The 144,179-nt window shown below is 46.4% G+C and overlaps 4 protein-coding genes across 16 annotated transcripts in view; 1 reads left to right on the forward strand and 3 right to left on the reverse strand.

Moving 5' to 3' along the window:
- The window catches only part of LOC119459033 (sphingomyelin phosphodiesterase), a 145,535-nt gene extending 136,959 nt beyond the window's left edge, over window positions 1–8,576 (forward strand). For all 12 annotated transcript variants that reach the window (XM_049671072.1, XM_049671071.1, XM_049671070.1 and 9 more), the window contains 2 exons: window positions 3,850–4,040; window positions 8,276–8,576. In XM_049671072.1, coding sequence (XP_049527029.1) covers window positions 3,850–4,040; window positions 8,276–8,384 — 300 coding nt within the window. In that variant the 3' untranslated portion in view covers window positions 8,385–8,576. The remainder of the gene's footprint in view (window positions 1–3,849; window positions 4,041–8,275) is intronic.
- Window positions 8,577–12,413: 3,837 nt separating this feature from the next.
- Window positions 12,414–29,090, reverse strand: LOC119458309 (uncharacterized). Of its 2 annotated transcripts, XM_037720143.2 has the most exons (5): window positions 28,856–29,085; window positions 20,185–20,321; window positions 20,050–20,117; window positions 16,514–16,612; window positions 12,414–12,606 (listed from the first exon to the last, which is right to left on the reverse strand). In XM_037720143.2, the coding sequence occupies exons 1-5, from the start codon at window positions 28,967–28,969 to the stop codon at window positions 12,437–12,439; spliced, it is 588 nt and encodes a 195-aa protein (XP_037576071.1). In that variant the 5' UTR covers window positions 28,970–29,085; the 3' UTR covers window positions 12,414–12,436. The 2 variants fall into 2 exon arrangements, with proteins under 2 accessions (XP_037576071.1, XP_049525989.1); XM_049670032.1 differs by lacking the exon at window positions 16,514–16,612 and having other exon boundaries at window positions 28,856–29,090.
- A 14,845-nt stretch (window positions 29,091–43,935) lies between these two features.
- Window positions 43,936–55,330, reverse strand: LOC125946534 (uncharacterized). Its single transcript, XM_049670033.1, has 5 exons — window positions 55,027–55,330; window positions 47,757–47,893; window positions 47,599–47,666; window positions 45,658–45,756; window positions 43,936–44,146 (listed from the first exon to the last, which is right to left on the reverse strand). The coding sequence occupies exons 1-5, from the start codon at window positions 55,138–55,140 to the stop codon at window positions 43,980–43,982; spliced, it is 585 nt and encodes a 194-aa protein (XP_049525990.1). The 5' UTR covers window positions 55,141–55,330; the 3' UTR covers window positions 43,936–43,979.
- Window positions 55,331–63,001: 7,671 nt separating this feature from the next.
- LOC119459652 (uncharacterized) lies at window positions 63,002–102,685 on the reverse strand. Its single transcript, XM_037721325.2, has 5 exons — window positions 102,570–102,685; window positions 82,165–82,307; window positions 82,028–82,095; window positions 76,776–76,874; window positions 63,002–63,247 (listed from the first exon to the last, which is right to left on the reverse strand). The coding sequence occupies exons 1-5, from the start codon at window positions 102,681–102,683 to the stop codon at window positions 63,078–63,080; spliced, it is 594 nt and encodes a 197-aa protein (XP_037577253.1). The 5' UTR covers window positions 102,684–102,685; the 3' UTR covers window positions 63,002–63,077.
- Window positions 102,686–144,179: the final 41,494 nt, after the last annotated feature.

A 144,179-nucleotide genomic window follows, 5' to 3' on the forward strand; every position in this document is an offset into this window, starting at 1 on the left:
TCGTAAGTCTCATTACGCTTAGGTAAGCAGTAGTTTTCAAACGCTTTAACCAACGCGTCGTAGTCATTAGCTTCCTCCGGTTATAAGTTCAGGGTATTAAACACGTCAATAGCTTCTTGACCCGCAACATGCAAAAAAATTGCAGCTTTTTGCTCCTTACTGCGTGGCTTCGTGGGCTCCGTTGCTACCAGGTACAGCTCGATGCGTTGCTTGAATGTCTGCCAGGACGCCGCTGCGTTGTCGCCCACTTGCAGTGGCTCAGGCGGGGGTAGGTCGGTCATGGTCCCGTGAGCGAGCTATACTTCTGACATCATGTATCGAGCGTAATGCACACAGTGATCACCACAAGAAGAAGCGTTTATTGAAGACACGGGAACGCATATATAGCCGCGCTTGCGCACAGCGTTGCTCTCCTTGTTCGCCCAGTGTTGCTGCCTTGGCTGGCCGTTGCACACTCTGGGTGACGTCTCACGAAGGAAGTCGGAAGAACTAATCCTGACAGACGTGTGAAGCGTCTACCGCATCTCCTCCGGAACGGCAGCGGCGCGCGCTCCTATGCACGCGTGACGCAAGCAGTCGTATCTAAGGGGTTTTGCTCGTACCCTCTGGGTAGCGTCACATCGCGGCAACTCACTAAACTAAGGCGAATAAATGGAAACCCGGCATAAAAGAAAAATTCGAACCCTTCAAGAATATGCGAAGTTAGATGTAGCTCAAAGTTGCCTCCCCAGCACCGGGATGTCTTCCGTCTTCTTTGGCCTCCACTATAGCGTGCTGGAAGCGACAAAGAAAGGAGGGAAGGGAGGGTGGGGTCGATAGGAAGGAGGTAACAGCCATGAGGCCCCGGCCAAAAAGTGCATCAGCTGCGTACGTGAAGGCTTTGAAAATTTACTGCTGCTTTGACCGCGAACTATTCTTGCCGAGTGTAGCCCAGCTTTTCCTGCCATCTGTCTTACTAAATATAGCTGGCCCTATGCCGAAGTTAGTGCTGCGTAAAAATGTCGGCCGATCACGAAGGTACTGCAGTCTCAAAAGGTCTGCTTACCCTGACGATTCTGCCCGAACTGACAGTATCACAGTGCACAATCACTTATTTCTTCAAACACTTCTCGGCTTCTCGAAAAAGTACGCCCGGGATCCTCCACAAGTAGCGATTGTTCAAGTATATGCTGTCACTAGGCGCCTAACAATCTAAGTGACGATTGACGCTAGTGACCCCAAGAGCATGTTGGTGACCTCAAGACACTTTAAATTCAATTTCACTCCTCCCCACTTCTGTGCGCACCGCCAGTGGAGTTATCTTCACTCCATTCGACAGCATCGCTTGTCGCTCATTTTCCTCGCGTCAAAAATCCTCTGATCCCAGCCGATTTCGGAAATGTATGCGTAAGCACGTCGAGGCCACCCGTGGTTGTTATGTGGCTAAGATACGTACGTGATACTCTCGCAGCCCAACTAGAATGAAAAGGGATCACCGAACATAGTACACGATACGCCGCTCAAACCGAGCAAACAGGGTTACTTTTATCTAATAAAGCATCTCATCTGCAACAACCGCTAGGCGTCTGCTTTGATAACCATCTACTAACACCAGCGCCACGGTGTGTCCACTGTGGCTGCTGTGGCCGCGTAACGCAAAAGCGTTACACAGAAGTTTCATGAATAAAACAAAAGTATTGAAGGACATTGACATTACAAGGACATTCCCACCATTACGTAATTTTCTCAGTACAACATGCAACCTGCTGAGGCCGCTTCGTCCGGTTTGTTCGCTGTGGCTGGGGGCATAGGCGATGCTAAGCGAGCCATCTGATATTATACGAAACTGTATATTCCCGAGTGCATGCAGTGTAATATTTGGCTCACGCGATGACGGTAGCCTCATCTGCAGATCGGGAACGTTTCCTTTTTACCAGATTCAAGAAACTATGTAGGACCCTTTCGAAGGCATCTGCAACAAAATGTTATTCTGGCGAAATTCCTTTTTCTATTAATATTTTATACAACTTAGGTTATCTTGGCGACGTCGCAGGGCTGGTAATTCTAAAATGTTTCTCATAGCAGCCTCCAGATTGCATCTAAGCAGACTATGCGTATGCCCAATGGTTAGCGGCTAGGACCTAAATGCCAGCCCGTCGTCCTCAAAATCATATAAGCAGGCCGGGGAAAACAGTGGGTGTTGCCTAATAGGGGAGGTTATGCTTAGGAGCCGCACCTTTCAAGTCACGTGTCACTTCCGGCAAGGGGTAATGCAGGTGGTTCTTTTTTTTCAGTTCACTCTAACAATCAGCTCTTCTTGCGAACTTCTCATGACGTTTCCACTCGTTTTTTAAACCAAAGCTTTTGTACAGCGATTCTTCTTTACATGCAGTAGTTTACACAAGGCTTAATACATGATTCGAAATTTTGCTGCTGTTGCCCTTTAAGCTCTTTTTTGCTTCTTCAGGGTAGGGCGCTGAAGACGATTGGTTTCTGTCCTTCGATATGGAATGCCGCTATCTGAATGCGTCTACTACTGCATTCAATGTTTCAATTCGTGTGGGCAAACCAGGGTCGCTATCGATATATGTTCAATGTTTGGGTTATTTCTTCTGTGACTGTATGCCTGAACATTGTTTTCTGTACATCACAGGCGCATTTACGAATCAGAAATCACAGTTTCATCTTACTTCCAGAATTTACAACAGCTAACACAGTTCTACAGAACACTGAAAACTGTGCGATAATTGCACCTTACTGCCAGAACAAAGTTTGTTATCTACCAGAGGCGTATTGGTAATGAAGAAGAAACTTCGTTGTTTGATCACTGGAGTTATGCACATGCTGTTTACTACCGCCAGTCACCGATGTTCATGTTCCGTGCTTTTTGTCGACATATCTGATTGGATTGTCTAATCATTATATGCGCTCATTTTCTTGATGTCGAACGCTGCTTAAAAGGAGCGGGATTGGTTACGATACTTTTGAACAGCCGCTTGCCTACATTCTTTCGGATTCTTTTTTTTAGATGAAATAAAGATAGGATAGTGAATACATGTAATAAATTAGTGTCATGAGCTAGTTGGTTATGCTAACTGAATGTAGTGTAAAAAGCAGCACGAAATACAACATAGACTGGGTGTAGTATTGACTATGAATATACCTTCTACTCCTTGATTTTCTCGATAATAAATTTACGTTAGGAAATGTTGCCGCCTCTTAGAGGTGCTAGCTAGTCCTCTTATTTGACATACGATAAACATAAAATAAACAAAATATTCACGCGAACGTGATGGAGATATGAGTTGATGGTCCCAAACGCTAGTTCGGACTGTGTGTGCTTAATAAACAAAGTGCTTCAACGACAAAGAGATTACAAATACTGTGAATAGATGCATTGGCACATTTTCCTTGATGGATCGGTATCGCGTACATTAGCTGTAGCTTTATGCAAAATAACGTGTGCACCTGCACTGGCTTCATTGGCGATGGCCATATAGAGTGCCTATTAATATATTCGGATGTGACATTTTTTTAATCGACACTTCGACATCAAGTATTGTAGTCTTGTAAGGTGAAGGTTACGGTCTATATGGCCTCTTACAATGCAGAAATCGCAATCCGTCCAGATGATAATGTCAGGTGTCGTCTGTATTGGCAGTGGTTCGATCATAAGCCTCGTTATTATGTTCCGTGGGTTTGACATTAGTATGACGTAAGACTTGTCGGCGTCATTGCTGTTCGGGCTCCTATGGCTCTACGTGTCCACCTGTTTTTTACTAGCCAATTTCTTTCACCATGTTATACTTATTCAATCGACTGTGTGTCTTTTTCTGTTTGTGTGTGTGCGATTGCATGGGGCGTCCCCAGACGATCCTGGACCACCACACTTACCTGCTGAACTTGACCGCGGCCAACGCGCGACCCGACGTGCCACCTCGGTGGGAGCTCGAGTACAGCGCTCGTGCTGCGTACAACCTGTCGAGTCTAGAGCCTCAACAATGGGACGCTTTGCTCTTGAGGATGGAACGCGACGATGATCTATTCTACAGGTTCTTCAGGTACGACACGCGTACGTGTAACCTGGTCCTGGAGGTGAATTTAAGAGATCACCTGCATCAGGCTTCGCATGGTGTTAATGACATCCATGTGGAAAGCTACGCATAGGCCATACTTTTGCAAGAGGTCCCATAATGCCTATAACACATTCCCAGTGTTCTCACCTTAGTGACATTTAATCGTCTCTATTTCCCTTATGTTTCAAAGAAGAGTCATTCTTCTTGCATACGTTTCGGTAGAAATAACACTTTTTTCCACAGTCACGTCGAAAAACTACAGGTCAGTACAATTAATTACCTCATGGCGTCACATACCCTGAGTATATACCACCAACCCCATGGACAATAAAAATAGGTACACATCGGAACTAGTTAAAATCTGTTGCAACGCAGCCCTCATAGAAATGTGAAAAGAAGAGAGAATCAATCGAGCTAAAGTGGGAAGGTTATAATAGGTCGTTTTCGTTCGGCCATTGGACACAGCAAAATACTGGATATAATTAGAACTGCAAGAGTAATTCTAAAGGAACGGGAAATTTGTCGTCAGTTGTGGCATTATGCTTTGCAATTATGTCCGTTTTAGGATTTCACTTAGGAAAACAATCAGTCTATTACAAATGTTCTTGTCGAGTGTTTTGATGAAATTTAACACCTCCGTGTTTGAGAATTTATAAACACGTTGGTCCTGTTCTCTAAAATTACTGTACGATCATTGATCAATGCACTCTGTTCCACTTAAAACAAAAAAAATGTATGTATGTTCACCTTCCGTTGATAACAACAGATACTGTTCATCTTTCACGTTATTTTGCTGGATCACCGCATCAAAGGCGCGCCTGATAATTATCACGCAATTGCTTGTTTTAAGACGACAAAGACGGAACTTTGTCTGAAAAGCTACAATGCCAAAGGAGTTTTCTATACTATTACTTTTACAAATTTACTAACTACAATTCCTCAGATATATTGGGCCTCATTTTGCCTGTCAGAACTTCATCAAAAACGTTGACGATGATTGATTCATGGACTTCTACGGCTTTTACTTACAAATTTCATTAGGCATTTACCACAAACAATTTCGGAATTCCTCCTTTCAGCAGTGAGTGGGACTATTCTAGTGATAACATAATTATATCTGCGCTAGGCGTCTTAAGTTTGCCTGGTAACTTAGATTTTAGAAAGTATTATTCCCTTTCTGATAACACACTCAATTCGTTTCTCGTTCCGTATGCGCTTTGGCCGAGCAGTATTGTTGCAGCGAATTTTCGAATATTATTTGCTAACAAAATCATAACATTTTATCTGCCCGTAAACATGGTTTTCGTAGAGTAAACAGTACTACCACTCAATAATCTAAATTTGCATATGTTTTTCCACGAGTTACTCGATTTAGTCTTTCAAAGCGACGTTCTATTCGGAAACATTTTAGTGCTTGTAATACGGTTACTCACTCAAACTTTTGGGTATACTGAATCACATATTAAAAAGCACAACAACTGTGAATTTGATATGATGGATATCATTATGTCTGCTTCAGTCCGGCCAAATCACCTATCGCTAATGTTACTTCTGGAGTTCGCAAGGTTCGGCACTAGGTCCAATCACTTTGTGGCAATATATCAATAATTTATCCGACTATGTTTCCTATAAAATCCCACTCTTTACGCAGACGACTGCGGTATTTAAACGAGGATCACCTTCTTCCTAATAGCTCCCTTAAAAGTTTTTGTACATCTTCTGATTCTTGGTCAATGAACAATTTGAACAAAACTGTCTGTGTGTTCATTTCAGCCATGTACTCCACAGTCATCTTTTACCTACTCAAATAAAGGTGCTTCCCTGCAAAGTGCATCTGGATATAGGTACCTCGGTGCTCTATGCACGAGTGATTTCTTATGGTCAACAAATACAGATTTAACTTGTACTAAAGCGCTTCCTTTTCTGTCTTACTTACTATGCTTGTTTTGTTCAGCTGCTACTACCTAATTGCTACCACTAAAATGTTAATGCGCCCTATCCTTAAACATGACTCGATAATTTTGAATCCCTTCCGAAACAAATCGAAAGCCCCTTGCTTAAGAATGATGGTTGAACGCGAAGCTTTCTCCCATGCAAACCGAATCATAGTCAAAGTCCAAAGCCAACGACCACGCAACGAACACAAGAAATGCTGAGCAACCAGATGCGATGCATATGTATTTGATTGCTTGTTTAGATTGTAATTTTAGAACGTTGATGTTGAATTGAAGACACATTTCGTTAAGCTGCATAGCTTTATTTTATATTATGTAGCCGTTAATTACACGCACACACTTGCACAGTATTGCCTTGTGATCAATGTGGTAGACGGATCAGAGACTCTGCCGTTGCCGATACACGGGTTCGGCCTTAGGGGCACTATCGCGCTCGCGCTTACGTTCGCGTACTGCAGCCTGCTTCTGCCGTGCGCTGCACCAGCGCCCTACCCATGGTGAAAGCCGGGAATAGCATTGCGGGAAGCGCGTAATGCATTGCAGATATATGCAGTTCGTCTGCGTAGCGTGGCGTTGCAGTTCCCATTGTTCTTGTCGGTACAAGTGCGAATATAAACTGTAGTGTTCTACGATACGTATGTCGTGCGCCGTTGTTCTATTGTGTTCGCAGATGCGCAGCCGTTGTTCTGTTGTGTACGAAGATGCGAAGATAGTTCCATTGTGTAAATTGGCTTTCCTGCAGTGTGTTTACGGCGCTCACGGACGACTCAGTGAGACATAAAAAGCTTCACTTTAATAGGGCTTGCTGAAGCTAGAATCTCTTGAAAGTCATTCGCTTTAGATGCCAGCGTTATGATAGCGACATCTCTCTTCTAACCGTCGTCTCTGGATGGCGCTACTCTTCATGCACGTCGTCAGGTTGAGTGGCCTAAATTTGTTTTCCAGCTCAGCTCTTAGGCGCCTGTTTCTGGGTTGAGCGTCGGCGTAACTCGGCTTAACCACGCGAACGCGCTCGTGCCACTACTCTCGCGTTCGTCGTAGTCGTCTTCCACACCTGGCTACGATGCCGCTAATCATGCCAGCTTTCCCATACAGCCCCTGGCACTCATGACGCTGTTCGCGCCTTCGTCGTCGTCTTCTGCCACAGCTGGCTCCGATGCCGTTAAGCATGCCAGCTTCCCCATACTGCCCCTCCCTCTGCGAAGATGCAGAAGGCACTGTAGCACTGCCAATCGGCGCGATGATTTTGGTCTCAAATTCTTTACCTAAATATATCGCGAAATGAAAACACGTATACAGCTGCGCTCAAATTTCTTATTAGGGAGTATTGCTAATCGTCGGACATTTTTTTTAGTTTAGTTGACACGCAACGGCGCTAGTTTTTACATTACATCAACTTTCCCAAACCTTCTTCTACTCAAAATTTTCACCCTGCTGAACAATCGTACTGATGTTTGCCAGAAGCGAAAATTTTAAACCGACCCTCTTCCCTCGTGCAATTTAATGTTGGAATATCCTAACATTGGAACACCTGCTGTCATTATCTTTATGTTGGATGATTATTTACCGATGTTTGTTCTTACCCCACTCCTGCAATAACCCTTCCTAGGATTCCATTATGGGCAAATAAATAAACTTAAGCATTCACAATGATTGAAATCAACACAACGCAGTAGAACTATAGCACATTAATAGGAAGTCAGGTTCCTTAGGTCGTTCAAGACGCAGGGCTCCAGGGATACATTCCAAGAGACAGTGTATACCATGATGCCGTCAAGCAGGGGACTCCAAAATATCGGAGATACTGCCATGCATGCATTGTTTAGTGTTTTTCCTGGGGCCCGTTTATCACCGGCTTACCACTGTTAGACAAGTTGCCGCTCTGCGCAAGATGCACCTAGTGCTTTCGAAATGTCCTGAATATTGTTACCGATATGTTAACTGAAAAATCACCTGTAATCAGATTGAGCGTGCGACGCAAATAGCTTCACATATTTACAAACATACAGTAGCACCAGCCTTAGCGCTGTAATGTACGACGAATCAGGTGTAAATAGTGGCAACCTAAACGAATCAAAATATAGCGGAAGTGCAGATTCGACGAACAAATACGTTGATCACCCCTGTAGTTTGTAGTTCTAGTGTCGCTTGGCATTCTGCCCAAAGTTCCCTGAATAAAATAAAATCCCTAACTGATAATTTCGATCGTCGGATTTTTCAACGTTACTGCTACGGGACTATACTCATACATTCTCACTTTTGCAGATTTTACTACAAGGGGATGCCTCGTACCAAGCGCTGCAACGGTTGGTGTCGGAGGAGGTTTCTTTGTAAGCAAAAGACCGCCAGCTCCTCGTACCTGAAGTGGTGTTAGGCAAGAGATAAACGCCACAGGTATTAAACACTCCATTGACGATATCACAACACCACCAAGGGACATTGAAGGAAGGCTTGGCAGAACCCGGAATATAGTACATTCGATGCAAAATGTACTGTGGAACGTCACAAAGCTCGCTCCCTTGTCGTTTTCCGTCTTCATTCCTGACCACTAAGATATTAAACATCTCATTATGCCGAATAACTATAGCCTTTGCCAGTATGGCAAAAAAAGTTTTGGTGGCTTCCGCACTGTTGAAAACACTATGTGGGCTAGGTTTGCTCACCTATGCTAATTGTTGACTGCTCCTGTATTCACCATCTAGAAGCGCATGCTAGATGTATATGTTACTAAGTGGTCCTGTGGTAAATCTAAGTAAATGATCACAAGGTATTTGGGAGGCATATAAGATGTAGCACGAGAAAAAGTTATGTGTTATTTTGCGATAGAATCCCACAGCAAAAATTTGATAACAATTGTATATTTGGTAGGCTTGAGAACCGTTTTGAGAACTATTGCAAGCGTCGAAAATAATTATGGTCGAGGCACATAGCAGCAAACTGGGCTTCAGCTGCCGTGGCAGCTGAATCACTATGGCGTTCTCCTGGTAAGCACGAGGTTCCAGGTTTCGTTCTCGCTCGGGACAGCCCCATTTTATTCAGGAAAAATTGATAAAACACTCATGTACATGGATTCAGTGTTCACGTTAAAAAAGTCGCAGTTTCGCACGAAAGACAAAGCAAATGGTGATAGCAATTGTGATTGTGATAGCAAATTGTGATAGTGATTGTGAAACCAAGTAAGGATATCAGTTTTATTGGCCGTACCAACTTGTAAACATTCGCTTACTAACTAAATTAATAAGCACGTTTTCATGCGCACGCATGAACGCGTCTCGCTCAATGACTGCGGGAACTCAAAACGCCCGTGTAGCGAGCTGGTCGTAAAAGCGCTTCTGATTGTCTTCGGAAGCGGCAAGTCTACTAACGGCTGTCTCCAGCGCGTAATCAGCGGGGGCAATGGCGTCGCGTGCTTATTCACTAGACGAAGTTGCAAGTGAAGGAAAAAAAAAGGAGAAAGCTTGCACTAGGCCGCGCAAAGCTCAAGACACAGGAAAGCAAGCCGTTTGATTGCGTCTCTTGTTTGTAGCTAGGTTGAAATTGGCTGTGTGCAGGTTTAAACTTGGTTCTAGCTAGACCTATACTCGTGTACGTCATCTGTGCTAGTACTGGAAAGGCTGAGGTAGTACTGGAAAGGTGCGCTGCGCCAACACGCCACTGCCACACTATCGCCGCCGCCACAGCTGGTTTGACATCATGCTCCCCCACACCGTCGCGCTACCGCCGCGTACCTTTCCAGTACTACCTCAGCCTTTCCTGTACTAGCACAGATGACGTACACGAGTATTGGCCTAGCTACAAGCAAGTTTAAGCTTCGACATAGCCAAGTTGAACCTAGGTACAACCAAGGGACGCAATCAATCGGCCAGTTTCGCTGTGTCTTGAGCTTTGCGCGGCCTTGTGCAAGCTTTCGCCTTTTTTTTCTCCTGGCTGAGCGCGCCGCGGAGATAAGACAGGCTGGTGTCGGGAAGGGAGGAAGCTGGCGAGGAGGAGACTGCGTGTGCACGCGTCGCGCCGCCCTCCTGGTTGCCATGGCTACGGCGCGGCAGTTTCTTGAGGCGAACCACACATTACGGCTGGCTTAAACAGCTTCGCTCTTAAAAAATGTGCCACAGGGTAACGTTGGTTCGCGTCCGAACAAATGGTAAATTGGAGAATATCGAGCAGTGTCATGGCGGGAGGAAATATATCAGAATGTGACGTACGGAAGTACAAGTTCTCAATCACGGTGGCCAGCAGACACGTGCTTTGAAACCATGTCCGTTACGGTCAAATTCAAGAGCTCGTTAGTGCTGCTCTTCTGGGGACGGTATGATATTGTTACGGGGAAAGTAATTTAAATATATTTCCAGGGATATTTACAATACGGCCACTGGCATATAAAACATACAAGATGGCAAAAATAATCCGCGTGACATCAGAGAGTGTCGTCGTCTTCCGTACTATCCTCAGCTTCGTCTCGAGCAGCGCTTGGTAACAATATGGTGATCTTCTGCTGCGTAGAGCAGCAGTGCAGAATACTGTCGATGACTTTACAAAGGAAAGTACGCCCTTGGTTGGTGAACAGTTGACTTCGGCACCGTGTTACAACATTACGTCCCCGATTAGAAAATCAACCACATATGTAGCACAGCTCGTCGCCAGCACTCGTGTCATTGCGTGGCACGTTCTGTAATCAGTAGCGACGAGAGCGCACTTGTTTGCTGAAGCAGATATAGGAAAGGGTTGGAAAAGGTCCAGGGCGGTACGGAAGGAGGGCTCAGGTAGGAGAAGCCGATTGAACACGTCGACCACGATGAATTTTAAGATGTTCCTACAGACGGCCTTGTTGATCCACAGACGGCCTTGTTGACGATCATCCGCCGCGGCTGTGCATGGGAGGCAAGTGTTGCCGCCGGGTACCAACCGGTAATTGGTACTAGCGCGTTCCCAGTCTGGTACTCTTCCATTATTGGACCTCAGCGCTTGGAAAGGGGTGTTTGTCCCCAACCCGAAAGCATCCCCACCTCAGTAGGTGCATTTCGGGCGTCACATGTTAATTTGTCCCCATGGAAGCGGCCCAAACGTCCTTGTTGTGCTCACAGGGCTTCAACGGGAATTTGGGGCGCAGGCTCCTTTCCCAAGTGTATCACCCATGAAGAAAGCCGAACTGCAGGTCGGTGTCGGCGTACACTTGTGCCCATTTCAACCAGTGGTTGCCCAGCGGCGGTGGCAATCGAACCCACAACCTACCGCAGCCGAGGCGGGCACTCTACAAATAGCGATTTTGTCAGCACCGGATATTTTCTGGTCAGCTTGTAGACACAAGGCGAGCGCGTCTGTATCTAAGACAAGGCTTAGTTGACGTCTGGGTACGTACCGCCAATTGTTTCCGGGTGGCAAGCTGTCGACCAAACGGGTTGCCAGAAAGCTCGTGGAGCTGCTGCTTGAACGTATCCTAACTGGTGAGATCATCCGCGTGGGTCAAAAACCAGCCGCAAGGGGTTCCTCCAAGGTAAAATATGACATTTGCCAGCATTATAGTTGGGTCCAAGCTATTCTGTCTTCTGACACGCTCGTACATGCCGAGCGTGTCACGTCAACGCTTCACGTCAACGCTGTTTGTCCCGGAAGAGGTCCCGGGATCGCGGTGCTGTGAGAGGGCGATATACTGGGTGGTGGTCGCAGGCGTGGCTGGTGGCGACTTGTCTTAACCTGGCGAGATAGCAGTAGACTCTAGGTGGCAAGGAAGAGTTTTTGGCACCCTTGAAGAGTATAGCATTCATACCACGGCTGCTACTATACGTTTTCGGCCCCTGCTTATACTTCTGAAAACGTCATAAGACACGTTTACAGTGCTCGGCAAATATAAACAAAACCTGAAAAACTACACGCAGACACTTTTCATGACCACACTGATTATTTATAAGGGTGTCTGTTCATCGCGAACAGGGGTATTGAAATCGTTTATTGATAAAGCAATTGATTGCTTACTGACGCATGCGTCACTAAGTGTGGCTATGTTCGTAGCTTCCATAGTCATTTAGAACTTGCTTCTACTCATGATAACAGGCTCTTTAACGTGTCTGAGACGTCACCTGAGACGTGACGAATTTTGACGGACGGTCATCGGATTTTTCGACCTATGAGCGATCTACGGCTTTCGCCTTAATATCCACTTCAGCTTTTTCTGTCAGGGAATGCGCTCGGATCGCTGTACATTATGATCCAGTAAATGTGATAGAATTACGGCATGTTCATATTAGCATCAGCGATCCCTATACGTATCAACCAATAATATTGATTATTTTTGTTAGAATCCTTCCTATATATATATATAAAAATATTTAGGTAGTTCGGGTCCCTGAATATCCTGACTCTGATGTGTAATAATGGAGCACCAGCAGTAGGTTACCATTTTGCCTTAGCCGTGCACCGCATATTTATTTATTAATATTTTGTGTCGGCTGTCGGAGCGGTAGCAAGCAGTCTCTGGCAGTCCGGTGTATAAACAATGCGTCTCGGATACGTCACAGACTTGAATTCTTGCAAACACTCCTCGTGAGGCCCCGTGGCAATGGCAGAATTCCTCACTCGAAGCTCGTACCAGCGGGTGGGCGCTATTGAAGTAAGAGAATGGGTTGAACAAATCTCTTCGCTAAAACACGGGAATATTGTTTATTCTCCACATACATTATAACTATACAAGAAATGCTTGCGAATAAGCGAAAGCAAATATATATTAAAAGAGATAGTTAACCTATGTTTTAGATACACAGACCTTAGAAATTCATCGAAGAAAGCATTAATCGTTATGATAAATACTCAGCTGAGTAGTATACTATTCTTGTTAAACAAAAATGCTGTATTAATGACTCTTTGAATTGAGGATACAGGCAATCAGTAAAATGAATAGTGAGCCATAAAAGTGTACCACATATGTGGCATGGTGGTGCGTATGTTCTATGCCGTATGCTATAAAGGGGTAATAGTGCCAATTTGAAAGTGGCTCGAATATGCATATCAGTCTGAGAAATGTTGTCATGGAAAGAGTGAAAATGAGGTCAGTTTTGCTTAGCTACTCCTTTAAGGTCTGGCCGGGACGTTAAACGAGAAACGCGTTCAGGGCAATTGTGCCGTTTATTCGCGGCTTTCACATTGTAAGTGTCCACCGAGTTGTTAAGTGATTCGCATTATCTTGTACAGAGTTTAGCTATGGCTATAGTAATGACGTGTGTATGATCAGGGATTACGATTCTGCTGTTATACAACATCAACCAAATTGACTGCACAACGATTCTCACCTTTTCGAACGCCCTCTTCTTGCATTACGTATCTAAAGATGCTCAACCGAATGATATTTATGTATTTGATCAAATCATATGCCGCTGGTAGAATTTATTAAGTGAGCTCTCAATGTCTTGGTGCCAGCCAACCACTGAGTGGAAATCTCCAACATGTACTGCACAAGACCTTTCAAGCAACGCTTTTTTTCTCATTACTATTGAGCAGGCTATGCAAACACGAACTCCATTGATGACCTCTATGACATTCAATGACATAGCTCACCGTCTGCAGCGGCATGCGATGTGCATTGTCCTTTCCATGGCAAGCCTTTACTTTGCCAAAGTGATAGACTGATTTATAGCCACGGCCTAAGAAGGTCTTCGTAATTTCTATTATCTGAGAAATGCCTTGCCGCACCATGCCGTCCACCCATGAATACAATTCATGGTGAACGCTCCGAAATATCCCTTTGTAGATGTATCAGGAGACTATATTTTTGTGTGGGAGCCTCCATCAGATAAATAAAGATATAGGTGGAGTGGACGGCCGACAGTGAATAATGGTTATAAATGCAAAACAATACTAAGTTTTGTCTTTGAGTGAACGGATCCAAGCTACTGAAAATCGCAGTTAAGAATGCGCAGTGCCAATAACGTCTTTTGCACCTTGAACATAACAAGCATGAATTCATAGAGCTGAAGGTGCCGTCCTAAACATAAAATAATGCGCCTTAACTTCAGGTTTCATGATATAAGCTAAGATGGAGATGAAGACTTGCTGAGCAGAAATAACGCAGTCGCTGTTTGGAGTAAATTAACACTTTCCAGTTGCTTCACATGGTTTTGATTTACACCTCCCTAAATGAATCAATAAAAACAGCGACATAGACTGATGTGGCGCATAGCCAAATAATAGAAAGTAGCTGAACACGTTTGAAAATTATCTTGAAGAAGAAAAGCTGACATTGTTTTTAGAAAATGTCACAGCGGTAAGAGAAGACCAATAAGCTATGCTAGCGGTTTACATTCTTTATTAAGATGATAATAATGGTATAAACTTTTACATGGACACGGTTGTTTCTCGCGCAAGTTCCTAGGCTTAAATAGGTCCAGTTATCAAGTGCTAGACAAAGCGATAATATACGGTACGTTGCGCAACAGTTTCAATAGGTATGTGCGCACTGTACCTACGACACGAAACCTTCGGTAAGCAGTAATGACTTCTAATATTTGCTGTTACTAGCAATCTTCCAAATAGGCATTCATTCTCCGAGAGATACAGAGGCTGAAAGTGGGCGCAAATTCGTAGATCGTCTTCATCTCGCTTAGGAAGACTTTAAAAGGTTCTGAAAGCTTCTATACTGAGGAGTCATCAGTGAAAGCTTGCTTCATACGTTTCCTCAACGCAAGGCAGCCCTGAAACAACCGCTGCTCTCTTTCCCCACCCAAGCCCCTTGAAGAGCGCCTGGCATCATTTCAATGGCCTCAACGAGTGTCTCAGCAATCTGCTTGCCCACGTGACGCTAGCGTGTGTGACGTAGCTTGTTGCTGGCAGGTCGTGAGAAGCGACTTTTCCCTCTTCCCTAGTGCAGAAAAGCAGAATAGAGGGCGCCAGGTGAGGTCGACCCCTCTGTCTTTTTAGGGTTGACATCCCTGTATATCACATGGGCTTTGTAAATAATATTTGGTTTTTGTATCAGGGTCGTCCTGTCCCCTATGCCGTCGCCATCGTATTTTCTACTCTTTATAGTCGTCATTAACTTGATACAATTGCAACAACTTGGTCTGCTACTGCAGTAGTAGGCTAAATACTCACAGATGATGTGTTGCGAAATCCCTATTAAACACATCTAAGTCTGTGTCCTACGCAGGAATTGGCGGGGCGTTGTTTTCACCAACCGTGACGCACACCTAATCGGCCAGTCGAACAGCCCTGATTTCCGACACACCTCAGGCACCTGAAGCGCTGCAACACATATTTTGTCATTCGCAGCTTCTATGTTGGAGCGACGGACGCTGAGTGATTCGCCAGCACACTTTGGCAGACAACCACTGTCTGATGACGCTATCCTCGGCTTATGACCTGACACTGCAGCTTCAATGCGGACAACTAAAGCGCCGTATGACACCAATCCAGACGAGCGGCTGTACTAGGGCCACCATAAAACGTAACTAACCACTTCTCTTCTCATTACCATTCGTTCCAATACTTTTACGCCCTTTCCCTCTTCCCTAGTGCAGAAAAGCAGAATAAAGGGCGCCAGCTGAGGTCGACCCCTGTGTCTATTCCATGAATAAATCTCACTCACTCCCTCGCTATGAGCGCAGCAGCTCATTCTTGGCCTAACCTAATCAAAGCGTATACATCGCTGTAGTCAGGCGTGCATTTTTGAAGAAGTGTTCGTTTTTAGTGCGCTGTAGTTATTAGCTATGAACGTGTACATTTGTTGCAATGTGATGGGCTTTCGGCTTGGCGAATCAGACGAAAAATAGACCATCACCATAAGCCTACAAAGTGGCAACGAGTGTCTTAGCTATCTGCTTGCTCATTGTGATGCTAATTTATAATTCAATTCTGATATCTTGCCCAAGAATGCACCCAAGCTGATCATGAGGCACGCCGTAGTGGGTGACTCCACGATAGTTGTGACCACGTGGAGCTTTCAATGCACATCCAAGGCACAGTACACGTTTGTTTTTGCATTCCATCCTCGTAATAATGTGACCACCACACCAAAAATCTAATCCGCGAACTCATGATCAGCGGCGCAACACCATAAATACTGAGCTGCCGAGGCGGACATTTTGCTATTTCATTATACGTTTTATATCTGCCATTTCCGACTAAGCTTCTCTTGGCACTCATTCTATAACCTTAGCCATATTAAACTGTAAATTCTCGATACCTACTTACGGTATTAAGGTCCAGAAAAGTGACAAAACTAAATTATTTGCTCTCTTCTTGAAAAAGATACCAGTGAAGTCATACTTATCTGCGGCTGTCAAAATTTAAGAAAATATTTGCAATACGTGGATGGTAGTGAACCAGTATCTGCAGTGGCGCTTTTGATTTAGCGACTTGAACCCTCTAGCTCTTTCAACATTGAAAACCTTCTATGCTTGCTATCATGTTTTGTAGAAACAATATAGACAGTCATTTTCTTCCGATATGATTTGTTAGTCTACACAATTTTCTCCTATTGTGCACAGGCTTTTTGTCATCAAGATAAAAAGAACGTACCTATGTAGACATGTGTACCAATCAACGTTGTCATAATCACTGCACAACTGTAGTCCTGAGACATAAATATGACCTGTTCCATTTGGTAAAATGTAGGGCCTGAAAGGAAATCAAAAATACAATTCGTTTGCTTGATAAAGATGACTCATACTTGCATATCGCTGCCCGCATTTAATGCGAATAGCATTCTTGGCATACTTCAGCCATTCTGGGCCTATCTATCTATCTATCTATCTATCTCTCTCTATCTATCTATCTATTCATCTATCTATCTATTTATCTATCTAGACTCTCACTCTGACCCAGTGGTCCAAGTTGTCGACTTGCTTGGGCCATTAGGCATGTGCGCCTGGTCGTGGTCATTTCATTGTCGTGATGCAAGCTTCATGATCTTAACCCTTGTCTGCCTGCATGATTTACTTAGGTACGCTATACAACCTTTTCATTCTACTATTTTTATATACACCTCTTTCATCTTTTTACAGCGCAGCTCTCAGGCGCCCGTTCTTGCGGCTAGAGTCGGCGTCGGCGTAACCGAGTGAACGAGCACAGGGAACGATGAAAGCTAACGCGTAGAGCAGAGGGAGATTAAAGACGCAAATGCGAAGAAAGCGCGAGGAGAAAAGCGGAGGAGAGAGAGAGAAAATGAATAATGAAAGGCAGGGAGGTTAACCAGGGCTAAGCACGGTTGGCTACTCTACACTGTGAGAAGGGAAAAGGGGAGAGAAAGATTAAGTGAATAATAAGAAAGTCCGCTGTGGATATCGTCGACGTAGCAACAGATCTCTCCTTTATCACTGACGGTCGCTCAGTCCGGATCATAGACGGCCACTCAATCCTGTAGTTTTCAAAAATTGTAGCAGCGCTTGTGTGGCCTTTTGCAGCTACGATATTCGAGGCCATGGTCCTGAGATCTTGTTCAAGGTGAATGGTTTTTTTATCTAGCCGATTTAGAGCTGTGCCCAGCTTGTGTGTATCGTTTTCAAATGGTGGGCAGTAGCACAGTAGGTGTTCTATGGTCTCCTCGACACCGCAGGCATCGCACTCGGCGTATCAGCCATTCCAATCAAACACGTGTATGGATTGGTGAATGCAACACCCAAGCGTAAGCGGTACAGAATTGTTTCCTCACTTCGCGGAAGTCCAGGCAACAGCCGCAGTTGCATAGATTGGTCGAGAGAATGCAACTGATGCTGGGTGAATTCAGGTGTGTGCCCCTTCTACAATGTCATACGGTGCGCTGGCTTGCTTAGGTGTTGGGCTGCGTCAGTCCTCAATAAAGGCACAGAAACAACGTTTGCTCCTTCGTGTGCTTTCCTAGCAGCTTTGTCGGCGAGGTTGTTGCCGGAGATAGCGAAATGACCCGGCAGCCACTGAAACACGACGTCGTGTCCTTTTGCGACCATATTATGATGCATTTCCCGTATCACCGACACGAGTTGTTCACACGACCTGCGACGAAGAGCTGACAAAATACAGTGTAGGGCCGCCTTTGAGTCACAGAATATTGCCCACCGATTAACTGGTTGATTGTTAATATAATCAATGGCTCCTCGGAGGGCAACGAGCTCCGAACCTGTCGATGATGTGACGTGCGAAATTTTGTGTTGATGCTTATTGAACGTGATGGTTTAACCACTGCGCCGGTGGAGCTGGTCTGAGGGGAAGAGCCATCCGTTATATACAGGGTGTTTCAGCGAACACTTTCAAAAATTCTTAAATGTGGCCTGTGGCAGATAGCACAATTCTAGTTCATGAGCTGGTCTACTCGAAGAGGCACACGTTACTTGCACAAGAAATTAAAATGCATAATAGAATAATTAACAAAAATTCACTAATTAAGTATTTAACTAATTACCTGATGGCCCATATTGCAATTCACAAATTGTAACCGCGGAGTTAGCAAGGCGGATCCACTTGGAGCGAATTCTGGGGGTGACACCAGTTTCGAGATATTAATTCCCGAACTTTGCGGAGAAAGGCATTGGCATTCCAGTTAGAATTCTTAACAAAACGTCACTTTATGCATTGAAATACAAACTTAACTGGAACACCAATGCATTTCTCTGCAAAGTTCGGGAATTAATATCTCGAAACTGGTGTCATCCTGAGAATTAATTCTAAGTGGATCCGCCTTGCGAACTCCACGGCTACAGTTTGTAAATTGCAATATGGGCCATCAGGTAATAGTTAAAAACTTAATTAGTGAATTTTTGTTAATTAGTCGATTATGCATTTCAATTTTATGTGCAAGTAATGTCCGCCTCTTCGAGTAGACCAGCTCATTAACTACAATTGGGCTATCTGCCACAGGCAACCTTAAATAAATTTTGAAAGTGTTCGCTGAAACACCCTGTATGTGGACTCGGTCAAAGTAGAAAGTGTGCAAGCAATCTAGAGCTGCTTGCATCAAGGCCAAAGTAGGCAGGTCAGTCTTTTTTCTTATTCCTGGAACGGAAAGGCGCACTTCAGGTGCAGCGGAACCATGAGGCGGAAAGCAGAGGAGGAGGTCTGGCGAAATCTTGAGAAGAAAAGCGTAGCGCCGCGCAAGCCTGGTTTTGCCGCGACCATGGCTACAAGATGGCGCCAGAGAAGCGCGGGTCGTGTGCATGGAAACAAAGAGCTGCATAAGCGGAGGTCTGTCTGCGGCTGCTGCTTTGAATTGCTAGCAAGCATCACCCACGTTCTGTGGCTCGCGGTCTCCCGATTAGGCAGGCAGTCGCGCCACACTTCGTTCCGTTTGCAACATGCCGCAAGAGACAGATTGTCCGCGCCAGCCGATGTATGACACAATGATATTACGTATGAGCTGCGCAAAGATTTTTCATTAGGGTGTATGTAAACGTCGGTGATATTTTTTCAATTCTTCAAAACTTCCTCAGAGCAGCATATCGAACTCAACGCCATCTGGCGGAGGGCGTTTCAATTAATTTAGATGGAGCTTGGTGGCAGAGCGGCAGAGGGCCAAAGCAACATAGATACTCACATCCTATCACAGTTATGGCTACTTACATTGGCTGTTTTCCGTATTATCATTAGTTGATTAGTATTTCTACATATTGACCGCATTGCGAGGTATCCTGCAATGTCACTGTTCATTTCATACATTTAGTTGTAGAATTGGTGACAAGATAGCCAGATACCAGATACGCTAAATCCGCCTCAACTTGACTAAGCAGACCTTGTATTCACAAAGAGATGTTTTGTTTAATTAACACTTGAGACGTTCCACTTGAAATTTGTTTACAGAAAAGAATAAAGCAAAATGTGTTCCCTGAACAATTTAAGACTGATGTTTACAACGAGGCAACCTCTTTATAAAAGATAGAAGCATTAAACCAGTTAGTTGATGAAGAAAAGCTGCGTGGAGGGGGGGGGGTATTGCAAGATAGTTTATTCCCTTAACCGTAAGCGCTGCGCATGCCTATGTCCTTGATAGAGCAAGTGAGCGTTCTTGTAACACTGCATGATAAGATGGAGGTGCTCTATCATCATTACCAAACAATATTAGCGCCAAACATTTTTTATTTACGTACCTGCAGGCCTTATGGACATCCTCTCCTTGTAAAGTTTATCGAACACTCCCCACTGATCGGAAGAATACCTGTGAATTGAATACGTGGTGCATGTTTCCCGACGCCGTCCTTATTTCAACGGTATAAATACCTTACTTTTGTCCCGCATATGAGTACATTCTTCTGAATAAAACCGCTCTGTCGTTCATAGTCCGCGTTATGTCCACCTTGCATCGGACAAGACTCGTTCCTGTCTCACTGTACGTCCATATAGGCTCTCTTGTTCCTACAAACTGAAAAACGATGGTTCACAAGCGTACACTGTTAGGCCAGTTGGTGCATCAAGTAGTGTCGTTGAGCGGAACTACGTGTAGGAATAGACGAAGTAGGCAGGACAGACGCTCACTTACAGTTGTAAGTGAGCGTCTGTCCTGTATACTTCGTCTCTTCCGACACGTAATTCCGCTCAACGACCCCACAGAAATACGATTGTATAAGAAAAAAATTACGGGGTTTTACATGCCAAAACCAGTTCTGATTATGAGGCACGCCGTAGTGGGTGACTCCGGGAATTTGGACCACCTGGGGTTCTTTAACGTGCACCTAAATCTAAGTACACGGGTGTTTTCGCATTGCGCCCCCATCGAAATGCGGCCGCCGTGGCAAGGATTCGATCCCGCGACCTCGCGCTCAGCAGCCCAACAGCATAGCCACTGAGCAACCACGGCGTGTTACGATTGTGTGAGAATTATTGAAGTTTGAAGGTTATTGTTCATCAATTCAATCGTACATATCTTGTCCAGTGGTTCAGCGGGAAGAGGTGGCGAAAGGGCAACTGAATGCCTGACAATGCGCCAATCCCCACCCAGACCACGATATTGCACAACACTAAGCGTGTCACTTTATGTAGCAGATAAATGCAGTGAAAAACAAAACAACAAATATATTGCAGGACACTCCGCCTGGTGCTCTAATACATAAACGCAGTGACAAAAAATATAAAAGAGAGGAAACAAACTATAAGCCGTGGTTTTAACAAGTGAACTAGAACACGCTTGATATCAAGAGCTTATCGAAAAAAATTTTCCCGGCTGAAGTTTAGGGCAGAATACATTTCCGAAAAATGTATACAAGATAAGCAAGTCTTACACACACGAGAGAAAGAAATGTCATGTTGGAAGCGTGAGTAGATACGCGTGCATAATTTTTTCAATTGCTTCTGACCGGCTTTCAGCCATCCTTTCAGAGTTTAAAAACTAAGTAATAAGATGTGTTATTTTTTGCTTGCCGTATTTGGTCCTAATTATTTCACTGTAATAGGTGGTTTTCCTAAGATTATACGCGTGTGTCTTCCGGGAGTAAGTATCCTGATATATAACTGTGGTCGACTTAATTTGATCGTAGATGACTGCCACTAGCTTTTTATAAAATACATTTTCGAATTTTAAGATGCTGTACTTATTTTGGAAAAGTGGAGCAGAATGCTTTCGGCGCGGAAAGTTTTTCATTATACGCAAGAATCCTTGTTGCAGCCTGTGAATGCTATCTTTATTTGATGTTGCTCTTGTGCTCAAGATTGCAAGTAATGTATGCGCAAGTTAACTAAAGTGTAGTAAAGCTGCTTTGTCACCCGAAGGGGCAGTAAGCATCTGATTTTGCCAATTCTGACAATGTACCGCGATAGGTGGGTGCGAAGTTCATCTATGTGAGTGGGCCAACTCAAGGTTTCGTGAAAGATAACACCCAGGAACTTTTGAGTCTGAACGCGCTCCATCAAAGCCCCACGGAATATAATGGTTTCGTGGCTGAAAAATATTGTACTTTGTTTTCTTAATGTTTAATTCCAACTTATTTGTGCAGGCCAGCTACAATGTATTACATACGCCCCGGCAGCCTAGGTAAACCTCTGAGTGACGCCCGACTCCCAACCGCGAACTCCGGAACCAGATCACAGCACAGTCAAAACTCTGTTCACATTGTTGTCGCTTCAGTTACCTTTTATTTCGCGAGCAATTATATGGACACTCCAAGCACATTTCTGCCATCCCCGTCGTCGTCGTCGTGAGGTTCCGTATAAAATCCAACGGTGATAAAACCGTCGCCACGCGCCTTACGCTGTGTGTGTGAGTGAAAGCGTGCGAGGGTGAGCCGGCGACCACAGCTTAATCTCGAGCATGCGAGAGAGGAAGGCGGCCGGAAGCGCGCGCGGTCTTCGTTCGCGCGTCAGGCACGGGCGATGGAGACGGTCGAGGGGTGCGTTCTGCTAATGCGGCTGCTGCTCACGGAGCTGCATCGCGTGTGCCTATCTTAAAAACGATCTGCGATGTGACTGAACTGTGCGTCCGCGGGAGCCTCATCTTCAATGTGATCTGCGATGGGTACGAAGTGTATGCGCCGAGTGCCGGTGGCTTCGTATGCGCTGTGCTTTCCACGTTTCGTTCGCATTGAAGCGAGAGCCAGCGCGAAGGTCAAGTTGCTCGCTACCGCTGGCGCGCTTTCTCACTCAAGCGTTTTGACGAGTTTCCGCGGTCATCGAGCGAGATGTGTTCAGGTTTACCTGTGCGCGCGTGACACCGTGCTTGTTTATTTAGTGAGGGAGCGAATATTTACGACTTCATACGGCCGGTAAAACTCTGCTTACTGCGTATAGCTGTCGACTAATTTGTTACCACAATCGATGCTTCGCCTTCCGGGCAAAACTGCGACTTTTTAAAATGCAATCTTTATTGACTTGCTCTTTCTTCCTGACACAGCAAACATTTTGCTACATGCACTCAGTCAAATCCTGCATAAAATCGACTGCATCACCAGTACTTCTTCATTTTAGTAGAAAGGGCGCCATATAGGCTGCCCTGAAATATGGTGCTAATCGTCAGAGACCCTTATGCAGCCCGCTGAGCCATACACAAAAGCCACATGGCTGAAAAACAGCAAATATGCAGCAATGAAAAAAATGCCGCTAAAGAACGTTAGCCCCAGAATGTTACAATTCTCACTCCCACTTCCCGCCACCCATAGAGCCACTGCTGTCGCCGCAGCCATAACCTCCCCTGCCCTCCCTCCACTCTACATTCGCAGTCGCTACCGTGGCCGCTGTCACCACGTCGCCGGTGCCGCTCTCATCCCTTGTTCCTCTTTTATACAGTGCAGCTCTTTTGCGCCCGTTCCTATGGCGAGCGTCGGCGTTCGCGGCGTAACCGCACAACGAAAGATGAGAGCGAACGCGACGCGTAGCGGGGGATGAAAGAAAAGCAGCGAGAGCGAAGCACGACGATGAAAGCGAAGATGGAGGCGCAGCGGAACCACTAGGCGGAAAGCAGAGGAGGTTATGGCGAATGAGTGAGATGAAAATCGTAGTGGCGGTGCCGATTGCTACGAGATGGCGCCGGAGTAGACCGCGTCGTCTGGGAGGTCGGTCAGCGGCGGCTTCTGTGAATCGCGCCCGCGCGTTACCCACTCGCTGGCTCTCGCGATCTTGAGATTAGCAAGGCAATCACACTACACTACGCTCCTTTTGCAACGCGCCGCACGAGACCGAGCACCAGCCAATATATCGCGAAATGAAAGCATGTATCGAGCTGAGCTCAAATTTCGCATTAGGGAGTTTCGTAATCTTCGGCTACGTTCACACTTGGGAAGCGGCAAGCTGGCGGAAAGGCCAAAGCGGCCGGAAAATCTTTTCCGCGCATGTACAAGGTGTTCACATTTGTTTTGCTACCGCCGCTGCCGTATTCGCCGACATCCATCTAGTCTGCGTACGTTTGTCGGCGTGGTGGCCCTCATTATCGCACCATTCATCAAAAGTGTTTATTTCGCGCAACTTCGCGTGTCATCTGCGACCTTCGGTAAATTCTTCGTTGGCGTTCCGTAATTATCCTCACACGGGCACGGTAGCGCTGAGTCACAGGTTAGTGTCTAAGCATGATGTTATTTCTTTAATAGCTTTTATTTACAGGTTGTAATAGCATTTCATCATTTCGTATTATTGGCGGCGCCTCCAGTACAGCAAAGCTAAAACCCGGGCTGGCCCTTTTTTTGGGGCTCGCCGAAGCCTGCGCGTCCTACGTGAGACCTATGCTCCCCATCTACTGTCGCGACGAGAAAAGCACCGCGCAACGAAAACAGCGCCCTGCGACTTCTGCAACATACCGCGTCCGTGCGAGCAGAATTGCGGAGCGCAAACGAGGAATCTGCCCAACTTTTTTCTGCCATGGTAGTGGGAGAAGAAATTGTTTTTTTTTATACTTCTACCTACTCTTTTCCTAGAAATGGACAATGAATAAACGGAAGGAGCAGACACCTCGGAAGCGGCGGTGGTGGGTTCGCCCGGCTTTGCGAAGTTGGGTCACGCCAAGGCTTCGTTGCCACACCTCCGGTCGCGCGACGTTGAATACCATCGCGAGTATTGCTGAGTCGTTTTAGTACCACTCTTGTGGTAGAGCAAGTGTTGAATCTAGATCGCGTCCAGCACCATCGCAGCCTACATTTTTGGCGCCATGTACAATTTCACGACCGGATGTTTACATGCTTGTGGAGCTTCCGGTCGAGCGGAACGACTTTCCACCGCGTTTCCGCCTCGCCATGGCAAAAAAATCGGTCCGAGACCGATTTTGCTCGCCGCCTGGTTTTTCGCCCGCTTTGCCACCTAGGCGGGCAGATTTTTCGAAGTTTTTGCCACTTCCGCCTACTTCGAGACCAAGTGTGAACGTAGCCTTCGGTGAATTTTTTCCCTGTGCTGCACCGCACATACCAAACATGAGAGGGAAATGTGAGGGCGTTAAAACGTGATGCGCCAGAGAAAAAGAAGGACAAGTTGGGCAGGGAATGGGGAAGGGGAGGTAGTGAAGCAAAACACCGCGTTGTGATATGTATTGCTTTGTTGTGCTTGCTTGTGTTCGCACGGTTGGTTTGTGATAGTGTAACGGCACTTTTTCAAATCTAGATAACATCTGCAAAATGTTGTACTGCTTTACCTGACAAGAAAATGACGTTTACAGAACACATATTCGCAGCCCAAAATGAAATAAACATTGTTATGGATTGTTATATCGAATGTTGGAATTACTGTCATTCGGCTAGGTTTAAATCAAGGAATGTTTATTTTTGGTTAGCCTTAACAAATACTTATATATCACATGCAAACTGTTCAAAAATATACAGTTGCAAGTTTTGTGCATCCCTAGCTATATACTATCCTCATTTAAGGGCTTGAACTAGAAAGTACCCTCGGAAGCCGGGCATTTCGTTGACCTTAATAAAAAGTTCGCATAGTGGGGGGAAGGCAAGTAGTGAGCATACACAAAGGGAATCTATGTGATATTTTTGCCAGTATATGCTTAAAATAAGCTTCTCTACAAAGACAAATGAAATGCCTCTATAATCCCTGTTTACCGATGAAATCTAAGTGCAACGTTGATCTTTCTGCATTTAAGTATTCTGTACAACTTTTGCCCCAGTATAGCACACCCCATTCTGGAGGTTTGACCAAAAGTAGGCCACGGGCCATGGGCATTTATTTATGGTGTTTTACGTGCCAAAACCACGATCTGATTATGAGGCACGCCGTAGTGGGGGACTCCGGAACTTTGGACCACCTGGTGTTCTTTAACGTGCACCTAAATCTAAGTACACGGGTGTTTTCGCATTTCGCCCCCATCAAAATGCGGCCGCCGTGGCCGGGATTTGATCCCGCGACCTCGTGCTCAGCAGCCCAACACCATAGCCACTGAGCAACTACGGCGGGTCATGGGCATTTACCGAATGGTTAAAATAAAGCATTACGAAATCAAAGAATATGTTGAATATAATGAAGTATGTCATTAGGAAATCGGTGTGCTCTAGAAATACTGATGAGCCGACATTAAATTGTCAGATTTTATGCAGGAATATCTTCTATTATCTGGCAGGACCGAGGTTGACGTACTCGTCATACTTTATCGGTCAACATGCACAGGTATTAGGACTCGTTTACTGGCAATATTTTTCGGAGCACACATAAACATCCTATAATAGTGAGATTATTATAGACAGAGGACACTGTTCGAAGTGGGATTTCACTGAAAGTGTTGTGTCATAGAGAGGGCGTTCGAAGACGTTTTCCAAGTATTTTTGGCGTCTTCCGATGCGCTTATTAGTATCATCTTTCATCAGCTTATTAGTATCATCTTCCATCGTCTTCCGATGCGTGAATATTAGTATCATAACAATCAGGTTGCCGCAAATATGATTGACCCAGTGAAATATGACAAGTAGTTTGTAAAATATGTTGTTGATTTTGATAGATACGTGAATGCTACCGTTTACAAATATAAAAGAGGCAGAGAGACTGGTGCAATCAACTCTATGATTGTCACTTTCACCACCTAAAAAGGAAATGTTCTCTCGGGCAAGAAATTTTCTATCTCATTTTCATTTCTTATTTCAAAGAACATTGCTAAGAATTAGTAACAGCCACGATCACTTACCTCAAGCTGCAGATGAAAACTATAGTAACTTCGCTCTACCAAGATTCTCATGAAATTGTATTCAGTGCGTATGACCTTTGCACGGCGGTGTGATAAAGTAGTGAAGAGACATTGCAAACAACAATTGATTGAGTTAACTGAGACTCTGGGTGGTAACGCATTAGAGCGGACACTTTGTACTGACCAAGCCAAAACTCAAGACAATTTTTTCGTTTTACCGCGAAAGGCTTCGATATACCTTGAGGTATCTACACGTGTTTCGCAGCTACTTTTTTTCCTTCACGATTGCGCTTATGCGGAATGAGACATTAAAATGTCATTTCGCCAACATATACGGACGAATTTTCGCAAAAGCAGGGCTTCGCTCACTCAGGAATTAAGCCTCAACTGCATATTCTCGCACTTAAATAATGTCATACGTTGAGCGCTTGAGAAAGCTAATCATATTTATTCTACAGCAGCAAGGTACGTTACGACGTAAGCATCATTCGGGGTCCTCAATGAGTTTTTGCGGCAAAATTCATTAATATTGCGTAAAATAGAAAAAACCCGCGTACTTTGATTTAAGTGCACGTTAAAGAACCCCAGGTGGTCCAAATTACTCCGGAGTCCCCCACTACGCCGTGCCTCATAATCAGATCGTGGTTTTGGCACGTAAAACTTCATAAGTTATTACATTTCAACCAAACTAATATTGCCAGCAATGTGAGAGAATTATTCTACCAAATACACTTTGCAAAGAGTAAAGCACATGTTCCCAAAGAAGAAGCGTAGGCATAACATTAATGAAGTGGTTATTTTGCTACCTAATTCCAGAACAACGGTACAGCCTATGTTTCAAATGTTAGCCTCACTGGCTCTTTCTTCAGGCTTCATTTTTGATCCTTACGCTAGCCGCAAGCTCTCGCTTCACCTCGCCGGTATTTGCACATTTTTTTTCTTTTGTATAACATGTATTGGACTTCTTTATAAGAACTGCGAATTGCTATACACAAAACGCACCTTATTAGTACCAGATAAAGCAAATAAGAAGGATAAATTCCCTACGTGCACCATCAGGACCGCAGTGTTGGGCTAAATTTACACAATATTCTCACAAAGATAAGTGCCGAGGATAACAAATTTACACTGTCCATTCGCAGAGCATTGAAGACAATATGTTTGAATGCCATAACTCATAACATCGGAAAAACATGATTGAAGCTAGCAGACAAGCTCTATAATACCAAAAGGCAAGAATCGTACCACTGTGTTTCCGGTGGTAGAGAAACAGTCTGCATATAAAATACCGCGTTTCAGGGTTGCAGAATGGAATGTCTAAATTAATTCAATATAATCTACTGTGTGCTCTAGGGCATTACGGTAGGAAGTAATGTAGACACTACAAAATTTGAAATTATGCAGCCAGTTGCAGACAAAAATATAAAGGTTTTTACTGCTTGGTTGCAGAAGTCAAATGAAACACTTGCGGTTCAAACAATTAATGGACCTTAAAGTCAAGCAAGTAATAATACCCCGCATGATTCAAATAAAGGGGGGTGATAATTGTATGTTGGAGTTCCAAAGCTTCCATCATAAATTGGCATTTCGGATTGAGTTCTTTCCGTATTTTATTTATAAGTGAAATATTTTTACACTTACAGTGTAGTTGTGGAATAATACAAGTGGATTGAGTATTGATAGTTCAAAAACTATATTAATTTCACACGTACGCCTCAGCTCACTGGCAAGGTTTGCGAAGCGATATTGTTCTTCAGTTTGCAAACAGAGCTTTGTAAAGTGCGAGTCACAAAAACCTTTGTACGTATTATTAAAATCTAATGCAGGGAGACACTTGAAAAACAAAAATAATTCATAGTAAGGACAAAATTATTCTTATGTGAACGCATTTTGATATTTGATGTGATCTTAGTAAGAACAAACAATTTACCTGCCTCTCTTGTCTTAGCTGCCGTCAACGTGAGAACTCCAAATGTTAAGCAAATTATGCATCAGTGTTTTTTAGGGCTATTGATGTTTAGTACACAGCCTCTTTTAATCACAGCTTGAACAAATTTTTCGGTTAGAGGCAAATCCTTGCCACATCATTGGCATCTGCTTAATATTTCACATTGTGCATATAAGTACTAATGCCTCCACTCATATCTTAACATAAAGTCCTCATCTCTCCGCTCATAATTTATTTTTAATCTACAGACTACTAGGTGTAACTCTTAATTATGATTAAGAAACAAGGTTTCTCAAAACTATTAACCATACGACACACTCAAAGCTGTCTTCGAGTATAATGTGGACTAGTCAAGCTCAATATCTCAGTGCTTCTCGGTGGTATGGTTAAATTGGGAATACAGAATGTACATTACCTTCCTCATTTCCGGACTCGCAATGAAAACACCTCTGTAGTCGACATGTATACATTTGAGAAGTGTCATAAAAGCGGTAACAAGAAGGGCTGCAAAAAGCTGCTTTTGTGCCATGTTTTTGCCAGGGGAGGCTTAAGCGACTGCAGTCTTCGCCTGAGCTTTGGTAGGCAGCTGCGTTGAGACGTTAGTTTGCGTGTAGATTACGAACGAGTGGCAATGTGGCCATTGTGGACGCATTTCGCAGGTGTCCAATGCAAAAATATCACACTGCTCCACTTAATGCCTCAGTTCCTTCATTGTTATGTCTTTCGATTTAGAACACATCTGCGGATTGGTATGGTTTAGCAACAAAAAGCAGCATTTGTACGATGTCTTATATTATTGCCAAGTGTTCACGCTATCTTGTGACGTCATCGGAGGGCCTTTGTTCCTCTCTATCATGTGGACAAAACAATTTCTTATTCACCTCAGCTTTGCGCAGTTATTCCGTGAAAGTCTCATTGCAATAGGTGCTCCAATCTAGTGGAACTTGAGGCGCTAGAACGTTTGAATAAAGAAAGCAGTTTCGCCATAAAAGCCAGGCATTGATAGCTATAGCAATGTAGTGGACAACAACGGGAAGTATGGTTCATAGTTTCACTGAGCGTTTACATTGCCGTGAGCATTCGCTTAACAACTAATTTACCACGCATGGTGTCAAGTGCCCAGGCAAATATGAGAAGATGTCATTCTATAACCGCGAGGACGAATTGTCACAACACTGGCAGGATGAAGAGTGCCGGAACTGGGGAGTGAACTCTTCGTGCTGCCTCTCGCTTCGCCACTTCTCCGAAACATAAGAATACGCGACCTCGAACACTAAGCCCGCGGGAGGACTGCGCGTATGAAACCACCAGCCACTTCGGTTCAGCCTAAATCTTTGCACTCGCCGCAGACTACTTCAAAGATACGGCGCGCTGACCGCGCGGTCAGCCTGCGCAGCCGTGGCCGCAGTAGAGGAGGAGACGCGGGCTCTCCTCTCCTAGCACGTGCTCGAACGCGTTGTATTTGCCATTGGGTGCTTGGGAAGACGACGTGCTTCAAGCCACCTTTCTTCTCGGCTTAACCTCGCATACTATCTCTGGAATCCCCAGCATACGCTGTGCGTGGCACTATATTATCGCACTTGGGCTTTATAACATAGGACGCCAACAAAGACACCATGGACAACATAGGGGAAATTACATGTGCTTATTAATTGAAATAAAGATATGATAAAAATGGGAAATGAAAGGGGATAAAAAAGGTTCACCGACGATTAAGATGCTCCCTAATGCGAAATTTGAGTGCAGCTCTACAAGTGTTTTCATTCCGCGTGTCGCTATTTTTGTCATGATGGGAGTGGGACTGTCGTGTTGTGGATTGCGAGAATTAGGCTGGCGGACTAAAACTCAAACGCAAAGTAATGTTTCGCGATACAATGTTACGCTTTCCACCATATTTGCAGGGGTTCTTCTCGCTTGACGCCGTACTGAACCGGGCGCGCGTTAGGTTGCATACAGAAAATATAATACAATTATTTGCTTGTTGATCTTCAGAAGCAGTGAGGCTTGATATCGTAACGATAAGGCGGGGGCCAGATACGACACGTTTCAACCATTTTGATAACATTTATGATAAAATAAGCTTCCATGTCCGAATAATTTTTCGTCTGGCACTAATTAATATGAGTGCGCAACTGGCACCTGTACAAAAATATTACGTGAAAGACACTAGCCAACGTCGCCGACTTTTTTAAGAAATAAAATTCGGTTTCATCCCTTTGAGTTTTTTTTTTTCGATTGGTGTAAACAAAGCGTCACTCAACACCAATATATTCCATGCTTGTCGTATCCGTGCTGCCTTTTACTGTTATACCATTCAAATGAAGAAATTCTGGTTGAGAATTCAGCACTGTCAAATCTGCTCAATGAAAAGCCAGTGGTATATCTGCGTTTGATCACATACAACACCCGAAAATTAATTACAGAGTGTCGGGAACTATGAATGGAAATTGCTGGGTGCCCCACAGGCGAAAACCATTTTACTACAACGATACAAGGGCAGTATTTTTTATATGCACAATACCAGGTCGTATTCACTGCAAGTTGAACCATTTTCATTATATCGTTGCATTGTCAAAATTATTTCTAGCATCAGCTTCCATGACATGAACTCGAAGTGAGCAGTGTTTCAATGAAGTTTGCCGAGTGTGATTACCTTCATTTTAACAGTGGTCAAGTGGAGGTCTTTCAAGCAAGCGTAGGATAAAACCTTAGATATAGGTTTAAAAATATTGGCTCTTAAAACTCGAAGCTTTTTAATGCATCGAGGCGTTAGGAGTGCCATCGGTGTTATCAGCGTTCTCAAGGAGCGCCACATCGCACAAATGTATATCGGCTGGAGTTGGTAGGTCAGGCTAAAGAGTGCATTGAATGACGCTCTTTAGCGCCGTCCTTCACTTTGTTCTGCTGTGTCAGTTAGGTTTTACCTATGAAAATAAATATCTTCGCGTTTTGTACTCCTGTCATAATAAAAGTGCGTTTAATCTTCAAGCTGTAAATTAGGACAAACTGACAGCTTAAGTGCAATAACGAGACAATGAAAGCCAAGAGGCAGGGGGTTTTACCGGAGCCCAAAAATACACTCTGCTGCCCGGTGTGCTGCAGGTAAATCTAAAATATAGGGGTGACAACATTAAAAATATTCTTCCTGTACAAGCAGGTGTTGCCGATCCGGTGAGGGTATTTTCCAGAAACAGAAACAGCAAATTTTATTTCAGTAGTTGAAAATGTGGAATAAAATAAAAGAAAACAGTAGACTTGAGCGACCTTGAAGAATCAAAAAGCAATTTTGAAGTAAATTATTTTTTGGGAAGTTACTGTAAAAAAATCAGTTGTCTTTAAGTTAGCCACACTCTTTAAAACGTCACCTGTGTACGAATCGGCAGTTTCTACCCTGACCTTCTTATAACGCTTTCAAGCAATTGTGAATGAACTTCTGAAAATAATTCATCCACACGTTTTACATTCATAAAAACACTGGCTGTAACGCTGCCCTTTTCATGAATCCTAATCTTCCTGAAGCTATTTCTCCCAGGCAAGAGGCTAAATTGATAGCCGTTCGTAAAGCAAACATAAAGAGATCGGCACTGCTAGCATGCATAACAAACTGAAAGTCGTGCACATAACCCGCAAACTTTAAAGTTTGCCTCCATGTTGCCTATTGTCTTCCCCATTCTTCCACCAAATATAGACTTATTATGATATAGACTTCTTATGACATACATTTCTCTCGATAATTTGCGAAACATACTGGATGATGGTTTACAGCGCTTGCCTAACGAATGCTCTACAAAAGCTACATGCAAACCATTTGCACTTAACATCGAGCGCAGATTTGAAATAGGGTTCCCACTCTTGCCGCTAAATTTGATTTGAGTGGCACCTAAAATTTTCTTAGTCAAACGAGCTAAATTCTACACCGTTCGTAAAACGTAGCGAAACGCTGACAGGCACTTCACTAGATAATGTAAGCAAAGGCCGTGATTAAGTCACAAAATTTAAACGTTTCCTACACGTCACCTATAACAGGCCCCATAATTGCGCCAAATACAAACAAGCGGACTTCTCTAGTTCACAGAGGATATCGAAAAATCTCATAACATACCTGCCAACCCTCCTGAATTTTTTTAATGTTTACGAGTTCTTGCTCATTCTACGATTCTATAAATACTGGGTCAAGTTTTACAAAAATAGGTTGTGTTGCCAAAATTGCATTAAATGTGTTGAAACGTGACGCAGCGAAAGATTGCAAAATAAAAAGCATGCAATAAGCATGATGGTACCCATGTATTTTTCCCGGCCTGGCGTGGCTGCCGAAAATGCAATATGACAGAGAGGTACTTGCTTCGAGTACATTTATTCAGACAATTTTATGAAGCAGGTGGCAATATTAAGAACAAAGTCGCTGAAAAAGCCACTGCTCGTATGTTAAAGTTCACAGGTTGGTAAATATCCTATTAAGAGCGGTGAATCATGCCGGAAAGTATATAAAAAACGAAGGTTCAGTAATTATTCTTCAATTTCGAAATTTCCCGAGAAAATATAATGTTTACCGTACAAATAGACATTTCATTTCACTTTCGAGCAAGTACCAGTTGCAGTCGCCAGTGGCCGTGCTGGCAAAACAGGCCCAGGGTGCAAATTGTGGGAACTTGTTAATTGGCAAACATGGTTCAAGCGAAGGCACTAGCACCTAAGTAGTAGGTAGTGACATTTTCATGGAACGCATTTACGGTACCGAGAGGGCATAGGAGAACAGCTGACGTGCGGTTGCCTATGAATCCCTTCTGCTTTCTTGTGCAGCTTTTCGCCGCCTTTGGATCGCCTGTGGCATCCTTCTCTAGATCGTGTAAGTGCACCTGTCATCCAGCTGTGTACAGGAAAACACCGATATCTTTCTGTGTTTCCTGATCGAGTGCATCACCTGGATGCATCGACATGTGCCATTAGTTTACGAAATTGATCTGTTTGAGCAATGTGCGGCCGCATTTCTGGACATATCACCAAAGCTCCGCCTAACTTTAATCGCTCAACCATCATCAACGATGCCAGTGCCATCACAATAGTACAAAATGCGCATGAATTGACCGCTGTGCCTTCCGTGGGCGTGGGAGAGCGGCTGACGTTCAGATCCTAATGAAAACCTTCTGCTCTCTTGTACAGGTTGGTTCGTTACATGATACCACTGTGAGAAACCGATTGGTGTTTTTTCTGCTGCTAGTCCCATGCCCAATATGATTTGTGAATAAATATTTATGAGCATTTTCAGGTTGTTCGACTGCTCTTTATGTGCGGAGACAGAACTCAATCCGGATCATGATGATGATGTAAGTCAACTGCCTAAGGAGCTGGCTAACATTGTAAAACCTATTAACGTCCACGTTGACGCCCGCAACGACGTGCTCCGAAAAATGTTTGCTGATGTCTGATCCAGCCAGCAAAAACTTGGGCAAAGCGTATCTGAAACTTACGCCCGACTAGCAACCGTCGAAGCCCGTGTTCACAACTTTTATCAGTTTGAAATTTGTTCATGGAAACGGTGGTAGTTGACGTGGTTGCCGATGAAAATGCTCAGTTGCCTGCCCACCTTGATGATTTTGAAGACCGGTCTAGAACGGAAAATTTATTATTCCACGGCGTGGCTGACTCCGCTACTGAAACAAGGTCGCAGTCAGAAGTAAAATTTCGGTAAATACTGTGGGCTTTTCTTCGCGGGAACCACTCTGATGAAGGTATCTCTAGATCTCGCAGATTAGGCACTTACATCACCAATAAATGCCGACCAATAATTGGGAGGTATTTGATTTTTCCGTTGAGTGCGGGAGGTGGCCGACGTTGAAGAGGACATAGAAAAATGAAGGTTTATTTACATTAAGTACAAAAATAGAAAAAGCGAAATAACAGTAAAAAAGCCACCGCTACTGCCGGCAGCGAATCGGACGCTGCGGTCCGCGGAAAGAAGAACGTCTCTCTCTTCTCGTTGTCTCTAGGGCTTGTAACCCCTTCAGTCTGTCGGGGTCACGTCCTTTTCAGCGAATCGTCGGGCCCGTGCAAGTGGCGTCATGTTCGGCCAGTGGGGACACTCCATGGGCTCTATTCTCCCATGGCTGACCAGCGTCCGGCGTTGCCTCCCCACCTGGAAGGCGCTCGGCTGGAGGGGACGAGCCGGTCTCGAGCGACATTCCAGTGCTGCAGGGCAGCTTTTCCCGGGACGAGGGTCAGCGACCTCGAACCGTGCCGGCTTCCAGTTGCAATTTCGGGAAGGGCCATGCAGGGGGACACAAAAGCTCCGCGCGCGGCACACGTGGCGGGGATAGCTATCCTGCTTGACGGCTCCCATAGAGTGGTCGACGCGCACCAGGGCGCCCTAATTGCCGTGCGCCAGCGAGTGGTTGCGTTTGAAGAGCGTGACCGATTCTAGTTAATGTTCCGTATCTAGCAAAGGTTTTCGTCTAATAAATTCAAGGACTCTATTGTTTCTACAAAAAAATCTGAATCTGAGAACATCAGGTATAAGCAGCACTGAAGATTTCGGTAAGGTGACTCGCAACTCACTCAAGAAGCTTCTCAAATATCGTAAAGCAACAGGCCAGTAATATTTATGGCGGTGTAACAAATTATACGTAAACAAGAAATGTGTTGTTTATTGCCCTCTAACTTGTAGTGTCTGTGAACTACCTGAAGTAAACGAAAGTATATCCTCACGTCAGAAATCTAGCACAACTCCCCTTGGTGCCACTAAGATTCGTAATCGGAACATCACATAGGAATTTCGGTGCAAAAATAGCAGTCGTACTAAAAAAGAAGTCACAGGCCTGCGCGCACACGCAGCACAGTCACAACGTAAGCTGGAGGAGCGGCTCCATAGGAGCTGCATTTTCGGTACCACGTACCACAGGGTCTTCGCAGTGAAGTCTCTTCGCGTCGTTTTCACGAGAACTATCTGAACTGTCCACCCGGCGTTGACGGCCAAATGCGGCTTCTCCTGCAGCTTGTCCTTCTCTCTGTACAACGGCCTGCTAGCCCTTGTAGCTTGGGTGCAGCCGAGCGCGTAGCTCTACGATTCGCTTTTTTCTGCAGTGGTGCGTACTTTGCGATGAGGCACCATAACGTGTATCGAAGAGTAAAACACAGGTATCCAGACTACGGAGCGCGCATGCCACATCCCTTGACCCCTGGCATGGTACGTTGCTCTTCATGATGATGCTGCTGATGATGGTTTATTGGCATACCCTTCCAAATGGGGTGGTGAGAAATAGCCACATAGCATACTTGAGTTAAGCAGGTCCAGCTGCATGCATCATGTTACAGCTATATGCAACGGCTACATGTCGGGACACCTCGAGGAATATAAACGAACTGCAATGCACTTTGCACGTATTGACGCTACGAGGCACGCATGTCACAAGGCGTGTCTCCTCGCGCGCTAGGAGTCGTTTACAGATAATTTTCCCGCTGCATTCAAGCAAGCGCGGGCGTGGCTCAGTGGTAGAGTAGCTGAATCCGATGCAGTGAGCCTGGGTTCGATCCCGGCGGAAACTGGATATATTTTTCCTCATTCCCGGACACAATCGCCAACCGAAACGGCTGTTGGAATGAGTCCATAGCAGCCTATACGCTGTAAAAATGACGCGACATCGCGGCTCTGCGAAAGTGGATGTCCATCGTACCTGTGGAAAATCGCTACAACTGCTGAGGGGGATATTCTTTATATATAGGAAATCTATATATGCGCCCTGAAGGCGAAAAATCCCGCGCCGATGGTACGAAAACTCATCTGGCCATGCGGTGATGTCACGTTTGACATGATGACAAAGCGTCATTACGTCATCACCTCAAACGTCGCGTGATGACATCACGTCAAACGTTACGTTACGTGGTAACGGCGTCACATGAAGATATCGCCTGGTGGCGTCATATGATTGCGTCATCCCATCAAACGTCGCGTGGTGACGTGATCACGCCAAAGGTCAGGTGATGACATCATCACGTCGAACGTTACGTTACGTGATAATGACATCGTTACGTAACGATATCACCTGATGCTGTTATTTGATGACGTGCCGCGCTGACGGCATCGACAAGTGAGGATGTCAGCTGATGACGTCGTGTGATGACTCAGTGCTTCCCGCTTCTCCGCCGACATTTTTGGGTAAGCCCCGCGCACGCGGACACACAAATCCCGACAAACTAGAGTCTAATAGCTTCGCTGTAACAAGCGCTCGTTTACTGTTCACGAACATTCGAAGGGTAAAACGCAAACGTTAGGAACTGATTTTTATTATTGATGATAGTGCTACCGATATTGTCGCTCTATCTGAAACACGGCTCCCAGGCAACGCCCGATAGTAAATTCTTCATTGGGCAAGTGCATTTAATTTCTACAGATCTGACCATGAATCAAAAATAGGTGGGGGTGATCGAATGGCAGTGTCAGTGCACCTGCCCTACCATATCATTCCAGTCACGTGCCCCTCGAACTAGTGAGCGCATGAGTCTGCTTAGGCGAGAAATATGTTATTTAGGAGCCTGTTACTGTCCGCCTAATTCATCATGGAACTTTTGCGACGCCCGGCGCGGTTGCTTGCACAATCTCATAGTTAGGTACCCTTCTTGCCCTATCATTCTTTTTGGTGATTCCAATTTCCCAGACAATTTCCCACTCGACTCCGAGGGCACGCGCTTTGTGAGCTTGTGAAATTACGTCAATTTAACGCATATTTTCAAACAACCCATGCGTACCTCTTATTCTCCTTCATATATGTTAGATTTTGTTCTAACAGCTGAGCTTGATAAAATTTCCGATTTAACACATCTATCCGGGCTTAGCGATCATTGCACGCTTTCGTTCAGATATAACTGCCAATCTTCTAAGGTTTTTCGACCACAAAAAGGCAAACTTCGACTCAATTGACACCAAAATGGCAGTTTCTTGTTACAAACTTACACGCCGCTTTTCGCAGCGTTCGGTTGAACAAAACAGGTCCATCTAAAAAAAATGGGGAAGTATGTGCCACGGCGTTGTTTGTTCTTTTTTCCATTCCCCTTCCTTACGTCTACGCTGAACCGCCTTCGACCCGCCGTGGTTGCTCAGTGGCTATGGTCTTCGGCTGCTGAGCACGAGGTCGCGGGATCGAATCCCGGCCACAGTGGCCGCATTTGGATGGGGGCGAAATGCGAAAACACCCGTGTACACCCGTGTACTTGTAGGTGCCCGTTAAAGATCCCTAGGTGGTCCAAATTTCCGGAGTACTCCACTATGGCGTGTCTCATAATCAGATCGTGGTTTTGACACGTAAAACCCCATAATTTAATTTTTAACAGCCTTCGCAAGAAGAAATAGTGATTGTATCGGAGCGCGTCACGTTATAATAGCAGTGGAAGATGGCCAGCGTACCACGCCACCGTGTTAGAGTATACACAAGCACTTCGGGAAGCCAAAGACACTTTTTTTTACCTGTACACTTCCACCTTTGTTACAATCTAATCCGCAGAAGTTTTGAAGTATTGTGAGTGGACCAGAAAAGCAGGAAATTCAGCTGTGCGATGAGCTAGGAGATATCATACCAAGTAAACAGTGCTGTGTCGTTCTTCAAAACCATTTTGTTGCCTCATTTTCGAATGGTTTATCACACATCGCCGCCAAGCTTGCAGTGACTTCTTTCCATGTGAGGGATTCATTCTTGGTTGACTGGGTTGGTATAGCCAAATTAACACAGGAATTGAAGACATCTTCTTCATCTGGTACCGACGAAAGCAACGGTGTGTTTCTGAAGCACACTGCGAGATATCGATCAATAACCTTGTAACAAACATTTACTCAGTCTTTGCAGTATTCTGAGCTCCCTGACGACTGGAAGGCGGGGAGAGTGGTACCAGTTCCCAGCCAAGGTAACTTATTCAGCCCTCAAAACTATAGACCCATCACATATTAACGAGCATTCCATGCAAGCTGCTTGCTAGAGCATGTAATATACTCCAATCTCATAACCTTCCTTGAAAGTCAGAACTTCTTCAGTACCCACCAGCACGGCTTCATGAAATATTACTCTTGTGAAACGCAGCTTCTTTTTACTAACGAACTCTTGAATGTCCTTGATCGTGGCCCTTTCGGAGATTGCATCTACCTTCACTTTCAGAAAGTCAAGGTACACCGTCTCTTGCACCGTTTCATACCGCTTCCTTCTAAAATTGAAAACCCTTAACATTGACCCTATTGTACTCTAGTGAATTGAATGTGTTTAGTATATCATAAGCAGTACATAACCTAAACAACTATGACTCTTCTCACTCTGCTGTCATCTATGATGTACCGCAAGGGACCATTCTCGAAAGTTTACTTTTCTTAATTTATATAAATGACCTTCCTAACGATGTGTCCTGACAAATTAGACTTTTTTCTGGCTATTGTATGATATACTGGGAGTTAACTAAATCAGGCGCCACACTGATTTCCTCCAAGCTGACCTTAACTGCGTCCATGCATGGTATACTCAATGACTAATGAAAATAAATGTCAATAAATGTAAAGTCATGAGCGCACGTCCTAGCAGTCACTGCCCTGTCCCTTACCCGTACTTAATCAGTAATGCTATCCCCTAGAGGCTGTTTGCTCGTATAAATCCTCCGGTGTTCATATATACCTTGCCTTATACCTCCTACAGTGTTCAATACCTTGCCAAGATAAACTCACATCGACTTCGTGGTTAACAATGCTAATCCCATGCTACGTTTCCTCCGACGAAACTTTTCATTAGCTCCTGTCTCTTTAAGACTGGTATTTTACGAAATCTTGTGAAGTCTAAACTCGACTATGCCGCCTGTATCTGGGTCCTGACTCTGCCTCGCTTACGTCTTCTCTCGAAGCTACGCTAAACCGAGCCACCCGTTTCATCCTTTCTAATTACTCCCGCACCGCTAGCGTTACTGCAATGAAAATTCACCTGGACCTTCCTCACCTAACGACAGGAAGAAAAATGGTGCGACTTGTGCTATTCCACAAAATAAACCACACCAATCATCACCTCAAGAATGCATTACTCGCTGATCCTCATTACATTTCAGCACGTGCCGATTGGCGCTTCAAAGCCCACATCCCAAGTGTACGTACAACCCTGCCCACTTATTCGTTCATGCCAAGGACAGCGAGCAGCTGGAACCACCAGCCCGCCTCTATTGTCAGCAACCTTGTTCCATCATCCTTCAAAACCGCAATTTCCACGCATTTTGTCGCATCCAACTCCTCTCAGTAATACCCCACGTGACATAGAGAGCATTGAAATAAAAAAATGTGGTTGATCCCTCTTATATAGGAATCGGTATAGAACACGAAAGTGAAACGTGTCTTCACAGAAGTAGTGTAATGTTTATTGCACATTGATATATAATGTCTATTGGTGTTTTGTGGCTAAAGCGCCCTTAGGCGTTGATGCACCCACGCTGACGCCTGGTGGCACGTCTCCTCCATCACGACTACCAACGTCGATGACCATGAGCAACCGTCGTGCATACGGAAGCTGCACTACGCTGCACACGCTAGCACAACGCGAAAGACGAAGCACGTAACTGACACACTAATACAACGCGCAAGACAAAGCACGTAACTGAATCGTCACCGAGTCAAATCAGCGCGTACAGCGCGTCGTAATTGCAGCCTCCGCGATCAACTTCAGAAACATTTTCAGAGCTAATTGCGGAGGCCACGCTCCGCTGTGCTGAGTACGGTGAACGCCACCTAGGTGGCGTTGGTAGTGCTTCTTGATGGCAGCGTCCCTTCGAATGCTGGCATCGAGGCGTCGTAGTGCTGAGACCACCGAAGCGTTCACTGTCGGTGCGCGTTAGTGTCATAATGCAGTACTTCTCTTTTCTGCTCGTAGGCGGCGGCACCGCCCCGAGCAAGAGCGCGGGTACACGGAGGAGTGTTAGATATATAAGGCGCGTCTGTGTAGCTCTCTGCAAATGCGTTTGTGGCGCAATGGGTTAAACGCTCGGCGATCTATCGTCGCGGACCGAGAGGTCGTGGGTTCGATTTCCAAATTTTGCATGTTTGTGGAACTTTTTCTTCTGGTTTCTTTCTTTGTATTATGTTCTATGACGTATTTCCGTGACGGAAATACGTCAGTGAAGTCTTGGTGGACCCCGGCATAAAACACTTTCGTGTTAAAAAAAGAAAGAGGATCATGTGACATGTTGCACTCAGACGGAGCGGCCACGTCCACCGGTAGGTATTTGGACACGCTACCCAAGCTTGACATCACGAGCTTGGGCGTCGTCATCATCATCCTATATTTATGTCCACTGCAGGACGAAGGCCTCTCGCTGCGTTCTCCAATTACCGCTGTCTTGCGCTAGCTGATCCCAACTTGCGCCACAAAATTTCCTAACTTCATCACCCCACCTAGTTTTCTGCTGTCCTCGACTGCGCTTCTCTTCTCTCGGTATCCATTTTGTAACTCTAATGGTCCACCGGTTATCCATCCTACGCCTTAGATGGTCTGCCCAGTTCAACTTTTCCTTCTTAATGCCAACTAGAATATCGGCTATCCCCGTTTGCTCTCTGATCCCCACCGCTCTCTGCCTGTCTCTTAACGTTAGTCCTAACATTTTTCATTCCGTCGCTTTTTGTGTGGTCCTTAACTTGTTCTCGAGATTCTTTGTTAACCTCCAAGTTTTTGCCCCATATGTTAGCACCGGTAGAATGCAGTGATTGTACACTTTCCTTTTCAACGGCAGTGCTAAGCTCCCAGTCAGGATTTCGTAATGCCTGCCTTATGCACTCCAACCTAATTTTATTGGGCAGCATATTCATCATGTAAATTCTTCAGATGCCAACAGGGATCAACGTGCAGCAGCTAGTATGAGGCAGAAAAGTCAATTGTGCAATGTGCGGTGAAACAAAAAGCCCGAGTTGACCGAGAAGCATATGGTGAGACGGAAAGAGCTCGATGGTCACGGGCAGCAAATCGAGGTGCGCGCAAAGATAGCGAATCGCTATGCAGAACGGTAGCGATTGGTCCCCTTTCACGAGGAAAAAGCGAGTGTGTCACTGCTTCAACATGAACACGGTGTTGCCGTTTTCAGCATCGAGTAGGGGAATTTTGCAGGCAGGGCGGCTGACCATGCTGATATTTCGGTAAACAAGGTGACCACTCTTGCCTCGCCAACTTTACGTACAGCCTCGAACACTGCTACCTTTTTACTTGCAGTCGAAGCTTCTAGTCGCTGCGCGTAAGTGCAAGTGTCGAGTGTTTCAGTGGGTAGTTCGACGGCGCAGATGTCGACCAAGCATAGGTTGTTTTCTGAATGGGAGGTTTGGTGCGCGCCGCATTGGTAGTGTATGTGTTGCAAGGCTAATGTGTTCGACCCCGGCGGCTAACGGCTGCAATTCGGTTGTCTTTGACGGTCGCACTCAGCTAGTGCCTCATGCCTCACATTTAAGCAAGTGCTACAGCTGTCATTGCGCAAGCAATGCCACTTGGGTGGGTTTATCGTGGGTGAGAATAGGAGAATCGCCGTGGAATGTTCGCGATCGGTAAAGAGTGTTTTGCAAGTGACAGCCATGAAAACATTAAAATGCCAGTGGTGTGTCTTTTCACATCGAAGCTGTCTGTGGTAGAGCACTGCACGGGCTCGGGCTTACCCGAAAGCCCGGGCCCGGCCCGGCCCGTGGGCCGGGCCGGGCCGGGTAGAGCAGTTTTTTCACGGGCTCGGGCCGGGCTCGGGCACGGCGTGTGCTTTTTGACCCGGGCCCGGGCCGGGCTCGGGTTTTTCGACGCGGGCCCGGGCCGGGCTCGGGCTTAAGGTAAAGGGGTGGCGGGCCGGGCGGGGCGGGTAACGTAGATTATTTCCGGGCCCGGGCCGGGCCCGGGTCTCGCCATAAAAGTTTTGATCGGGCTCGGGCGGGCCGCCCAATGTAAAAACGGGCCTGGGCCGGGCCCGGGCCGCAAAAATCGGCCCGTGCAGTGCTCTAGTCTATGGCTAGGGTTATATGCATTTTTCATGTCCGTCAACATATCTGCGTGTGCAAGAACTCAGCTCCGGAAATTGATGCAAAATCACTTCATTCTATGCAAAAGCTTACACGTCTCATCCCTTGGATATGCGTTTTCAGTCGATGGGGGCGAAATGCAAAAACACCCGTGTACTTAGATGTAGGTGCACGTTATAGAACCCCAGGTGGTCGAAATTTCCGGAGGCCCCCACTACGGCGTGCCTCATAATCAGGTGGTGGTTCTGGCATGTAAAACCCCATAATTTAATTTCTTATTTTTTATGCGTTTCAGTAGACTAGTTATCAATAGGCACCATTTTCCAAGTCAGCAGACTCTCAGGTAGATAATAAGAGCTTGTCAAAGATTTGCCGCTGTGCGACCCACGTCGACCATGTGTACGCCCGCACCGCCCTCTCTTGGTCGTCGTTCCAAGCGGTTGTGTGCGTATTTCCTTCCGCACTCTCGGTGTGGCGGTCCCGTCAGCGTGTCTAATTTCCTCTGACTCCCCAAGGTGGCGGTAGTCTTCCACGCGAATGCATGCCGCCGATCAAGACCGCTGATCAAAATAAAAGTGTGTGTGTTTGTGCCTTTCCTTGGGGTGACCGCCGTCACCGCTCAAGAAAAGTAAAATTTGCTCATACCTTTGATCTAAATTTTGTGTTCTCCACCTTCACAGCAGTGGAGTGGGGCGTGATGTTTTTCTCACTGTCAGTATTTTCGTACGAACTTTTATGTGTGCAAGATTAATTGCATTCTTGTACATGGACAGCGTGTTCTTGTAGTAAGAAGATTGCCGTATTTTCTTTGACTGGTTGTCAGGATACGATAGTTGTACAGCGCAAATGCCATGAGTACCTGAAAATTGTGTATATTTCTTTATTTCTTTCGTGCAAATGAAGCCCTTGCATGCCTTAAAAAATCGTCTGAGATCTGCTGCATGCTCGATCGGTTAAGGTACACCTTATAGAGGATATGCAGCAAGTGTCCTACAGATCCCTACCACGGTCTCCTCTATAACTGTGACCCTTCAGGCACCCAAACAAGGCGGGTAGAAAACGCTTAATTACGTGGTGCTTTTGCCTGCAATTCGTTCAAGAGCTTATTTCTTGGCTTATTGGACAATTGCGTCCACCCTTCACCAGTTTGTCATGGATATGCACGGACAGGCGGGCAGATAAATGCGGCTGAAATGCGCATGACATGCGCCATGATGTCATCGCGGAGAATGGCTCTGGTCCAGTTAGGCCAATTGTTCGATGTTTCAGTGGATTGTACCCTTGTCATTGCTGTCAACAATGCGGTTGAAATTATAAGATAATACAAATAGTCCTCGTGGTACTTTTTGCGGCAGTCCAAGGCCCGATATCTCCAGCTGCAGCGAGCTGGTAGAAGGCTACTTACCGTTTCCACACGAAAGTAAACATAAGCGAAAGGACCTCACTTTGCCTTCTGTGAAGAAAAAAAATCAAGCAAATTATTTCCTTATGTCAGTGGGTATCGACGGGAACATCGGAGTTTATTATTAGTGTTTGGAGGTAAATATTGGAAAACTTATTCTGCGCGGTTTCGTGCAAGATCGCTTAGTCTTGTCTGGCAATCATCAGTATATACAAGGCGTTCTTGCAGGCGCAGTTCGTCGAATTGCGTAGTACAATTTGGATGAATGGGTTCCCCAATAGCTGAATTTCGTACCCAGAGCTCGTACCATCGTAGTGGAGCTACAAAAAGAAAAAAAATAGCAAGAGCAATAATCCGCGAAAAAAGGCATACCTGTTTTCAATGCAATGCACACTTAAGAGAACAAAATACAAACATGAAAAAAAAACGTATGTCAAACCTGTTTGTGAACTTAATTGCAGATATTTCCATAGAGGAAATTTTTAACTGCTCAGAGAGAACATCTGCTGCTTTACGACCCCAAGGTAATATACACCTCGTTAGTTTTGACATTTTCAAAGCGTGAAACTTGGGTAGATAAACTGTGGAAGAGCTCAGTATTTTATAAATAGTAGGAAAAATTACTGTTTTGTTAGACCGGCGACCGATCATTAATAAAAACGATGTAGTGCTGATACTTTCCACAGCTCGATAGTCAACGAAAAGACCGCGGACGCAACCTGACGTGTTGCTATTTGCTTATTTTGCTATATGGCATTACCGGAACAAGATAATAATTCTGACCAGCATAAGTTCAAAACCACAGCAGCCAAGAAAACTCTGAGGACGCTTAAGCTCCGCCTTTAAGAGTGGAACGCGATAGCTATATTGGGCCCCGTTCGCATCACCCTCTCATTCGCTTGCCGTGCTCTCGAGTCTCATAACGTAATTCTCTATTTGGCCCCAACACGACTTTCTTGTCATTGTATTCACGTGGGATGTTCACCTTTCCTGTCCTCCCTAATCGCATTTTTATGCGATACAAACACATCCGATAGTTCAAGTGCAATGAACTATCACAATCGCCTTTAATTTACCATAATTACATCATTGATCCGAATTCATCGCATTCGTCTCAAGAGCGAGCGCGCGCTCCGGTGCTTTATGTCCTAGCCCTGACGTCATCGCTCCTCCTAGTAGCCTTCGCGAACAGTGAAAGCTTTCCGCTCCTGTGTCAATGGCACGCGCACACGCGTGTCTTCCCTAGCGGTATGATTTAGGTGTCCACAGGGAAGTGAAACGGTTACTTTGCTCACTGGCTTTCCTCGACGCGGTGGCGGCGAACGCTATGTGTTATTTTCAGGTTTCTGTTATTGCTTCGCACTTTTAATATTTCAGTTTGAGAAAATATAACGTAAAAAGCCTGCGCTGTTGGGGTTTTGTTTCATGACGTTCGCTTGTGGGCTGTCATTCTCAAAATTACAAGGAATAACTTGGTCAAGAATGTAAGGAAAGCTGTGAGGCAATTTTAGTGATACAAGAACTTTTGTGGCCGTATAGGATATCTGGATGGTGCCGGACGCCGACACCAGATTTTCTGCGACACGGGGACCTTACCGCTCTCGCGTTAATACGTTCGTTTACGAGATGAGCATGTATACTGTCTGCGGGGAGCGTCCTGCTTTCAACTCTACCAATAAGCAGGAGCAGCACTTGAATTCGCACTATAGTAGCGAAGGTGGGTAAAATTGTGTTTCAGTTAGACATGTTGTTAGCGTGAAGGTGTGGAGGAGTGCTACGGCAGAGGCAGTTTGAAGCTTACGGAGTCCGGAGCTTATGTATAGGAACTTACGTATTTGAAGAACGTGGCTAATTAACGTAATCATTATGACAGCGCACTTGGCATTTCTCGGCCGGTATATCATCTGCTCCAACTGGTAGAACGGAGCTCCTGAAACGGAAGATAAACATATTTCACACAAATGCTGCTTGTGGCAACATTTTTCACTGCTGACAACTGATACATATATATGAAAATTGGCAGTGTCCCCAGAAGACAAAATTGCAAGGTTTGGCGTTGTGCTAGAGCTCCCGAAACAGTGTCCTGACAATGCGCGCACGGGAGATCGCACGACGCAGCACGCGAGACAAGTGTCGCTGTGCTGCCAGAACAGCGCCCTGCAGATACCACACGCTTCAAAACGTCGACACGACCAATGAGGTTTTTTTTTTTTAATTCCGGAATGGAAATGATTTGCTGAAGATGAAGCCGCACAGCAGCCATCCAGGAGGGGCACGATAAAACATTAGCTCATGGTTAGCTATCTTTTCTATCATTAGGTATATTTTCTGCTCAGAGCAGTGCAGGCAGCACGGTGTGGTTGCCCACAGCTCGTCAGAAAGAACCCTAGTGTGGGTGCGTGCAACGCTCATACCAGCAGCGCAAGCCAGAACCCTGCCCTGGCATCGACCGAGCCGATTAAGCGGAGCGCGACAGTAAGTCCAGTGGACCTCACCGTTTTTGCAGCGAAATGAATTGCATTTCTCTGGAGACCTTCCAACTCACCATGCAGGTCAGGCGTGCTCTGTGGATAACAGCACAGTATGAAGACGGCTGCATCGATGGCGCTGACGCGCGTTGAGTATCCGTAGATTTGCTAGCCCAATTAATGTTTACACTTCATTTTAGGCGCATTCTGCCACTTTGCATAGCCCAAAATTCCCGCTGTATTCAAATAGAGTACATTATCTGCATAAAAATTCCTTCTCCCTCTTACACTAGAACAGCAGCTGTGAGGCTTTAGCAGTACGCATGTGTAGCAGTTCCTCAATTTATTTATTGCAACAAGTCTATGGGTATGACACCGAAATCTCTAACGATTATATTCATAAACTATATAATGAGTGATGATGAAAAATTTCTCAAGTTTCAGTAAGGCTTGTTTTCCATTTGTGTACTTCGATGAATGTATTTTCGGAACTTGACCAGCTTGATTGCACATGCATGATTTGCATGTATGACGAGTGTCACACATGAAAATTAATCTGCCCTCCAACTCATCGCTGAAAGCACTAATGCTGTAGAAGGTTCTGTTCAATTTGCATTCATGTATAGGATATTGTTATGTGACACTTGCTCGCACTATAAGAGACATGCTTTGAACAATACAAATAAACGAATTTAAAATACAATAAACGAATTAACTTACGCCACTACACTGCGACCAATTGACATAGAAGATAAAATGCCGGCTGTCCCGTAATCTAGGGTAGATGTAAGGATGAAATGGCTTCCATATGGCGTCTTTTGCTACCTGTGGTGCCACCGCCGTCAACCGCTTTTCTTTTTCGAACAGTGCAGTGTGCTCAGCTTCCGTCGCTACATTTTTTTTCTTGTCGCGGACCGTTCACGACTCACGGACCGCTGGCGTTCATAAGAACACAGCCAACCCTGTCTCAGCGCCAAAATATGTATGGTGCCCTCTATCTGCCTTTTGAACGTTGCTATGGGAAATGACAAATTAAACTTCAGCGTACCAGAAGTTACAGCTTGAGTGATATTGCGAACAAACATTAGAATGAAATCGCAAGCAATATTTTTTTGTTTTTAACAAATGTATGTCTTGAAATAAAGATTGCATTTAATTGAAGCCATCAACCTAACATTAGGGCAAGGACGTCTCAAAGTCGATAAAATATTTGAATTATTGGCGTTTATTAGGCAGTATAAATAGTGAAACGCGTTTAGACGAGAAAGAATCCCCCAAGAGTTTCTTCAGCGTGCATTACTTACTCTTTTTTTGTATAAACATTTTATCCTTGTATTTTTTTTTAAACTTTCCCTCGAGTACATCTGAAAACCTACAAAGAAAAGAGGTTTGAAATAGTAAATAACTGTATTTGAAGGATCTTTTAAAATTATTTGTCTTTCAAATGAAGTGGATATCTCACGTTTGATCCGCATATGTGTACATTCTCTTGAAGATTATTGACTCATTGGTTATGCTCTGCATCATGTCCATTTTGCATTCCACACGTGTAGTTCCAGTTGCTTTGTACGTCCATATTGGTTCATTTACACCTACAAACTAAAAGAATAGTGCGCGCATGAAGAAACTTAATCGAATATATTAGAGTCCGCGATAATTATGTCAACGACCTAATTCTGAGCGAGAAAGAAAAGTAGTTTTATGGCAGAATGAACTGACGAGAATGCATTAATACCACGGTTATCTCGTCTACAGGGAACGAGAAAACGGGCATGGCTGATAATTTATGAGAGATTAAAAAAAAACGCAGTGTAGCTTGGCACATCATGTAGCTCATGTATATTTAGCCGTTAATCACTGTTGAAAATAAAAAAGAATGCGGGCAGGTAAAGGAAATTCCGAATGCAGTCGTGGGCGAAAACGCATAACGTTCAGATAACGAAGTTAGTAGGGCTAGGATGCACTGAGAGGACGAAAGACGGCGATAAATGATGATGATGATGATGATGATTATGATGTGTGGTGTTTTATGGCACAAGGGCCAGATATGGCCAAAGAGCACCATGACAAATGGTAATGCTATCTATGAATTGTGGATTGCGTGGACAATAAAATTCCTCAGACAGCGATAAGTGGATATCGCTCTCAGAAGGTCTTCATTCCGCAATGTATCCAAAATATTTAGACGGCAAGGGTAATTGTGATGCTTCTATGTTATTTTACACGATGCTGCTATCATAGGGAAACTAATGTTGAATTCCAATGGCGGAGTCGGAGCAAGTTTTTCTGCTTGTCTCGGAGCAAGTTTGTTCCAATGACAGAGTGAGGGCGGGAGTAAAATGTTCCAATGAAAGAGTCGGAGTGGATTCAGAGCGGGAGCGACTCCGTGGAGCAGGAAAAGATGCTCCGCCAAAATCGGCGGAGTGGACCGGAACTCTGCGTGACGCATTTCCTTTACGACGTTTGTCAGCTGGGGGGCGCAGCCGGTCGCGCTCGCGATGGTAATGGCGGACGACATGAACGGCTCGGCTAGTTTGGCAGAGCGTGCGGCATTGCTTCTGCTACTCGATAGCGACAGCTCCGAGTCGGAAAGCTCAAGTTCCGACACGAGCGATTTCTCGGATAGTGCCAGCGACGCTGAAACTGCCGCTTATGAGCGGGAATTCGACAAGATGTTCCGCATTCCCGCGAAGAGGCCCGAAGTAGTGAGCTTCATCGAGGACGTCCTTCAAGTTGCGAAGACACCTACCATGTTTCTCCGCATCCTGTGTGCTCACAATAGCAAACAAAAGCTGTTGTACGCTTAATTGGCAAGATATCCATTTTGCAGTTTTAAGAAGCGGGTGAACGGCGCTGAAAAGACAAGTGATCGGTGCGGCGGTACTGGGAGCAAACAGCAGAAGGGAATGACAACACGCAAGGTATCCTGGGTAACTTGGCGCCCGAAGGATAGAACTTCCGCTTCCGCCTTGCTCCGGCGGCGCAGATTGTATTCCATTCGCGGATTTGGAGGCGTTGCTCTACGCCAGAGTCGAGTGCTCGCTCGCGGAGTCCGTCGGCTGCTCCGGCTCCGCCATTGGAATTCAACATAAGAGACAGAGCTGGGGAGAGTGAGAAAAAAAGGCGAAAGCTTGCACTAGGCCGCGCAAAGGTAAAGACACAGCGAAGCTACCCGAAATGCCGACACCGCGTTCCACGGCGTTGCAATGCTGACAACGCATTCCAGCAGACCCGCTCCGTGAATGCATCTGTCTCTCTCTCACTCTCATTTTCTTTACCTCTCTCCTGAGCATAGCGCGCTAAACCTCTCCTTCACCTCGCAGAGCATTGACATGAGCGCGTGCGAACGCGCCAGCTGTGGACGAAGACGACGACGCTCCAATGCAATCATAGGGTTTGCATAAATGCATGTTCTGCAAGCGAGCACTGTTGGGAAGGCGTTTATTTTTGGGATGTATTACAGAGAACAGTAAGGAAAGAATTTCCACTTGACCCGTATATGGCATTGGGTACTTAAACGTAGATAACGAGGATGGGGTGCCTTTTGATTTAATTATGCTTATGGGCCTACACTGTATTTGGCAGGTCCAGAATGGCAGGATATTACGTTGACAAGGATGCACGGCCTGCAAGAATTTATTTTCGTGAGAGCATGCACTGATTTATTGAAATCCGTAAAGCGTCAGCGGAACCCCCCGAGTGGCTCTCAAGATTAGAACCGCTGGTGGATTTGCGCTAATTCTAATTAGACGCAGCCAGCACGATGCTGGTTGACTAAGCCTTCCCCTAATGTACATTGTAATCTGTGTGTTGCGGCCGCGTTTCGATAGGGGCGAAATGCGAAAACACCCGTGTGCTTAGATTTAGGTGCACGTTAAAGAACCCCAGGTGGTCCAAATTTCCGGAGTCCCCCACTACGGCGTGCCTCATAATCATTATCGTGGTTTTGGCGCGTAAAACCCCATAATTTTTTTTTTAAAATCTGTGTGTCATTGTGGCTGTTTTTTTTCGTAAAATGTTGTCTGTCAAACCCAGGTAATAAAAGAAAAGGCTGTATAGCCTAGTGGTTACGACTCTCGCTATGGGACCGTGGGTACGCGGGTTCGAATCCCGCCTCGGCAAGAAAGTTTACACAAGATGCGAGGCGAAATAAGAACGCTGTGACGTTTTTAGCGAAGCTATTTTGTCCCAACAAGCATAATTTTTATTAGCTGGAGAGTAGCAGTGCTGGACAACGAAAGCTTTTTGTACCTGCAGCAGAAGTATTCATTCTAGCAGTAGCAACTTCTGCGTGAGATTTTGGCTGTCATGATTAGGTTGAATACTGTCGTGTAATAAAAATTATTCTCGTTGAAAAAAATTGTCCTCCCTGAAAGCATCACAGCGTCCTTAATTTGCCTCCCATCTTAATTACCCAGAGAGATGCCTCCTCATCCAGAACACAAGTGCTTTCCAACTATCCAAGATATATTCTTAGTTTCGCTATCTTATCAGCCTCGCGTAAAATAAGAGAGAAGCATCACAATTAGCCTTGCTGTCAGATTATTTCTGATCCATTGCTGAACGAAGGCCTGCTGGAAGGCCTTCGTCCGGCATTCCGGCGTCACCCGAATTAAAGTAGACTTATCCCTTCAATCATTATGTACCCGTAGAACAATACCCTTTTTATGTCTGACACCCAAACACATTCAGGACACAACCACAACAAAAAGTGCCCCTTGTAACCCCACTGCGTACTTCTAGGTGTCTTCATAATCCTCTCAGCCTCAGGCGAATACTTGGTAGAACCAGAGCTTTTAATTACTCAGCGTTGCCACAAGACATATCACTCTGGAATTGTCTTGTTTCCATCATTAGCCGTGAAACATTCCGCAAGAATTTGTATCCCCACTTCATGCAATATTGGGTGTTCAGTATTGTATGGAATTTTTAGTCAATAAATACCTGGTTCCTGTTTATGCATTTATAAATAAATAAATAAATACATATATAAATACATGAATAAATAAATATCCACTTACCTCCCTCTTGCGACCTCTCAGTGCATCCCAGCCCTATTAACTTTGATATCTCAACCTAATGCGCTGGTGCGCGCGACTGCGTTCACATTCCCCTTAGCCCGCATTTTCCTAAAATAGTAAGAGAGTGATTATCCGCTCTACGTATATACAAGAGCCACTTGACGTGCCAAGGTGCACTACTTTTTCTTAATGTCTTATACAATATCAGCCACACCCGTTTTATCGTTCCCTTTAGGAGCATTAGTATATTTTCAAGATATGTTTTTGAGCCCACCAGTTTGGCAAGGTGCACCCCAAAAGCTGACAAATGGAGGCCACAGCTCACTTCAAGATTTACAGTATGCTGCGTTATTTCTGCTCTGCTCAGGTTGTATGCTTTTGAATTACTCAGTCTGTTTCTATAAATTCAAGTCCTTTTTTTCAAATTACAGCCTTTAGGTTACTACTGCTTGAATGCACAGGTCCTATACCTTTCTTCATGAGTGTTCCGGCGCCAAGCAATGAGCACGCAGCGTGGATGCAACAATAAAAATGATGATTATTGGTGATCGCTTGACGATATGTATAACAATCAATGTGACTGCACGATAACAGCCCCGTCATACAGAGATCGTGCTAGACTAACGCCTCCTAGATAGTACGAGCCTGTGCACTTCGATTCATGACGTCGTGCTAGCATGCCCGACTGCCATATAATCTAATGAAGACGCTCTCAAGTACACCAGGGTTATTTTGACGTCACCTATTTCGTCACGCCGGGCTAGGCAATTTAAAGTTTAGTCCAAGTAGCTGACGTCATAAAGTAAACCGCACAGACCTGCTATCAATAGGCGTTGGCTAGGCGACAGGCCCAATAGAGAGCGGACGCGCGACTGATACGACATATCTCCCTCGGTTAAAAAGTTAGAAATCTGAGAACAAGATGCCAGACACTTGGCTGAAATCCCGGTTGTACTGAAACCGGCTGGGTTGTGGTCGTGGTCGGGTGGATCACCTAGGCACCGATTGGCGTGGGCTACGTCGTAGACTGTGACGGTTGCGTGGTTACTTGGGAAATGTGCTGGATGTGAGAATCGTCTTCCTCAAAGTCACTCGGGAATGAATCACGTGTGGCTAGAAGATCCCGGTTGCGTCGAAGCATCTGGTTGTCTTCTATAAGGACGCGATACGACCACGGCGCTACCAGCCCCGTGACTCGAGCTTTACGCTCCGACACTTTCCCGCGTACTATCACAACGGCATCTTTCTTCAGTTATGGCAGAGTTTTTTTTTTTCTTCGAAGGAACTTTGGCGCCGTGGTTTGCGCCTAGATGCCTGCCGACTGCATGAAGCACGGAACGGAGTCTGGCAACTGAGTGTGTAACTTTCGCCTTGGAGCAGCTCTCCTGGGAACCCGCCCTCGTCCAGTGGAGCCGAGCGATAGAAGAGCGGACCCAACCAGAAGTCATCCTTCATTTCACCCGTCTTCTTCTGGATCCGTTTCACAATTTGGACTGCTTTCTCGGCGAGTCCATTGCACTGTGAGAATCTTGGACTTGACGTCACATGCTCAAACCGTCTCCAGTTCTTCGCAGTGCTTCCAGAGAGCAATAGTGGATGCGGTGGCATCACTAAATCCAGTGGGCTTCTAGATTGCGACGCCTTTTCTGACTGCGCGCTACTGCGTAAGCAAACGAACTGTTGACACAATGTTCCGTCGTCCAGCAAAGAAAACGCAGCGTGGAAGCAACAAGAGAAATCACATTTATTCCTGATCGCATGATGATATATATAGTCTTTATGTGACTGCTTGATAATAGCCACGTCATACAGAAATGTCATAGACGAAGGGCCCATATAAAAAGCGCATGCGCGGCTGATACGATACAAGTTTATCGGTAAACAATTTGGTATTACTTGAGGGAGCTGCCATATGTGCTAACCGTTCTTATCTATTGGGAAATACCCATATTTTTGAGACCTTTTGTGAATATTTTACCCAGGTAAATTAGTCGGAAAGACTTCGCTCGTTGAATCTTTTCCAGTTGCTTGAGGTGCCGGCCACTCTTGATCTTCTAACTTCTCAAAATTCTCTGCGACGCTGCATAATTGTGCCCACCAGTTTGATCTAGGACGTCACAAAAGCTTGCAAATGGAGGCCACACTTCACTTGAAAAATTTTCAAAAATGGTTCCCGATTGCGGCTGTGCTCAAGTAGCGTATTTAATTTATGTTTTTCTAAAAAGTGCATGCACATGAACCATCGTCACACTGGCTCTCAGCAATTGTTTCCTTACCGGGTTCGAGGGCCATTTTAAATCTGAACAATGTGGTGGCTTGGGCAGAAATACAAACGGAGGAGAATAAATACAGGAAACCGATCATCTACCTCTGCTTCGCGCCACACCTGTTCTGCGAAGGCTTCACAATGCCCATGAGTAACGCTCGGCGAGTTCCTTTTTTTGATATCGAAAGCGATTTATTTCCAAGATGCTGAATTGTATGCGATATTTCTACAGCACGCTAAGGTACAGAGCACATTTCGCTTAGTTTCCCAACAATAAGAAATTCGGCTCTGTTTTCTGGTTGTTTTCACATAAGAATTGTGAACATGTGGTCATGTTACAGCAGGTGACAAAAGCGTGATTCATAATGCTTTCATGACGTTTATTTTTTCATAGAATACATCACGCCTCCTACCGGAACTCATCCCGATGGCCAGCGACTGTAGATAATTACAAGGACAACAATAAATCACGCGACAATTTTTGTTATTACAGATACGTGTTCTGCTCTCAATTCTTCGATCACCATATTATTAACAAAAGAACCAATGACCATCAAAAGTGGGTTGACCTATTATTGGGCTCCAATTATGAGCTTGCATTGCATATCCCGGTGCTTCCGCCGGAATAGGCAGCTGAGACCAGCGTGAAATATAATTGAAATATTATATATCACTCTTAAATAGAAGAGTCTTCCTTCGCCGTGGCTACAACTAAGTAAAGAATTGAGAAACGAACGCTACTAGTTACTTTCAATTCTCGTTACACATCGCAAGCAAAAAACTTACAGTGCACCTATGAAAACAGATAAATACGCAGAGAACACAATTCTAATGAACGTACAATGAACGTTTGAATTCTTATTTTGGGCTTAACCAAGAAACGCTTTCTTTTCTTGTAGAAATTATGTAAGCGCTTAAGAATTCGTTAATATGACTTTTACATAGCAGGATTAAATTGTTGAATACTATAAATGACCAATAATTCGTAATAATATGGAATAAAGTATCCTATTAACACAATACATTAAGCGTGATATGTCGGCTAAAGCAAGATTAAAAGTGTTACATATGTTGCCATAAATGCACGTGAGCATGTAGGTATCAGGTAATCTGTCTGCTGCGTAGCTCCAGGCTAGCATGGCCATAATTTTTTTTTTTTGCCGCAGAGGGCTCAAATTCTGAAAGCACATGTATTTCTGGCTTTAAACCCCATTTTATGGTTTAGTGTAAGTTATTGAGCATACTGGTTCACTTAGTAGGTTTCGTCTATTGCATCTACGTATCTCACAACGTTCGTACAGTTGTTATCGCTGAAACCAAGTAATCATTGATATATGGTTTTAAATGCCACGCTTCCAAGTTTGTTGTCGCATCAAAATTAGTAATAGAAATGCAATGACGAAGGTCTTGCATGGTATTACGGGTGACAAAAGAAAAAGATTTACCTTCTTAATGTCCGGCGTCCGAATGTCAACTTTTCCATAGTAGGCAGTTTCGGATTTTAAGATTTCCACGAGAGCCAGAAAAGCAAGGGCACTGAAATATTGTTTACAATCCATGTTATTAAAAAATTACCCTCAAGAAATTCGAAACTTGGCGCAAGGCTCAGGCTTGTAGGCTTTGCGAAGGACGAACCATGCAGCTTGCAAGTGAACAGGTGCATGTGGCTGCTATGGAAGTAAGATCACAGGTGTGGGGCACATTATTATCGCATACTGGCGTTGGCACTGATATTGTACCGTGTTTGCTGAATTCCAATTCGTTTCCTGTAAACGAGCGCGCGTAGTTGCTATGTCATATGTCATACAACAAAAAGTATTGTTTGCTAGCTGCACTTAACGAAAAAAAAAACACATGCCAATATGTTATTCTTCGTCTACTATCGACCCTATATTTAGCAGACCGCGACATTATGACTCTTATTTTGTTTTTATGTAATATTTCTTACACTACACATGCGTCTCTACCAGAAATGCGCAGGTCCCAAATTGCTCATAAATGTTGACAACGGGGTAAAATGCCTCTAGTAGTTTTTCTCAAACCTGTTCCTTGTACAAGACCATAGTAGCAATTCACGTACTTGCCAGTTGGCCACCGTAGAGGTAATACGCGTATATTCTGAACCAGCGCAGATAGTTTCCTTATAGTGCGCTTTCACGGCATCAGTAGAAAAAGAGTGTCTGGTCACTGTTAAACATTTCATTCAGAAATCTCCACGTAAAAAAATGAAGCTTGCTTTTAATGCGCTAGGATTCTTAGGGTACATCACGCCCTTTCCGGGGGCTATCTATCCATCTATCTATCTAAGCTTGTATGTTGGTATCAAACCGTTTTCTGGCCTACTTGAGTCACTCGGTAGTCTGTGGACGAATGGGTAGCGCATCGCGCTGCGTTGCTCAGAGAACAGGGTTGGAAACCAGCCATCGTACTAACTTGGGTCGCTCAGTTATCGCTGCTCAAAGTAACACTTTGACGTCGACTCGGAGTAGCGAGTATGTGCCACATTGGCTGTGCTGGTGTACAATGAACCTCTTTGTTTCTAATTTGTGCCACGGGGTATGTGCCAGTACGTGTGTGCCGCCCTTCAATGAGCGTCGTTGCCGCCAACTTGGCTAACTAGGTAGGTACCAGTGGGAATGTGCCTCTCCACAATGACGAAAAAGATATCAAATTTATCCGGCATAGAGCGGAATCAGGCTTACGTCACAAGCGTTCCTCTATAGGACTGCCATCCGGCTCATTAGCAGGCTGCGCTGCGAATTCACTGGGTATATGCCAATTTTGAATGATCCTTCAGACTAACGCTTTAGCGAGCTGACGAGGGAGCGTCACTTCTTTGGTTACCGTCAGATTTACTTATGTGAAACTTAGGGCCACTAGAGTAAGAACACAGACCCAGCGAAACGGTGCGCGCTGTGCGCATGCGCGGTGAGAGGACGCCATTAGTTTGGGACGTCCTGGACTCGCTTGCCTCAATTCTAACCTCACGATTTCACGAGAAAAAGAGCAGGGCAGATACGTTTATATAAACACTATTTCCATACGAAGGCTCAATGGCAGACGATAAATGGTGCTGCTGTTCTTGTTGTTGCCTCACACGCACGGCAAGTACACATGAGTCACTAACAGATTCAGCAGAACGACCTGACACCTCTTTTTTCTCATATTTTTGCATGCGATCGTGTTTTTCAAAGAGCGTAAAAACACGTACGTGGTATCAAAGCTTCCGTAGAAGTGTGTATGGTTAAACCATTGTGGTTTATCAGTGGTACATGTGGCATTCTTCCATCTGTATGTCAATTGACATACAGATTGACATACAGAAATTGTTTCCTTAAGGAAACAATTTCGATAGAAAAGAAATAATGATGTCGTCACCGGAAAAAAAAAACTTGGCGCACTTTTGCTTGCACAATCACGCAAATGTTTTTTTTTGTCGGCCGCCTCTTAGAAAAGTACGTTTAATCCTTACAGTGCCGCTGACATAACGATACGTTTCAAAGTTTCTGCTCCGTCACGTTCCTTTAAAGATTGCTTTTCTCAGATAGGTATGTCAGGGGCGACACGAGGAGAACATTTGATATTATGCGAGTTAATTTTTTGTTGCTGAACAACCAAACATAAGCCGTTGTGTTCATTTTACATCTGCAGGAAAGAACCCAGTGCTGGGGACGCGTCACCTCTGAATAAACCCGATGCTGAAAGGGCTTAACAACTCGCAACTCGAATCGCTGGACGCTTTAAGTGGACAATAAATATCTAGAGCAAAAACAGGTGCTACAAACGCCAGCTGTACAAGTTTCGCTATCGCATCTTTGCACAGAGGATTAGCGTTTGCTGTTTTGCTCAAGCTGCATTGTCGACAAGGACTTTGAGTGACCCCATGCTTTACCAACTGGCCATTACAGCCGCAAGAAAGCAGTTAAAGTGGACAATCGGCAGCAGATCATAAGCCAATACTTTCAGTGAGGATGTTGAACCTTCTTGAAACACACCTTGCAACTTCCGCACCACATAATTAGGGAATTTGAGCTAAGAAGAACTATGGCTATTTGGGCTTCATGACCAATCGCACCTCACAAAAACACTTATGAACACAAGAAAAAACATGACAGATGATCGGTAAATACCGAAAAAAGAATGTCTTTTCAGCGATCCGTCTTTGCACGGAAAATGCGTTGTCATTATGCATGCACAACTGACCTTCTTAGAAACGTAAACTCTTTATCAGACCGGAGCACAGATGGGGTACTGACATTCCCGTAATCAAGTTGCTAAATGTTTCTACGTCAACGTTCTACGTGACCTTGTCGCTACTTCGGCTTACAAAACTACACTGTGCAAAAAGGGGCTGACAGACACACGAATTCCACTCAAGAATTCTACGCTGGAATTCTAGGCTGGAATTGCTTTAGAAATTGGTTTAGAAATTGCTTTAGAAATTGCTTTAGAAATTGCTTTGGAATTGCTGGCAGCAATGGAATGAACTTACTGCTTTTTGTTACACAGATTAAGACAAAAATGAGGCTGTCATTGTGATTTCCATAAACTGTCCTATAATATCAAGAAGACTGCCAGATCTCACTAACGCAAAAATTGTGTCTTGTGCATCGCGGAAACATAAATATGCAGTCAGATAAAAAGTAGTCACATCAGAATCTGTGTGACAAAAACCGTGAAGTTTCTTTGCCCTGTAATAGTAATGTAATCTCTTACTTCCCCCTTTCTTGTGGCTAAACAATATCGGTCATTCTGGACACTGCATATTGTCCGACTATGAGAACAATATAAAAATGTCAAGAAAGATGCGTGAGATGATTGGTTTGCTCTTGGCTGCAAACGACGACAGTAGGTAAGTGAAGTTCTACGCTGGAATGATGGACGGCAACGCAGCCAGCTGTGAAAGACGACGACGACGAACGCGGGAGCAGTGGCACGAGCGCGTGCCGAGCGCGAGCAGGAGCCGCTTGCTTACAGTGACAAGAACGACGATGACAGGAGACGCCGCCAGCCCAGGCGCAAAAGGTGCTTCGCACCTAAAACAAAGTTCAAAAGAAAACAAACGATGTCATACGCATGGTCGCACAACCGTGTTCAGGTAGAAGAGTCTGTTGCTGGGCCTGTTGGTACATACTTGTAGAAACCTTCTTCTTCTTCTTTCTGGGGTTTTACGTGTTAAAACCAGTTCTGATTATGAGGCACCCTGTAGTGGAGGGCTCCAGATTAATTTCGACCACCTGGGGTTCTTCAACGTGCACTACAACGCAAGCACACGGGCGTTTTTGCATTTCGCCTCCATCGAAATGCGGCCGCCGCGGCCGGGATTCGATCCCGCGATCTCGTGCTCAGCAGCGCGACGCCTTAGCTGACTGAGCGACCCCGGCGGGTTACTTGTAGAAACGACGGAACCCAGCCTTCAGGACACAAACACCTGGAGAGAAGTAGACGTACATCCACAAGGTTTCCCACAATGTAAAAAAAGTTGCCACGAGGCACGGCGTTCGTGTTGTGTTTTCGGCGCCATGCAAGATGTCAAGTCTATATGCTAGGATTGAAAATCGTAAACCTAGGAGTGCCTGCAGTACCAGCCATAACTTCACAACTTGCATCAAAAATGTCGTTTATCACATACCGTTGAAGTGTGGTCGCGTGTATATAGGCCAGACGGGGCGTTGTATTAATATCCGCTTAAAGGAACACGAAACGTCTGTCACGTCAGGAGGAGGAGTAAACCTGCCTTCTCATTGCCGAGTGTGCGGCTGCTCGCCTGTTTTGGAAGACACACAAATTATAGGCAAGGGAACCACACGTTGCGAACGTGAACTGATTGAAGCATACCATACCCGAGAACATCACATTCAATGTGTTAGTGTGCCCTCGTTATCGCTGTCAAAGAAAGGGACAGCTTATTTAGAAAAATGTGGCTACTAGGTGTCATTTATTGTTTTTTCTTTGATTGTCACGTGTATGTACGACGCATGCGCGCTCTGGCTTCCCTGCGAACTTCTGTGTGGTTGTTTTCATTAAACTTGTTGCTAGTCCCAGCGTGTGTCCGTCTACTTCTCTCCTGGTGTTTGTGTCCTGAAGGCTGGGTTCCATCGTTTATACGCGTGTTCAGGTGTGCGGCATACAAACCGCACAACCGTGAGTCCGCGGACCAGCACAGAAGCAACAACGGCAGGCGGATACAGGGCTCCATATATTCTCGAACAATACATATGCTGCTAGCAATTTGTGGACACGGTACAGAGACATCACGTATTTCGGGGTTTCCGGAAAGCACTTGACCCCTCCCGTCTCAGCAACGCAGCCAAGGCACGCGCAGGGCAGAGAAGACAACGGGGTTAGTAGAAAGGACTCTCGGGGCATGCGTCAAGGTCGCGCCAAAATTAAAACAAAAACGAAATCTATCTTTTTCGGCCGTTTGCCCGAGTGACTGGCCATACCCGCCTTGCTCGGCCGTTCCTACGCTCACGACGTTTTGGTGTCCGTTAATCGGTGCGTCGCGGACTCGAAACTATGCCGCCCTGTGACAATCGGTCTTTGTTTTTTCGCCGTAGTCTCTGTCATAATCCAGAAAAACAAAAATGGGAAAACACCATTATTTGTGATAGGACGTACAGAAGCCCACAAGATTTGTCGGCGCGCCTTACTACATGTTACAAGATGGCGCCCGATTAAGTTGCCATTTTTCGCGAGCGCTGCAAAATAGGCGCATATCATGGCTTCCTCGAGCGCCAAAGGGAAACGAAAGTGGTTGGAAAATTTATTTTGTTTGACTTAAACCTTTATTTGGCTATTATACTTTAAAAATGACATTCCTTTAACAGCTTTTGTTTTCTTCTCACCTACTCATGCTTGAATCACAGCTCCCGCAACAGCCCCTTTGAATGATGGAACGTCGTAGTTCAATAGAGCGACAGCGCTACCAAGAGCAGGGATCAGCTGTCTAAAGAAAAGGAAAGAAAGGGAGAAGCAGAAATGTTAACCAGAGGTTGGCGTCGCTGCGCTGGCAGACGGAAGAGGCTAATAGAAAAATGAGAAGATGAGATGGCGTTCCAGTTACGCATTTTAGGAAAACGCTGTTTTATGCATCGAAGCACAAAAGTAACTGAATACCAGTGCATTTTGTCGGTCACATTGAAAATTAATATCTCGAAACTAACTGGTGCAGTACTGAGAATTCGTATCAAGTGGATACGCCTTGCGAACTCTCTAGCTGCAATTCGTAGATTACAATATTCGCCGTAAAATAATAAATGAAATGTTAGTTAAGGCAGTTATGTTAATTAGTTAATTAGGCATTTTGAGTTCTCGCAGAACTAATCGTCGCCTCATGAAGTAATTAAGACCAAGGGTTAGATTTGCGCCCTGTGCCACAGGCACTGTTTAAAACTTTCGGACATCCTAGAAAAAAAAGCACCCGGTATATCTATTAACCATCAGTTATTAGTAGAGCTCTGTCTTCAGTTTTGCGCCTTGCACGCCGCGTTTCGCTATACGTCACGTAATGCAGTACTAGTACATCAGTCGGTTTTGTACAACCGGCTTGAGAGATCCCACAGTAACGTACAGAAAATCGACCTGAGGTACAAAGGGCAATTTCAGGCGTGAGAAGTACGTTCACATAGCCCAGGACGGGATTCTAGCATATGACACGATGAACTCGAACACACCGTGGTGAATTTCTACTGGACGTAGCAGTGTGCGCCTTAGCCTTTCCCGGGAACACACAATCCTTATGCTTCATTCAATGCCAATTTTGTTATCTTCAATGCATCAGCTCCGAGGCAACAAACAAGTTTGTTTCTGTAAATGCGCGATGAGTAAATGAATGTTTGAAACACTTGATACCTTGAGACATATCTGTATATAGCCTTTTTGTTGCAGTTTCTAGGCGCATGCTAGGAATGTCGCTTAAGTATATACACGATGATACACTTCAAGTTACACATTTTCAATAAGGCTGTGCCAGAGAGAGCAGCGTGCGTAATACTCTGCACATTATTTTGTAATTTACTTTGTTATATATTCCAATTGCCGAAATGTAGTTCAACTACTCCAAATGTAAATAAAATTAAGCCAAATACGACATTCTTGCAGCAATTTATATCTCGTCCCGGGCATTCCTCTTAGCTTAGCGCACTTTAGGCATGAAAAAAAAAAGCCATAGTTTATTTAAAATGCGCAGCAAAAGTGCATTATTATTGGAATCAGACTACCTTATGTATCCTCCTGAGACCCCTTGTACAACGTATAGCACATTGACCTATTTTTTTTTTCATAATTCACTCGGGATCGATTTTCCAAAATATTCATTCTCGGTATCAAGTCCGGTGCATGTGGAACTGTACGGAAGTCGTTTACTCGTATTCTTGTAATCCGCTTTCGAGAAATATCGCACTAAATTGATCTAGACCTCTTCGTTGTCACAGATAGCGGAAAGCAAGCTTTAAGTGTGTTCCGAATTCTTTGAGATCGCGTGAAAATCTAGGAAGCAGCAGCAAATGGCAATGTACTAGACGTATGAGTATTTCTATTTTCATCTATGCGTTTAGACAATGAAATTCAGTTTTTACTATAGCAAACACGAGGAGATGGTTACTTCTTCCACGTGAATATAGATTCAACTTTTGGGAAATAACCATTGTATTTAAATAAAAAAATGTTTTTCACGTTCGTAACAGAACAGTAGACAATACAAACCAGCTTGAAGAGCGATTACGTCCCATTGCTGTATTCAAGTCCGAGGAGGATATGCGCGTATTTAGTTCCTGAAACGTCCACAGTTGTCATTTGATAGACGGACAGCTGTGCACCGGACAAATTTAATTTCTTTAGATACGCAAGGCATAAATTCTATCAGTTGCAGAGGGGCCACTGCATTACCGTCAGCGTAAGAGAGCAAAGGCGTATGACAGCAATGCTCAACTCAACACAAAATGTGGGGTCACACGGCGCAGGGTGGGGAAGCGACCTTACATGCCGAGTATAATAGAGACATTAGCGATTTTTACTCAAACGCGACTGTAGCCTATCGCACTTCTGAGTGCATCACGCCGATAATTGTGCGACCGCTCTTACATGCGGTGCATGTTCTTCATCAGAGTGAAGCCACAACTTGCATTGGTCGACTTGCAATCCGTCGGTAAGTGACGAAAAACACACGGCGGCACGCGGTGTAATTTTTTTTTTCATTTCAGTGATTACAATACGCCAGTGTATGCATGCGCCACCACTCGCCCGTTTTAAACTACCTTAACTCGTCATATTATTGCGATTCGTTTTCTTAGTACCTAGACGCCGTTCATGTGGACGCGATACGCTAGACGTGCGACGCCTTGCGTCCTTTTTTGCATTGATCTAAACACCTAATTTCGGTCGCTGCTGTTCAACGAACCACTAAAAATGTACACGTGCTCTGTTTTGTATTTGCTTTTTATTAAAAGTCATTGTAGAAAATTCTGCAACCAGTTCCGGTAAAATTTGGATACGCTTATTTTGTATCTTTAAGTGTATAATTAGGCACAATCTTCTGACAGTAGGGCTGATAAATACGTTCTTGGCGGTAAAGCAGGTCATCAAACTCTTCCTCGCAACCTTGATCAGGGCCCTGGATAATGGAGGAATTTCTAACTCGCAGTTCATACCAGCGGATGGGTGGCGCTAGAAAAAGAACAGACCATGTGAAGCACAGGTATTTCAGCAGAAAACAATTAAAATTATTTCACATTGCAATATGCAGTAACGTGCAGAATATCTGCAACCACAGAACAACAAAGCAACATGTGGAGAACAACATACTTTTTTATGAATTCTTTAAAAATCAACCTCGATAAGCATAAGGGCGACGTTACTTTATAACTTATCTTGGGGGTATGTGTTTGATTTGCATCATAGTGAATTTTATTTTCGCTCTTGGTTTCATGCTGTAATTGTAAGCTGCATGACGTTCGACATCTCATACACTGTGTGAAAATAACAACTATATATTTTTTTGTCTTAGAGTACGCAGCATGCATCAGTAACGGGAAAAAATGAAATGAAGGGTCCTGCACTTCATGCATGAGAATTCACACGTGAGCCACGGCCTTTGATGCTCAGTAGCGAACGTTTTAAATGAGACTTTCTTGGCTTAGCAGTCTTTCACAATCTTTACGGGAGTCAGTTTCTTGCCCTGTAAAATAAACAGGTTGACCCCTGAGACAACAGAGAGTTTTATAATTGGGGCCCCAAGCCGCGGTGCGTTGGCGGCTCATGGGATCGGAGGAACATCACTTGTACAATTGGGACAAGGGCAGCGTTGGGTTGCGCGCTCAGGACGCCGCAGTGGTGAAACCAGCCTGGGCTTGAAAGCGAAAAAACAAGAACGAGTCTTCTTGCAAGTGAAACCTAAAGGAATGCACCTTTAATAAAAAAGGATTTGAAATGCTTGCAGTAAAAATAGTGAGTATGTTTTAATTTGTACGACTTGTTTCCGGCATTTTTAAGCCAAAGGGGGGTGGCGGGAGTCAAAAGAGGCTAACGCGAGCGCGGCTAGCGTCTTCTCGCGTCGCGATGAGTGTCTTGCCTCTAAGAAAGCCGAAATTCAGCCAGAACACGGCAAGTTTGCTCTGCAACCAACTTTATTGAGCAATCCGAGGTCTGGATGGCTGCGGCTCGTATGGCTCTCTTGGCTGTCACGCGATTGCTCGTCGCCCGCGCGAGCCACCCAAAGCGGCGTGGAAACCCTCGCTATTTATCAAGTTTAGCGACTTTGGGTAGATCCTAACGCAAAGACCCAAGGCTGCCTTGCGTTCTGTGCATGCTCAGTTGCGGTCCGCTACCTTCTCGCGGCCCCAAGGAGCTTGGGGCCCCAATCCTAAAACTCTCGAATGTAAAACTTAACTGCGCTGATCCAGGTGTGCAATCAAAGCTGTGTCAATCCCGAATATTGCAAAAATAAACTGGGTCGATACAGAGACGATCAAAGGAGATGTCATAGGTAACTGACACACTAATACAACGCGCAAGACAAAGCACGTAACTGAATCGTCACCGAGTCAAATCAGCGCGTACAGCGCGTCGTAATTGCAGCCTCCGCGATCAACTTCAGAAACATTTTCAGAGCTAATTGCGGAGGCCACGCTCCGCTGTGCTGAGTACGGTGAACGCCACCTAGGTGGCGTTGGTAGTGCTTCTTGATGCCAGCGTCCCTTCGAAGGCTGGCATCGAGGCGTCGTAGTGCTGAGACCACCGAAGCGTTCACTGTCGGTGCGCGTTAGTGTCATAATGCAGTACTTCTCTTTTCTGCTCGTAGGCGGCGGCACCGCCCCGAGCAAGAGCGCGGGTACACGGAGGAGTGTTAGATATATAAGGCGCGTCTGTGTAGCTCTCTGCAAATGCGTTTGTGGCGCAATGGGTTAAACGCTCGGCGATCTATCGTCGCGGACCGAGAGGTCGTGGGTTCGATTTCCAAATTTTGCATGTTTGTGGAACTTTTTCTTCTCGTTTCTTTCTTTGTATTATGTTCGTGTACATTGTAAGAACATCATTCCGTACTGGGTCGATACAGAGACGATCCAAGGAGATGTAATCATAGAAAGATGATCGAAGATTTTGAAGTAACCAAATAGCGCGACACTGGGAGCCCATCAGAACAACAAGCTCAATATGCGTCATGGGAAAATATTTAATGTGTTTGTAACGTGGCCTGATCCCCTAATAGATATCGCGCTGAGTAGGCGTAGGAATGGAGATTGATTGTTCTGGCACTGCAATGTTAAGCGAGATTCACTGTGTTTTCTTTTTAACTTTATATACAGCTTTGCTTACATTTTTTAAACAGCGAAGCTGTTAAAGCTGGAGGAGAAACGTCCAAGGTCCGCAGAAAACTCCGCGCCATTGGCTAGCAACAACCAAGCCACAGCTGCGCACCACCTGGCCCAACCTCGCCTAGCCGCGCATGCGCCGAAGCAGTAGCCATGCAGAAGCCGCCGCCAAGCCACGCCCACCGACCCGAACACTCCACGCAGCCGCCGCGCCGAGCTACCGCAGTAGCTGGTAAACCATTTCCCGCCACGCGGAAGCTACCGAAAATAGCTGGTACGTGTCGCCTAGCAACCATCTACGTCATAACTGACGTATATCCCAGTGTGCATGCGCTTGGACTCGGAGTTTGCCATAAAAGGGGCAGCGCCTAGTCGTGTCAACTTTCGCTAGATATTGAGCGGCTAGCCTCCAACGCGTTCGGCGTCGGCAAGCAACAGCGTTCTTGGCACTGTGCCAACCTTGGTTAGCCAGCCTGCGTTTGTGGCATGCCGGGAACGCTGTCGCTTGTAGGCGCCGACGCGCCCAGCGCTAGTCACGCGAAATGTGGCAAAAGGGAAGGTACCTCCAAAAATGATCTCTCGAGAATACCTTCCCTACATGCGTAGCTAAGTTCAAAAACAAAAACGGGCAAGTTTGCACTCGGTCGTGCAAACCTTAGGCACAGCGAAACTGTCGATCCTTAAGTCTTACTGGCTGCGACTGCTAGGTATTAACTTCGTTGCTGCTAGGTCTTAACTTGGTTGCTGCAAGGTTCTAACTTGGTTACTGCTCTGTAACTTGGTTGCTGCTAGATTTTAAGTAGGTTTTGCTTGGCATATCACTTCTCGTTACTGGACTCGAGGATCGACAGTTTCGCTGTGCCTAAGCTTTGCAGGACCGAGTGCAAACTTGCCCGTTTTTTTTAACCACTCAAGCAAAAACGCACCGGCTTACCGCGACGCTTACCATCCTACCATGTGAACATGTGTTAGCGTTTACGCGGAATGTGTTCAAAATAATATACTTGTTTGACGCATCATGTGTCCCTGCTTAGAATTTATTCTAAATAATTCAAGAAATAGTTCCTAGTGAGATGTGAAAAGCTTGGATTGGTGGATCAGCCTTTTTTCTTGCTTGTCAAATATCTCTCTCACCGATAGTATCGTACGTAGCCGCACTTAAATGCTATGAGCACACTACCGCATACGGTACAAATGAAGGCAATGAATGTCTCATGAAAATATTCTTATATTATTTTCCCATTGTTTGCTTTACTCCACTTCCCGTCAACAACACAGGTTATGATATTCTAACATACAAGGTACCATTGAAGGCATTCGACAACAGGTGTAGTGGTTTTGCATATTTTCGCGCAGGATACGTTCGAGGCATATTCAAAATACATAGCTCAATACATTTTCTATGGTGTTTCGACGCAGATAGGCATTTTGAATGCCTGTAAAGTACTTGCATTTGTATACATTGTCGCATATGTACAGAATATCTTCAACACACAGCCGACAAATGCATGACGCTAGATAACTGGCTCAGCTGTCTCCATAATACGGCCTGTGGTTCTATATAGAGAAAATGACCTGATGCCAAGCTTTCTTTGCTCCAAACTGTTAACGTGCCATTCTGCGTAAAAGGAACTACGCCCTATGGAGTACCATCTCATATCGCAAAGACCTATGTATTTCTCTATTCATAATTTGCGATTTCTTTAGCAATACACTGAAGACGATCACATAAGGCATTTAGCAGTGCAGAGATAAGTCCCATTAATTTAGGAAGGCTGCGGCTACGTCGAGCGCATAAGCACGAGGAACAACCACACATCCACACACACGCACACAGATGCAGACACACGCACACATGCACACATTTATACATTCCTACATGGTGTCCCAACTATAATGCACCAAACTAAAATATGCGAATGCCACGTAGCTGGACAGAACCAATTTAATGTTGTTTGGCGTCACTTGGAGATACTCAGATTAGTTCTTGAATTCCGCATAATGACATAATTAGTCTTAATTATTTTTGTCACCTTCTGATGTATTACAATTAGAGGAAAAGGGTCTATGATAAAAAGGTAGAGAACCATGAAAAAAAATTTGCGTAGCTTGCACTGGAGGCGCAATGCTAGAAAGAGCGGAGCTGATGGGCACCTATAGCAAGTCCTGGCTTTTGGGCTAGGTTAAGCACTGCCAAGTCATCCCCAGTATTTTCCGGAATTTGTTGATTATTGATCGATTATCAATTAGCTATTGATGCTCTATCGATGTGCTATCGCAAGGTATTGGTCACGTATTTGGGCTAGGCTAAGCCCTACCAAGTCATCCCCAGCATTTTCCGTAATTTCTTGATTACTGATCGCTTATCTATAATTTATTGATTGGTTATCGATTGGCTATCGATGACTGACTAAGCCAACCATCCTTAGCTAGACTTGGCCAGGTTCAGCTTCGTTAGTTCACAGGGGTATGTGCCATTGCGCTTGGACCCTTTCTGCACAACCGCCACGATAGGCCCACAATTTCTGTTCGCACGTTAGGGACTAACGCTCGGCTTAAACAGCTCCGCTGGTAAAAATCCCTGCCCAAGCACTCCGTACAGATGGTGAACCAGCGAAGCTGAAACGTGCGGCCCCGGTGTTTATCACTGGGTTAATCGTGATGGTTCACTAAACGGCGGCTTGGTAGGCTGCCGGATCCTCGGTAGGCAGGTGCTGCTTGCGCACGGCCACCCGGGGCTGTTCTTGTGCCCGGACTGCAGCATCGGCACGGTGAACACGAGCTCTCTCACGGGGCTGCTGTCGGCGCTGTTCTTCGTAAGCTGCTTGCTGTTCGAGAGTTCGTACGATGCGTGGCCAACCAATGTTCAAGTCGGAGCGAAACTGCTGCACGCGCGCTCGGCTGCGATGGAAATAGCGATCTCACTGACGGCGCAGCCAATGGCGCGCCTCTCCTTTCTCTTTTACGTGTAACGAGGGAAGTTCAAGGGCCCGTTAAAGTCCCGGGGCCCACAACCTGGATTCCACGGGGGTATGTACCATTGCGCTTGGGCCCTTTCTGCACAATCACCAGGATCGGCCCATATTTCTGCGTTACATCGGCCGGACGGATTTTGGTTTCGCCTAGCCATATACAGCGTCGCTGAAAAACTCCCGATACAGCTTTCTGTTGTTCAATACGTGCTACACAAAAAACAATAGCTGGCTCTCCCGCAATGGAGAGTAGATGTAGGCATGACATTGCTACCGGCAAAGAGAGAGAGAGAATTAACTTTATTGAAGGTCTTGAAGGGGCCTGGGCACCCCTTACGGGGGCCGGCCCGGTGGCTCCGCCCATGTGGGGACTAAGAGTCGAAGCTCACCAGCCACCTGTTGGGCCTTCTGGACGGCCTCGTGTTGAAGGGCCCTGTCGGGGCTCCTGAGGTGGTTCATCCAGTCGTCCTCGGTGGCAGGAGACCCGAAGCAAGCGTTTAGCGCGGGACACTGCCACGGCATTGGATTTTGGCATTTGGGGCATTCTGGCGTTATATCTGGGAGGTATTTGCTGCATATATAGGAGTTGGGGTAACTGTGCGTTTGCAGAAATCTAAGCGTTAATTGTTGTGCTTTATTTAGTGTTGGGTGAGGTGAGGGGAATTCCTTTCTCGATAACTTATAGTGCGAGCAAATCTCGTGCAAATCTCAGGGTACCGGCAAAGCAAACTGATGCCGCGACGCAGGTCTGAAAGCTTACTGAGACGAAATGAACTTGTTTTGAACTGAACCTTGTCGCAAATCTCGTCTCGGCCTGACGCGGCCGGGCTGGTGACGCAGCGTGGCGCCATCTCTCGAAGGACGCGGCCAAAACCTGCTCCGATGAACTCACGGGCCGCTGGCGTTGAAAAGAGCACAAACAACCCTGTCTGAGTGCCAAAAGATGACAATCAAGTGTATGGGGCACTGTATCTGCCTTTTGAACATCGATATTGGAAATGACAAATAAAAGTTCAGTGTACAAGAAGTTACAGCTTGAGTAATATTGTGAACAAACATTAGGAAGAAATCGGAAATATTATTTTCTTTTGTTTTCTAACTTGTTTGGGCAGTAACTAGCGTATGTAATGCGGTCCTGTACAAGGGGCTGGAGCCAGAGACCGAATTTTCTTATGTTTTGACTGTTTGCCCAGATGATCTCGTTTTGCCCTCGCAACGATGCCCGGATGTTCTCGCGGGTTCTTCTATCGTTCTCGCGCCCGTTCTCATCTTGAGCTTAAGGTGTCTTGATGGTCGCCGACAACGGGAGCTAAAAGCAGTTCATGCTTAAAAGTGTTTTTCCGAGCGTGAAACAAGCCCGCGATTACACGCAAAATTGTGGCATGACTGGCCACTCCAGGTACTTTACGCGCAAGACATAACCAATAATTGAGAAAGACTTTTATAAACAGTCAGAATTAACCCAGTGATAAACACCGGAGGTGCACGTTTCAGATTCGTTGGTTCATTCATTCATTCATTCATTCATTCATTCATTCATTCATTCATTCATTCATTCATTCATTCATTCATTCTCTATATTTGCTTCTTTCTGCATCAGAAGATGGAGCAAAAGCAAAAGGCTTGTAGCCTGACAAAAGACTTTTGCTCCAATACAGTACGGCGCGCAGGCCATAATATATACTACAAAAAGAAGGAAGAAAAGAAAATTACGTATACAGAGTAATGTAACGTATATAATACAGAAGCGTCATTAGATATACACATATATACATAATACCGCACTCTTAATATTAAAACATGTTGGCAATACACTAACTGTGATTGCTCGTCACTCCCAGATAAACCAAAACACAAGATATATGCACGAAGTATACAAAAATAAAACAAAAAAACCAGAACGTGTGCTTAAATATAAAACAGAGCATGTAGTATATACCTGGTATTGGCACACTCTAAACGATATAGGCAAATAGGAACACATAACAATAATCAAGAAAATTAAATGTTACTATAATCAGGAACCTACTCAGAATTTTGGGGGGAATTGCACTTTCGATGTCTATGAGGTCGTTGGTTTTATTTAATAGAGTAGGCACCTGAAAGGCAATATGTTGCCGTCCATAAATACTTCTGATTTTTGGAGTTCTTGTGTATTTACGAAAAGGATACGAACAATACCGAGTATTCTGCAAACAATAAAGCCTATTGCGTTGTATATACTGGAAAAGTTTGAAATTATATATTTGATTAGCTTTAATCATAAGGTGCTTCAAAAACAACGGTTCTGTCCGCAGGTCACGTATGCGACCATGAAAATCTTCAAAGATACTCAGAACCGTTTTTTGCAAAAGAATCAGTTTAGGATAATTCGTTAACGTTGTATTCCCCCACACAAGTGCTCACTAAGATAGTCGAGAGTAAAAAAGAGTATAATAAAGCGTGTTTTTTAGCACAGTGGTGTTAAAAACCTAATTTGTAAAGGCATCCAATGTTCATACCTAAATCAGCCGCTAACTTTACTATGTGCTCATTCCAACATAAGTCCTCCTGGAACCATACACCCAGAAACTTCTGTGTCTTAACCTGCTCTAATATATGCCCTTCATAGACGATGCTCATGTTGAAGTTTCTTGGCTTATTCACAGGGGCAAATAACATGTGCTTAGTCTTATTAGCGTTTAAACTTAACATGTTTATCACTGGATTACTTGTACAATCACAGTGATAAACACCGGGGGCACACGTTTCAGATTCGCTGATTAACAATCTGTACAGAGTGCTTGGGCTGTGATTTTTATGTGGCTCTACACTGTTCCCATTGACACTTTTCATCTAATTAAAATATTTAAGAAGTTGATAAATTATTTAGGACTAATCATGTATTTAGGCGGAATGCAAAAAATCATCTGAGTATCTCCAAGTGACGGCAAACAACATTACTTTGGTTTTGTCCAGCTACGTGGCATTTGCATATCTTTAAATCTTGGTGCATGATAGTTGGGACACTATATATACAGAACCAATGGGACGCCCATAACTACACACGCATCGTTTTTCGTAAATCAAGTGCGCAGCATAACGTTCATAAAGACGCCACTACGTTGTTATTTTGCATGCGTCAAGCCAGTAAACGGCAACAGGGTTTGAGGAGACCAGACGACAAAGAAAAGCCAAAGCGGACGACAGCCATCGTCGTCTTATGCTAAACCCCTAACATGTGTTCTGTCCAAATGACGTCACTCAGGTCTTTCAGTCGCTTCATGCGGCGTTCTTTCTATCTTCTCCTGTCACCTATGAACGCCTTCATGTGCGTTTGCGAATCAGTTTGCGCAAGCAGCGACCGCCTTAAGGCGCTCCGCAGCTGCTGCGTAGTAGTCAAGTCAATTTGACGGCGTGAAAAACCCGCCTAAGTATCGCGAAGGGAAGAATGTGAAGCCTGCACGACGCTGAGCATGGTCTATAACAGGCGTAGTATCAGCAAGATTAGCATTTGCGGCACTCGAATTATGCTCTATGCTGCCTTCTGGGTTCTCCCGGAGGTGCGAAGTTCGATTACATAATTCAGTGCGTTTGAATGGAGAAACAATATTTGTCTGTATTTAGCCTTGTAAGTGTATGTATATGGTGTACGAACTTGACATACAGGTCATGGTGCTTCTAGCATTGGGCCGACAACGTCAAAATTATTTCATTTATGTTAAACTGCCATATTTACGCTCAGCCAGAACACACGTATCCGTAAGTCTTCGGACTCTCCTTGACTCTGCCTCAGTGATAATTCTGGCTTCAGATGTTTTAGTTCCACCACAACAACAGAAAGAAATGGACAAATACCTATCAATCAAAAAAGAGGTCAAGCAAACAGACGCACTCTCTCTAATGCTATTCACTGCATGATTGGAAGATGTATTCAAGATAGACTGCATACGACATTGTCCTGTTGACCAAGGCTGGGGACACGTTGCAAGAAATGATTGAGTACCTTAACCGAGAAAGTTCAACAGTATGGCTGAAAATTAATTTTCAGAAGACGAAGGTGATGTTGGAAAGCCTGTCATGTGAGCAAGAATTCATTATGACCAGTCAGCCTCTAGAATCTGTGCTGGAGTATGTTTATCTGTTGACAATTACTCACAGGGGACCCTTATCAATAAACTTGCATTACAGAACTACGAAAATCGGCTGGAGCAAGTGCGGCATGCATTACCAAATACCGCTGTGTTTAAAAATAAACGTTTACAATTATTGCATTCTACTGGTACTAACATGTGGGGCGGCAACTTGGGGGTTAACAAAGAAGCATTAGAACAAGTTACGGACAGAGCAACGTGCTATGGAACGAAGAACGCTCGACGTAACGTTAAGAGAGGGGGAAAGAGCGGTGTGGATCAGAGAGCAAACGGGCGCTAGCCAATTTTATAGTTGACATGATGAACAAAAGTGCAGCTGGGCAGGCCACGTAATCTGTAGGGAAGATAACTGGAGTTCGAGTGTTACAGAGTGGCTTCTAGGGAACAGAAGCGCTGTTGAGAATGGCAGAAAATTTTATGGGGCGATGAAGTTAGGAAATTTGCAGGATCAACTTGGAATCAGCTAGCGCACGTCAGGGACAATTGGAAAGCGCTGGGAGAGGTATTCGTACTGCAGTGGGCATAACAATAGGCTGACGGCATTTTACAACATGCAAAAATCTTCCATAATTTTAACGCACTGTTTTGCTCTTGAGCCACAGTTTGCTTCGTACTACGGGGCCGCATTGGCATGATTACAGACCGGCGTCTATCCGTCACCGCTTGAATACCCCCCCCCCCCCCCCAACTTCGGCCTCGTACCGTATGTGCAGTGATGGCCCCGAAAAAAGTGCGTCTGGATAGCAAGATGGAGGACTCTTACCGATTTCATCCGAAATCATCTCGAATGTTTACCCGTTATGTGGTTCGCCTGTCGTGCTGCGCAGTACTCTGACGTGCACTTCAACGTCAGTTCTAATGAAGCAGGTACATTTATTGAAATGACGGTGCTGATCATTATGGTGATGTTGACTGATTCACCTTGACTCTTCTGAGGTGCCACATGGGCTATGGCAGACACATGTATTAAGGGGCTCCAGGCATTCACGTCACCAACATGTGTTTTATTAGCGGGCTCCGAAATTGCTATTTTCACGCAATTGTTCTACTTATCGCATCTGTCGGAATGCGGCTGCCCAAACCTTCAAAAAAATTCTTGACTTCATGGAAGGCGTTATTACATTTTATCAACCGATGATAAGCCAAGGAGAAGCGGTGCACGCTTATACAACGTCAAAGTCTGACAAGCAGTGCAAGTCGCACGTACGGACGTAAAGTAGCGAAGTTTTCTGTCATAAATGTTTTGGCAGCCACGGCTTGTTTCTGCTATTGTTTTTGATGGCTACTTTCATAGGTCTACGTGCTCTCGACAGCGAGCCTATGCGAAGGGAGCGCGCTTTTTGTCGTCGGTTTGCACTCGATGACATCGTCGACCGGCATCATATACGGTGCCGACTCACGAGGGAACCGATATTGAGCCTATGCGCAGTACTAAAGCCGCACCTGCAACCGTGCGCGGCGCGACCACATGCCATCCCAATAGACGTACGGATGCTGCTCGCCTTGCCTTGTGGCCATACGAACTATTTTATTTGCAGTTTCTTGTTTTCCTTTTTCTAATTAGAATCGAAATAAATACATTACAAGCTTAATTATATGCGGGTGGTGATGGTGATGTTTCTACAGGCGGGGTTAGCCTGCAAGCCCTGGTAGGCAGTTCCACCGCCTCAGGGTCTATTTCGGTGCCAAATATGTCACCACGTGTCCATCACTCCTGTATCTCGCGAAAATGCGAGAGACGTGCACTTCCTAAGGGTGCACTTCTGAGGGCGGTGCGGTGAACTGGCGAGCGTGTTTGTGCTTGTCGGCGCTGTACCACACGCCAGAACAGGAAGCACTTAAAAGGGGTGCGCAGTAATTGGACGCGAGAATATAGCCTTAACTAGAGATGCATGATGTGTGACCGGGCTCTCAGTTGATCGAGCTTCCTTCTTTCCTTGTCGCTAGATCTAAGCTTTGATTCCACACTCTCTCATACGACGCCGAACGTAAGTGCGCTGCCACTTGGGTTGCAGCCTTATCTAAGCGTAAGAACGCTTTATCCATAAAATTGCGTACAAACGCCGCAGCTTAGTGAATTAGGCCCCAGGTTTTAGTTGTTTTATGTTGTTATGTGTTACTATATGCTGTAAGAGTTAGAAATCAATGAAACCATAGTCTCGCAACTTGAACGAAAGCTTGGACGGGTTCTAAAATAGTGAACGTCGGTGCAGTATTGAAGAGAATTAGCAATGATTGTGTGCACTGGATTACTTGTGGCACGCACATTACATAACATGAGCGTCAACGTCGACGTCATCGTAGCTGCCAACCAACGTTAGTGCATCTGCGCCCCCCCCCCCCCTTCCCACAAACACAGCTGCAACTCTTCCTTTACGTCACGGTCCTAACTTAATTCCCGTCTGCTAGGCTACTACTTGCACGGACCACACTTTGAATACATCAAACGAATGAACTACGCCTGCATTGACACAGTTTTGTCATTGCATTTTTGTTGTGTCTGTATACAAGATAGCTAGACTTTGGCCCAAATGCAAACCCAAGGTATCGGTAATGGTAGCGGAATTAGCCATCTGATGGCATCTTGTGCACTATAGCTATAGAGCCGAGTAAAGGAGAGCGCTACACAAGTGCGCTGCTATCCAAGTCAGATAATCACCGCCGTTTTCAGGTAGTAATAACGTCCTGTAATTGCGCTGTGGTATCCACTCCTTAAGGCAAGCCGCTTGACCGCTCCATAAGAAGACGTGAAAGTGGTGAATAATATAAATTACAGCTTGAACAGTCCTCTTGAACTTCTTTCTTCTGAACTATATAAATAACGGCAGCTGAGTTGATAAGTCCAATTTTTTTCAAAAGACATCACAGTAGCTCTCGAAGAAATGAATGTGTTTTTTTTTTCGATTGTACGTTCTCAATGCCTCGGCTTTAATATTTCTTATTCCATGAAGTCCACATGCAAACCAAGTTTAAAAAGTTACATATTTTCTTCCGTGCGCTGCCGAATTTGCCTTCATTTTAGAAAAAAGAACAGCAGCTAATCATCCTACGGCCAATATTCATGTCAAAATTCTAGCCATATGGCTTGAAAATGAGATTTTCTAAGTGACTGGACACAGCGCGCCAGCTTACGCTGAAACATAACCTAGTGCCAACCATCTTTTTGCAGTTCTCATTGAGTCACCCCTGCAAGAGTAAGCATGTTATTGTACTTTTTAAGACGCAGCTGCAGGAATTGTATGCATATTTGCCGGAAAACGCTTGCGATAAGAAGTCTGTTTACACTATTTGCGCTGCTCTCGCATGCTGTTTTCTCATGCAGCTGGCACGCGAATGAATTCCATAGAGCGAAGCCAGGTTGGCGCCACCGTATCGTTTCATGTATGCTATACAGGCATACATGAAACGCTGCAGCTAACGTTAACCAAGCTGTTTAAAAATACAGTTCCGATATAAAATTATGAGGCCTGCCTTGTTAGATCGTCAGTTCTCTTTCGCCATCAAGTTAAGCACGCTTCTGTGATACACGCACGCACGCACATATGCACGCACGCACATATGCACGCACGCACATATGCACGCACGCACATATGCACGCACGCAGATATGCACGCACGCACGCACGCACGCACGCACGCACACACACACACACACACACACACACACACACACGCACACGGCCACGGACACACACGCACACGCGCACTGTAGCAGCTTGTTGTACTTGAGTGCAGTGAGCTTTGTATTGGAATGCCACCACCAACTCCTCTCGGTTAAAGAAAAAGCAATGCAGCAAGAGGTGTTTTTAGGAGAGATAACATTGATGTAGTAAACAGAGCCCGAAGTATAAGGTAATGCCTTAGACTTCGGGTAGCGCATGTAACTATCTAACCTTGTATACGATAACATCTAACCGGCGATGTTATCGTACTGCAATTATAAGCAGTTAGCAGTTTCCTTGCTCTCAGTTCCAGCGGGAAAACTATATTCGCTCGTTGCAATTTGCTGTGTGGCAACAAAATTCGGAATCAGTATTTGGCAATAATATATTGCGTCACCATGGCGGAAAAATACAGACAGATCATTCATATGATTGAATGTCGGTACTCTGCTATCACAAGAGTTCACTGCATTTTTGGTACCATGCTTTAGCTTTGAACTGTACTCCAGAAAAGGGCTAGTACGAAATGTATTTCATGTGCATATTATAACATGCCGATACGTAGTGCCGTAGCGAACGTGAACACCAATGCCTTAGAAAACATAAAAAATAACATACACTTCGGACGTGGAAAATGCATCAGCGTGATCATGATAACTGCGCAGGAAGAGTTTGGAGACATGTAGATAATCTGTTCCAATTGGTAAAATTTTGACCCTGAAAAAGAAAACAATCCACATGTGCTCAAGAAACTGATACCCTCCCTCATGCATCTTTCGTCACATTCTATCCTTTTCTTTTTCCCCCAACCTCCTTCCTCGCACACGAAGGGGCTGAATTGACAACGCTGTTCGTTCGCAAGAGCTGTCGGTTATTGTTTGGGTGCGTTCAGTAATCGTACGTCCAACATTACGATTGACTGGCGACTGCATGATCTTGCGAATATATTTAACGGAGGAACCTTTCGAGAATGCGAGCCCAGATGCTCGACTGGTTGGCTTTTCCTGCTTCTCTCAGGCATTATTATTATTATTATTATTATTATTATTATTATTATTATTATTATTATTATTATTATTATTATTATTATTATTATTATTTCTGCTCTACTACAACTCCCTATGTTAAGGAAACACAAATATTAGGTTTCTTAGGTTTCCTCGGTTTTCATGTATTCCTAATATTCTTATTCTAGGTGAGTAAACATTCCCTTTTTCTTCAACATTCACCTTTCGGTATACGCCCTGACAATCCTGACAACGATTACACTTAATGAAGATAATCATTGAAACAACAGCGCCGGGAACAAACAATGTGCCAGTGCTGGAGCCCAAACTTAAATGACATCTTGTTGCGATACGAAATGGGTAACTGCTTGCTGCCAGCGATTGGCTAGCGCTTACGCTCAGCTATCTTGGTGAGCGCAGGTCTTCATCATCAGCCTATATTTATGTCCACTGCAGGACGAAGGCCTCTCCCTGCGATCTCCAATTACCCCTGTCTTGCGCTAGCGTATTCCAACTTGCGCCTGCGAATTTCCTGACCTCATCAACCCACCTGACTTTCTGCCGTCCTCGACTGCGCTTCCCTTCTCTTGGTATCCATTCTGTAACCCTAATGGTCCACCGGTTATCCATCCTACGCATTACATGGCCTGCCCAGCTCCATTTCTTCCGCTTAATGTCAACTAGAATATCGTCTACCCCCGTTTGTTCTCTGATCCACACCGCTCTCTTCCTGTCTCTTAACGTTACTCCTAAGATTTTTCGTTCCATTGCTCTTTGTGCGGTCCTTAACTTGGTGGTGAAGGTGGTGAGGTGGTGGGGTGGAGTAGAGGTAGAACACCCGACTTCAAATCTGAAGGTCGTAAGTTCGAATCCTGCTCCATTCCACTACATTTTCAGGCATGGAGTGGTGCCTGACACCGGCAAAGAAAAAAAAAGATACATGTTGCCGAGAGCTAGTGGGGCTATACTAGTTCAGGTGCAACCAAACTAGGCAGGCCCACTAAGCTTCATCAAAGTCACTCCCTCACCAGAACAGGAATTGGCCTCCCTGGTGCAGTATTCGGCCACTACCTCCCTCATGAGCGCAGGTCTTATCACAGTCTTAACATTAATTTTGTTCTGGTGATGAAACTTCCGCGTGACGCTATGGGAGGGTTTCTGAAAGTGCCAGCAGTGGACGCGCCCGGGCGCCGGCACACATTGTAGGGCATCGGAGCAGACGCCGGACGGATGTCACAGGGGTTTTGTGTGTACGCTGACTTTTGCGCAAACGTCAAGTGTAATTAACGGCGTGTGAACATTGGTGGCACAACGTGAAAATTACCTCTCTGTTTCTGTACAGTGTTCAGAAATTGAAAGGCGAACACTTTCGATACTAGGACAATGTGTTGTTTTGTTTACAGGTTCACATTAGTTTCCAAAAGCACCTAATTAAGACGCTAAAATGTACATTTGACACAACTCGATGGCTATAAACCGGCTAGAGAGCGATTCGAGCTATGTCTGCCTTCCTCGTAATGATGTGTAAAAGACGTGCGTCGCTGTTTGTTGCTGGTCGCCATTGCATTTCGCCAATGTACAACTCTCTCCTTGCGGTGACACTGATGCATAGTGATAGCGACAATGCTTGCCATTGGTTACCGAAGAAACAAAGCCCGAATTCACAAAAAAAAAAACTTCTTACGCTAGAAATTTTTGTAAAAAATACTTTTAGCCAATCCGGATGCTAGACATACCATTAGCGAAGACGGCCAGCAATGACAAGGCGTACTTACGAAAGAAAAGCTTTGTGGACCTTGCCCCAGAATTCTTGTTTTGTTTTTCTACTGATGCACACCTACGAGCATACTGAAAGCAAGCCCTTCCGTGGCGATTGATTCTGGGCTTCACATTTGAATGCAAACATGTTCGCCTGAGTAAATAACGTTTTCATACCAAAGCCGTTATTCGTGGATACGTTTGTGTAGTGAATAGAAATTTTGGGTTATATCACTTTGAGTAATCTAAGCTCATAACAGAAACCAGTCCTAGCATGTCTGAAGCCCCACCGGCTTGCTAACTTTTCTAGGCGTCGTCCAATGACATGATGTCGGTGAACTAAACTAGGTAACTCACTAAACTAACTAACCATACTAAATAACCTATTGCCTGAATGCATTGTGCATGTGCGATTAACATCTCTATTTCTTATTTACCGAATAACTAACTACCCAACTAAAAGCCATCTAATTACCTAATAGCTAGCTCGACTAATCAACGTAACGTACCAAATAACTAAATAAACAACTAGTAACTCACTAAACTAGTCCATGAACAAATAACTAACATAACTAATTAACATAAATAAAATGATAAGTAACTAACCTAACCTAAATAAATAAGGTAACTAGCAACCCTTTAATGATAGCACAAATGAATACTTCAAACAATGTTCATTTTCTACCCAGACGGGCAAAGCAAAAGGATAATAAGTATAATCAACACGAAGAAAAATATTTTGTGGGAAGCTTTTCAGCAATAGGGGAAGAACAGCAGGAAGAAAAAGTCCAAGTGGGTTTGATTACAAGTCGCCTGTGGCTTCGTATGGAATTAGCAGACAGCTCTCGTCATATGTGAAGCATAGGTGTACATTTAATTTATTTTTATTACGTGTCTAACACCACTGCAGCCTAAGATTTTGCATTGGTATGTCATCTCTTACTGTAAAGAAAACCCCCCTGGCACATGCCAAAATCCTTCCTAGTATGGTGTACCTTCTTAGAGCCAACGAATGACGCTTGCTAGCACTCATTCAATGTTGGCCGAATGTCTTTACCAATAAACTCTGTAATCATCAATACCACAACTCAGCAAGAAAGGCAGCACCTGTAAATACAGGGACAAATAAATAACCTAATTATTTTAGCTAACTAAACCATGTAATCAACCAATATCTATCTAAGCTAAGAAATATTTAACTAGCCTAATTATATATGTATATATATATATATATAAACTAACTCTGAAATAACTAAACCAAAACACATAACTTCTAATTAAACTTGCTAACCATATCAAACTAACTATTTAAGTAACCTAACTAACGATACTAACTATACGATAGTGTAATGCAGAGAGCTGAACTGAATTCCTTGTGCAAGGAATTCGACTTTGGAAGCCAAGTGCATCACACAATGCTGCACTGTATAAACTACAAGCATTTAACTTCTGGCGCTAATATTTTTCCGTGAAGCTACTGCTGCATGTTCCGTTGCATATTCAATCTGCAAACGTGCTTAAATAAATATGGCAGAGGCGTCTTTCCTGGTCCTGGATTTGCATAGTCGCGCAGCCTGGCCATCCGATTCCGGCAGATCGATCTGGTTCTGCTTATGGCAGTGGCTATTGTCCGTATACCAAACTTAAGAAGAAGTTTCATAACCAGAAATATAATGTAGGGTGCCCAGAGTTTCTCACTAGCCACTAGCCTAAATTTGCTTGACGGCAGTCAGTGAACAAAGGGTACGGAATGCGTGAAAGAAGCGAACAATAAAAGGCCGCCCTAAAGCCAAGTATGTCAACAGGAGCGCACTCTGTGCACGCCACTTCGTTGTTTCAAACCAACTGGGCTTAAAGGCATAATAAATTGCTGAAGTGGAATCTCCCGCAGCTTGTGACCGGTAGAGGTGAAGCCAATGTTTACCCCTCTTTCACCGCTGAAATAGAGCCTTGTCGGGAGATGCCCGCTTACAGATTCGCTGATCTGGCTCTGCTATTGTAATGTTAGGGTAATTAGAATATAAAAGCTGTTTGGTCTCCCAACAAAAATAGCAACTTAATTCACCTGAATATGGATGACGTTATCTCCATTAAAATTTGCAAGCATCTTCAGATTTCATACTAAAAGCACCAATACAGAGATACAAGTAGTTAAGTATGCGTCTGGTGAAATAAGCCATGATTAACTCATGTGAAGTGTCACAAAAGTGCTCCTCCACAATAAGCTATAATGTTTTATCGTGCCCCTCCTCGGGTTTGAACACGAGACACCTGCTTTTTCGACCGCCCATGAGGCACTGCCTTAGTGGTGATAACGCAACCGTGAATCTAAATACGCCAGTGATACTGGAGGCGTTCAGAGGGTAGAATTTTATGTCGTGATATCATTAGCTCATTACTCTAAGGGCGTCGCCAGAGCTTGTGAAGATCCAGAAATTTTCTAAACATGGGATTTCATGCATAACACCCCAGAAAAATGCATTAAGAAGAAAAGCTTCAAGAAAAGTTTCAGTTCCTAATATATGAGTTGCTATGTCTAGTTATCAGTTGACCAATTTCTTTACCTTCAAACATTTTATACATATTTGTAACTTTTGTAGCCTCGTGTACTTGATATTATCAAGATGTCCGTACATATATCTTGCCACAGAAACACTTCTACTGTATATCTGATGTATACCTATCATAAATCTTATTTCTTAGCCTCTTGATAACTTAATTATGCTTGCCTAAGTGATTGTCAGAACAGTCTGTCACAAGAGCTGTGAAAAAGCTGTCACAAGAACCTCTTAGTTGTTCAAGGCTATAAGAGGAGGCCGTTATTGACATTCGCAGTTTCTGTTCGCAGAGGGCATCGAATTTACCGGATGTAGCCCGGAAGAACATGCGTCAAAACTCCGCACCTGGTCTTCAAGTTAAATCTATCTAAACCGCCTCACAGTCAATAAACTAACCTCTTCACTGAGTGCAAAGGTGCCGTACCAAAGGCTGTGGCTCACTGTGGCCCATTATTTTTATGCTAATATTGTTCACCACAGTACAAGACATCAACTGAAAGGCATGCTCATATGAGGTACCTGAAAGAAATCAGGTTCCTGGGCATACCTTTTCGCCGGATGAGCATATGTTCTGGATAAATTACATTGAACTGTCCCTCGAGGACCAGAGAAAGCCTGTAAACAAGAAAAGGAAACTTTTGCTTTCTTTCTTTCACATGTATAGAATCTGCGTGTTTGTCTTACTTCTGCTTCCGCGGGCCGTAGTAAAATAGTCTTGTGAAGAATATGGACGTGTCGGTCTTGTTTATCATAACGTCTACTTTGCACTGCACATGGCTTCTTCCGGTCACGTTGTACGTCCACAAAGGCTCTTTCGTAGCCACAAACTGGAACACGGTGAAATACGCGATTATTGGTGACTCACCTTATGTTAAAAAATGCCACTACGGAGCTTGAAAGAACGAAATTATCGACATTTACCGTGCACTGCCTCTAGTTCGCACAATTGTATTTGTCTTTGTCGTTAACACCAATGCGACACATCTGCAGCTACAGGCACTGAAGCGAAAATTTTTGTTTGGCAATGAATTCCCCAGTTTTTATTTGCAGGCATGGTGATTCGTTTTATAAAGTGTTTTAACTATTTTTTAAATGCGAATCATTTCTTGCTGGCGGCTCTGTCTGTCCCTCCCGCGTCCCACATCCCCACCGCACATGCTCGTCCCCTCCCCCTGTCTCTCGTCTCCTTCGCTCCCCCCTTTCTCTCCTCTAGGAATCCTGGAAGGAGCTGCGCCCGCATCCCACACCCCCACAGCGCATGCGCGTCCCCTCCCCCTCTATCTCCTCTCCTACGCTTCCTCTCTTTCTCTTCTCTAGGAATCCGGAGCGGCGTGCTCGACAGGTGGTGCGACAGCTGCATGTTCCGCTGGTGGCGCCACGGTAGTTCCACGGTATGAAAATGGCGGATCGCGAGCGCCTCATTCTCTCTCCTGTGCAGCGCCGCGATGGGTGGTGGTGGTGAAAACATTTATTTTTGGAAAATACAAGAGTTGACCCCCGAAGGGGGGACACCTAAGTGGACTCCCTTGTCCGGGATTCCATTGGAGATGGCCGCCGCTTGGGCACGCGCCACCAGGGCGCGCTGGGCACACAAGGTAGAGCAGCTGAGTAGGGTCACCTCCCAGGCCTCTCGTGTAGGAATGGGAAAAGGGGGTGGAGAGAGGAAAAGAGAAAGAGGGGCAAGCTGCAACCATGTGGTAGGTGTCGGCCAGTACCCAACAATGGCGACAGTGCCCACTTATATTAGGCAGAAAATGGCGAGCCACGGCAGGACACAGCAGGGTTTTGGTCTGTAAGCGGCGCAGGGTCCGCTCATCGGCCTCAGACAAACCCCGGACCGGGGCCGGAAAAAGCCGGCGACCATCGCGGTAATAGGCCCCAAGATTTCTTGAAAAGATGTGAGCAACTGGGTTGCAGGATCAGGCGAGGGGGGAGAAGGGGTAACGGCCCGGGGAAGAAGCGCGCGGGCGGCCGCATCGGCGGCCTCGTTACCAGGAAGCCCCTCGTGACCCGGAGACCAGACAAGTCGGACGGGGTGAGGTACGAAACGCCAGGAGGCGGCCCGGAGTAGGTGAGCCGCGAGGGGCGAGACGGAACCGGCAAGGTATCGGGAGCAGGCAGAGCGCGAGTCCGAGATGATGACCGTTGCGTTGGGGTGGGAGGCCGCCAAGGCAATGGCCACCTCCTGCGCCTGAGTTGAAGTAGAGGCCCGAAAGGAGAGGCCATCAATCGTGTTTCCCTCGTGGATCACGGCAACCGAAAAGTAGCCAGAGGGGGAAGGACCCGCGACATCCACATAGAAGACAGCGGGGCGAGATCCGTGTTGGGATGTAAGGGCGCGAACACGAGCGGCCCGACGACCAGGGTGGGAGACAGTGTCTATATTACGAGGGAGAGGGGTGTCATGAGCCAATAAAGGAAGAAAGAAAGAAGAAAAAGCAGAAGATAAGAAGAGAACAAGAAGACACGAAGAGTTGGTGACAGAAATAAAGAAGAAAGAAGTTCGAAAATAAGAGCGTCCGAATGAGAATGCAATATGAAAGCAGAAGCGCAAAAGTGCGCGCGCAGCTACGTGGCCAACGGGAGAACAGGAACGTAGCCGAAGAGAGCAGCACAGCTACGCTCTGGGACGACGAGGGGCAGAAGGAGCTGGAGGCCGGAAAGGACGGGTGGATCGCGGAAACGGCGGCAACTGAATGGAAACTGTTCTTCAGCTGCCGCGGCCACGACCCGTGAGCTGAGCGAACGCCCCACCGGAAGCCGCAGCTACAGGCTGACGGCATCGCTTCCCGGATTCCCTGCGGCTACGATTCGCAGGCTAGTGGAGTTGACCGGGCGATCCAGGCGCCTCGGTCATCCCACCATCCTGACCCCCCGAACCAGGCCAACCGTGGACCAAACGTCAGACACAGCGACATCGAGTCGACGACGAATTGGCGGACCCAACGACGTGTCGTCGGAAGCCGCGACGACGAGGTGACGTGGCCACTTCTAGGGACGCCATGTAAATATTTTGGACTTATCAATTCAAGGTAGCTGAGGACTTTGGGGAACTTATAGAATGAACTCGTGCTGTAAATTGTTTCTTTCGTGCTGTTGTTTTTGCCGTTTGTTTTTTGCAATCATAAATGTTTGCTTTAAGCGTATGATACGTCCATTTCTGTTTTTAGTCTACCGAAATTCGTGACAACGGGCAACCCGAGAGTTTCTGGCGCCAAGAGTCGGGAATCCGATCGGGGGGCGCCGGAGGAAGAATAGGTTGAAGAGCGAGGCGCGCAAGAAGACGGCGCCCAGGAGACGTCTGAGACAGGCGACCAAGTTGGTTAACGAGGTGAGCCTCCCGAAGCTCCGAGTAGGAGTTGTGCACCTCCAAAGCCGCAAAAGGACGGTTGGAAGTGGAAACCGGGAGGTCCAGCGCACGCTTATGCACAGACCGGATGACGGCATCCAGCTGGGCCTCGTGGTGACGACCGAGACGGAGGTAGGGGGCCGCGTACATGATCCAACTGATGACGAACGCTTGGGCCAAACGAAGGGCATCCCGCCCTCGCAGACCACCACGTTTCGTAGACACCCGACGGATCATGCGGCTCACCTGCTCCCCTGTACGGCGGAGGCAGGTAAGGGTAGAGCCCGAGTTGAGAGAGGACGAGATAAAAAGTCCCAGAACACGGAGCTCGGGGACCACGGGGATGGGACCCGAGGGCAAGGAGGGCCGGGGTGGGGGTAAAGAGGAAAGAGAAAGAAGTGCCGATTTCTGCAGGGCGCACTCCAAGCCTCAAGAGGTGGCGTAAGTGTCCACTACAGAAGCAGCTTGTTGAAGACGCTGCTCGATTTGAGCGGGGTTGCCAGAATTAGTCCAGACGGTGATGTCATCGGCGTACAGTGCGTGTTGGATACCCTCCACCTGGGCCACAAGAGCAGGAAGGCGTAGCATGGCCAGATTAAAGAGGAGCGGAGAGAGAAGCGCTCCATGAGGTGTGCCCCGCGTGCCCATGGGTTACATCCCGTGTTCAGAGTCATCGACGCGGATGAAAGCAGAGCGCTGAGAAAGGAAAGCGCGGATGTATGTGAACGCTCTCGAGCCGCGATGTGTCGTGTTGAGATTGGCGAGGATACTACTATGTGTCACGCTGTCAAATGCGCCGCGCAGGTCGAGCGCAAGAATGGCTTTGTCATTGTGGCGCATAGTAGTAGGATCAATAATGTCGCGGTGAAGCTGGAGGAGGACGTCTGGCGCGGACAGATGCGGGTGGAAGCCGTACATTGTGTCCGCGAAGGTCCCCTCCCGCTCCAGGTAGGCGGAAAGGCGATCCCTAACCATCGCTTCCATGAGTTTCCCTACACAAGAGGTGAGAGAAATGGGACGGAGGGCCTCGATGTGAACGGGGTTGCCAGGTTTGGCTATAAATGTAACGAGAGAGGTGGTCCATTCTGTGAGGAGGGGGAACCCATCCCAGACAGAATTCATGAGGTGAGGAAGGTTGAGATAGGCCGAGTCGGGAAGGTTAACCAGCAGGGTGACCGTGATGCCGTCGCAACCCGGGGCCGTACCCCGTCTCATTTTGGCCAATACCGCCTGAAGGTCAGGCAGCGTGAAGGGAGCATCAAGCTCAGGGTTGGGACAGCCAGAGTACTGATACTCCGGCCCAACGAGGTCCACCGTGCGACAGAGGTACCGGTCGCGCAGCTTGTCCGCGAGCTGAGCCGAGGTGCCAGGGAACCCGTGCAGAGCGCGGCGCAGTTGTCGTTGTGTTTCCCCTCGCGTGGAAGAGGGATCCAGAAGGCTCCGAAAGAGGCGCCACGTCCCCCTGGAACCCATCTGACCTGCGGCCTTCGCGCAGGTTTCGACCCAGTTTGTATCACTGAGGTGGGCAGCATAAGCAGCCGCTTCCTCTGTGAGGGCATCAATGCATGCTTTGAGCTTGCGATTTAGCTTGTGGCGACGCCAGCGGCGCAAGAGGCCGCGGAGAACGTCCCAAAGGTGGAGAAGGTGCGGGTCCATGGCGGGAGCAGCCTGAGTTGTCTGTATGACACGGGTGTGAGAGCGTTGAGTCGAGAGGGCATGGGCGGCCCTGGCAGAGTACCCGTCGGGGGAGGACAAGGGAAGGAAAGGCTGGGTTCGAAAAGCAGGCCAGTCCGTGAGGCGGGCCGTACCCCATGTTTTGCGCACTATCCGCGTGGAGAAGGCGATTCGCAGCAGACAGTGGTCGCTACCAAGAGACTCCTCGAGGTTCTCCCAAGTAGCGTCCCGGATATGTTTGGTGAGAGAGAGGTCCGGACAGGTGTCGCGAGTAACCGAGTTGCCCCCCCCCCCCCCCCCGCGTGGGACAAGCCGGGTCCGTGAACAACGTGAGACCGAGCGTGGAGATAAGCTCCTTGAGCTTACGGCCCCGTGCCTTGTCATAGTGGTAGCCGCAGTGCAGACTGGGGGCGTTGAAGTCCCCAACAATGACCAGGGGGTCACGAGCAGCGGTGTTAAGCGCGCGATAAAAGAGTTCCGAGAAGGTGACGCGCGGAAGATCAGGAGGGCAATAGACATTAAGAACATGAATTGGGGGGTCACGGCGCCGCGATGGGAGCACCGTAACCATGGAGTAATCGTGTGGGAGGGTGAGATCGAGATCGACTTGCACCGCTGTATAAGATTTGTGGACGAGGATACTGGTCGTCGGGCCCCCTGAGTAAGAACAGTAGCTAGAAAGAGAAGGATTGAGACCAGCCTCCTGGAGAGCCAGGACGGCCGGCAGAGAGCCCCGGGATTGAATGAAGAGGAGTAGGTGAGAGCGCTTCTGCCTATTCCCGAAACCGCGACAGTTCCACTGGATGAGCTGGAATTATGACGAAGGCGAGGGGCTGGAGGAGGGCACCGCGATAGTTAAAGAGACGACTTAGGGGTCGTCCTCCAAGGGCGCCGGCACCATGACCGGGTCCGGTACTGGAGGAGCCGGAGAGGGAGGAATGAGTACCGGGTTGAAGGGGGTGTTAGAGGTCCCAGCGAGTTTGCGGCGGCGCGGGGTGGCGTTGGGAGACGCCGAGCGCGAGCGCGACTTTTTGAACCTGAATTGAGAGCAAGCCCATATCTGGATGGCCTTGAGAACCTAAGCCGTAATTTTTCGCACGATGGTCTCTCCGATGCGTTGGAAGAATCGGGTAGGGCTTGTAGGGCACGCTCCATGGTAAGGCTGCGTTGTTCGAGACACGTGAGACGGTCTTGAATGGGAAGAGTAGTATCGATCGGAGAAAGATCATCCAGGGGGACCTGAATTGAGAGAAGGGGCGAGGAGGAATCTTGCGAGACTGCGGCGGCGACTGCCCGAGTTTGCGGGCACTCCTGGGAGGGAGGCCCAAGGGGAGAAGAACTGGGGTTGAGATGGGGGGAAACGGTTACTGAGGCAAGTGGAAGGGCCGACTTGGGTTGGGGGGGGAAGGAGTTGTGAGCGAAGGGACTCGAGTTGCTTGGCCAGAGCAGCGATCTGTAGCTGAAGCTCGGAGTTCTGCCGCTGGAGAGTAAGTTCAAGCGGGGTGGGGGCAGCGGAGGGAACGGAGGGGAGAGGCTTGGAGGCAACCTCTGCCCAGCTGCTCACCTGAGGTGGAGCCGCGAGTAGCGGGAAGTGTTCCGGAGTAGCCGGTGGCGGGGCCTTGGACCGTGAGCCAGACTTGGGTTGAGTAAAGGGCGCATGGCCTTGATGTGGAGTACGAGGTGGTGGCGAGGACGGGTGTGAGGAGACCGGCTGGGAGGGCTTGATAGGCTTACGGTACTTGCCGGGGCAGCCCCGTGCCCCGGTTTCGTGTGGCCCGGTGCACATGATGCAGCGGGCTTGGCAATCATGTTGAGCAAGGCCCTCAGGCGTGGTAGGCACCTGGGAGCCGCAGCGGGAGCAGAAGCCCGGTTTGGGGCTGGGGCAAGCCGTGGCCCTGTGGCCAATGGTGCCGCAGCAAGAACATACAGGAACGGTCTTCTTATAGAGGCGGACGTAGGCCACCTGGCTACGGTAGAAGATGAAAGGGGGGACCTTCGGGCCCTCGAAGGTCACAACCGCCACGTTGGGGTCCCCGAGTTTGCGGGCCGCTAGGATAGTGCCTTTCGGCCACTCCAGATTCGGCTTGATGCTCGAGAACGATGCAGCCGGGTCGATGTTGATGACGCCGTGGCAGATGTCCCCAGACGCCATGGCGTGGCCCCGAAACGGGAGCTGCTGGTCCCCTACGGGTAGCATAATGTCACCAAGGAATCGTTGAGCAATAGGGATCGAGGTGAGGCCGCACACCAGCACATTTTGGTCACACACTGGCCACACATGGAGGTCGGCAGCCAAGCATTCCTCCAGAAAGGCACGCACCGCGTCACCAGCGCTTTCCGATGGGAGCACCGTCTTGAGGTCAAATGAGGCACGCGGTTTGAGCACAACTATGAGGTCGTCACGTCCTATGCGGGGCGTGTATCGCGGCCGCCAAGAAGGCTTACGTGGCGCCTGAGGAGGAGACGAGTTGGGAGCACCTCCCAACTCGTCTCCCAACCGCACCTCGCACCTCCCAACCGGCGGCTGCCCCGCAACCGCCGGTTGCGAGGCAGCCGGCGTCCCCTTGAGCTTGGGCGTCTTGGGAGGGGACTTGCGTTGCTTGCGTTGCCAAAGTTGGATCATATCTTCAAGATACTCATGTTCGGTAGGGACATCCTGGTCCGCCGGTGTGACATCTATGGTAACCACACGATGCGAGGCGGGATCCTAGCCCGTAACCGTGGTTGAAGCCTCCATCGCTGAGGAACAAGCCCGGCGAGGCCCGTCGGCGCGACGCAGCTGTTAGGCTACGCGCCCCCGAACGCTGGGAGAATCTTCAAAGGGCTCGGAATTGGCGAAAAATGGTCCCACCGCGACGAAAGTGGGGTCCAAATGGAGCCCTGGGCTCGCAGAAGACGATGGTACCAAGCTTACGCTTATGGGGATCTGTGGTGATGGACCGCAGTACCCAAGGGGCATCAGCGGAGCTGAGGCGAAGTGCGTCCGTCGCCGCCGAACGCCCGCGTCGCCCACCCCCCCCCCCCCCTTCCCACCGCGATGATCGCACGTGCCGCTGCCGCGAAACCATCTCCCGCTCAAGCTAATATTAGCCACTGGGGGCGCCACGTAGTTCCGCGGAATAAAAATGATGGAGCGCGCGCGCCTCATTCTCTCTCCTGTGCAGCGCCGCGATGAGCGCTCGGGCCGCTGCCGCGAAACCATCTCCCGCTCAAGCTAACCATCCCCCCGCTGCTTCGCATCCACACATGGTTCCCTTTAGCGGGAGATGGAGTATTTTTTTTCTTCTAACTTCTGATGTATTTCTCACTGATTTATTTGTTTACCGGTAAATATCAAGCTACAGTAAAGCCCAAGAAGACCAGAAATTGAAAAAAGAAAGTGTATGTGAAGCCAAAACCAAATTTCTGGCCACGATAGGGAGCTAGATGTAACAAGAATTTACGACAACCACGTTACGCAGTCATGATTTCGAAACCCTCTGCTCAAGTCAGCCTGATATTTACATTTTGACGTGTAATGAAAACAAGCGTTTCTCAGCTTTTTAATTGGTTACACCGTGCACGAAGTCTTTATGCAGGGGTGCTACGAAGGATGCGCTGAGTTTGGCGAAATTCGGGATCATCACGAGCTCTGGCGACGACCCAAGATGAAAGAACTAATGGTAACAAGACAACGTTTGTTCGTAGGCACGCCTCCAGTTTCATTGGTGTTTCTAGATTCACTCTGGGTGGCTATCATCCCTTGGGCGTTGCCATATGGGTGGTCGACAAACTGGGGCTCACGTGATCATACGGTCGGTGCTTGGTCGTGCCTTCTGTCACTTGTTTGTCGCTCCGCCGAGTGCATTACAGGCAAAAGCAAGTTATAAGATCAATGCAATTAGTTCAATAATATTAGTCACATTAACGTCGGTTCTAAGCATTTTAATCTTTATAAGATGTACACTGAATGTGTATTAGACTAATTTGTAGTTGAATACGTTTCGCGTTATACCACGAGGGGACGCTTGTCCTTTTATTTCCTCCGGATTGGATTGGCGCAGCTCGCTACATGCTTGCGCTCCCATTTCCGAGCACAGATTGGTGTGCGCCTGGTTTTCACACTGGGTTTTCTACAGATCACTCGATGCTAGCGCTAAAGTAAGGCTGCGAGAGGAAGTGAGCGTCGGCTAGCGCAGAAATGGTTTGCCGCGCGCTTACCGTGTAAGCACTCAGGAATGCCGGAAAACACTCATACAAGCATCAGGAAACTACGCTTTATTTTCGTTTATTTGTGATGCACCTTCATACTGGCTAGCGCCGAGCGATGACTTCTAAAAACCGCAGAAAAGAGTCTTTATACTGGTTAGCCCGAGCGATCAGTGGCTTTTAACAAACGCAAGAAAGGGTCTTCGCAGCGTACGTGGCCGCTGACTGCCACCACATCCATCCCAGGTGGGACTCCAACATCGATGCAGATACCTTGTACCCATCGCTGACGAGGTGGCGCTTACCTTTTTTTACAATAATTTTCTATTCTTTGCCTGTGAATGCCCGTGATGGGGTCCACAAAGTTCACGCTGTGGTTGACTGTCTACCAATGCAGGCATATATATAGCCCCGTTAGCCTCCACTAGAGTTGGGATACCGTTGTATGCAGCCAATTCGTTACTATGAATATTGGTCCTGAGTTGAACATTGGCTGCAATAATGGGGCCTAGTGTCGCCGCCTTTCGTTGGTCGACATTCAAAAGTCGCAGCACTCCTCTGGTCGCGTGACCATGTCGAAGACCCATGGGCCACCATCTATAACACCGCAGTAATTTTGGTGGCTCGGCGGAACGTTGTCACCCGTCATTAGGTGGCCTCGATTGTACTTTTCCTCGCTGCGAAGAAGGCTTTCGTCAATTTGCGCTTTCTTCCCGGGGCCACCGAGAAGAGGTCACGCCAGCAGCTCGTCTCTCGCGACCTCACGGGGCAGTTCCGCCAGTTTGCGATGGCATGCTCCGATAGAGGAAACAAGTAGCTGGTAATCTCCCTCGACAGCCATATGTCTACTCTTTTGTTCACGCAGTACATGAGCCAAATCATTTGCCGGCTGGAGAGGTGGTCGTTCGGACGGCCGAGCCGGTCCGTGTTGGCTAAGTAACTTCCTTCGCCTCTCTGCCCGTGCAGTGCAGCGGTACCGTGTAACTGCGAAAACTACTTTCGGCACCTGTTGCACCGAAAGGCAGCCAGGCGTCCAATCTGAGTCTTCCTATATAATGTAACCACTTCCCCTTCGCAGGTTGGTTGGTCCGGGTTGAACGCCAGGTCCTCGCAGGTTCCCCAGTACTCCGATGACGACGCCGGACCTGGCCTGAGGCTGGGGCACAGAGGACGAACAGCGCTTGAAGCCGCAGGGAGCTGAAGTGATCGCACGAACTTTTCCTCCGAAGCCTAGTCACACCACTGTGCGTTTGGAAAGCATAATTTGCCCGCCACGCTGTCTCTGCAGACGAGGGCCTTCGCCTAACTCGTCACACAGCCAGCGCACTGACGTTTTGGAAAGGCAAAAATGACGCTTAAACTCTACGTCGGTCATGCAAGTGAAGGGGTCCAGACGGTCATATTGACGCTTACTGCCACTGGATGCGATGACACAGGCTGCCGCCGCCATATTCACGAGTTTAATTCGAGAGGGATGTTGCGATGTACGAGTTTGGCACTTGTTCGCCTGTCAATCAAAACCATAGGTCGCGCTCCACGCGAGCCATGTAACTCTTGTGCGCGCACATCGCGGTTAGGCCACGCCCAACATATTTTTCGGCAATAGCAACGTGGTGCGGAACAGAGGCATCAACAATCTTGACCGCCGAAATAAAACACGCACAGGGAACTGTCATCGTTGATGTACTGAGCACCACTATCAGAAAAAAAAAAGCGTCGACTTTCGCTGGCTTATGCATATATCTTCCTGGGCTATGATGGCCCCACAACACGGTTGATTGCCTGCATTGTGGCGACGTAGCGCACAGCAAATGATTATCGGCACGTCACTGTAGCTACTTGCAAGGTTGTCGATGCGCTGTGGTGGACGACGATCCTGAGCAGTGCGTAGTGTTTTCCAACGACAAAGTATCGTAGCGGTCGTTTGAGATGGCTGCTCTTTCATCGGTGATGTATCGGAGCCGCAGTGTCGCAAACACGGTCAGCGGTCAGCGCAAAACACACCCAGTGCGATGGCATTTTTTCATCGCAAGCATGGCACACTAAACAATTGCAACACCTTCCTGCGTTCGATGTCTAACTTCCTAAATGCACGCAATGATGATCAGCCACCAAAATGCAAGTTCTGCGCTGTCGTTACAATATATATTGATAAAAATTACGATTACGATAAAAATTACGTTACGATTCGATAAAAATCGAGCCCCTCGGTTCCAATTCTTCTTTCGTATTTCATTACGAGGGTCTCGAATCTGGCAGCCTTTATGTCATTAGGTAGCATGGGAGGGTTTATTATCCACGTGCCTGCTCTCCCAAGATCACGTGTATCGTGACGCCATCGGGCTAAAAAGGATGTTCCACATCCGCCCACCATGGTTCTGAGTGGCGCTGGATAACACTCCTAGGGCTAGATCTAGTAAATATAAATACCCAAGTTAGTGGACGAATTGATGGCCGTCGCCGTAGCACAATTGGTTGTGCAACGCACGCGTAATGCGGAGGTTGCGTGTTAGGCTCCCGCCGGCGACAAGTTATCTTGTCGTCCACTTTAATTTGCCTTTTATTGATTATTTTCTACATTCCTATTTCAACTACACTTAATTTCCGCGATGCTTTCCTTGGCTTCGTTGTCTGTTGGATTTATGTGGTTGTATCCTACAAGACATACATGACGCTCACCTACCCCAAGAAGCTGAACGATAAAAAGTGCAGAGAAATATTTCGCAGTCGTCGGGGAAGAATCAGGCATCCCCTGGCGTACATTTTCAGCGTTATCTCGGTCATTGAGGGCTCGGTAAAATATTCTGCGAATATCTGGAACTTTTTTGCAGTGGTCGAGCGAACAGATCTGCATTCACAATCGGCATCACGAAATGAAATGTCCGTTCCTCTCCTGTATTATTGTTGGCGAGTCATCTCTCCCACGAAGACTGGTAAGTTCGCGCTTTGCAGCTGCATTTGGGTATAGATGTTCAGTTCGACCTGTTTTTATGAAATATTAGAAACATCAGCGAGCTAATCCCTAACATCTTTGCCAGATATGAGTGTTGATTCTCTAACGACGTCGCAAGTGACATACGAGGTCTGTTAGAAAAGTATCCCACCTTATTTTTTTGCGATCACCTGATGGATATGAAACAAGCGCACTTGCATCAGCCGACCTGGATCCTTCGTGCGCAAGTGCGAATTATTCCCGCCTGCCGATACCGTCCGTCACTTAGACGCAGCGTTTGAGCTAGGTAATGCGCAGTGCTCTCGTCGGTTTTTTTTATTGCACGGAAAATGGCGGAGCGACTGGAGCAGCGTTACTGCATCAAATTTTGCCAGAAACTGGGTGACAGCCAAGTGGAAACTATTCGGAAGACTCAGACGGCTTTCGGTGACGATGCTATGAGCAGCACACAGACTAAGTGGTAGAACCGGTTTAAAGACGGCCGCTCATCGGTGGAGAGCAAGCCACGCTCCGGTCGGCCATTAACATGCCAAAATGACCATGTTATTGCTGAAGTGGACGCTGTGGTGGGGAACGTTGTGTGACTAACGGAGAAATTGCGGGAGAGGTGGGCATCAGCACTTTTTCCGCACATTCCATTATGACCGAACCTTTGGCCATGAAGGGAGCTGAGGCGACATTCGTGCTGAAGCTGCTCACGGTGGAGCAAAAGCAACTTCGTGTTGAAGTCTCACAGGACATGCTGGATTCCACAAACAGTGACCCCGACTTCATGAACACTATAGTCACTGGTGACGAGTCTTGGGTGTACGGGTACGACCCGGAAACCAAATCCCAGTCGTCACAGCGGAAGCATTCCACGTCGCCAAGAACAAAGAAGGCTCGCCAAGTGCGCACGAACGTCAAAGTGGTGCTGACTGCTTTTTTTGTCTACCGTGGTGTGGTACACCGCGAGTACCCACCACAGGGTCAAACAATCACCAAAGAGTACTACAGGGATGTCCTCCGTCACCTACGTGTTGCTTTGTGGCGCAAGAGGTCGGGGTTGTGGTGAACACGAAATTGGCGCATGCGTCATGACAATTCTCCTGCACATTCCTCGCACTTGATGCAGACTTTTTTGGCAAAGAACCACACTCCTGTAGTTCAATAGGCTCCTTACTCTCCTGATATGGCCCCCTGCGACTTCTGGCCCTTTCCCAAAATCAAAAGGCCATTGAAAGGAGCAAGATTTTAGACAAGAGAGGACATTATGGCTGCAACGACAGCTGAGCTAAACTCCATTCCGAAAGAGGCCTTCTCGGAATGCTTCCACCAATGGCAGCACCGCTGGGAGAAGTGGGTGGAGACCCAAGGAGACTACTTTGAGGGTGATTAGGTTTCCAACGCTCAAGTTATTACAGTTTTTTTTTTCTTTGGCCAAAGGTCGTCTACTTTTCTAACAGACCTCTTATCTCTCACGTAGCTTCTTCGCTCTTTCATATAAACGCAGCGACCGATGTATATGCGATGTAGGCCCATGCGATGTAGGCCCATGGACGTTTCATCATTCACTCTGTTGTCGTAACACAAGTGTCACAGACGACACTGGAGCCCCGTCCGTAGCAAAGCTAGCCGTGTCTTGAAGGTGTCCGTGCATATGGGTTATTACTTGCAGCATGAGGCGCTCTATCTAGTCAGAGTCTATGCTGGGGTGCCCCCCCCCGGTTAGGATGGCGTTGATGGTTTCCTTAAGGACTAACTTATGTGTGGTCCTGTGGAATGTCTTCCTAATATGAACTCAGAAACTACCGCTAGTTTTGAGACACTACTCTTCATGTGTGACAAGAAGTCACGCAGAACAATAGTATACTATTGTTCTGCGTGACTTCTTGTCACATTTCGCGACAGAGGCTTGCTCCCCACATAATGAGTGGAACTGTAAAGATCTTCACCGCAATTTTGTGCATGACCCTGGAAGATTTAACACTGTGAATGGTGGTCACCTGGTTTCACAGCAGCCGTCAACGCAACATTCGGAATGGTATCCAAACTTCGAACCAACCAATGAGAGCTGAAGAGAAGGGGAGGGATAGAGGCGCGATCAAAAAGGGAAATAATATTGGCACATGAGAGCACTCAGCCCATCACATTCGCCTTTTCCCGCATTGCATTTTCTGTTGATGCTTCAATAATTCATTTGGTAAGATTGCAACTTATTAGAGCGCTTTATCTTTGCATGATATGTCTTGCGTCATGGTGATACGTGATACGTGATACGTTGTCATGGCCGCACTGTAACGCGAGCACGCTGCGGCCTGTTCAATCAATGCATTAGCTCTGCTGCTCAGCAACAGATAGGTTACGCCCAAAGCAGACTCCGGGGGAGCTTTTCTGAATATTGATAAATTGCGCCATCTGGTCGAATTCATCATCTTTTCAGATGTGATTGGCTGAGAGTGCTGCTACGCCCTTTCTGATAGGCTCGAAATGCTGCCATTGCAGAATTTGACAATGTCCAGAATGCACCTTAAGCCTGCAGTAACAACTGGCTGTTTGGTGCCGCATGACCTAACACTACATTCTAAGATAGGCTGACTGTTGTTTTAGACAAACGTTCTATTTGTTTGTATATGAAGAAATCAGGACCTCCAGGTTACTGGGATATGAGGACAGCGCTATTAGGAAGGGCAACAGCAAAACACAAATTTTATTACCGTATTTATTGAAAGGAATCATTGAAACAATGTGTTTGTCTACACTTTCTGAGCACTCGATTGATGATTCGCTGAAAACGAAAGGTGCACTGTCAGGTGTTTTCTTCTTGGGCTCGCCTCATTACAATAATTTCTTTGTGAGAAATTCAGTAGCCCCGCTGGAGAAAACCTAATGGTATTCATAAGAGCAGTGGCGTTTTTGCGGAGGCATGAAGCATATATGTTCGGCTCTTAAGCAGACTTGACCACACAGCTCTGGGTACGGCGGAAGCACAGAACATCGGTTTTAGGTAGCGCTACCACACCACATTCCAAAAGACGCTTTATGATCAGTAGCTGTGCATTCACTCCATATATTGTCGCGGTGCAGGGAGGGAGAATCTCGCATGTGCTATTTTTCGCATCGCAAAGCGGAATTCGACAATGACATGTAGCTGAAGGCACAACCACGGGCGCGGTATTAAAGTATTATTTATCTTCCTCTTCGCCCCACGATGTGTGTGCAGGATGCTGGCTGGTGTTGTCTTACTGTTTACTGAATATGGTCCGCTGAGCATGTGAACATTTCTGATCATGCTCACTTTTTCAGTACGGGCCACTGTGTAGATGCCCGACTGGACAAGAAGAAGAAGCAGCAGAAAGTGAAGAAGTCGCCAGCAGATAATAACGAATTTCGTTGCCGAGAAGTAAAGGTGATATCAAAAGCAGACGATTGTGAAGAAATAATTAAACGTGAACCCAATGGGCCACCAATAAAGAAGGCAAAATAAAACTGGGACCAGAGCGTGCACTGAGTGCGGATCATTAGGCTATATGCAAGTGAAGAAGTTAGTTACAGGGATAGAGGTTAAGTAAAAAAAGTGCCAGCAACCCGAGCATTAAATGATGATCTCTCAGCTACATAGGAATAAAATAGAATAAAGAAATGACTTTTTGGGACATAGGAGTAACACAGTAAAAAATGAGAACGTGTCCGTAAACATCAAAGAAAGCTTCGCGTATCATCTATTTCCACTTCTGTAAGGGATCCGTCGATCTTTAAGAGGCCTATACGTTAAACACAATGCTTACTCTAAACCCATTATTCGGTACGCAACTCTGAGCTTGAAAAACTCAATAAGATGTAGTTTAGCTCACAGCGCTTTTTGTAGTGCAGTACCCAAACGCCCACACTTTTGAAGGTTGTTCTTGGTTCACTCAAGAAAAACAGATTGCAATGTTGATTGTGGGCCAGCCTCCAATCCAACCCCCGCAAGCCCCAGTACCGAAATTCCGAGGAGCATTCCGCGCACGGCAGAATGCTCTGCTGGCCGGAAAACGACTGCGCATAGACTCATCCGCAGCGAACTAAAAAGCCAAATCAGGGACACAGAGCTTTTACCTTAAATAAAAGCATGCAAAAGCATACGGAGCAGTTAAAGTCGCACAACCACATGACCCCGGCTGGCCGGGGTCAGTTTCAGAAACTTCGCGGCAGAATATCGCGCTCGTAAACCTTCTCATTGAACAGTCTGCAACATCGCTAGCTTACGAGAGATGCCGCGGGTTATGCGCATCATACTTCTATGGCCTCTGCCCGGAATCCCGGCACAAATTTCGCGAGGTCAGCGTTCCAGCATCACGTCATGTTTTTCGATAAGTATATGGAAACACCATAGCAAATAAAAAAATAAAAAATGAAATTTATTGTCCGGCATGCTGATAAGCAATTCAATAGTCCGATTGCCAAAAAGGGAAATAATGTTCTATATCAAAAAGCAAATACATAAACGGTAAAAGCAAACGCTTAGTGGCGTCATCAAACTTCTCACTTCATAAGCATCCCTACACCTCCATACTAAGAACTTGTTCCTTTGTTTTGCAGGCACAGACATACTTAAAATTTTCATTTTTCCCAGTACGCGATCACAGAATGGTATGCATCACTTGATTAAGTTTTCGCAAGTTAGTCTGAAAGTGGTTTTAAATGTGCCCTGTAGTCACTATTACAGTGATAGTTAGGCCATAATGTGGTCCATCACGGAGCCATTCAGTTTTATGTGATGTAAGTCGTGCTGTATCGTTATCTGTACAAATGTCATGTGTCACTTTATTGCTTTCTATTAAATTTTCCCCACGCGTTTTATCTTCCTGTAGACTACAGTATGTACATAAATAAATATATTGAATGATTGATTGCATAAACGGTTTATTTATTAGACGGCTCTTTGACCTAATAGAAGTAATGCCGCTAGGCGAGAAGTGTGCGGGGAATGGAAGGCGAGATGCAAGGAGCAGGGTCTACAAGCGGCATAAAACCCGGGACTCCCTTAGAAACGTAAGCAGCGTTATACAAAACATTTGTAATATGTTATAACCGATCGACAAATGTTATATGTCCCTGAGCTTCGTAGAGTATGCGTGCCAGGTAATCGCGGTTGTATTCTGGGCATTCTGGGTAGCCTGTGGCGGCATGAACAAGGCATTGAACTGCACGCTCATTACACGAAATGTGTAGAGGCTGTTAACAAATGTAAACTTTGATTAACATTTACAGACAAAGTAAAAGCGATCCAAAGACTGCGCTCGCCCTTACGCATTAAAAAAAGTAATTTTTTGTCTTTGTCTTGTGTTTGTAATGTGAACAGTGTTCTGGTATAGTCAAAAGATAAAAAACATTTATCTTTGTGATTTACTCTTCTAAAATCGCCTTCCCACTTCCTCTCACCCTGCATTTATTCGCAAGAACTTAACGCACCTACATAATACTAAAACAGTATTTGCACAGTAATAATATTTTTCAAGCAATGAATATCGTTTGAAAAGCCATGTTTATTTTTTTAAACCTTCACTATGTTCCGCTGGTAAGTTAGCCTTTTAGAGATATTGCTGAGAGTAACGCAGGTTTCCATTGTTAACGGCAATGCGTCGGCACTCTTCCGTTATGTAGCTAGGCATTGAAGTGGAAAGGAGCTTGTTCTTCACCCTAGAGCATTTCTCCCATCTGTCCATTCTTATTCGCTTGGCGGCCATGCGGCGACCTTGTGTCAGCCACCTGTTTTTTTGCCGGTGAGGCTGCTTCTTCGCTCTTTCAAACAAGAAACAACAACAAACCGAAGGATATGTAACTTTGTATTATAAATCATTCCCATTTTTTTACTTTCCGCTGGCGCATTAAAAAGTATGAGCGGAAAGGACATTAGGCGGAGTGTAGTGAACAATTTCTCACCTTTACTCTTATAGCCAACCAGCCTAAAAGTGTCCTCCTGTATTTGACAATAAAGCCATCGAAAAATGTTCGCTGTGTCGAACTTACAAATTCTTGTCGCTTATTCCCTACCACTGCCGCTGTCACAGTGTTCAATTACAGTTGTGGTAAGTGTAGAAATTAGGCTAATTTGTGGTTAAAAACTTGGGGCTGCTGTTGGTTGGCGGTACACTCCTATTTATCTACAGCATATCCTTTAGGTCTGACTAAAATAATAACGTCTAACCAATTAGCAGTTCTTCCCAATTAGCAGTTCTTACCAACCAATTAGCAATTCATAGCAAATATGGAGCGCGTTTGTTATTTTGGCAATTTTGCCTTTTGGGTGTACCCATAGTGATTGTATATCTCTATTTCGCTAAAGAATACCGCGAAACCAGGCCATCTTCAGGTACATAGTAATTAAAAGTTTATTCATGTAAAATAACCTAATATTTGTGTATAGAAAGACGTGAGTGTTGTCATATAACACAACGCTCTAAGCTGGGCTTGTTTGTGTCGATATAAGATTAAGAACAAAGGAACGAAAAATAGAAGAAGACAACCTACTTATGTAGACTTGAGTAGCTGTAACGAATGCTTGCGAACGTTCATGCCATATTACCACACATTTAGCCCCTAATTTAAAATTAAGGCTTCTACAATATGTCACAGGCTGCATATTACGGTATCAAGGAAATCACGAAACATCCCGATTGTTTTGAAACGGCCTGCTTACATGTTTATTATAAAACAGAATAATTAGGTTCGCCTACTTGAAGCCATTTACTACACAGCACAAGATGATGAAAACTAAACATGTATAATTGATCACCCTGCTTCCCATGAAAACATGCTTAAATGCGTACTTCCTAGGCAAACGGTAAACTTAAGCGCTAGCGGGAAGAAACGCGCCCAGGAATTTTTAGCATTTGTCTTGCCCTCTGTCAAACACTACCGCAATGCGCAAGCATAAATTGCAGGTTGGCATCTTCAAGAAAATATATTACAACATTGGCACAATTTCACCAACTGAGTTATCGGCATCGACAATGTATGTTATTCTAGTAAACATCCATTACGGCGCGTGGTCGTAAATTGCCTGATGCGGTAAAGCAATGTTTGTATTCTGATCAAAACGGTGCTATAATGAAGCAGGGAAGTTATGACTAGGTGCAGTACAAATGTATGATATTTGCACAGCGTACCTTGTTTGCATAGGTAAATCAAAGTTGTTGAAATTAAAAAAACTATAAAAATATAGTTATATGAAGATCTTGCCTTTTCATTTACGCTTTGCGCATTTCGGTGAAGATCGACAGATGGCGGAATGGGCAATGTTCAAAATTCCACAACACACAAAACAGTTCACTATGTTTTATATCGAATGATGCCTCAATACGCACTGCTTTTGCACATCATTTATCCAGCGTTTCATGTAAAGTTACTCTTGGTAAGAGGTTTTCATGAATATGATATTGAATTGGATATCCACAGTAAACCGAAGGCTCACGCATGTGACCCGTTTCAATGTCCTTCATTTTTTCTTGCGCTAAGTATAGTAGGACACTACAGGGATGAAACGGACCCTGAATATGAAGCGGACACGAAGTGACACACGGGAGCGCAAACTACCAACTGGTTTATTGTCAGATCATTATACAGTATTTAAAGCACACATCGCCGTATTGCGAATGCGTGTTTCTGCTGTAATCATAGTTCACGCAGTCGCAATAAGGCGATGTGTGCTTTAACTACTGTATAATGATCTGACAATAAACCTGTTTGTAGTTTGCGCTCCCGTGTGTCACTTCGTGTCCGCTTCATATCCAGTGTCCGTTTCATCCCTGTGGTGTACTACTATACTTAGCACAAGAAAAAATTAATGCACACCAACTAGCCCAATTCATCTCTTCTAAATTTCAATGTCACAAATTATTGCTGAAGTTTTATGCATGGCGGTTTCTTTCTGCTTGTAACTAACTGGTATCCGCAATGCACCGAAGGACGCTATGAATCATCACTTGGTCCGGGATCTGGGTTGGCATGTGACTCCCACAGTGATCTCCCACAGTGCTCCCTCCAGGCTATTGCGTTTTTGCTTCTGAGAACAACATAGAAAGCTGGATCCCCGGTGGCACTGCCTCCAAGATTCTAACTATGATTTCCGTAGAATGCATAACTGCCTCGTGCTTTGTGTGCGTGTATAGCAAGGTCAGGTAGTAAAAAATAATGATAAAGTCCACTGACTGCATCGTTGTCAGCTCGTGAGCGGCTCCAAGGGGTTTTACCGTATCATTCCACGAGCAAGCTCTTGAATTTTACATATTAGCGACAAAACCAGAACACCATTCAACGTAAATAGAAATTAGCACCACGTGAGCTCTTTCTTTTTTTTGGCAAATTGTGGGAAAGACAATGAAAAGTGGTCAAGAAAAGGTAATATATATTATAAAAGAAAGTGTCAAAGGAGCGTCATATTACAAGAGGGAAATGTATGCATTCTATCACACAACCCTATGACAACAAAACACGGACGTATACAGCTAGAAATTAATGGTTGCTTTCTAGCTGTAAAGAATAATGATACCGATTGCATGGCTTGCGGGATAGCTTCCGGAAGCAGCCATCATTTTTGAGCTTCCAGACGACACCTGGTGGCGACCTAGAACTGAAAGCTTGCTACAGTGATTCAAAAACGCTACTTCTGGTTTTGCAAGCAGTTCCCTGCTCTTTATTATAATTTGAAGGCAGAAACTCAGCGAAGCCGCACTGATACGTTAGGCTTGACGGGACGATTGCCACATTTGTATTGGCTTTTATATTGGGGACGACCACACCAAGAGAGCTAGTCGAGACTATCAAAAGAAGCAATTCCCTCGTGAATTGTTGCGTATACACAATTCATGAACAACGGTTTAGAGAATCCGCCTTAATATTCCGAAACACATTTTTTCCACTAGGTGAGCGAAAGCGGGCAATATATTAAAAAATGTAGGTTACCTTCCTAATATCTGGAGTGTCAATGAAAAGCTCGTCAATGTCCAGATTTTCGCTTGTTAAGATTCCCGCAAGGCCTACCCACAGAAGCACAGCAACCAGCTGCTTTTCCGCCATGCTTTTGCGATGGAAGATTAAATTTCAGATTTTTCTTAGGGCTCCAGGCACCACACGCGCAGAGCAGACGCTTCCATATGTATTTCGATTACACAGCACTATTGTGAATGCACTTCGCAGGTGCGTCGCGAAAGATGATCGTACCCTTTGCTGTGAAACCGAACTTTCGCCTATTGTTTGCGGCTTAGCGGAAAAATCATCTGTTTACTGCGAACTGTTAGATGTGCAATTCCGTAAGCTGCAAACTTGTAATACACCTTTCGTGTGCGTTTAAGAAATATGCAGGAATTCGTGGTCACTACATTCGCTTAGGCAAAAAATCTACTGAACAGCTTTTATTGCGCGATAATTCTTATAAATTACCGCTAGGTTGTTGGACACTCGGCTTTACTTTTACGAGAGCCACTACCTGGCTATGACAAGCATATTGTTATGTAGATCCCGAATACTTTTGGCTGCATAAAGTTCTCATAAGCTCACCTATAATTCATTACATGAGTGCCGTTTATTTTACTTCAGCTCGGCACTGTAGGCATCGGAGCCACCAAAAAATAATGGTGGGGTATATAGAGCATGGAAAGCATTTGTAGCGTTCACATTTTGAAGGTAACGCTGATAGGTAGTGGAATGGGCGCGCGGTGTATACCCTGCATTGGGATGCTTATGGCGGTAGAAACAATGCGCTGGAATTATGATTTGGTTACCTGTGGGCACCGAATGAAAGAACCTAAAAAATAAAGAAAGACGAGCACTATTGCGGCGGGAAGTAGTAGTATACCTTTTATTTGAAAAAATACATCCAGGTCCAGTGAGTGGGTCCCTCAGTCCAGGGCCCCACTGGCGATAGCGGCACGCCGGGCTTGGTCGAGAAGGGCCAATTGGTCCTGCCGCACCGTGCTGGCTAGCCACACCTCCCACTGCCCACTGTTGGAGTTTTGCCCCAAAAGGGGTGATTGGATTTCTTGTGGCCGATTCTGGCACGACCATGTGATATGGTCAAGAGATGGCCGCCCCCCGCACCAAGGGCAAGTGTTGGGGTACCGGGTGGGGTGCATGTGGTGTATTGGAGTAGGTGTGGGTATGTACGGGTTTGTAGTCGGCGCCAGTCCCGCATTTGCGCTGGATCCAAGGATGGGTCTGGAAAGCTATACCGTTGCCTTCCTGGTCTCTGTGCCTCCAATATATCCTTTATTGTGATCGGAGATTCTATGAGTGCATTCCGTCGCTCGGATGCTATATTCTGGAGCGAGGCGGTCCGCCCTCTCGTTACCCGTTACTCCGTCGTGCGCCGGACACCACGTAATAGCGTGGTGTTCCGTGAGATTTCTTCCTAGGATTTTCATTGCGAGTTTGGGCAGGGTGCCTGCCATGAAAAGGCGGCATGCCGACTGCGAGTCGGTTAGTATTAAAGCAGAACGTGCTCTATTCTCAGCGTCACGTATAGCCAGAGCCACCGCGGTAGCCTCTGCTGTGGCCACTGACTCTGTCCTGACTGTTGCGGAAATAGTAGTTTGAGCGTTTGTGGCTACCAGAGTGAAAGTTTTGCTATCTTGTTTACACGTGTCCGTGTAATAAATCTCCGGATTTCTACCTAACCTGCGTTCGAATGTCCTAGCCCGTGGCAGGCGCCGTTGTCTGTGGTATTTCTCGCTCATGCTTTTAGGGATTGAAACACAGAGATCTGAGCTCGTATGTCCGGTGGGAGGAGTTCGGTTTGGTCGTTACAATGTGCCGGTCTGAGTGGATACCCTAATCGAACGAGAAGTGTTCGGCCTTGCTCCGTGGAATTGAGCCTTTCTGGTCGGGCGATCAGTGTTGCAGCCACGAGTTCCTCAAAAGTGTTGCTAATACCCATTGCCTCAGAAAGGGTCATGCTAGTGCTGATCGCTAGACCAAGCGCCGCCTTATAACCTGTGCGTATCAGGGCGTTTATTTTAGTTTCGTCTGAGTTTGATACTTTTTGGAAAGGAACGCCGAAGGTTACACGGATTATCATAAATTCCTGCACGAGCCTTATCGTCTCTTCCTCCTTGAAGCCTTTTCTGTTTTGTGCCACTCTGTTCGTCATCCTAGACACACTGTTAACGGTTTTCCGGAGATTTGCTATCGTGTGCCCTAGTGCTCCATTTTCCTGTATCCATAGACCGAGTATACGAGCTTTCGATACCTCCTGTATTGTTTGACCTCGAAGAGCAAGCTTTATCGGAAGTCTATCGTCCTTTCGTGTATAAGGCGCTCTTACTCGGATTAGTTCGGACTTCTCCGGGGCGCAACTCATGCCAGTATTTGCCACATGATCCTCTACCATGCTAATTGCCTTCTGGAGGGTTTCCTAACGTTCCCCTAAATATATCTTTGCGATCCAGAGAGTTACCTCGTCCGCGTAAATCGCATGTCCTATGTTTTGGATTCGTTGATTGCGGCAGGAGGTGAGCGATGGAAGACACAACCGAGATTTTGAGGCTAAGACACTTGTATTATAGGAGTAGTCAGAAAGAATGAACCTGGCAGCACGGTTTTGAATCGATTCAAGGGAATTAATCATATTACCCGGGTGGTTGTCCTAGATAGCACAGGCATATTCTAGTTTAAAACGGATTAGGGTTTTATAAGCATGTAGTTTGACTGAAGGAGATGCTGAGGACAAGTTACGGCGTAGATAACCTAGTAATTGATTGCAGGAATTAGTTCCATGATTAATGTGGTGGGTCCAAGTTAAATCACCTGATATATACATTCCTAGGTATTTAAATTTGTCACACTGTGTTAAAGTACAGTTGTTAAGGGATTATGAAGGCACTACATAATTATGACGTCAATGAAAGGACACGTGGGATGATGTCTACAATGCTCCAAGCCGGCTCTACATGTGGTCCTAGAGATGAATTTTATTCCACCATCACCAAAGCTTTGAATAAAGCCTTCGTAAAAACTGTTCTCCTCTGACATGTGTTGTGCCTTCGGTACACCTCATTCAATGGTTCAGATATATTCACCTCCTGCTAGCCCAGTGGGTAAGGCCCTCGGCCTGTGAGCGTGCAGTCGTAGGTTCTAAACTGGCCACCGATAACGTTTTTGTCTTTTCGAATTTATTTTGTTTTACACGGTAATTTTTATAACGATTTGTTTTTGTTACAGACAAACGGGCTGACGGGTTTCCTCGTTGGGTAGACAGGGAATGCTTACGCATGTAAAAAGGAACACTCCACATGAGCGTAGCACAACCTAACACTGCCGATACTAAATATACGAGTTCCTACGCGATGAAATGGGAATCGCCGTCTAAGAGTCGATAACAGATAGGTCCAACGCTCTCCAATTAGCTGTTACAAATGCGGTTGTTTCATGGTCTCTGTCGTTGACAGCGGTCTGCTAGGAACCAGGGCGCAGGTGAATGGAAGAATAAGTCACGACGTCAAGACAATTCAGAGCCTCATCAACACGAGGAAGATAGACATCTCTCTTAGTGATTCTCTTGAGATTTCTATAATCTACGCAGAATCACCACCCGTTGTCCTTCCTTTCAACTGAGACAACAGAGAAGCCCATGGAGTTGCTGGCGGCTCACTACAGCCTTTTGTAAGCATCTCGTCAACTCCTCTTGATTAAACTGGCGCTCACGTGATGACACGCGACAAGTTCGCTGGTGAATCGGAGGCGCATCGCCAATATCTATTTGATGTTTCACAAGATATATCTTACCTAAGGGACGGCCGTCTAAGGCGAAAATGTCGGAGTAGGTGACGATCAAAATAATGCAAGTCGTCCACTTGGGAGGGCTAAATGTTCCGGGGAGTCGTCTTTGTAAAATCGTTCTGTACCGATCGAGAAGTGGCCGCGTCGGAGGAAGTGAATGTTGGCGGAGGCTCATGAGAAAGTGATGAAATGTGGCACTCCTCTGATGGGGACAATGTGGATAAAGATGTGCCTTGGGGAATCACTTGAGGACAGAGTCCGAAGTTAAATCGAGTTCACTATCCGGTACACTGGGGCAGGCTACAGCGCAATACAGGTTAGTGTTTGGGGCGCAAATGAACAAACTCAGCGCTAGAGAGCTGGCTATGTACTGTGTCGAGAATGTCTGGGGAAGTGGGCAAGTCCAGTTCAACGACACCGCCCGAGCAGTGAATTACAGCGGAGTGGTCAGACAAGAATTAAAGTCCAAGGATTACTTAATGAGGGCAGTGATGAATAACATAAAACAACACGGAAGTGTGGCGGCTAGCGACCCGTGCGGCGCACATTCCGAGTACGACCGGAGTTCCGCCGTCAACGAAACGCACAACGCGGGACTCTAGAGGCATTAGCACTTTGTTTAATCATTCACGAAGGTCAGAGCTCATGATACAAACACATGTACCGGTGTCAATAAGGTCAGTAGCGGGCAGGTCATCCACTTCAAAGGCAAGTAGGCTCTGGTATGCCTGCAAGGTTAAAAGAGGATTTACAGGTCAGGTGTCCAATGCATCGTGACATCCGGGTCTGCATTGTTTAGTCTAGCGGAAATCCTTATCTTCATTGGCCGCCTTTTATTTATGGCGCGCTCAGATGCATGTGCATGCACATGTGCCTCGTTCCTCGTGCTGCGAGGTTAGAAAAATAGAAGAAAAACTATAATTTCTCACCACCAATTCATATTGATTATGTAACTCTTTCATCTGATGAAATGACAAAATCCCTAGAACAGATTTCAAAAGGCCTTGAGCGTAGATTCATGTAGTCTATGAAACTTAACTTGCAAAAACCAGCCCTAACGTCAGACTTTAATGAAGTTACTTTGCCTGAATTAGCTCAAGTAATTCGAAACTTAACCGTGTCAGCTCCAGGTCCTGATGGAATCACAGAGCATATGATAAAAATTTTATTCGAACTATCTCATTGTGACCTCCTAAGCATTTTAAACTATTCTCTAAACAACGCCTGGGTACCATACGATTGGAAACTCGCTAAAGTAATCCCGATACCTAGAAGAACAAGGATTAGGTTACACCATAGAAAATATCAGACCTATCTCTCTTACTTCTAATATGGTCAAACTCATAGAGAGGGTTCTACATTACAGAATTACTGTGTGGATGAAGGTTAATTTAATATTCAATCCAAATCAAATAGGCTTCAGAGCTGACTGCTCTATATGGTGTGCCCATGCTGATTTTGAGAGCCGCATACAACTCACAAGAAAAAGAAGACAATACGCCCCTTTAGTGACATTAGACATAGCTAAAGCATATGACTCCGTAGAACATGCAGTTTTACTGAATGTACTACGGAATCATAATGTCCCAAAATATATTATTGCGTGGTTGGCAGAATTTTTGAGATCAAGATAATTTTATTGCTTTCAGGATGGCTGCTCATCGTCTAAATTCAAACAGACTAGTGGTGTCCCCCAAGGAGCAGTCCTATCTCCAATATTATTTAACATAATAATGAGCTCTATTCCAGCCAGTCACGACGTGCAAGTTTACGTTTATGCAGACGATATTGCATTCTTCGCGGCCGACAACGACATATATTCCTTATAGCAAAAATTGCAGAGATACTTGATTATTCTTGAGGTGTGGTTTCAATCAATTTGCATGTAATTAAACATAAGTAAAAGCGCAAAATTTGTGTTCCCACTTATGGATCCGGTTTCAATCTTTATATTTTACAATCAAGAAAACATTCCGCAGGTTGAGTCTCATAAATATTTAGGTAGTATTTATGAGGAAAACTCAACTGGAGTCCACATATAGAAAACGTGGCATCTAAGGCTCAGCGTGCTTTAAGTTTACTACGCAGACTGAGCAACCGAAAATATGGGCTACGTAGGCAAGCCCTCATAATGGTATGCAAAATGTACATGCGTCCAATATTGGAATTCGGCTGTGTATTGTTCTCGGGAAGCCCTGCTTATAAAACTAAGCTTCTGGTTCTTTTGGAGCGTGAAGCCCTGCGCCTGTGCCAGGTACTCCATAGGTTTGTAGCAAACAATGTTCTTTATCAGGAAGCGCGCCTATGCACATTGCCCTGCAGATTTCGCTTCTTAACGATACAAACATTTCTAAAATTTTACAGTTCTCCAGTTAGACGATCTGAATATGTATTTATAAATGATCCAAACTATTTTCTTGCTCATTGGCCGCGTTTTCATACCCCCCAAATGATTTTTGTAGAAAAGCAATTAGACAGTTTAAATGTGAAAATTCGAGACGATATTCCATCATATTGTTACGCGAGAGACATTCATCCTGGGGCAGACGACGAAGAAGACGGTTCTCTCTGGTGCTGGTGGCTGTCCACCATCTTGGCTACTGTGTCTCTCTTATACTGTAAATACAGTGTAAATAGTCCCGCCTTGTGCCGTTTTACGTAACATCTTTTTGGTGGAAGTGCTGGGTAATTCCCTGTTTCGATCACGGAGCTTCGCAACGGCCGCCTCATCACGCTTGCGACCATGTCAGTCGGTGCGGGCACATCGTCTTCACCCCCTGCCCCTCCCGTCGCTCCGACCTACATCGTTCTGCCTCCTGCTCGTGATCCTGGCGTATTTTCCGGCCAGGATGGGGTTGACGTCGACAAATGGCTCAACCTTTACGAACGGATCAGCGCCGGCTACAGGTGGGACCCGACCCTTATGCTCGCCAACGTGCTTTTTTACCTCGAGACGCACGAGGCGGAAATTACCAGCTGGGACTCTTTCAAAGAGAAGATCCGTGACCTTTTCGGTGACAGCACTGGTCGGCAGCTTGCTGCGCGGAATGAACTTGCAACTCGTGCACAAACATCCTCCGAGTCATACGTCTCGTACATTCAGGACGTTATTGCTCTTTGCCGCCAGGTTGACGAGCACATGTCTGAGTCCGAGAGGGTTTCTCATGTGCTCAAAGGTATCGCCGACGATGCTTTTAACCTGCTCGTCTATACCAACGTTGATACCGTCGACACAATCATCAAAGAGTGCCGGCGGTTTGAACACGCGAAGAGCCGCCGTATTACCCAGAAATTCACCCGGCTGCCCAATACGGCTGCAACTTCATCGTGTGATGCCGTTCGCCTGCCGCCCACCTGTGACCACGTTACTCGCATTGTTCGTCGCGAGATTGAAGCCGCCTGTCCTGCACCTATTCAACCCCCTGTGTTTACAACCCTCGCCAGTGACCCATCGCAGCCATCGGTGTCCCTCATCCAAGCTGTCGCCAGGCAGGAGTTTGCTAATCTTGGCCTTCCATCAGCGTGCCCACTGACTCGTCCTGACGCTCGGCCTTATTCCTCTGGACCCACTCGACGCTCCTACACGTCTCCCGGCTCCTACCGCAATCCTGCGGAATGGAGAACGCCCGACGATCAGCCCATCTGCTTCTCCTGCCATCAGGCCGGGCACATTGCTCGTTATTGCCGTCGCCGTTGGACCTACGTATCTCGCCAGACCTCCATGTACCCTACTCCTTTGAGACGTCCAGCCGCTGGTTCCCCTACTTACTACTCGTCGTCCTCCCACGAGCCTCTTCCATCTGACGCCACTGCTCCTGTTCGCCGCTTCTCCCGCTCCCCGTCGCCGCAACGCCGCCAATCCCGCTCTCCGCAGCCTCGCCGCTTTTCCTCGCCGTCCTTCTCTGGACGATCGCCGCAGGAAAACTAGATAGTGCAGCTTATGGAGGTGAAGCTGCAATGCCATCGTCCACTGCAAATCCTCTACTGACGCTCCCCACTCACCATAGCCTTCTTGAAGTCAAAGTCGACAATGTTCCTGTGACCGCCCTCATCGACACTGGCGCACACTTGTCTATTATGAGCGCCCCTTTACGCCGCCGCCTGCAGAAGATTATGACGCCGTCTACGACACAGACAATACGTGTTGCCGATGGTGGTGCTGTTCAAGTGATCGGAATGTGCACCGCCCGTGTCAGCATTGCCGGTCGTCACACTGTTGTCCTTTTTGCCGTCCTTGCTCACTGCCCCCATGACCTTATCCTTGGCCTTGACTTCCTTTCGGCACACTCGGCCTTAATTGATTGTTCTTCTGAAACGCTCTGCCTCGATCTTCCTCTTGTATCAGATGCCTGCGATACGCCCGTCAGCCGCTTAAGCCCCACCGATTTTGTTCACCTACCACCGCGAGCCGTCACGTACGTGTGTTTGTCATCGACCCCTCCCGTTCCTGACGGCGACTATATCGTCTCTCCGATTACAGACGTCCGCCTGACGCGCAATATTACTGTGCCGCATACCATCGCCACATTAGTTGATAACTGTGTGTTCCTCCCGCTACTAAACTTTGGTCTGACCCCCCAAGTGTTGCCCCAGAAGATGTCGCTTGCCCACCTCACCGCGATAACAGACTATGACGTCGAGGTTGTCGTCATAACTGCACCTGCGGAAGCTGCAGTTTCCCCGTCACCAAGTTCCGACGAAAGCATTTTTTGCAACATGATTGGATCAGACCTTTCGCCTGACCAGGCCGACGCTCTTTGCCGGGTTTTGGCCTCATACAACGACATTTTCGACATTCGTGATCGACCCCTGAGCCAGACTAAGATTGTCGCCCACCGTATCAACACTGGCGACTCTTTGCCCATTCGCCGTCGACCTTACCGTGTGTCCGCATCAGAGCGCGAAGTGATTCAAAAAGAAGTGGCTAAAATGCTTGCGAAGGACATCATCGAACCATCTTCTAGTCCTTGGGCCTCTCCCGTCGTATTAGTAAAGAAGAAAGACGGTTCCTGGCGTTTCTGCATTGATTATCGGCACCTCAACAAAATCACCAAGAAGGACGTGTACCCTCTTCCACGTATTGACGACGCCCTCGACTGCCTCCATGGTGCCACCTTCTTTTCATCCCTGGACCTTCGATCTGGCTACTGGCAAATTGCTGTAGACGACCTGGATTGCGAGAAGACCGCCTTCGTGACCCCTGACGGCCTTTACCAATTCAAGGTCATGCCTTTCGGTCTCTGCAACGCACCAGCCACGTTTGAGAGAATGATGGACACACTCCTTCAAGGATTTAAATGGTCGACGTGTTTATGTTACCTGGACGACGTGATAATTTTCTCCCCCACTTTCGCAACACACCTTGAGCGGCTTTCGACCATTCTAGCAATCTTCCGACGAGCTGGCCTCCAGCTAAGTTCCTCGAAGTGCCACTTCGCCCTTCGTCAAATTACTGTTCTGGGCCACCTCGTTGACGCTTCCGGTGTCCGACCGGACCCAGCAAAGATACGCGCTGTCACGAACTTCCCCGTTCCACGGTCTGTCCATGACGTTCGTAGCTTCGTGGGGCTTTGTTCCTACTTTCGCCGTTTTGTGAAAAACTTTGCGGCGCTCGCACGTCCACTCACTGACCTACTCAAACAAGACGTCCCGTTTTGTTGGGGTCCTCTACAAGCTGACGCCTTCTCTGAGCTCATCGCCGCCCTGACGACTCCACCTATTCTTGCCCATTTTGACCCAGCTGCTCCCACGGAAGTGCGCACAGATGCTAGTGGTCACGGCATCGGTGCAGTTTTAGCCCAAAACCAACAAGGCGTTGACCGTGTTATTGCGTACGCAAGTCGTCTCCTATCGAAATCTGAACGCAATTACTCTATTACGGAACGCGAATGTCTTGCCCTTGTCTGGGCGGTTTCGAAATTCCGTCCTTACTTGTATGGCCGCCCTTTCCGTGTTGTCACCGATCATCACGCTCTCTGTTGGCTTTCTTCACTGAAGGACCCTACTGGACGACTTGGTCGTTGGGCGCTGCGCCTTCAGGAGTACTCTTACTCAGTTACCTACAAGTCTGGCCGCCTCCATTTGGACGCGGACTGCTTGTCCCGCTACCCTGTTGACCAACCAGAGGGACCGGACATCGAACCTAACCCCTGCGTTATGTCTATGTCTCAGTTTCTCCAGATTGGTGACGAACAACGCCGTGATGATGCTTTGCGATCGCTCATTGATCGGCTGGAATCCGCACCTAACGACGCCTCACTGCGCATGTTCGCCCTCGTGAATGGCACACTTTACCGTCGTAACTTCCAATCAGATGGCCCTGAGCTGCTTCTCGTTGTGCCTAAACAGCTGCGTTCAACGGTACTGCGTGAGCTTCACGACGAACCAACTGCTGGTCACCTTGGTGTGTCCCGCACGTACGATCGTGTCCGGCGCCGCTTCTTTTGGCGCGGTCTCGCCCGGTCTGTTCGACGTTACGTGACCTCCTGCGACAAATTCCAACGTCGGAAACGTCCTGCCGCACCCTCGGCTGGACTGCTTCAGCCGCTCTCCATCCCGACCGAACCATTCTTCCGGGTTGGTTTGGACCTTCTCGGTCCTTTTCCTGAGTCACGATCCGGCAACAAGTGGGTCGCCGTTGCTATCGATTATGCGACCAGGTATGCAATCACTCGAGCGCTCCCCACCAGCACTGCTACTGACGTTGCCGATTTCTTGCTCCACGATGTTATTCTGCACCATGGCGCCCCTAGCCAATTGCTCACAGATAGAGGCCGCGCATTCTTATCACGAGTAATCGACGATCTCTTGCGCTCCTCCTCAACGCAGCACAAGTTGACCACTGCCTACCATCCCCAAACAAATGGCCTCACCGAGAGACTAAATCGCACCCTCACGGACATGCTCTCAATGTATGTTTCATCTGACCACCGTGACTGGGACCTGGCGTTACCTTACGTGACTTTCGCGTACAATTCCTCGCGTCACGATACCGCCGGTTATTCACCCTTTTATATGCTCTTTGGCCGTGAACCAACGTTACCGATGGACACCATACTACCGGCTGCTGCCGCGCCGCCTAGCGAATATGCACGTGATGCCATCGCTCGTGCCGATCACGCTCGTCAGATCGCCCGCTCTAGGCTGTTGGCCTCGCAAGCGACCCAGAAGCGCCTCTATGACAGCCGGCATCGCGACGTTCGCTTCTCACCCGGTGCCTTAGTTCTCCTGTGGTGTCCATTCCGCCGTGTTGGCTTATCCGAAAAGTTGCTATCTCTATACATGGGTCCTTACCGAATCGTCCGCCAGGTCACGGACGTCACCTACGAGATTGTTCCCGTCTCTCCAACTTTACCGCCGGCGATCGCTCCCAGTGACATAGTTCACGTTAGCAGACTGAAAGCCTACCGCCTTCCTCCTAACGACAATGTGTGAAGTGCGCCGAGACGGCGCTTGCACCGCCGGGGGTAATGCTACGCGAGAGACATTCATCCTGGGGCAGACGACGAAGAAGACGGTTCTCTCTGGTGCTGGTGGCTGTCCACCATCTAGGCTACTGTGTCTCTCTTATACTGTAAATACAGTGTAAATAGTCCCGCCTTGTGCCGTTTTACGTAACAATATTGACACGTATACATGTTTATCTTTCACCGGTGGCCGCTTTCCACCGGCTAACAAATGTTAAACGTTATCGCTCGGCGCAGGACGCGCCTGTATCGGAAGTTTCTAGAACGTTATCGATGCTTCTTTCCATTGCCTGTTTTCACCGACGCTTCTGTTATCTGATTGCATGACTGACGCGAATTGTCTAGAACTTTCTGGAAGACACGCGGGCATCAGGGATTAATCTAGAACCTTCGATGACGCAGGTATAAAAGCCGACGCGTTTCGCCGCTGATCAGATTTTCGACGATCGCCGACTGTGTTCGCCGCTATCGTTGTGCTTTGAGTGTAGCTTGCTTTTGTGGGCACAGGTTCGCCCAATAAAGAATCAGTTTCGTTATACACAGTTTTACGACTGTTTTCTTGAGCGTCACTTCTACGTGACATCTGGTGGAGGTGCAACTGCGTTCATGCAGCGAACGCCCCCGCAAAGCCGTGATCCAAGCCCGAAACCGGAGGACAGCGCCAACGTCGCCAAGGACCAGCGAGCTAGCCGTAGGCAGCAAGGACTTCTGCCGGAGTACGGACTTCTTCCCGAGAAGACCACAGCGACCAAGAATACAAAAGTCATGACCTCGGCAGCAGCTACCATGACAGCCCCTGCGCCAACATCTGCAATCGTGATGCAACAACCCAGGGAGCCGCCGACTTTCCGCGGTTCGCCATGTGAAGACCCCGAAAGCTGGCTGGAGGCATACGACCGGGTGGCTACGTTCAACAAGTGGGACTGCGACGACAAGCTGCGCCATGTTTACTTCTCGCTTGAAGACGGCGCCAGAACCTGGTTCGAGAATAGGGAGCGTGCACTAACAACCTGGGACCTGTTCCGAGCCGCATTCCTGGACAGCTTCACGAGCGTCGTCCGTAAAGAAAGAGCTGCAGCCTTGTTGGAAGACCGTGTACAGCTCCCGAATGAGAGCATCGGTATGTACACTGAAGAAATGACTCGATTATTCCGGCACGCCGACCCCGCTATGCCAGAAGACAAGAAAGTTCGCTTGCTCATGCGGGGAGTTAACCCAGCTAGCACAAAAGAGATATAATCATTCTTATTCATGGATATTTCGCCTTGACCGTCAAAAATCTCGATTGAGGAAGTCAACATCGAGAAGGATTCAATTGGGATGGAAAAATCTTGCTATGAGGCGGATTTTAGAAGACGTTTAAAATCGCTTGTTCTAGCGGCCTACAATTATGGATTTTTTTTGTTGTTGTTTTCTTCCGCTTTTTGGCGGGAAAAACGGACATTGGTTTTTGTTTTTGCTTCGCCCTGTTAGAAGAGAATGCAATCAACCCTGGCGCGGGTGTTTGCATTGTGGTGAGTGAGCACTGAAGGGGGAGCTGCTTGCTCTTTATGCTCATAATGAAGTCCACAATAAAGAAGAAAAGTTACGCTGACCTTTCAGACCGTCAGAAGAGGCGTAGAGTTAATGACGAACCGATATCTGCCAGTCCTGTTGCCACGAGTACCGTCCAATAAGTATCATGGTAGGTTAATGAAAGTAGTAACCATGCTTCTAGTGAAGTATCCTCGCCACATGAGGATGCTCAATCCGAGGACAGTTTTCACGAAAGTGACCTTGCCTTGAAAGGAGAAAATGCAGAAGCACACACGCAAGACATTTTTAGATAATATTTTGTTCCACAAAACGACCCTCCTATGGGCGCGGGCATCGAAAATGGAGGTTCTTCGGACTATGCATCATCATCTGCAGAAAATCAGGCAAGTCTTTGTCCACGTAAATCTGTGGAATTTCAAGGATGGCTATGATGGGTTACAAGTCACCGAATTCCGCTTGTCCCAGTTTCTAAACTTCTCCGGAAACTAAGCACCACTTTCGACGTTGATTTTGTCATCGACGCGAGGACATTGTTGAACAGTACGCGATACACTTCAACGCGATCTGTCCCTCCTGGCGAATATTGCCATTTTTCTGTGAAGGAAAATTTAGAACGCATGATTGCTGTGTTCCTGAGTGGCTGTCGAGGGTAGATCCCTTGACAACGCTCAGAGAATGTTAAATGACAATGTCAGCCAAGTTAGACTGACGGTTCAAACTGTAAAATGTTTTGATATTGTTTGTCGCAGTTTTCGTTTTGTCTGTTTGGTTAACCTGTTTTACTTTGACCGAAAGGAAGAAAAAGACACCGTAGTCTAGTTGCTAGAGAACCGGCTGCTGTGACCCACGGCAGAAGTTCGATTCCATTATAGGTTGCACATCACTTGTTTGTATTATTAAGAGAGTTAGGAACCTACCTACCTACCGCAAAGTGCCAAGAATGAGGCATTAAAAAGTTCGACTTTTGTTATTTCAAATTATCTTTGTAAGGTGGCGCTAGCATTATGGTAGCAGCCGCATTTTGTATTTCCTTAGTTAAATTAGCCAGCATTTCTGTGCTTCAGGTACCGAGTACGAAGCCACACTGAGTATTTTTCTGCATTGCAGCAGCGTGTGTCGCAAGAGGATGCAGCGCCGTGACGTGTCATAGCGGCTACCTGACAAAGCGAGGAGTGGCGCGACGGCTCATCGGCGTCATCGCTTGCGCCGACGCAGTCTGAGCAGCCAAGCGGACTGCGCTCTCCGCGCAGCTTCCCTCCAGATTGCGTAACTTTTGAACCCGCCGTTACATTGACCGTTATTTTTGTCAGGACCAGCCGTTACGTTCCTGACGCGTATTCGTTCATGAACTGCGGAGCGCCAGACGGCCTTCCACATCTTCTTTGCTCACGTAAGTAGTCACGGCCACTTTGACACCTGTCGTGTTTAATTATTTACGGTTTTCAGGCGGGAGTTTTAGGTGGAAGTTTTAGGCGGTAATGAAGTTTTTCAATGAAAGCGCCTTTATTTTAACTGCAATCTCTAATATTGTTTAAGAGGCATGTTTACGTCTGCGTACGTTTCTTTTATTGTATGCGTATTCAGGTTTGCCAAAGCTGTCTAAAATTACCTCTGCGACGTTTCGTTGACCATTGATCGTTAGGAAGACGATGGCATTCCCGTTTGGCGCAGAATGATTAGACGTGCTACGATCTTCGCGTAGCCACAGCATTCTTCCGTCAACGCTCTTGTGCGAGATCACTCGTGTGTTTTTCCGAGCGTGAAAGGTGCCCGCGAATACACGCAAAACTGCCGAACGACTGGCCGCTCGAGGCAGTTTGCGTGTATTGGCAGGCACCTTTCACACTTGTAAAAACACTTTATGTAGCTCATATTGAGAAATTCAGAAAGCGGTATCAGGGGTTTCTCATGTTGCTTTACAATCTTCTCATTGACACTTTTGATCTAACTATAGTAATTGAGAAGTTAATTAATTAATTAGAACTAATTATCTAACTAGGCGGAATGCAAAAAAATAATCTGAGTATCTCCAACATTATCTTGGTTCTGTCCTGGTACGTGGCACTTGCATATTTTTAATGTTTGGCTAAAGTTACATGAAACACCCTGCATGTAGTGCACTGTTGCCTTGTTTTTTGTAACATAATCCGACAGTGTAGCTATTTACAGCATCTTTTTTTAGGATACCTAACATTTTTTGGCTTCACTCATGCAACAAATAAATTTTGAGGTCGCACTGGCGTTTTCTTTTTGCAAGTCTGTGCAGTAACAAAATTCTGTTAAAAAAAGAAAAATTCCAATATACAGTTGTAATAGGCACTGCTGTTACATTATAAACATAGATACTCCGAGTTTATCAGCATAACAATAAAGAGTTTTTTTGTAACTTACTATGCAGGCACATACCTACGTGCAAGAGAGAAGGCGCGTGAGGGTGAAGACACCGATCATGTACCCTCTACAGGTGCCAAATGGGCAGACGAAAACGCCGCCGCCCAAAGGGCCACCACGAAACTCCTGAACTCCAAGAACCCAGGTAACTGTTATTTCATATTAAAGTCGTACGAATTAAATTTTCAGCGTGATACATATACAGTCGTATCTCGATAATTCGAACTCGAAGGAGCCCGAAAGTTTGTTCTAATTAAAGGAAAGACTTATTTCTGAAGTATTCGTGCACCACAGCACGACGTACGAATGGAGTTGACGTACGAATGGAGACGGCGCGCAAGCAGATGGCGAGTAGGGGCCACGAGACTGCCCACGTCGAGCAACGCTCGCAGAAAACGATGCTGTAGGGAGCGGGCGGCGCCAGCACGGCGGCGCCGGGCGCGCGCGGACACGTCAAAGGTGAGGTAGGAGGGCGTCAGGGAAGCGGATTTGGCTGAGCAGAGGTGACCCCGTCGCTTCGGTGGCTCCCCTCACTCTCCCTCTCAACTCCCTCGTAGCTCCCCCACCTTCGACTGTCTCCGTGCGCGCCCGCCGCCGGCCCGGCGCCAGCTTAACCCTCTCCCTTTCTTTTCCTGCCGTTGAAGCGAGCGTTGGCCGGTTGTGAGCAGTTTCGTTGGCGGGACTGGGCCTCCGTCGTAGCTCCTCTGCGTCGCAGCCGCAGCGTTGAGACATCGACTCGAACACGCGTGTTACGGCGCGACGACGTAACGGCGACCATGCCATTTAAGAGAGAGAAATTTACGCCGCGGTTCTTTTTCTTTTATTGCGATAGAAATTATATGGGCACTCCAAGCGCATTTTTGCCGCCGTCGTCGTCGCCGTGATAATCCGTATAAAGTGCAACGGCGATGAAATCGTCGCCGCGCGCCATGTGTGGGTTTTAGTGTGTGGGCTCATTTCGGTGTAAGCAATAAATTGCATATGCAAGCACTCTAGATCATAATTGATATATAAACAGCACGAGCTTAACCTTTAACCCATTGCGTAACTATAATTATGTCACCAAGGTCAAAGTTAGTGAAACTGGGTGGAAAATTACGGCTTATGTTCCCACCTTGTGTGTGGATGACTCACTGTTTTTGTAAAAAAAATTCTTTACAAGTGCTTGGCAATGTTATTGTGTGGAGGTTTTCAAACAGGCAAGTCATAGGCGTGCAACATTTTAATGGTTTAATTACAGCAACTGAAGTTCTTACTGTATATGCTTGAAGCAGCCGTTCTGCAAATAGTCGCTGTTACTTAAGGTTGCGCTCGTCTGCTGTCTTTTATTTTTTAAGGAATCGCAATATATTTGCTCAATTTGAAGTATGCGATGTGTTTGATAGACTGGTGTTTAGGTATATGCTCAAGCCTGCGCCATTTCTGAGTTGGCTATGTCATCTGTGGCAAATAAAATTGCGGTGGTGTAACAATGCTGTCACACTGAAGCTGTGCCTTTGCAGAGCCACACTTACCTCTTTTCTCGTACAACATTATCAGAAATGCATTATCTATTCCTTTCTTTGAATGCTAATTGGCACCTACTTCGCACGTGTTTAGGAGGCTGCTGTCATCTACCAGTCGCCAACTAGTCAAGACAACAGCCTCCTGAAAGCTAGCAAAATAGCCGACACTTACACTGGTTGGCGATTGTACATGCAACACCTTCAGTTAGATGTAAAGTATGTCTTCAAGGCAACAGAAGGGAATTTCACTTGTGATCGGTTAATGTTAGAACCATGTTAATAAAGGTGGAATGCTCGAAAACTGTGTGCTTGGACCAATATATTGTAGTGCTGCCCATTGCCAAGATATATTGCAGTGCTTATTGCCAATACATTGAAAAACTATACGTTCACTAAGAAAAGTGTGCGTCAATTAATATAAGTTTTACACATGCCTAATGTTTTTGCAGTAAGAAGACCTGCTGAATTAAGGAGCTACAGCCCAGCAGCCTGTTCGAAACCAGGTTTATCAAGGTCGATACCTGTAATGGACATTACCCGGAGGCACTCATATTTAATGTTGATTGCTAGCTTGTCTAGTCGTGTTTACTTTTTGCAATAAAAAATGTTATTGCTGTATGTGTTTCGTGTATTGCACAAGCGCAAACCTGCATGCCGCCGGCCGGCGAAACGCCGCAGGGGCATGGGGAGAGGGAAGGAAAGGGAGACGAGGGGGGCGCTAGAGGGGAGGGTGAAAAAAAACGGATGTCAAAATCCTGATTGTAGCAGGATTCAATCTCTATTTTTTAAATGCTTCTAATGGTCTTACAAAATCCCATTTCAAGACGGGATTTTTCAAAACTACTTTAAGCAGGATTCTAGAACTTCTTGCAATAGTCATATCCGCCGGACATTAGCAACGATATACGACCGTTTATCACCTTCTAAACGGACTGCACGGATTTTTTAGTGCGTCTTTCAGACGTTCATTTAGTCTTGGCGAATCGGTATGGAAGCAGTTTTCTATCGCTTTTGTGCTAGCTGGGAAGCAGGAGCTATTCGCCGGACTGGTGCAGAATCCACCAACGACAGTCCAAGACTTTCTCTCGGAGGCTATGACGATCGAGAAAGCACTGGACATGCGCAACCGGCAATAAAATCGCCGTTCGACGCCACAGTACGCCGAAGTCCAAGGATTCTCCGACGACCTACGAGACACCATCAGGGCGAGAGTACGCGAAGAGCTGCAGAAGTTGCTATACCGTCGTCGCAGCCTCAAGTTGCTTCCATCGCCGATATCGTGCGGGAAGAAATCCAGCAATCGCTAGGACTTCCCGAATCGCCGCAACCCGAGCCGGAAGCGATGACCTACGCCGCCGTCGCCCGTCGTCAAGGCCCCCTCCGCGCTCGCGCCAGGGCCCCGTAACGCCGCAGTTCCGACGTCCACCACCGCCGCCGCCAGCACGCCCGTCCGTCGTCCAGCGCAGCTACCCGAGAAAGACGGACATTTGGCGAGCCCCCGACCACCGCCCGCCCTGCTATCACTGCGGGGAAGCTAGCCATGTCTACCGCCGATGCCCATACCGCGAAATGGGCCTACGAGGGTTCCCCGTCAACGCGCCGCGTCCCGATCGAGGTGAACGACCGCGCGACATCGCCGACTACCTCGCCGGAGCCCAGTGGCAACCACGACGATCCTCACGCTCGCCGTCACCAGGCCGCTACATCTCGCCGCATCGCCGTCAGTACAACGGTGCCACCCGGGGCCGATCTCCCAGCCCTTACCCGGGAAACTAAAGGCAGCAACCGATGGAGGTGCGGTTGCTGTACGACGCAATGCCGAAGATCCTCCGACGCCGCCGACGACGACGATTCGCGATTCATCACGACGAGATATCAGCACGCCGCCTAGCAACAGCCTTGACAACACTTCGCCGCCGAAAGAAGACCTTCCGACGCGACGTAGCAACAGCAGAGCAAGCCGACGCAGCCGTGATCCGACGCCACGAATTAACCGCAACGCCAGACGCCGGTCTACCGATCTAGACGTGCTCATCGATGGCCATAACGTCACCGCTCTCGTCGATACTGGAGCCGACTATTCCGTCTTCAGTGGCCCGTTCGCCGCCAAGTTGAAGAAGGTGAAAACAGCCTGGCAAGGACCCGATATACGGACAGCGGGAGGCCACCTAATAACGCCGACTGGAATCTGCACAGCGCGAGTCACGGTAAACAACCGCACTTACCCGGCGAGCTTCGTAATCCTGCAGCACTGCTCCAGGGATGTCATCCTAGGCATGGACTTTCTAAATCAACACGGTGCAGTCATCGACTTAAGGTCCAAGTCGATAACGCTTTCAACGCACAACGCGATACCACCGGATACAAGCATAAGTTACCATGCCTTGAATGTGCTTGAAGAACAAGTCACCGTTCCGCCTCGCTCCAGCGTAATGATTTCCGTCGGTACCGTAGTGCCTGCAGACATGGAGGGCGTCATCGAGGGCGATCATCACTTACTGCTCGACCGTGAAATTTGCGTCGCTAGAGGCATAGCTGAGCTACGTGCAGGGAAAGCAAGGGTGATGCTCACGAACTTCAGCCCCGAACACAAGCACATTAACAAAGGCACCACGGTCGCCTACATCGACGAAATAGTACAAGCCAGCAGTGCGTTCGCCTTCACGGATTCCAGTGCACCTGTAACGCCGACTATAGTACCTGAACCAACTTTCGAGGTCAATCAGAACCTTCCCAGGCACAAGAAAGAACAACTAAAGGCTCTGCTCCTGCAATACGAGGACTGCTTCTCGTCGTCATCAAAAGTTCGACAAACCCCTGTCGCCAAGCACCGCATCATAACCGACGAAAATGTCCGGCCACTCCGTCAGAGCCCGTACCGAGTTTCGGCGCGCGAACGCGAGGCCATAAGGCAACAAGTCGACGAAATGCTACGCGACGACATCATCCAGCCGTCGAAGAGTCCGTGGGCGTCCCCCGTGGTGTTAGTGAAGAAGAAGGATGGAACCCTACGTTTCTGCGTCGATTATCGTCGCCTCAACAAGATCACGAAGAAGGACGTATACCCCCTCCCACGGATTGACGACGCCTTGGATCGACTCTACAACGCAAAGTATTTTTCGTCGATGGACCTCAAAACCGGCAACTGGCAAATCGAAGTCGACGAGAGGGACCGGGAGAAGACTGCGTTTATAACACCAGACGGACTGTTCGAGTTCAAGGTGATGCCGTTTGGTCTTTGCTGGGCGCCTGCCACTTTCCAACGTGTCATGGACACAGTACTGGTAGGCTTGAAGTGGCAGACTTGCCTCGTCTATTTGGACGACGTCGTTGTGTTTGCCTCAAGCTTCGAGGAACACCTCCGGCGCCTTGAAACAGTTCTTCAGGCAATCAAGACCTCCGGACTCACGTTGAAGCCAGAAAAGTGCCGCTTCGCATATGAGGAGCTCTTGTTTTTGGGCCATGTCATCAACAAGTCTGGAGTGCGCCCCGACCCTCAGAAAACTGCGGCAATCTCCAACTTTCCTCCGCCCGCTGACAAGAAGGCAGTGCGTAGATTTCTTGGACTGTGCGCCTATTACAGGCGCTTCGTCAAGAATTTTTCACGGATCGCTGAGCCACTGACGTATCTCACGAAGGCCGACGTCGAGTTCAAGTGGGAGACGCCGCAAGTCGAAGCATTTGAAGAACTGAAGCGACGCCTGCAATCGCCGCCAATACTTGCGCATTTCGACGAAAATGCCGATACCGAAGTCCACACCGACGCAAGCAGCGTAGGTCTCGGCGCCGTGCTTGTGCAGAGGACTGACGGACTAGAAAGGGTTGTAAGTTACGCTAGCCGGTCGCTACCGAAGGCGGAAGCAAATTATTCCACAACAGAAAAGGAGTGCCTCGCCATCATCTGGGCTACATCAAAGTTTCGCCCCTACCTCTATGGCAGGCCCTTTAAAGTTGTAAGCGACCACCACGCCTTGTGTTGGCTAGCTAACTTGAAGGATCCTTCAGGTCGCCTCGCACGATGGAGCCTGAGACTTCAAGCATTCGACATCACCGTCGTTTACAAATCCGGGCGTAAGCACGCTGACGCCGATTGTTTGTCTCGCGCCCCCGTCGAACTGCCGCCACAAGACGACCAGGATGACGACACTTTCTTGGGACCCATCAGTGCCGATGAATTCGCCGAACAACAGCGAGCCGACCCGGAACTAAGGAGCCTTGTAGACTACCTGGAAGGCAAGACCGTCATTGTGCCGAAGGCGTTCAGGCGAGGATTGGCGTCGCTCTTCTTGCAAAACGACATTCTCCTAAAGAAGAACTTCTCGCCTCTCCGAGCCAACTACCTCCTCGTGGTACCCTCAGCATTGCGTCCAGAGGTTCTGCAAGCTCTCCATGACGACCCAACGGCTGGACATCTCGGTTTTTCCCGCACTCTCGCGAGGATACAAGAAAAATACTACTGGCCTCGCCTCTCTGCTGACGTCGCCCATTACGTAAGGACATGCCGAGACTGTCAGCGACGCAAAACACCGCCGACAAGACCAGCCGGGCTTCTACAGCCGATCGAGCCACCTCGCCGACCGTTCCAGCAGATCGGGATGGACTTACTGGGGCCTTTTCTGACGTCGACGTCCGGGAATAAATGGATCATCGTAGCTACGGACTACCTCACCCGCTACGCCGAAACAAAAGCCTTGCCCAAAGGCAGTGCCGACGAGGTAGCCCGATTCTTCGTTGAGAACATCCTCCTGCGTCACGGTGCCCCGGAAGTCCTCATCACCGACAGAGGTACGGCCTTCACGGCTGAACTAACTCAAGCCATCCTGCGATACAGCCAGACAAGCCATCGCCGCACCACCGCCTACCACCCGCAGACGAATGGCCTCACCGAGCGCCTAAATTAGACCATCGCCGACATGCTGGCAATGTACGTCGACGTCGAACACAAGACGTGGGATGCCATCCTTCCGTACGTGACTTTCGCATACAACACGGCCGTGCAAGAAACGACGCACATGGCGCCGTTCAACCTGGTCTACGGAAGGAACCCGGCAACGACGCTTGACGCCATGCTACCGGACGTCGCTGACGAAGAAAATCTCGACGTTGCCACCTATTTGCAGCGTGCCGAAGAAGGTCGACAGCTCGCCCGCCTGCGCATCAAGAATCAGCAGAGAACCGACAGCCGACACTACAATCTTCGACGACGCTACGTCGAGTACCAGCCTGGAGACCGTGTTTGGGTCTGGACTCCGATACGCCGACGAGGACTTAGCGAGAAACTCTTACGTCGCTATTTCGGACCATATAAGATCATCCGACGTATTGGCGCACTGGACTATGAGGTCGTGCCAGACGGCATTTCGCAATCACAGCGGCGCCGCGCACGACCCGAAGTCATCCATGTGGTGCGTCTTAAGCCTTTCTACGCCCGCTGACGAACTTAGGTACTTTGTTACTTTATTATTATTTTTTTTCTTTATTACGCGTGGTTTTGTTTACGCTTTCACATTTGTTTGTAGCATCGGGACGATGCTCTTTAAGGGGAGGGTATTGACACGTATACATGTTTATCTTTCACCGGTGGCCGCTTTCCACCGGCTAACAAATGTTAAACGTTATCGCTCGGCGCAGGACGCGCCTGTATCGGAAGTTTCTAGAACGTTATCGATGCTTCTTTCCATTGCCTGTTTTCACCGACGCTTCTGTTATCTGATTGCATGACTGACGCGAATTGTCTAGAACTTTCTGGAAGACACGCGGGCATCAGGGATTAATCTAGAACCTTCGATGACTCAGGTATAAAAGCCGACGCGTTTCGCCGCTGATCAGATTTTCGACGATCGCCGACTGTGTTCGCCGCTATCGTTGTGCTTTGTGTGTAGCTTGCTTTTGTGGGCACAGGTTCGCCCAATAAAGAATCAGTTTCGTTATACACAGTTTTACGACTGTTTTCTTGAGCGTCACTTCTACGTGACAATATGATTCAAATCAGAATTTAAAGATTGAATTCGATGAAAGTTTTCCACAGAACCCTGTTTCATTCAGTCAGGTCATTAAATAATATGTTGCAAGATTACCTTGCACACGTACGCACAATTAACATAATAGCCACTGACGCTTCCGTGAACGACGAAAAGGCGGGCGTAGGAATTTTCTCGCTTTTGCTTGGCTGGTCATTCTCCTTGAGGCTGCCACATTTTACTCCCGTATTTGAAGCTGAGCTCTTAGAAATTATTAAAGCTTTGCGTAAACTCCCTTTAAATGAATCCAGCGCTTTATTATAACAGATTCCCTTTCTGTCTGTACTACGCTTACAGCTTCAACAAATTCACCAGCTCTAAAGACGTTTCTAACATTAGTTCATCCCCAGCTGAATCTTGTAAAATTATTATGGGTACCAGGACACTGCGGATTACATTTCAATGAAATGGCCGATTCATTAGCGCGAGCATCCCTGAATGGACCGTTAATATCGGTCCTTCCAGCGGTGGCACAAATAACAGCCATCAGATATCGGAAATATAGAATTCATACAGATATCATGGAAACAATAACATCATGGACTGAATTTCAGCACCTAAAATTTATGTGGAAAATTCATTGGTGTCCATCAAGACAATCGGAAGTGATCCTTACAATATTACGTTGCTGTATCCCACCATTAAACGCATGTTTACACAGGGGTGGTCTGGCGATATCGCCGCTGTGTCAATTCTGCCTAGAAATAGAAACTGTAGAACACTATTTTTAATATGTGGTCCGTATAAATGACAAAGAAAAAGACTTCTTGAAATACCGCGTGCTAAACTAGGGGTAAATTTAACATCAGAAACAGTACTCACTTTCGGTGCCTCGGTATTTGTCTTTAGCCACAGGGACGTATTTGATGCCGTTTGTGGTTTCATTCAATCAACAAAACGAGTAAAATGTTTAATCCCTACTTTTACAATTCTCTGAGATATTTCAGGTTTAATGCATAGCATCAGTATTATAAATTATGCAGTTTAGGAAAATTAATCTGTCTGTTCTGATTACTAAATTTCACATTAACTGTAGTTTCAGAATCCATATCTAAAAGTTCAGGTGCTCAATTCTTGGCCAATTCCCTGAAGTGGGTACGAGCCATATACTGAGAACATCATCATCATCATCTTCTGCTCCTGCCATTGGTCTGAATGGTTCTTAGTTTTTTTCGCTCACCAACTCACACATTGTTATCGTGGACCTAACCTCGGTCCCTATATTTAGTTCTCCTGGGAAGACCATCCAGCGGGATGCGGCGATGCATGGTGGTGGGGCAGAGGTGACCGCGAACGACGATCGTGCGGGTAGGTGAACGGCTGGAGCATCGGTATGGTGAGGAGCGTCTCGGATCGGTGAGCTTTTAGGAGCAGAAGCCTGCAAGGTCCGGCTGTCGTCGTGGCGATAGCCCCAAAAGGAGCGAGGGGATTTAGGTGGGCGACATTGGCAGTAACGAGAAATATTATCCCACGCCTTCGCGATAAAAGCATATTGGCTTGACGTCCGGGCTACTCTAGTGCGCCGGACCAGGACAGCGGCGAAACGTGGCTGTATTTCAAAGGAACAGAACTAACCCCAGCGCGAGTAGGGGAACCGATGCGCTGCAGTTCTACGTCAGCCAGCTCTCTCCTAACAACGAATGGCATTAAAGAGATTGTCGGTCTGGAATCGTCGGAAAGGCGTGCGGAAAACAAAGGTGGCGATGCCGTCTCAATTCCCCGACGCCCCATGTGCACAAGGTTATTGGCGGGGGGCAGCGTTGGAACTCGGGGTCGAGTTTGGACCGGGAATCCTTCCAGCCACATGGATGAGGTTGTTTGGGAGTAGGAGCGAGAGAAAAATGGTTTATTCTCCATATGTACAATGGCTCCAGATATAGAAGCCTAATCCATGGGGGAGCACATTGAATGTCTCAGTTTATACATGTCTGACCACACTTCGTAACACGTCAGGACACCAAAGGTGTTCGCATATAAAACATCTGTCCTCTCTAGTTCCCTACACAAGGGAATTCGATGACCTTGGTGCGGCCAATCAGAGGGGTCGAATTGTTCACACAAATCAGCCTCTAATATTCAACCTTTGTAGCAAGGTCACGACATTCTGGAAACTGGGGGTTCGCACTCCTTCCACGAAGGTCATCGACTTGGTTTCTTGCTTTCTTTGACATCTTGCGAGGGTCGAGAGAGTGGCCTTCGCGCTGGTCACCGCTTCCACGGAGAGTGGCGGTTGTGGTCACTTCTAAATGAGCTTCTTTGTCATTGCGTCACAGCCGGTGTCGGGCCGCGTCGCCAGGTAGGCGGGCGTTGATAAAAGGTGGCCTCGGAAGAAGCACCCGAAGAATGCGCACTGCCTATTTGGGGCACATGTTTACCCGTCACAGTCGGTGTCGCGTACTGTCGCCGTCTGGGCGACGCTGATGAAAGGGGCCGCCTCGATGGAAACAACCAAAGAATGCGTCCTGCCGATTGGGGACGCAACAGCAGCCAAGTTGGTGGCGGAAGGTTCTCGCATGACGAAGTAGCGGCAGTATTTGGAAGCCGCTTGAATTGTTGGGCAATGCAGAAACTCTTCAGTTCTTCAAAACGCCTGCACTCTTTGATAATGTCTTCAACTGTTGAGACTTGTAAGTTGAAAGCATCATCAGCGATGCCTTTCGGGACGTGCCCTAATTTGTCCGCCTAGGTCATGTTGGTATCGAGTCGGTCGCGAAGGGCGATAACGTTAAGTATCTACGACACATATGACTCAGTAGGAGTTTTAGCGAGACAGGAGAGGTCTTTAGGAGCGCCACGCTGGCGAACAATTTGGTTTGCCAAATAGATTGGAAACGAACCCACATCTTCACATTACGCGAGCAATGCTCTTACCAGTTAACCTACAGCGGCACCGCATTCCCATCCATTTTCTGAGGTATTTATGTTTATCTAAAAGAACTAACCCTAAGATTGTCAGCCTACGCTGCTCCTCAAAGCTTTGTGGGCGGATGTGGAACATCATTTCTGCCGCAGGTGTCACGAACTTTTTTTGGGTGAAGGCAAGTGGTCAATAAACCCTGTCAAAATGGGCCTGTCGGTTTCGTTTCTTCTCATTCATTATGTAGTGAGGATTTCGAATCCGACAGCTTTTATGTCTTCAGGTAGAATGTTGGGTTTATTCACAAATTTTATTCCACCTAAAAAGTTCACGTAGACATGACGCGTACAGCAGAAAGGATGTTCGACATCCGCCGCTAAGGCCTTCAGTGGAGGCATGGGCTAACATTCTTAGGGTTAGTTCTAGTACATAAACCAAATTTCCCCACAAAGTGGATGTGAAAACGGCACCGCGGTAGCTCAACTAGTTAGAGCATAGCAAGCGTAATGCGAAGACGCGAGTCCTATCCCCCTACGGAGAGCTGTTTTTTCATCCACTTTCACTTCCATTTACGCATAACCTCTTTATATCAATTAAGAACTGCAGGTAATTTCCCCTGAGCTTTTCTTGGTGTCATTGTTGCATTTTATATTACTATACATATATATGTATGAGAAGTGGAACTTGGCCTCAGGGATTTGCTGGCAAGCGGGACAGAAGCCGAGGAAGAGGCAGTAAACAAAACTTCGGCACATGGCCGGTTTTGTGTTTCTTTACAATGACGAAGTCAAGAAAGAACCAGCTTTAAGGTTACACATAAGTGCAGTCCTCTTAAGTCTTCGCTGTCCCGGGTACATCCTGCAAGGGTGTACCCGGATCCAAAAAACTAGATGGCGAGAGGAGGCCTTCGCGGAGGCTTACGGTAGATTTATTAGTCGTACTTGAAAAAAAATTGATCCAATGGCCCGGTCCCAATATTATCGCTCATTCCGGATTGACCATAAACACAAAGTTAAAGGCAATTTTTGCAAAACAAACACATCTTATTTTTCTTTCATACCGCACACATCAAACGATGGGAACCACCTACCTGTCGATGTTGTTTCAATGTCTGATCATTCTCTTTTTTCTCATCCTTTATCTACGCACCTGCAATGTGATGGCACTGCTTAATCATCTCATGCATCTCTCCTCCCCACTTCTTTCTTTCTGTATTTTTTTTACATGTCACGATGCCTGCAATTTCGTTTGCTTTTTAACGTTTTTTTCTCATGTTTTCTTTTCTCCCTTTCCCAAATTTCTGTTACGTTCATATTTTGCTACTAGTATTGTATAGCGTGATGTGTTTATTTCTGCTCTGTTCAGTTCAGTTATATTTGTTTTAGTACCATTCTGTTATATTTCATTTCACTTTTACAATTTGTCGCTAATACTGTATAATGCTGCATGTTTCATTCTGTTCTTTTCTTTATTTATATGTTGCCCACCCCCCTCTACAAAGCCTCGGCGATTGAGGGTATCGAAAATAATTAAAATTAAAAATAATTAATTAATTAATAAATAAGGGAACACTGTCCCAGCTTTCATGCGCGCCGACTATGCGCTCCCAAATACCTCCCCCTCCCCACTCCCACCGTCTATGCCGAAGCCAAGCTCCCCTTCCCTAAGTGTTGTTACCACAGTCCCTACACCCACATCATTTGAGATCTCTTCCGAGCTGCCTCTACCCTTTCACCTAAAATTTAATTGCGGCTAAAAGCTTACTGCATAATTGTTGGCGTGGACGTGCACGGCTCTTAATTCATATTTTCGCTTTATTTTTGCGAACCCTGAGAATAGGAGGACAAGCGCATTAGAAACAACAGCGCCAGCTACCTCATCCGTATTTTCTCTGTTCAAAATTTTTGCTAACTTTCACTGCGAACACCATGCAAAGACACAATATATTTCAATATATACACAGGACAATGTTTATTATATATTTTAAAAAGAAGGAGGTAGTCAATCAACAACTATTTCTAATGGTGTGGATAGCCTATGTCTAGAGAATGAATATGTTGCTCTGTGTTCACCTAATTTGAAATTGCTTTGCGTGCTTTGTAAACTAAAAAAAATAAAGCTGCAGACTTAAGTGACCACTTCGGAAGAGGCTTTTTATCAACGGTGTGTCAAATGCACGTGAATAATGTGCATCTCAGTATTGCTTCTCTTTCCAGTAGGCACGGCTGACGACTCACGAAAAAAATTCTTCTAATAATATGCAACATATATTAAAGGATGTAAAAATCGCCAGTTCCATGCAGAGGCCATAAATACAGTCAAACCAGGATATACCGAATTTGAAAGCCATCACATAAAATTTCTATATATATATACAGGGTGTTTCAGCGAACACTTTCAAAAATTGTTAAAGGTTGCCTGTGGCAGGTAGCACAATTTTCGTTCATCAGCTGGTCTACTCGAAGTGGCGGATATTACTTGCGCAAGAAATTGAAATGCATAATTGAATAATTACCAATAATTCACTAATTAAGTTTTCAACTAATTACCTGATGGCCCACATTGCAATTTACAAATTGTAGCCGTGGAGTTTGCAGGGCGGATCCAATTGGAACGAATTCTCGGGAGGACACCAGTTTCGAGATATTAATTATAGAACTTTGCGGAGAAATGCATTGACGTTCCAGTTAATTTCTTAAGGAAACGTCGCTTTATGCATTGAAGCACAAAATTAACTGGAACGCCAATGCATTTCTCCGCAAAGTTCGGGAATTAATATCTTGAAACTGGTGTCATCCTGAGATTTAATTCTAAGTGGATCCGCCTTGCGAACTCCACGGCTACAATTTGTAAATTGCAATATGGGCCATCAGGTGATTAAATAAAAAGTTAATTAGTAAATTTTTCTAATTAGTCGATTAAGCATTTCAATTTTTTGTGCAAGTAATGTCCGCCTCTTCGAGTAGACCATCTTACTAACTAGAATTGGGCTGTCTGCCACGGCAACCTTAAATAAATTTTGAAAATGTTCGCTGAAACACCCTGTATATATATATATATATATATATAGGTAATTCGACATTTAAATAACAATTTTATACAGAAATTGTTAAGGGGACCTTACAGCTGCTCAATATAAAGAATGATTCGTTATATGTGGCTTGAATATATCCGGGTTAGACGGTATATATAATTCATACAGTAACCGATATGAAGCCAAGCCGTATCCACTCGCAATCAGAATCAATAGCAGTCATGCGCAACAGCCCCTATGCTCATACTCAGTAAAAAAATATAATATAGGCTGCAGTTTTGCTGGAAATGCGAATTATTATTAGTGATAGCCAAGTATAAGACAATTACACCAAGGAAGATTCTTACCGTGTGAATGCGTGTAAAGGACACAGCCCCAACTTGACAGCCAATATTTTTTTAATGCAAGTGAGAAGCAATCGCGTTCGGTGGGGTGACTTCGATCGCGCTCAACAGCGAATTTTCGCGCGAAACGTACTTTCGCGCGTCGTTACTAGATGGCGAGAGGAGGCCTTCGCGGAGGCTTACGGTAGATTTATTAGTCGTACTTGAAAAAAATTAGATCCAATGGCCCGGGCCCATCTAAGGCTCGTCAATATTGTGACAAGAAAGTGTGACCCTCACACGAGTCTATACGTTAATTAAATCGGCTGTATAAATTGTAGTAATAATTTACATACTAAATAAAATAACAGGCATAGTGTAATGCCCGCACCATATAGACCTCTATATACGTCACTGGATGCAGTCACTGTCAAAACCTTGGCAACGGAGGCGAACGGTTCGCACAGCCGCGCGATTCATGGCGACTCCGAAAATTAAATTCATCATCATCATCATCTGCCTATTTTAATGTCCATAACAGGACAACCTCTGTCAGCGATCTCCAATTACCCCTGTTTATTACCTTAGACGCAGCATGAAATCAGTTAGAAGCAAACTTGGCACAGGACAAGGCAAGATGTATGCACTGAAAGATAAGCAGCGCAATATCATCAGCAATTTAAATGACATAGTAAAACGAGCAGAAGAATTCCATACTGACCTTTACAGTAGCCAAGCTACTTTCATTCTGTGTAGTGATGAATATGATACAGAGACTTCTTCTATAACTAGCGATGAAGTTCGAAGGGGCGTGCAACACATGACCCATATAATAGCGGCAGGAGAATATGGCATAACAGTAGACTTAATAAAACACGAAGGAGATATCTTGCTTGAAAAACTTTATACGCAATTCCTCACGACTTCAAGTGTAGTAGAGAATTGGAAGAATGCCAACATGATACTAATCTGTTAGAAGGGAGACGTTAGAGAATTAAAAAAAAGCCGGCGGATCCCACGCCCTGTGGGAATCGATGTTATGCGATGCAGTGTGCGGGGAGCCTACCAAGTTAATGAAATGACCATGAGAGCACCAAGACGTAGGCGGCTGTTTCATGACCTAGGTGACACGCATGTCTGTCATGAGTTCCTCGGGAGTCTCTTTAGCTAGGCCAAAGAGACCTTGTAGCCCCCAGCAACGCCACAGCGCGGAGCGCTATGGTCGGCGCTGCAAAGAGAAGAAAAATAAAAGAAGCCCAGCGCGTGCTTGAAGCGCAAGCTCGGTACTCGCAGGGCCGTTCTAGAAGCCAGCCACGCTGGTCGTCGCAGCCGCCGCTGGACTCGGCGGCTTCAGCCTTCTGTCAAAATTAAGCGAGGGACGACGGCACGGCTCCTTAGCCGCCGTCACGTCCTCCTACTGCGGAGATCGCTACTGCTGCTGCGTGGCTCTGGCTCGCTTGTAAGTGCCGCGAAGTAGTAACAGTTGACAAGTTGAGAGGCAGCGGATTCGGCACGGGATAGAGCTCGCGCGCTGACTCGGAGGCTCGCTCAGCCGGCAGCGTGGACAAATCCAGTGAAGGGTTGGTAGGCGGCCGAATTGCAGGAGCGACGTCGTGGTTGCCAGACCCGACGGCGTGGGGCACGGGAGCCGGCGTTGGGTCGGCGATGTCTCCGCGGCCACGTGTCATTGTCGGTGGCGATAAAGGCGAGAGGTGGCCTGAGGATTGCATACGGGCGTCGATTGCATACGGGCGCAGGAGCAGACGCGCTTGGTACTGGCCGTGAGGGTGTGGACGGAAATGGGTCGCGTACCTTGTGGTAAACCTCTGGAAGAGGGCGGTAGGCAGCGTCGTAGAAGTTGAGGACTGAGTGCCGCAGTTCGTCGTAAGGGCGCGGGCCAGGCGATGGAACGCCGAGGTGGAGCTTGATGAGTCATGGACATGACTATGGCTTCTGCCACTATCCTTTAGTGTTTCCTTCACTTAGTACCCACGTGCAAACCCATTTCTGCGGGTTTTGAGTGTTAATATTTTTTGCCGAGTCATTATCATTTTTGATGAGTCATGCTCATGAGTATAACTTCGACCGCCATCCTTTAGTGTTTTCTTTCCTTAGCACCCACGTCCGAACCCCTTTCAGTGGTTTTTGAGCGTTAATGCTTTTTCGCTGAGTCATTGTCATTATAGGCGGCTGTTTCATGACCTACATTTCAAGTAGGTCATGTAGCATGACATTCATGTCATGATCTATTATTTATGTTCGTCCTGCACTGTTGCCATATTATGCCAATTTTGGTACCTACCAAGTTAACGAAACGGCGATGAGAGCCGCGAGACGGAGGCAGCTGTTTCATGACCTGTATGACACACATATCGTGATATTCATGTCATGACCTATCCTTTATGTTCGTCATAGACGCTTGTCATACTATGCCAATTTTGGTAAATACCAAGTTGACGAAACGACCATGGCAGCTAGATAGACAGATAGATAGATAGATAGACAGATAGATAGAGACTGTCAAAGTTGCAAATGTTCGCCAAGAAATGCTTCGCATTTAAAATTATAGGCCCATTAGCTTCATTTCAGTATTGTACAAAATATTCACAAGATAATTTCTAATAGAATCAGGGCAGCACTTGACTTCAATCAAACAAGGGAACAGACTGGCTTCACGAAGGGATTATCTACAATAGATCCGATTAATGTCGTCAATCAGGTAACCGACAAATCTGTGGTGTACAATAAACCTCTCTGTATGTCTTTCATAGATTGTGAAAATGCATTTGATTCAGTAGAGATACCAGTAGTCATAGAGGCATACGTGAATATCTTGGGAAATATCTGCTAAGATTCCACAGCTACATCGGTTCGCCACAAGAAAAGTAGGAAGTTACCTGTCAAGAAAGTGGTTAGGCAGGCAGACAAAATCTCTCCAATGCTATTCGCTGGATACATAGAAGAAGTATTAAGCTGGGAAAACTTAGGAGTCAGGATCAACGGATGAATATCTTAGCAACCTTCGGTTTGCAGATGAAATTGTCCTATTCAGCAACAATGGGGACGAATTGCAACAAATGATTCAGGACCTTAACCGAGAAAGTGTAAGAGTGCGGTTGAAGATTAATATGAAGAAAACAAAGCTAATGTTCAATAGCCTTCCAACGGAACAAGAATTCAGGATTGCCAGTGAGCCTCTAGAATCTATAAAGGAGTATGTTTGTCTAGGTCAATTACTCACAGGGGACGCTGATCATGATAAGAAAATTTAGAGAAGAATAAAATTGGGTGGCAGTGCATATGGCAGGTATTACCAAATCCTGACTGGAAGCTTACCACTGTCGTGGAAAAGAAAAGTTTACAATCATTGCATTCTACCTGTGCTAACATATGGGGTAGAAAATTGCAGGTTAACAAGGAAGCTCGAGAACAAGTTAAGAGCGATGTAACGAAAAATGTTAGGCCTACGTTTAAGAGACACGGAGAGAGCGGTGTGGATCAGAGAGCAAACTGGCATTGCCGATGTTTTAATGGACATTCAGAGAAAAAATGAAGCTGGGCAGGCCATGTAATGCGTAGGATGGATAACCGATGAACCATATGAGTTACAGAATGGGTGCCAAGAGAAGGGAAGCGCAATCGACAGAGGAAAGAGCGAGCTAGCGCAAGACACGGGAAATTGGGGGTCGCAGGGTGAGGCCTTTGTCCTGCAGTGGGCATCATCAGTGGGATTCACGAGGCTGAATGAGAAAGTCTGTGCGCCTCTTTCTTATTAGTCATAATAAGGCACATAAAGTCAATTACAAATATACGTACTATTCTACCTACCTTACAATATTTTTCACATAGTTCCCACATCGGTTCAGACATTTGTCCCATTACAGAACTTAACTTGAGATGCCCCTGTGGTATAAAGTGCCCGGCTGACTGTGGAACCACCTTTGGACTGCTGTCTTGGCTTCATCGTCTTCAAGGCCTTTTACGTACTCAGAACACCACCACCTCACACTTTTCAAAGGGAGACACCTTTCCCCATACGTGTACTGCATTTCCCTGGGGATTTCGATGGGCGTTCGGCTCTTCCTCCATAGAAAACGAAACACACTTCGTTCGTTCTGCGCCGTGGACGTGTGAAGCACAACCTGCCTCTTCCACAACTGACAGCAGCGCCATGCTGCGGAGGCACCGGCAGTTAAAGCCGGGCCGTTCCAATAAATGAAAGGTCTACCGCTGGGAAGATATATGTTGACATCGCATTTAAAACCGTTATTGGCTAAAGACATTCAGATTCGCCCTCGTGTCTATATATATATATATATATATATATATATATATATATATAAGAAAATCAGAAGCACAACTTCGCGGTTATCTTAGGTTTATTATTTTCCCAACAGTTTCGGTCGGTGGACCGACCTTTATCATCCCTTGATAAAGGTCGGTCCACCGACCGAAACTGTTGGGAAAATAATAAACCTAAGATAACCGCGAAGTTGTGCTTCTGATTTTCCTAAATACGCTTGGCCCATTGAAAAATCCAGTTACTATATATATATATATATATATATATATATATATATGCCCATATATGTATATGGGTGAGGTTCGGAAAGGTGGTAGGGCCCTGTCTTACTGTCTGCTCGGCTAGTCAACCATTATTTCCAGGCTTTTGTCCGAAGAGCGGTGGAATTGCAGGATACCGCAAGGCAGCATGTGTCGTTACTGCTCAGGAGCCTGCTCCTTGAGGCCCCAGACGCTTTTCGTGCGGCCGCCTTGGACATGGGTACGAGAACTACCCGCAAGCTATGTCTCAGGCGACAGGTTGGCAAACATGGCCGCTTCCAACGCTGCCGGTCCACGTCAACGACATAGGGGAGCTCACTGGCCTTTTGGGCCCTGAGCTAGGTGTACCGCTCTGCTTCAACTCCACACCCCAGTCGAACAGCTAGCAGTCCTGCACTTCGGCACCACTTCGACACACCGGTAGCGCCGTAATGCTCACACAGAAGCTGGAAATAAGTATCTGGCAGCGGTTCAAGACTTCCACGATCGGCCCACCAATTTAATTCTGTGAGCTCCTTACCTACTTTCTGGTGAATTTCAACTCAGCATAGAAGGCCGTGCAGTAAACCTTTGCCCCTTGGCCTCGTGTTCTCTATCTACTCAGGGTTGTCAAAAGCCACACACGTATTCTAAACCAAAGCAATCGTTGAAGTAGTGAGGCGCCGGCTCCTCTCGTACTATCACTGACAGCACTCTAGGCGTCCGACGGGTCCTCGGAGAACGAAAACAAGAGCCTTCCTGACTCACAGGCGCCACACCTCCGGGTCTTAGCGCAGTCATTGGCAGAAGGCATGGCTGTTCACCCCGTGCTCATCGACACCTTGCTAAAGAGAGCCGAAGCCACGAACGTGGCCGAGGCTATCATTATCTCAAGATCTTCTCGTGCAGCATAAGTCTGCCTATCAGACGGACAGCAGAGTGCAGGTTTCGACGCAGACACATCTGCACCCTCTTTCGAACCAACCGCCGCGCGGGGACCAGCCTCAGCTCTTTTGCAGGCTCCCACGACACAGGAACCAGGAATTGCTGTTTATTCCACCGTCGGAAATGGACGACTCGGCAACGCATATCATTTCGCTGAGTTCAGGGGATTCGAGCGCATGGCGAACCTTGATTTGCTGGCGGCAACGCTGAGAAGATGCACCAGATGAGTGAGTAGACGGTTTCGCTGCTTGGATGGCACATCAGTGTGGCATGCGACTCTTCAATGTCCAGGATCTGCCATGCTTTTTCAACGTCGACCATCCTGGTACAACCAATGCCGTAGCCGTTCGGAAACTTCCCATTTCCAGGACCATCTTCGGCTGCACGGCTGAGTGTAATAATGAAGAAAAGCGGCAATTGGGCTTGGGGCTTGCAAGGGGAGCTAGAGAGAAGAGGAGGCGGATGTAAATAGACGTTCTGGTGGATGGCCGACTGTATGTTTCACAACTCTCTCTCTTTATATATATATATATATATATATATATGATGTCCCAGCTATCACGTAGCACGATTTAAAGAAAGAGGAACGGCGTTAGCGAAGCAAACCAATGCGTATTGTTTCCGGTACAGTGGCGTAGCCGCTAGTATTTTTTCGTTACTGAAATTCAATTAGCTAATTGTAATTAATTACTTAACTCGAGAAGTACTGTCCTCATTTTCAAAATATCAATGAGAAAATTGTCGAGCAACATTAAAAACTTCCGATACATCTTTCTGTTGGTCAGTACATATTACAATACAGTGTTTTTCCGAGCGTGAAAGGAGCCCGCGAATACACGCAGAATGGCCGCGTGACTGGACGCTCGATGCACTTTGCGTGTATTCGCGGGCTTCTTTCACGCTCGGAAAAACACTTTTTTGTAGCATGTACTGAGCAGCAGAAAGATGTATCGGAAGTTTTTCATGTTGCTCTACAATTTTCTCATTGACATTTTGAAAATGAGGACAGTACTTATGGAGTTAGGTAATTAATTACAATTAGCTAATTGAATATCAGCAACGAAAAAATTACTGGCGGGTACTCCACTGCACTGGAAACAATACGCACTAGGTTTGCTTCGCGTAACGCCGTTCCTCGTTTTTTAATCGTGCTGCGTGATAGCTGCGGCACCCTGCATAGTTCAACAAATAGAAGGACGCAGGACAAACATATAACAGGACTTTACTGATCTGACGTTTCGGCCGTGGTCCGGCCTGCATCAAGAGTGTGATTGCAAGCACTCCTTTTTTCACTCCTATGGAGAACATGTATAAATTGAGCTATGTATGCCTGCAATCGCTCTCTTGATGAAGGCCGGACCCCGGCCAAAATGTCAGTAAAATACTGCAACACTGATTTTCCTACGTGCTTCTATTTTTTAAACTATATCTGTGCCGACTCCTGTGAGTCTTTGCGTCACTGATTTATATATATATATATGTGTCTCTCCCTCTGTGTGTGTGTGTGTGTGGGTGGGTATAGGTGTGTGTGTATAGACAGAGGGCCAGCATCACCCTCAAGGTCACATAAACGGCTAGATTGAGAAAGCATGTTCAAACATTATGCTATCCAAACTTTATTATTGATCAATTCTTTTTGCCATGCCTTCCGCAAGATAAACAAGGTGAAGTTATGGCGTAGTGCATTGATGATATCTCTCAGATAATCATGCGGCATCACGTTTTGTAGCAGAAGCTGGCTGAAGTATTGCCTGGCAATCAGGTGTATAAAGCTGCTTTCCCAGGCCAGCAGTTTTATCGAAATAGGCCGAACAATCCTCTGATGGGCCCGTTACAACAGAAGAATTCCTAATGCGCAGATCATACCAAGGTTTCGTACCTGCAATTGAAAAATCGATAAGGGATCCATAGCCTTAGATAGGGCGCTATACAGTTCATTCTGTCTTTACGTTTATATGACTGCAAATTCACGGCACAAGAATGCTGATAAATAAGAAAGCACATTATTACTGCGTTAGCATTCTTATGGTACTTCACATCGGCGCCTCAGCTGTGCACTCTAGTCAGCCTATGGGAAGAGAGGCGCAAACTCGTCAAGAGGTGCAAAAGACAATGCTTAAACAAACACCTAAGAAAACGCATCGCTCTACTGGCAGAGCAAGCCTAAGGCCACGCCAACGAGCTAGCTAAAAACGAGTGGGCGACGTTCTGCGGAAACCTATCAGAAACTCTGGGAACGACCACTAAGTGGCGAATACTCCGGAGTATGCTAGACCCAATGAGCACACGTACTGAGAACAACAAGAAGCTCCAAATTATAGCAAACAACTTCGAGGGTACAGACCAAGAACTTGTTGACGTGCTTCAAAACAAATACAATAGACCCTCACCCGCGGCGGGATCGCCCTACACGACGAGACCATACGCGAAATAGGCCAACCCTAAATTAGACGAAAAAATAACTTACGCGGAAGTGTTCGAAGCAGCACAAGCCGCAGTTAAAAACTCGGCACCGGGCCCAGACACAATCAAAAATTCAATGATTCGAAACATAGATTCGGTGGCCCTAGCGAAAATACCAAATATTTTTAATAGCGTGTACTGGGCCAAGGGAGATTTGCCCCAAGAGGGGAATTGGCTAAAATAATCATGATCCCCAAACCAAAAAATAACTCCTCCGGAGTTATTTTCCCAAGAACATGCATCCCGAGTACAACAAGGAAAGGCGCAAAGCACGCGCAATACTTATTCAATCGATGTACTCCAATAACGTTAGGTACAATAGGTACTACACGGATGCAGCTGCGTATGCAGAGACTACCGGGCAGCGCTACCAAAGGAGGCACGCCCTGGCAGTCGTGAACGCGATCAGCCAGCAGCAAATTACCCCGTCGGCCACGGCGGGCTCTCCCACCTCGGCCGAAATGTTAGCAGTGGTGATCGCGCTCGCTCACGCGGAGCGTTCGGAAAGGGACTCGGTCGTGGTCACTGACGCCCGGGAGACATGTTGCATGTTTCTCAAGGGCCACGTGACTGCGGCTAGCATCTGATAATCCCCAAATCGTTCAACCACCACCATCGCCTACTCTAGTGCCCGTAACATGCGGGGGTACAGGGGAACGAACAGACTAACGCGCTAGCTCCAGCGTCTACTAACCGAACGATGGCGTCCTCTTCGAACCCAAACCCCTCAAACTATCCCTCACAAAATCCCATCAATTTAAATGCCAAAGACATTTTGCTCATCAGCGCGGATTCCGCAGAAAGCACCCGCCGCCTCACCCACAACTTAGCGAGGCAGAGGCCGCTGATTGGCGCAAAATACAGACCGGGGTATTTCCCCATCTAAAAATGCTAAACGCCATGTATCCCACTCGCTATAGGGCCACGTGCCCTTGGTGCGGTGGCATACCTACCCTAATACATGTAACCTGGGAGTGTACTAAGCACCCTAATAGGCCAACTAATAATATCACAATGGAGCAGTGGGAGGCACAGCTCGCCCGTTTCGACTTGGCAGGACAAAGGTCCTTAATTAGCCAGGTCAGGCAGGCGGCAGAGGCCAGTGGGGCCCTGGACTGAGGGGCTCCGACCACCGCTCCTTAAATTTTTCCAGACAAATAAAGTTTCTCTCTCTCTCTCTCTCTCTCTATATATATATATATATATATATATATGGTACTTCACATACTTTCAGAGGGCTCTGTATCTGTGTATCTATCTATAATTGTACCTACGTGTATATCTACGTGTACTGCTGTTTGAACGAACCCTTTGACGCCGACTTGGAACACTGGGTACGTGCCACTCGGTCTGTGCTGGTCTTGAATGAACCACTTTGACGCCTGGTTGGGTAAGTAGGTATGTGCCACTGCGAATGTGCTGAACTTCACTGACTAAATAGATTGCTTAAATTTCTCCGACACTGAGCAAAATCCAAGCCAGGTCACAACGGTTTCCCGAAGACAGCAACCCGACGCATCATGAGGCTGCGCCACAAATGCACTTGGTATGTGCTGCTTTTCAAAGAACGCCCTTCACGCCAGTACTACAGCGAGCTGCACCATGAATACATTGAGTATGGGCCACTCTTCGATGAACTTCTCGCCAACTTGAGTCACTGAGTATGGGCCACTGAGTGTGTGGCAAGTGAGGGAACAATTTCTAGCGTTCATTAGCACCGGCGCGACACGCTGCTCCTCTCGGAGGGCACGCGTGGACCTGTCGGCAGTGCCCATAAGTGACACAGCGTGTACCGATAGAACACTGCACAAGTATGGGAAAAAAGAAATTAGAAGGGAAAATCTGTGCCATAACACAAAGTGCAATGCCATGCTATTTGAGGCTCGAGCAGGTCGCCTTAGGACCAAAACATAACGGAGCAAATATTCGGAACTTGATGAGGCTTGTGTATGCTGCAGCAAAGATCCGGAGACCAGTCAGCACATCCTTATGGAATGCGAAAGGATTCACCCCGTAAGAACCCAAGGTAACGTACAGCTTCCAGAAGCGCTTGGGTTTAAAGGATGGTACGTTGGGCTTGTTGGTATTCCATACCGAAACTTGGGTTTAAAGTGGACGGAAGCATCAACCGGTCTGCAGTCGAGATAAAAAGAGACGTTTAGAGTATTGGTAGAAGAGATTGACACGACCTGATCTCTTACAGTCTTACAGCGGTACAAGTTAAATCTTGAGGAAAAAAAGGTTACCGAGATGTATAAAAAATGCTAGCTAAAAACATGTACAGCATATATATATATATATATATATATATATATATATATATAACTGAATAAACATAGCAGTCTAGTTGACTATTTGTCCCCTACCTGTTTCAAAGGAGATGCCAATAAATCATCATCATCATCGAAGAGCCAGATTAGCTACGTTGCCGCATGACGCGTTTCTCAGGATTCGCACGCAAAGGCCCGCCATGCATTTTGGAGACCACGCGCATGTTTCGCGGCGGCGGCGCAAGATGGCGCTGATTGATTTTAGGGCTCCCGTCGGCTTCACTCTCACGAGTGAAGCCGACGGGAGCGGACGTGTCGAGTCGAGGTGCCATTTCAGCGCAGCAGGAGCAGCGTGCCAAAGAGATAAGTTTTGTTATTTTATATTTCACTTTTTGGTTTTTTTAGGAGGGTTAGCTTAGCCAAACAATCTTTATAAATTATTTTAATGCTTTCTCACTTTCTTGGTCTTCTCGCTTAGATAAAAGTAGGTAAAGAAACTTTTTTTTCTTTTCCACATCTACGCCCTGTTAGTACGAGATGATGGTTGGTACTAGGGGGAACCCACGCGTGCGTTGTTCTGAGTGCGAGCGTTCCTACGCGCTGGAAGAAACGCGGTTTAAATCAGCACGCGAAGCGAATGGTGCAGATTTTATCTGTAGGATGTGTGTGCTAGGGTCGCGGCTAGACCGCCTAGAGCAAGACAAGGATAAGTTAGCTAAGCGGGTTGGAAAGCTAGAAAAGGAACTTCAAATCGAGCAGAAGCAGAGGAAGGAGGCAGAAGAAAAGCTAGCTAACGCAGAAATCCAGCTGAGCGCCACCATTCTGCAAAGCAATGATGAACGCATCGAGGCGAGCACCGCGAACGGAGCTGGCTCCGATGCGAGTGCAGAGACAGCCGAACCCGCCACGCCGGTCAGCAGTGGCGCAAACGTCAGTGATAGTCACGAAGGGGATACCACTGACGCGGCCGGGGAAGAAAACAAAGCCAAGGGCAAGAATAAGAAAGGAGGGGAGGGCATTGTGACTTCCGCGGCAGCTTTCGGCGGTGAGGGGGAAGGAAAGCGTCGAGTTGTCTTTGTTGGGGATTCCAACATGCGTAAATTAGAACCGGCGATAGCAGAGAGGGTAGGGGCAGACGAACGAGTCCAGGTTAGCGCGCTTCCGGGAAAGCCGATTAGAGAGGTGATCGCGAAGGCCAAGGAACGCATGTGGGACACAATGGAGGAGAGACACCTAGTGGTGATAATGGGCGGAGTGATTGACTTACTGAACGGACGAGGAGCAGGAATCACAAAGCAAATAGCCAAAGGGGTCACCGACCTGCGGAATGTTTTCAAAAGAAGTACAAATCGCGGTGTGCACGGTGCCAGAGGTTGAAAGGCAGGGTTATAAAATTGAAAGGGCAGTTCTTGCAGTAAACAGGGAAATTTGGACTCTAGCTAAAGCAATGAATTTTACGGTCATTGACATCAACCGTGAAGTGCACCCGAGCAGGCCGCGAAGGCGCTTTTGTGCGTGACGGGATACATTTTAGTGAAAGTGTAGCAACACCGGTCGGAAATCGATTCGCGGCACGAGCTGTAGCTTTTTTAGGCGGGCCCCAGGCAATCAGGAAGCAGGATTAAGTATTGAACATAGCGAAACACCAGTAAAGGGCAGAATTAGGCGACCAGGAGTCAGGAAAAGACGCAGAAAGGATAAGAATAGAGAAGGTAAAATTTGCTACATTAACATGCAGGGTGGTCGTAAGCAGGAAAAATGGCTGGAAATTCAAACGCAACTGAATGATGAAGCGATTAGTGTGTACGCCTTGACCGACACGCATCTACGAGATTTGGAGCAGCCGCCTGTTATTGACAACTTTGTATGGGAAGGGTGCAACAGAATGACCGGGTCAAGGAAAGGCGGAGGCGTAGGCGTACTAATTAGGCGAGGTCTGAAGTGGCGAAGGGTAAACGAGACATGTAAAGAGCATTATGGATTAGTGGTACATGGCAAGGTAAAAAGACGTGGCTGGGAGTAGCTTACCTGTGGACAGGAAGTGATAGCAGAGAAAAAAATAAGGAATTGGTCGATTGCATTAGAAGCGATATTAATGAGTTCAGTAACTCGGGCCAGGTGATATTAGTGGGAGATATGAACGCGCACATGGACGATTTAGACGGATATACTGATTACAACGGCTCTCTAGTGCTGGATTTGTGTGATGAACAGAACCTTATAGTAGTTAACAGGGAGAATAAGTGTCATGGACAGGTAACGTGGCAATGCGGAAACAGGCAGTCATCTTCTCTATATTTAAGAAATGTTTTACAATGCTTTTTGAATTGTGATCCCTGGTAAACTATGAAATTGAAAGGTTTTACTGCAATAGTAAACCAAAACTCGACCAATAAAAGATTTTCAAAGGAAGGGAGAAAGACATCCGTAAAGGAAATAGCGGATGAA

Source organism: Dermacentor silvarum, chromosome 7 (assembly GCF_013339745.2).
Source record: "Dermacentor silvarum isolate Dsil-2018 chromosome 7, BIME_Dsil_1.4, whole genome shotgun sequence".
NCBI classification, from domain to species: Eukaryota; Metazoa; Arthropoda; class Arachnida; order Ixodida; family Ixodidae; genus Dermacentor; species Dermacentor silvarum.

Coding starts and splice junctions, on each gene's coding strand:
- LOC119458309 (XM_037720143.2), bottom strand. CDS start 28,969: ATGGCACAAAAGCAGCTTTTTGCAGCCCTTCTTGTTACCGCTTTTATG. Junction 20,322..28,855: donor CGAGTCCGGAAATGAGGAAG/GTAATGTACATT, acceptor ATCGTTTTTCAG/TTTGTAGGAACAAGAGAGCC. Junction 16,613..20,049: donor GATGTCCATAAGGCCTGCAG/GTACGTAAATAA, acceptor ATTTCCTTTCAG/GCCCTACATTTTACCAAATG.
- LOC125946534 (XM_049670033.1), bottom strand. CDS start 55,140: ATGGATTGTAAACAATATTTCAGTGCCCTTGCTTTTCTGGCTCTCGTG. Junction 47,894..55,026: donor GGACGCCGGACATTAAGAAG/GTAAATCTTTTT, acceptor CTATTCTTTTAG/TTTGTAGGTGTAAATGAACC. Junction 45,757..47,598: donor AATGTTTATACAAAAAAAGA/GTAAGTAATGCA, acceptor CTTCCGTTTCAG/GAGCTCCGTTCTACCAGTTG.
- LOC119459652 (XM_037721325.2), bottom strand. CDS start 102,683: ATGGCGGAAAAGCAGCTGGTTGCTGTGCTTCTGTGGGTAGGCCTTGCG. Junction 82,308..102,569: donor ACACTCCAGATATTAGGAAG/GTAACCTACATT, acceptor ACCGTGTTCCAG/TTTGTGGCTACGAAAGAGCC. Junction 82,096..82,164: donor TACGGCCCGCGGAAGCAGAA/GTAAGACAAACA, acceptor TCTTGTTTACAG/GCTTTCTCTGGTCCTCGAGG.